Genomic DNA, 144,179 nt, shown 5'->3' on the forward strand with positions numbered 1-144,179 from the left:
AAAATAAAAAACTTAAAAGAAAAAAACAAAAACATTTTCTGGGGAGAATTTCAAGCAAGCTGTAGAAATTTGCATAAATAACAAGGAGCCAAATGCAACTTATCAAAACAATGGGGAAAATGTCTCCAGGGCATACCAAATAACATCATGGAAGCCCCTCCCATCATAGGTCCAAAGGCCTAGGAGGGAAAAATGGTTTCCTGGGCTGGGTCCAGGGCCCCCCTGCTGTGTACAGGGGGACTGTGGACTTTTGAGTTAATGCTGAAATAAGTGAAGACTTTGGGGCAGTTGGGAAGGCATGATTGGTTTTGAAATGTGAGGACATAAGATTTGGGAGGGGCCAGAGGTGGAATGATATGGTTTGGCTGTGTCCCCACTCAAATCTCACCATGAATTGTAATAATCCCCACCTGTCAAGGAGGGGCCAGGTGGAGATAACTGAATCATGGGGGCAGTTTCCCCCATACTGTTCTTTTTGTTGCAAATAAGTTTCACAAGATCTGATGGTTTTATAAATGGGAGTCTCCCTGCACAAGCTCTCTTTCCTGTCACCATGCAAGACGTGCCTTTGCTTCTCCTTTGCCTTCTGCCATGATTGTGAGGTCTCCCCAGCCATGTGAAACTGTGAGTCCATTAAACCTCTTTCTTGTATAAATTACCCAGTCTCAGTTACGTCTTTATCAGTAGCATGAGAACTGAAAAATACACAATTATAATTTTATATTTTGCATTTAATGCAATCATAAATATTGAAGTAATTATTGTGAAAAGTGTTAAGGTAAGTCTCTAGATTCATTTTTGTTTTGCATGTGGATGTTCCATTGTTTCTGTAGCATTTGCTGAAAAGACTAATCTTTCTTCATAAATTTGACTTTGCTCCTTAGCCCAAAAATTATGTTTATATAAACCTATTTCTAAACTCTGCATTCTGTTTCATTGATCTATCTGTCTGTTATTTCACAAATATCACACTGTCTTAATTTCTCCTAGCTTTACAGTAAGCCTCGATGTCAGGTAATGGAAGCCCTCCAACTTTGTTCTTCACTATTAATACTGTGTCAGTATTCTGGGTATTTTGTCTCTCCATATAAATTCTATAATCATTTGGTTGATAGTCACAAAATAACTTGATGGCATTGAGATTGTACTAAATCTATAGATCAAGTTAAGAAAAATGAACATATTAACAATATTGAGTCTTTCTATCCATGAACATAAAATATCTCTGCATTTATTTAGATTTTTTTATTTCCTTCATCAGAGATTTGTAATTTCCTCCTATTGATCTGGTATATATTTTGTTAGGTTTATACTGAAGTATCTCATTTTTTGTATTATTGTAAATAGTGTGATTTTATTGTAAAAATTCAATTGTTTATTGCTGGTATGTAAGAAAACAATTTTATGTTTATATTTCAACCTTGTTTCCTAAAAACTTGCTATAATTAGTTACAAATTGCATGTTTATGTTGTTGTTGTTGTTGTCGATTCTTTGAAAAATTTTTGAGAATATTATGATCCTTGCACACAGACAGTTTTGTTTCTTCCTTCTGGATTTGTGGTTTATGTTAATTGATTTCCAAATGGTAACCAGGCTTGCATACCTGGAATATTTTACTTGGTCATGGTGCCTAAGTAATATATATGTTGTTGGATTATATTTGCTAATATTTTATTAAGGAGTTTTTCATTTATGTTCACAAAAGAAAATGTCTTCATTCCTGATTTTTGTCTTTTGTTCTGAAGCCCACTTTGCCTAAAATTCAAACAGGCATTTCTCCTTTTATGTTGTGATAGCCTGGTATAGATTTCCCTATCTCCTCACTTTTAACATAAGTTTTAAATTTAAAATAGGTTTCTTATAGGCAGATGTTTCATTCAGTTTGGGCTACTATAACAAATTATTATTAACTTGGTGCCTTATAAACAACAGAAAACATTAAGAAAATGATAATCTACAGTTTTCCTTTTTGTAATATTTTTGAGTGGTGTTAGTATGAGGATAGGTAGACCTCATAGAATAAGTCAGAAAGTATTTCCTCTGGTTCTATTTCCTGAAAGAGAATTCTATAGATGACTGATACAGTGTTGTCTTTAAATGTATCATAGAAATCACCAGTGAACGAATCTGGGCCTTGTGTTTTCTGGTATGGAAGGTTTCAGTTATTGATTCAATTTCCTAATAAACATGTTTCTATTCATAATCATAAATTTTTCTTTATGTGTATTTTAGTAGATTGTATCTTTCAAATAATTGGTCCCTTTCATCTATGTTATCAAATTTTTTGGCATAGAGTTCTTCATAATATTTCTTTTAATGCCCATGGAATCAGTAGCGATGCTCTTTTCTGATAGTAATCTGTGTCTTTTCTTTTTTAATTAGTTAGCCTGCCTAGAAATTTTTCAATTGTGTTTATCTTTTCAAAAAACAGATTTTGTTGTATTGATTGCATTAATCCATATTTGCAATTTCATTGATTTTTACTCTATTTTGGATTATTTTTTTCCTTCTCTTAATTTAGATTTAATTTGCTCTACTTTTTTAATTACTAAGGTAGATGCTTGTACTATTCATTTTATATTCCTGTTCTAATATATATATTCAATGTTCTAAAATTCTCTCTAGGCTATATTTGCATAGAATCTCACAAATTTTGATAAGTTCTAGTTTATGTTTCATTCATTTAGTTCAAAATACTTTTTAACTTTTTGAGACTTTTTCTTTGATACATGCATTGTTTTAAAGTTTTGTGTGCTTTTTTGTCTCTGACTATTTGGAAAAATTCCAGCTATCTTTCTTTATTGATTTCTAGATTAATTCCATTATGGTCCAAAATATACTATGTATGATTTCTACTTTTTAAAATTTGTTAATGTGTGTTTCCTATCTTAGGATGTTCTATGTTAACTTCACTATAGTTTGTATTCTGTTGTTCCTGTATGGAATATTCCACAACTGTCAAATAGATCAAGCTGACTAATGGTCCTGTTTAGGTCAACTATATCCCTACTGATTTTCTGCCTGCTTGATCTGTGAATTATTCATAGAGGTATGTTAATGTTTCCAACTGTAATAGTGGATTTGTCTCCTCCTTTCAGTCTCATCAGTTTTTCCTCATGTATACTTTGATGCTATGTTGTTAGGCGAATACACATTTAAGATTGTGAAGGCCTCATGAAAAAAAGACTTCTTTATCATTACACAATGCTCCTCTTTATTCCTGATTTTGTTCTGAAGACCACTTTGTCTAAAATTCAAACAGCCATTATCCTTTCATTTTGTGATAGCATGGTATAGATTTCCCTATTTCCTCACTTTTAACATAAGCTGTAAATTTAAAAAAGGTTTAATAAAGGCAAATGCCTCATTCAATTTTGGCTACTATAACAAATTACTATTAACTTGGTGGCTTATAAACAACAGAAATTTATCTCTCACAGTTATAGAAGCATGGCTAGGTCCTCATGAGGGCCTTATTTACACATACACATACACACACACACACACACACACACACACACACACACTTGACATAATATGCAATAGATAGTATTTTCATCCTCACTCTCCTCCCACCCTCCACCCTCAAGTAGGCAGTCCTGGTGTCTTAGTCCCTGTTGTTCTTTTCTTCATGTCCATAGTTACTCAACATTTATCTCCACTTATAATTGAGAACATGCAGTACTTGGTTTTCTGTTCCTGAGTTAGTTTGCTAAAGGCCTCCCACTCCATCTATGTTGCTGCAGAGGACATGATCTCATTCTTTTTTATGTCTCTGCAGCATTGTATGATGTATGATTACCACATTTTCTTTATCCAGTCTACCATTGGTGAGCATACAGATTGATTTTATGTCTGCTTTTGTGAATAGTGCTGCAATGAACATATGTGTCTTGATGATAGGACAATTTATATTCCCTTGGGTATATACCCAATAAAGGGATTGTTGGATCAAATGACAATTTTGTTTGAAGTTCTTTGAGAAATCACCAAATTTCTTTTCACACTGGCTGAACTAATTTACATTCCCACCAGCAGTGTGTGTTTCCTATTCTCCACAACCTAATCAGCATTTGTTTTTATTTCACTTTTTAGTAATAATAATTCTGACTGGTGTGAGACAGTATCTCATTGCAATTTTGATTTTTTTTCTAATTATTAGTAATACTGAGCATTTTTGTATGCTTGTTGGATGTATGTCTTCTTTTGAATAGTTTCTGATCACTTTTTTCTTGAGACGGAGTCTCCCAGGCTGGAGTGCAGTGGCCAAATCTTGGCTCAATGCAACCTCCACCTCCTGGGTTCAAGTGATTCTCCTGCCTCAGCCTCCCGAGTAGCTGGGATTACAGGTGTGCGCCACCACACCCAGCTAATTTTTTGTATTTTTAGTAGAGACAGGGTTTCACCACGATGGCCAAGCTGGTCTTGAACTCCTGACCTCAAGTGATCAACCCACCTCGGCCTCCCGAAGTGCTGGGATTACAGGCGTGAGCCATTGCACCCAGCCTTTGCCCACTTTTTAATAGGGTTGTTTGTTGCTTATTTGCTTAACTTCCTTATAGATTCTGGATGTTAGACCTTTGTTGGATGCATAGTTTGCAAATATTTTCTCCCATTCTATAAATATATTACTTAAGTAGTGTGAATTTGAAAAGATTTGGGCTTATTATTTGTAAGTACTCTTTAAGCCAATTTGGTACCTTGTGGCCAAAAACACATAACGAAATATGTGTATGTACACATAAATGAACACATACTAATACAAAGATTCCACAGCTTTTACTCAGAACTCTAGCAATGAGATAGTATTACAAACTCACCAGTTTGCAAAAATAATAACAATAACAAATGGTTGGATACAAACAGTGGATTTTATCTCAGTAAAACGTAACAGCAGACTTACAGCAGGCAGAAAAGAAAACACCAGAGTGATATATAGATAACTTGGGAACTTTATGGTTGCAGGTTGACAACTGACATCTAAGATTTCCTTGATATAATTTACTCATCAGTTTTAAATGTTCACAAAAACAGACCTAATGTGTAACCACTGGAAGTATTAGAAAACCTGGCATGCCCTTCCATTTTCACAACTATTTGTTAAGTAGAGGCGCCATTAAACCAAATGGGGGGCCTGAAAGGAAGTCATTCTCTTTCTGTTTTCTCATTCTTAGACCATTTGTTTCCCACGGTTTTTCTTAAAAGGAGAAAATGAGCTGCGGCCTAGGGTGTAGTGTAGTGGATAAAAATGTGCTGATTGTGAATGGGACGCCACAGTATGTCACCACTGAGTCATTTCCACCCTCTTACATGTCTTAGATTTTCTCTTTGAAGGTTTAGCACTTCTGAGAGGTCTCAAATGTAGAGTAACCAGCTCTTATATGCATTTCCTGGATGAGCCTTTTTAAGCTAATTTTTTGGAGGTTCCCTGTAGGGTTTTTGCACATCGTGGGGTGTCAACCCCTCAGACACTTCTACTCAGCGTCCCCCCCGCCCTGCCCCCAGTAACCCAGGGGCATCTTTTGGTTGGGATGAGAAAAATACCATTTGTCTTCAGAGCAGAGCAAAGTCAGTCTCTCTCATTTATCTACAAAACAACAGTTCAGTTCCCAATGCACAGACAAACCAATTGAAATTATTTTTTTGAGGAAAGTAAATGGAGAAGACTAATTAGAATGTACCTCCAAACTACAATTAGGATACCAAACAACAACTTCCTAGGAAAAAAGAAAGAAAGAAAGAAAGAAAGAAAGAAAGAAAGAAAGAAAGAAAGAAAGAAAGAAAGAGAAAGAAAGAAAGAAAGAAAGACAAACAGCTAAGACCCTTTCCTGTAAACTGTTCTCAGCCACACTAACTTTGTAGCTCTTAGGAGTCCACCATTACACATGCCAAGGTCAAATCCTCTAACAGTACAAGGTAATCTCTGGGATTCCCCAAAGCCAAAGATGTAAGGTAATGCAATACAGGAAATCAGAGCTTTAGACTTAAGAATCTGCCCATGACTCTTTAAACTTCACAAAGAAAATAGAACACCCCAAAAAGGGTTGAGTAGCACCTTTGTTATGAGTCCTTCAAAGGTTTTGAGTCATTACAAGCCTTCTTAGATTTTTTATCTTGACACTGAAGATGGAGAAGGAGGAGGGGGGAATAGAGTGGAAGAAAAGTAAGTGAAAGAATATTTTTTTAAGACAGGAAGCAAACAGACACCAAGCACATAGTTTTATGTGTTTTCTTCTCTTTTGTAGCTGTGAGGAATTTTAGCCAATTCAGAGGTCTTGTTTTCCGTAATTTGGAATTCTCATTTAGATTTGACCAAATGAGACTTAGTAAGATCTAATGGGAGAAATACCAGAATAACAAAAAATCCCAACAGGATGATTACAGAAGGTTCTAGTGGTAAGAAGGAATAAAGACCAGCTGGTTGTTAATCTTAACTTCAGCCCAGACGAACCCCAATTCAGTTACTTACCTAGGTATGGGTTTCAGGCTGAAGACTGCTCTCTACCATCCTAGAACTAGGCAAAAACTCAAACTCACTTTCCCTCTTGGAAGCAAGCTCAGACTCCAGAAAGGCACTGCCTGTACTCCACTGTCAATGGAAGCAGGAAATCTTGCCTTACTTGTTTGAAGCAGGTAAAACTCCAGAAAAGTTATTGTACAACAAAATAAATGTTAGAACTCAACCGAATTTTGGAAGATCAGGGATTTTATTAAAGGGTGAGCTCTTAGGCTTCAGCAAATTACCCTATTTCTTTGAGCCATAAGATTATCTCAAGCTGGTACTAAGCACCTATAGGAGACTTGTCAAAGCTCAAGGGCACCAACACTAAGAATCTCTTCATGGTTACCAATTTGTGAACCTCAAAATATCTGAGACAGATCTCAATCATTTTGGAAAGTTTATTTTGCCTACGTTAAGGACGTGCCTGTGATACACCAGCAAGAGGCCGTAACGAAATGTGCCCAAGGTGGTTGGGGTACAGCTTGCACTTATGCATTTTAGGAAGATGTAATACATCAACTAATACTTGTAAGATTTACATTGGTTTTATCTGGGAGGTCAGGGCAACTCTGAGGGGTACTTCCAGGTCACACGTAGTTTTAAAGTCTTTCTGATTGGCAATTGGTGGAAAGAGTTATTATCAATCAAAAGTAATATCTAGGTTGTGATAAGGGGTTGTGGAGACTGGGGGACTCTGAAGGTAGACAAGTGTCAAATGGCCCAAACCCTGAAAAATGAAAGAGATGGAAGACATAGGAAAAAGGAAAGAGATTCATACAACCGAACTAGGCAAAGGATTATAATCAGATAAATAGTTATCCTTAAGGAAATCCTTCCCCTCAAACAGGCACCATGGTAACATAGACTGAGCACTAGAATTGTGGGAAAAGTCTCAGTGTGAATCTTAAATCTGCAGCACTCCTTAGGCAATAAATTACTTGTTAATAAATTATAAGGTATTTGCAGATGAAGGTGGATTTTGTTCATCTTTAGATTGACAGCGTCTAACATAACATCTGGTTAAAAGGCTCTTGTTTGAATCTAAATCAGTGTCTTGCAAGCTGAGGAGGCATCATTATCAACTGAAGTTTGTTAAACGATGGATTGCCAGAATTTGATACAGTAAGTCTGGGGTAATAATTTGCATTTCTGTCATGTTCACAAGGGACACTAAAGCTACTACTCTAGGAATCACACTTTGAGAACCATTGGACATTATTTTTTTAAACCAAGGGAAAACCAACTATAGCCAGCTGGTCAATTCACCCTCAGCATATTTTTATACAGTCCATGATCTAATAATTATTTTTTAAGTTTTAAAGGGTTGTTAAAACACCCCGCCACCCAAGGATATACAACAGCGACTATATATTTCCCATGAAGCAAATATTACTACCTAACTCTACAGAAAATGTTTACCAACCACTGTTTTAAACAATACAGGTACTGCAAACACAAACAACTGAATCTGTAAATGGTTTAAACTGCCTTCGTCCCTGAAGAATACACCAAATGTGTATTTTGTCTTTCCTAAACCACACTGTATTTCCAATACTCTACCTCTGCCTAATTCTTGTTGGGCTACCTATATCCATCTTAGGGACATTAAGAATGATTTCAGGCCGGGTGCGGTGGCTCACGCCTGTAATCCCAGCACTTTGGGAGGCCGACGCGGGCGGATCACGAGGTCAGGAGATCGAGACCATCCTGGCTAACACGGTGAAACCCCGTCTCTATTAATAATACAAAAAAAAAAAAATTAGCCAGGCGAGGTGGCGGACGCCTGTAGTCCCAGCTACGCGGGAGGCTGAGGCAGGAGAATGGCGTGAACCCTGGGGGGCAGAGCCTGCAGTGAGCCGAGATCGCGCCACTGCACTCCAGCCTGGGTGAAAGAGCGAGACTCTGACTCAAAAAAAAAAAAAAAAAAAGAATAATTTCAATTATTCTGTAAAAGCATTTCACTGAAATAAAATAGGAATAATTTTAGAAGATTATAGTAAATAAATTTAGAAGATTATAGATTAGTAAGATTAATAATGTGAGGAAAATAAGATGAAATTAGTCCTTTCAATATTTAAGCTTACCTCTTTATTTTAATTGTGCTTTAACTCCTTTTATTTTTGGAATATTCTCATAAGCCTTTTCTAGATGTCAGATTTCAATCTGGAACAAGTAAGCTTCAAATTCAACACTAAGGTTTCTGGAAGCTCATTTCAACTATTTTCATATTGTTAGTGCTGCATGTTGGTATGCATTAGTAGGACATTAATCCAGATGTCATTATTTTCTTATCTAGTTTAGAGCTTTATCCAGGGTCAAGAAAGGAACCATAGCATAGCTAACCTCTTAAACACATATGGTACATCCAAAGACTCCTACACATCCACGTACTCTTAGGTTGGCTGTGAAATGGTCATTAGCAGCACCAATCACAAGTGTATGAGTTCAACCACACGCATACACAAGAGTATTACATTTTATCAATAAGCAGATGAAGTAGACTGGCCTAGACATGAGCGTCAGTGAGCAAGTAGGATGAAAAGGATATACCTGAGAAAGGGGAGTGTTCTGAATTAAAAGGTCAGGGCCTGAGTGGGGTAAGGAAAGAATCCATGCATAGGGTGTGTGGAGGGGCAATCTGACATGTGGTATGAGAGACAAGCAGAATGAAGAGGGCTTCCACATGAAAGGCATATCAGTGTGAGGTGTAGATAACTGAGCAGGGTGAGCAAGGTTTCCATACAGGGTGGTGGCTTCAGCAACAGTCTGACTTAATCTGTAGGAGCAAAAATGAGGTAAAAAGTACACTTATACAAAAAGGTGACAGGATTTTGGAGCCCAAAATAGGTGAGAAAGAAATCTAGGCTGATATGAAATTAAGGTGGCAGTAAAGGGAGACTGTGTCTGTGTGAAGGTATTGATCACACACGTAAATATATTAAAGCTAGCGGGGACAAAAGAAGGCTTTAACAAATATGGAAAAGAAAAAAGAAAAGAAACCCTAATATGGTTTCACTCTGTGTCTCCACCAAAATCTCATCCTGAATTGTAATCTCCACATGTCAGGGGAGGGGCCTAGAAGGAGATGACTGAATCACGGGGGTGGACTTCCCCTTTACTATTCTTGTTATAATGAGTACTCACGAGATCTGATAAAGTGTGTGATACATCCCCACTCTCACTCTCCCCTGCTGCCATGTAAGACGTGCCTTGCTTCCCCTTCACTTTCTGCTATAATCATAAGTTTCCTGAGGTCTCCCCAGCCATGTGGAGCTATGAGTCAATTGAACCTCTTTGGTTTATAAATTACCGCATTTCAGGTAGCTCCTTCTAGCAATGTGAAAACAAACTAATACAGAAAATTGGTACTGAGCATGGGGCACTACTATAAACATACCTGAAAATGTGGAAGTGAGTTTGAAACTGGGTAACAGGCAGAGGTTGGAAAAGTTTGGAGAGCTCAGAAGAAGGCTGGAAAATGTGGGAAAGCTTGAAACTTCTTAGAGACTTGTTAAATGGATTTGACCAAAATGATGGCACTGATGTGGACGATAAAGTCCAGGCTAAGGTGGTCTCAGATGGAGATGAGGATCTTATTGGGAACTGGAGGAAGGGTCTCTCTTGCTATGGTTTTACAAATAGACCTGTGACATTTTGCCCCTGCCCTAGAGATCTGTGGAACTTTGAACTTGAGAAAGATGATTTAGGGTATCTGGCAGAAGATATTTCTAAGCAACAAAGCATTCAAGATTTGATCTGGCTGTTTCTAAATCTGTACACACTCCTATGTGATTATATGGTCATAATATATCAGGGTTAATTTTCTAATTTTGTGGCTATATTGCAATTATGTAGGAGAATATCCTTGACTAAAGGCAATATACACCAAATTATTCAGGAGGGATTGCAAAAAAGGTAATCAATTTACTCTCAAATGTTTCCAGTAAAAAATAAAAGTTATTTGTAGTATATTTGCAACTTTTCTGTTATTTTAAGATATATAAACATACCAAAGCTATGAGATGAGGACATTGCATTATTAAGTTGGACATATACTGCAGTATATGTTTTACCCCCTTGGCATGATGATCTATAGAAGGGATTCTCAGTAGAAGAGAATGAATGCACTTGTACTACATTTTGATGATGAGATTAACTTCTCTGTGATTCACAGGAGAATATGTAGAAAGATAAAGTTCATAAATTTTCATGTTTGTGGCCTTATATTAGATTTTTAATTTATTTAAATTAAAACCAGAAATAAAACAAAACAGGAAATTCTTTTCTGAGAGAAAGTGGCATATAACAACAGATGTTAGCATTTCCTAGGATATTAAAGAGCCCTAATTCACCCTTGCCTAGATATCCTGCTTAAGACATAGACTATCTTACTTGGACAGAATATTTTGCTTGCTATAGGAATGATAACCTACCAAAACTCAAGGATATTTCTAGCACTGGAAATTCTACTAGGGAGAAAAGACTTTTGAATCTTGTTCAGAATAGACACGAAAGGTGCTGTAGTCATCTGAGGCCAAGAAACTGCAGAATTTGATGTAATGGCCAAAGGTGTTTGGAATCCGAAAGCATACAAGTGACTTTGGCTGAATCTTTGCAAGCTTTAGAAGAGGCTTTCCTTCTTGCTGAAAATCAGAATGCATACTGGATAAACCTCTTAAAAACACTTCAGAGAGCTGGAGAAAAAGTCATCTGCATTCACACAGATGACAGAGATTCTGTAACAGAGGAGACTCGCCCAGGAAATTTAGACTCAGATACCATTTGGCATGGGTTTTGGCTGGAGAAGTCCTGACAACCACTTCACAAACGTGTGGGAAGCCAGGTTGTAACATGCCTATGCACGTCTCTAAGTACAAACTGCCAAGTAAAAGGGAACTTAATTCCTTACCAAATGAATACACCCCTGAATCTGCCCTCAAGATAATATCTTAGGGCAGTGGCAGAGAAACTGTGATTAATAGCACTTCTCAGTCACTAAAACTTTAGAACAATGAAAACATCCTTCTTTTTTTCCTACTTATAGAGAGCCATGGACATTTCATGGTAGATTGTACTTAGTTAGAAAACACACAGTCACACAGAATGCAAGGCTTATTTGGGGAATTTAAGGATATCCAGAAGAGACACATGAATTTTACAGTAGTACAGCTTTAGCCAGCCCCTATATCCTCTCTTGGTATAGACAACTGAGACCAAGTAGCAGAGGCAAAAGAGGCATGAACAGTTACCACATTATGGATGTTGGGTGGGTGGATGAGCAATTACTCATAAGTCAGCTACTTCCTGCTCTATATCCTAATGTTGGTGACGAGCCAGAGATGATATTCAACATTTTGTGCCCAGAATTTAGGGCAAGGAGTGGGGAAGGAATGACTTTAAGAACAAGGAAAATTTGACTGGACAGTAGGTCAGAGTTACATGCTGAATTTCAGTCCTTATTTAGTTGTCTTGAAGCCAGTGGCAGCTGTCCATCTCTTAGTTACATGAAGCCAATAAAAGGGTTTTTGAGTTTCCAGACTCAAAAGAAGTTAGACCTGTGGCTGAGCCTTTGAATAGAACACACGCAGTGGTGGGTGGATAGGGTATCCTCAAGGCAAGAATTACACCTTGGAAGTGGAGGCTCAGGTACAACCCTAACCTATGATCCCAGGTTGAAAAAAATCTATGACCACTTCCTTAAGTAATGGCACAAAAAAGGTTGAGGTAGCCCTGCAACTGGGAATAGGGTAAAGTTACACATTAGCTTTAGATAGCTTCACAGGAGGAGATCTCAGAACATGGTTGTTAATGGGGAATTTAAAAGGTGAGTAGAAGAACTACAAAATTGCTAGATGTAAGTAGTCATGCGTGAAGAGAAAGAAAAACAAATACACAGACAAAAACAAAAGCAAGCAAATGAGCAATCAATACTCAGATTAAGCTTGCAAATTAAAATTCCAAAGAATACAAAGGAAATTAATATTATGAATTTAATGATCAAATTTAACGTTATTAAATGATAAAAACTCAGAAGAACCAATAAGCTAAAAGAAATAGAAGAATTCATACACTAGTAATGGAAACTGTATCGTAAAGAACTTCAGAAGTTGGCTTACATCCTCCAAATATAAAAAATAAGACATTTCTATAATATATGCAGTAAAAACTAGGAAATATGAATTAAGAAACAGTCAGATCGTCTCACTCAAGGTCTCAGCTTCAAGGTTTCTTCTTCAAAGTGAAATTCTTTGCTCACCAGTCTTAACTGATAACCAAGTCATTTGTACCACATCATATTCCGTCAATTCACTGTACTGAACTTATAATCAGGTAAAATTATTGTGTGTGTTTATACTGTCAGACTCTTCACACTAGAATTGAAGAATAAAGAATTAAGGATGTTATTTTCTAATCCATAATGAGCACATAGAACACGGCCTGGACTATGATAGGTGTTCAGTCAATACATGTGGACTACTGAATGAATGAAAAAGTAACCAACTGAAAAATAAAATGAACAATTAGGTATCATCTCACCCCAGTAAAAATAGCTTTTATCCAAAAGATAGGCGATAATAAATACTCGTGAGGATGTGGAGAACAAGATACCCTCACACACTGCTGGTGGGAATGTTAATTAGTACAACCCCCACGGAGAACAATATAGAAGTTTTCACAAAAACTAAAAATAGAGCTACCTTATAATCCAGCAATCACACTGCTAGGTATATACTCAAAATAAAAGAAATCAGTATATTGAAGGGATATCTGCACTTCTATGTTTATTGTAGCACTATTCACAACAGGCAAGATTTAGAAGCAACTTAAGTGCTTCCAATTTTTTAATCCATCAACAGAAGAATGGATAAAGAAAATGTGGTACATATACACAATGGAATACTATTCAGCCATAAAAAGAATGAGATCCAGTTATTTGAAACAACATGGATGGAACTGTGAGTCGTTAGGTTAAGTGAAATAAACCAGGCACAGCAAGACAAACTTCACATGTTCACATTTATTTGTGGGAGGTAAAAATTAAAACAATTGAACTTATGAAGATAGAGAGTAGAAGGAAGGTTACCAAAGGCTGGGAAGGGCAGTGAGGGGACGGGAGGAAGTGAGGATAGTTAATGGGTACAAAATAATACGTAGAAAGAATGAATACGCTCTAGTATTTGATAGCAAAACAGGGTAATTATTGTCAATAATAATTTAATTGTACATCTTAAAATATCTACAAGAGTATAATTGGATTGTTTTTAAAACAAAGTATAAATGATTGAAGTAATGGCTACTCCACTTACTCGTATGTGATTAGTATGCATTGTATGCCTGTATCAAAGCATCTCATGTACCCCATAAAATATTCACCTATTATACACCCACAAAATTAAAAAAGTAAAGTGAAAATACAATGATTTAAATTAAAAAAATAGGTGGAATAAATTCTAAAACAGACAGTTTGACAAGACGGATGTTGGAGAATTTGAAGTTATTTGAAGTTATTATTTAAACTGGACAATTTCACCCTGAAGGTATATCACAGAAAAGATATAGAGGTAAAACATGAGAAATTTTAAAAAGACAGTTTAAGAGCTCTGAGGGATAATTGAGATATTCTACTATAAATCTAATTGTAATTCCAGAGGAGGAGAATACAGAAAATAACAGGGAAGTAATTTTCCAGGTAGATATTAAAAGTACATATCAAGTAACATCCAATTGACATAAAGTAAATCTACACATATGTATTGTGTACTGAAACTGAAAACATAAAAAAAAAGATGAATCTCAAAAATCATCAGAGAAAAGAGACAGAGAAATTAAAATGACCATTTGGCTGATTTACTACATCAGCAAATGTAGATTCTAGAAGAATATCCGTAATATCATTGCTGGGTAAAATGTCTGACAATCTACAATTCATACCAAGCTAACTTCTCATTGAAGAGTAAGAATAAAAAAAATTGTGTTCAGACATAATAGGAAATTCTACTACCTACAGAATCTCACTGAAAGAAAATAAATAATTAAAGAAGGATATTAAATACAGAAGGGTTTGGAAGCAAGAATTAATGGCAAGCACATACATTTGTATGAAAATGCTGCCAAATTTAATTGAGTATTGGCAATAAAATAATACAAAAATAGTTTTTGTGTTTGAAAAGATAGAATTATTTAGGCTTAAATAGAATATATTTGGTTTAGTGGTCATCTTTTAAAAATTAAAGATAATCAATAAGGAATAGAAGCTACAGCTTCCAAACCAGTCGAAAAAAACAAACAGTAATTTAAAAACTACATTTCACAGAAGCTGGGTGGAGGAAACGGCAAGAACGAAAAATAATACTAATTAAAAATGTTAAACATGACAATAAAATGTGTATTCCATGAAGGCAAGGATGTTTGTCCATTTTCTTTGCTGCTTTATCTCTAGTACCTATAATGTACCTGGCACAGAACAGACTCTGAATAAATATTTTTGGAATAAAATATATCTAGTTAAACAACCACTCATAATAAATATAACTAAACTAAACACATATATTGTTTAAAAAATCAGATTGGATTAAAAATATACACACAAAATCTAGCTTCTGTACTGACCTAAAAGAGAATATAATTTTTAAAAAATTATGAGTATGGGAGAAGAAATTTCAAAAGAAATATTAACCAAAATAAACCAGATGCAGCAAAATTAATATGACATAAGTACTATTTTAGAAGAGAATCATTATTAGGGCAAAAGAATATAGTAGGCACAAAAATGTGCCCTTCAGGTCTCTTGTGTGAACACACAAAGTCCCCAATTCCCACAGGTACCCAGATGAGGTTTTAAATTTCATCTTTATGTAATATTACATGCTACGGAAATACAATTATACGTGTACAAGGTGTTTCCAGATTACAGACACATTTCTTATTAGTTACCTCAGAGGAAGAATAAGTATATTACTCTCTGACCCCACATCTTACTCTTAGGATAACGTGATAAAAGGCAGATGAAAAACCTGCCTATATGAGTAGCCAGACACTGCATAAGCAAAGGAAAGAGAAATTACATAAGCAGGGAACAGAGAACAATGTTTATCTTTATTTATGTACAGCACAGTGACAACCCTGTCCATCCTCTGCAGAAATATTTATTTTTTAATTTGCTCCTCTGAGGTGGAATAGAAAGTATCTATGGGTTCTCACCCTAACATTTTAAATATAAATACCTTTTTTTTTTCAAGAGCCAGATAAACTCTGGTGTCTCCAGACCTAGAGATGTTTTCTGGTATGAGATTCATATATTCTGATATGTAAATACCTACAGAGATAGTGCTCCAGTCTTCCTGGCACCTTGAGACTTAACCAGGTATCTACTCTGAGTTGTAACCATTTGACTTTCTGGATCAGAGTAACTAACTAAAAGAATGTCTATAGATCTAATTCTCATGGTACCTAAAGAATAGTATGCTTCTATAGGAAATGAAAAGATAAAACCTGTGTATTATAAAAATTGCCATATCACAGACAGGAATTTTTTAAAAATTATAAGGAAAAATAGTATAAGTAACATTCTGCCAAATTTTTTGAAAATTATTACTAAAATGTATTTTTAAAACTAAATAACTGAATATATCCACAATCATTAATAAAATTGAACTGACAGTTGATTTCTACCTCTGCCCTAATGAAAAAGACACCAGGGCCGGGAAGTATTATTGGCAAATTTAATCAAATATTCAAGTGACTGATAGTTCCTATAGAATACAAGTTATTATTATTTTATTTCATTTATTTATTTAAGATGGAGTTTCACTCTGTTGCTCAGGCTGGAGTGCAGTGGCATGATCTTGGCTCACTGCAACCTCCACCTCCCGGGTTCAAGTGATTCTCCTGCCTCAGCCGCCCAATCCCTGCCCAGCCTGGGATTAGAGGTGCCCACCACCATGCCCGGCTAATTTTTGGGTCTTTAGTGGAGACGGGGTTTCACCATGTTGGCCGGGCTGGTCTCGAACTCCTGACCTCAAGTGATTCACCCACCTTGGCCTCCCAAAGTGCTGGGATTACAGGTGCGTGTCACTGTGCCCGGCCACAGAATACAAATTATACCAAAGAATATAAAAGAGAGAAAACTATTCATTTCATTTTATGAAACTAATACAATGTTGGCAACAAACAATAAAATAATATTACCAAAGTAAGCACATAGAATAGAAGCAAAGATCTTAAATTATCATGCAATTTAATCCATGAGTGTGTGTACATAAACATAATGGTCACGGACGGTTTCTCTTAGAAACATAAGGATGTATTAACGTCAGAAAATATTAGCTAGGCAAGGTGGTATATGCCTATAGTTTTTGCTATTTGGAAGACTGAAGCAAAAGGACTGTTTGAGTCCAGGACTTCAAGTCCAGCCTGGGCAACACAGCAATATCCTGTCTCTAATTTTTAAAGAAAATCTAATTGTCTTAGTCCATTTGTGCCATAATAACAAACTGTGATAAACTGGGTGGCTTACAATAAACTAATTTATCACAGTACTGGAGGCTAGAAAGTCCAAGGTCAAGGTGCCAGCAGAGTTTTGTGTCTAGTGAGGGCTCATTTTATGGTTCATAAATGGCCATCTTTTCACTGTGTCCTCACATGGCAGAAGGGCTAAAGTTCTCCACTGGGTCTCTTTCACAAGGGCACTAATCCCATTCAAGAGGACTGAATCTTAATGACCTAACCACCTCCCAAAAACCCTCCACTTAATAATATCATTTTTGGGGTTATGATTTCAACATACGAACAAACATTCAAATTATAGTACTAACTATGCAATTTATCATATTGGTAAAGAAAAACAATATTGAAAGATGGGGAAAAATGATTCAATAAATGTTCAAACTTATACATAACTAAAATTACTAACAAAGAATAGATTTGTATTTTTCTCATTATGAAAGAAGATATCTATTTTAAAAAACCTATGAAAATATGTATTTAATTGTAAAATATTAGAAGGATGTCCATTTTATCGAGAAACAAAAAAAATTTATTTTATGACCCCTACTACTTAACATTGTACTGGGAATTCAAAATGAAATATTATAAGAAAAAGCATTAAGATATATTACAATGAAAAAAACAAAGAAAGAAACAAAATTGTCATTGCTGATGATGAATTTCTTCATAATGAAACCAAGAGGATCTATAGATAAATGAAACTGATGGCCGGGCGCGGTGGCTCATGCTTGTAATCCCAGCACTGTGGGAGGCCGAGGCGGGCGGATCACGAGGTCAGGAGATCGAGACCACGGTGAAACCCCGTCTCTACTAAAAAATACAAAAAAATTAGCCGGGCGTGGTGGCGGGCGCCTGTAGTCCCAGCTACTCGGAGAGGCTGAGGCGGGAGAATGGCGTGAACCCGGGAGGCGGAGCTTGCAGTGAGCGGAGATTGCGCCACTGCACTCCAGCCTGGGCGACAGAGCGAGACTCTGTCTCAAAAAAAAAAAAAAAAAAGATAAATGAAACTGATAAGAATGTCCAGCAAGGTTTCTAAGCGCATCAACATAAGATAACTAACAGTGTTTCTACATATCAGCAACAATCAATAAAAATTCTAATGGAAAAGAAATGATAAAATGCTATAATCATTTACAGTGTAACTTTCATAGAATAAATATAAAACATATGAGAAATACTTTTAAAGAGAAAAGTATACAACGTTTTCAAAGAACATAAAAGTTTAAACAAATGGACAGTAAACTATATTCATGTATAAAAAAGCTCAATATTATAAAATGAAAATTATTCCCCAAATTTAACTGTAAATTTAACACCATTTCAATCAAAATCCTATAACGAATTTTTGGGCACTAGATAGATTCTGAAATTCATATTGAGGATTAAAAGTCAAGAAAATAACAAAAATAATTCTACTTAAACAAAACAATAATAGAAGAAAGAGTTGTTCTACTAGACATCAATGCAGAGGACAAAGGTATCTTAGTATTGATGCTGATCAATAAAAGACTTCTAGCTCAAAAATGGTGGCATAGAAGCAAGTTGATGTCACTCCTCTCCACAGAAACACAAAAACAAACATATAATAGTTATCTTATTATCATTAGTAGCCCAGAACTCAAATGCAAGCCAGAGAAGTAAAAAAGCTCTGAGCAGATGGTAAGAGTATTTGATTTCCATATTTACAATGCCCCTCTCCCCATTCTGCTGGGCACCAAGTCTGCTAAAAAAAAAAAAAAAAAGTCCCCCAACTCACAGTTTCTACTTTGAAAGATGTAAAATTGAGATGGACAATCAGTTTCCCCACCATCTTGATTTCTCTGACAGAAGACCTGTCCCTGCCGAACCCATGTGAAGCATTGTGAGTGCCTGAAGAGGGCAGTATCCCTGAGGGCAGTCAAAGACAAAGTCGGGGTGGAGGGGAGCGGGCAGGGTGGGGTGGGTGTACCATCCCCAAATTTTTCAGAAAATTCTGATCTGTAATTCAGCCATAGGAGACACCAAATCAAACTAGCAATTCAGCAGCACCACGCTATAGGACTTTTATTCCACAGGTTCCCTGGGCATTAACCCCAACCACTCTTCGCACACCATCAGGATATTCCCTTTGAAACTTCCCCCATTCAGTGTGCTGTACCCATTAACTAGTCATTTACATTAGGTATCTGTCCTAATGCTATCCCTCCCCTCTTCCCCAAACCCACGACAGGCCCCAGTGTGTGATGTTCCCCTTCCTATGTCCAAGTGTTCTCATTGTTCAATTCCCACCTATGAGTGAGAACATGCAGTGTTTGGTTTTTTGTCCTTGTGATAGTTTGCAGAGACACTACAAAAAAAGAGAATTTTAGACCAACATCCCTGATGAATATTGATGGAAAAATCCTCAATAAAATACTGATCTTTGACTAGAACTGAAAAGAGCCTGGACTTAGGGTACCACCTAGAGCCGGAAAGCCAGCAGCAAGCTAGCAGCAAAGAACCTCTAGGCAAATATATTCGCTAAACACCAAAGCAAGCCAGACAGAAAATACAACCTACCACAGATAGTATCCTACTGAATGGGGAAAAAAATGAGAGCCTTTCCTCAAAGAGTTGGAACATGACAAGAATGCCCACTTTAACCACTGCAGTTCAACATAGTACTGGAAGTCCTAGCTAGAGTGATCAGACAAGAGAATGAAATAAAGGGCATGCAAATTACAAATAAAGAAGTCAAATTATCCTGATGGTCAGATGATATGACCTTAGCTTTGGCGAAACCTAAAGACTCCACCACAATACTATGAGAACTGATAAACTAATTCAGTAAAGTTGCAGGATACAAAATCAACATGTAAAAAATCAGTAGCATTTTTATATGCCAACAGTGAACAATCTGAAAAAGAAATCAATAAGCTAATTGAATTTACAATAGATACAAATAACGTACCTAGGATTAAACTTAATCAAAGAAGTGAAAGATCTCTACCATAAAAACTGTAATATACTGATGAAATAAATTGAAGACAAAACTGCAAAGATATTTTATGTTTATGTATTAGAAGAATAAATATTGTTAAAATATCCATACTACCCAAAGTATCTACTCAATGCAATCTCTTTCAAAATACCAATGATCTTCTTCACAGAAATAGAGAAAACGATGCTAAAATATATATGGAGTCACGAAAGACCGAGAATAGCTAAAGCTATCCTAAGCAAAAAGAACCAAACTGGAGAAATTATATTATTTAACTTCAAATTATACTACAGACGTACAGTAACCAAGACAGCACAGCACAGGAATAAAAACAGACACACAGACCAAAAGAACAGAATAGACAACCCAGAAATAAATCCATACACTCACAGTGAGCTCCTTTTCCACAAGGGGGCCAAGAACATACATGGAGGAAGGGAGGTTCTCTTCAATAAATGGTGTCGGGAAAACTGGACATCTATATGGGAAAGAATGAAGCTGGACCACTGTCTCTCACCATATACAAAAATAAAATCTACACTGATTAAAAAAAACCTTAAACCTAAGGCATAACATTATAAAACTAGTACAACAAAACTTTGGGGAAAATCTCCAGGACATTGGTTTGGGCAAAGATTTCTTGAGTAATACCCCACAAGCACAGGCAACCAAAGCAAACATGGACAAATGGAATCAGAAGTTAAAAAGCTTCTGCATAGCAAAGAATACAATCAAGAAAGTGAAGAGGCAACCCACATGCTGGAAGAAAGTATTTGCAAACTAATCATCTGTCAACTAATAACCAGAATATATAAGGAGCTCAAACAACTCTAGAGAAAAAGAATCTAATAATCCAATCAAAAATGGGCTGAAGATCTGAATAGACATTTCTCAAAAGAAGACATACAAATGGCCAACATATATATGAAAAGCTGACCAATATCTTTGATCTTAAGAGAAATGCAAATCAAAACTGCAATGAGATACCATCTCATCTTAGTTAGAATGGCTTTTATCCAAGTGTAAGGCAATAACACATGTGGATGAGGCTGTTGGGAAAAGGGAACCCTTGTATACTGTTGGTGGGAATACAAATTAGTAAAATTACTATGGAGAACTGTTTGGAGGTTTCTCAACAAACTAAAAATAGAACTTCCATAAGATCCATCAATCCCACTCCTACGTATATATTCAAAACAAAGGAAATCAGTATATCAAAGAGATATCTGCACTCTCATGTTTATTACACCTTGGCTATTCACAATAGCCAAGATTTGGAAGCAACCTTAATGTCCATCAACCTATACATGGATAAAGAAAATGTGGTATATATACACAATGGAGTACTATTCCTCCTTCAAAAAAATGATATTCTGTCATTTGCTACAACATAGTTTGAAGTGGGTGTCATGATGTTACGTGAAATAAACCAGACATAGAAAGACTAACCTTTCATGGTCTCAATTATTTGTGGGAGGTAAAAGTTAAAACAATTGAACTCATGGAGATGGAGAGCAGAAGGCTGGCTACCAGAGGCTGGGAATAGTAGTGGGGGTGTGGGGCTTAAGTGGCAATGGTTAACGGGTACAAAAATAAGACCTAGTGTTTTCTAGCCCAATAGTCAAATGTAATTTATAATCAAATGTAATTTAATTGTACACTTTAAAGTTACTAAATGAGTATAATTAGATTGTAATACAAAGGATAAATGCTTGAGGTGATGGATACACCATTTACCCTGATGTGATTATTATGAATTGCATTCTTGTGACAAAATATCTCATGTAACCCATAACTACATAAACCTACCATGTACACACAGAACTAAAAAATAAAAATAAAAATATATGTGAATCAAATATTAACATTTGTTAAATCTCAGTGCTAGGTATACAGGTATTGCTATCAACACCTCAGGTTTTCTTGTATTTCGTATGTTTAAACTTCATATATATACAAAACTACACGTATACATAAAACTAGGGTTCAAATGAAACTAACTGGACTTTTTGAGTGGGGTAAAGAACAAAATATTCTTTGGATTAGCAAGCTTTTTCTAGGCTAAAGTTGAATTTGGGATAAACAGCAATAAAAGAATCAAGCAATCTTCGTGTGTGCATGTGTGTGCATGTGTGTGTGTCACCTCATTTAAAGGGTTAGCGGTCTTGGGAAGAGGAATAGAAAATAATATAGACATTAAGCAATATTCATGTTATACTTCAGATGGATGAAAAAAGGATGAGAAGAAAGTTGAGTGACAGCAAGCGTCTTGAAGTCATAAATTTGTTTTTTATCTAATAGACTATTGGAGGTAAAACATCGTTTTTGAAGTAATTAGGTAACAGTCATCTCCTGGGAAAACCACTCTGATGGAAGTTATGGGCTGGTATAACTTGGACAAGCCTCTTCCTACCTGCTCTCATAAAGGAGGGCACAACACAGTAGGAGCTTTTATTCCTGAATTCCTTCACCTCCTTATGCCGTTTTGTAGGAAAGGATTTAAGACAGGCCCTTCTCCACCTATCTGCCACTTTTTCATCAAAAGAATTACAGAGGTTAGCAGTTTGGAGACAGTTTTCACAGATATTCACTTTACCAGATAGTTCTTCTGTAGGATGGCATTTTCAATAAGGGTACATTTCTTACTGCCTTTAAAATATTATACAAAATAATTTTGCTATGAAATGAAATGTCTATCTACTGTCAAACCACTTTTTCTTATATCGCTCCTGTAAAAGTAAATGAAAGAAGGAAATGATTCTGCATCTTTAGTCCAGGCAAATCCCACTTCATATCAACTCAGTACTTTCAACATTTCAGGCTGTTACTTTTCTAATAAAATGCAAAAAGAAAATCAGTGATGAAATGACTGTTTGTAATGTTGCTTGATTCAAAGGGACTGACATCCCACATAGTATTATTTCCTATTGCTTCCTTATGGTGACTTGAAAACTAATCAGAGATTAATTATCCATAGCTCCATACAGAGGAGCAAATGGCATTTTTTTCACCTGAAATTTGGAATAGTTAACAAAGGTTTTTAACAAAGAACTCTATTATGTGTCAGGGGACTTGGGGTTCATCTCTGACAAGATTTGCTACTGGTACAAGTGACAAAAACGTCATTACTGCTCCTCATTTTAACTGTGGAGCTAGGATGATACTTAGCTAACACAGGATTCATTATAAACTTTCAAATACTGTTCATAGGCTGTTTGTCAGTTTATGAAAGTTTACATGTTAAAGCAAAGGAATACAAACACAAAATAAATTAACACAGAGAAAACAACCAGTGTGATAAATGGCAAAGTCTTTGTGTTTTATTGCAAATTATAGATGTCTATAATCACTTGAAAAGGACTCAAGCATTTAACATCACAGTAGTATATTTATATATTTTTTCAGTGTAAAATACATTCCATTGCATGCCCTTTTAAGGCTGTGCCAACACATAACGTAATTGTAGAATAACATTCATTGTAAGAATTGATAGAAGCCATTATGTTATAGGTTAAGTGAAATGATAATAACAGGGTATGGTAATAAAATTCTTCCTGTACAAAAAGGAGAATGAAAAAAAGCACTTTACTTCTTCTTCATAAAAGCCTTCTTGCTAAAAGACAATTCCAAGATAAGCGAAACAAATATCATCCAAAGAGGTGTTAGAAGAAAATAATAAAAAAACCTCATGTTTATTTTTAAATCTCATGTCTTTTAAATTCTTGTTTTTTGTGTGTTTTGTAATTCACATAAATACTGGTATGGTTATACACGTCTATAATTTATAAACAAATAAATGGTGCAACAAGACCATTTCAATGACTTCATCAAATCTTACCTAAGTTAGTCTTCTAATTTGTCCCTCTGCCTCTAGTCTCACCCATATCCCTCCATTCTTTACTCTACATTGTCAGCAGAGGCATCTTTCCAAAGTGTATATCTGATTTTGTTTTATAACAGATTCAATTTCTTGGAAACAGACTGTGAGATGAGGGTTTACATGCAGGAGGTTTACTGGGAATGTTCTCAGAAGATATACGTATAAGGAAGTAGGGAAGGCAAGGTGGAGCAGAGGGAAAATTGGATTCCCACTACTTTGCAAATGGAGCCTTAGAGTATACTTCAGAAAGAACTGGAGCCTGAATGTCCAGCTTTTCGGTGTTGTCTCAAATTGAAGAAAAGGACTTTTACTTTTGAACCCACAGAGAGCCAGTCATTGTCCATAGACTAAATGACATAAGAGTGGTTGTAAATTTGGGTAAGGATGCAGTGTTCTTTGGGGTTCCCAACTGTGAGCTGACAGCAGAAGACATTCCCTACATTTGCCCTGAAGGGATCTTGGTGGACTGATAACTTACCTATTACAAACTTCTAATCCCCAACAAAGATATTAAAAATTTAAGTTAAGAGAGATAAGGGGAGGATTTGTGAATAATTTATGTTATTTAAAAGAGAATTATTGCTGTGCTCTGAAGAAGAAAAGTGTTTTTTTTTCTTTTCTTTTTTTTGGTGGTGGGGGAGGGATATCCTTTTTACGTCAAACTTAGGAAAAGAAGCTTTAATGCGTCCAATTTTAAAACCCTAAGGCGGATTTCTTGAAGTTTGAGAAACTCAGTAGACTGTGGTCTAACTCCACCCAGAAAAACATGGAGGCCTAAGTCAACTTTGTCGGGCAGTGAAAACAAGATGCTGCTTCATATGGGAAGCCATACACTCCCTCTATTCAAAGGCCCAAGAGCTAACCAAGTTTGCTAAGGTAAATACTCAAGTAATTATAATGCCAAAAATACTAGGAATAATGCTATAAGAAAGGTTCAAAGCCGAGTGCGGTGGCTCACGCCTGTAATCCCAGCACTTTGGGAGGCCAAGGCGGGCAGATCAACTGAGGTCGGGAGTTCGAGACCAACCTGACCAACATGGAGAAACCCCATCTCTACTAAAAATACAAAATTAGCCAGGCTTGGTGGCGCATGCCTGTAATCCCAGCTACTCAGAAGGGTGAGGCAGGAGAATCGCTTGAACCTGGGAGGCGAAGGTTGTGGTGAGCCGAGATCACGCTATTCCACTCCAGCCTGGGGAACAAGAGCAACACTCTGTCTCAATAAATAAATAAATAAATAAGGTTCAAGACAATTGCTAGTGGGTTGTAAAGGAAAAGAAAATTGCTTCTAGTTTCAAAAAGTAGAGAAAAGTTTTACACAGTAATTTGCATTTTATGTGGTATTGATCTGTAATGAAGAGAGGGGAAAGCCTAAGAAGGAAGGTTTAGGGTAAAGTAAACAGCCTGAGGCAAAGTGCCGGTGTTAAAAGTACTGTGAAAGAAGAGTATGTCAGATGACACAATAAAATACAGTGAAATATCACTGTGGATCTATATTAGTTTATTAGGGCTGCCATAACAAAATACCACAGACTTGGCAGTTTAAACAGAGCTCTGGAGGCTGGAAGTCCAAGGTCAAGTGTTAGCAGGGTTGGTTTCTCCTTAGGCCTCTCTCCTGGGCTTGCAGATAGCTGTCTTCTCACTCTGGCATCATATAACCTTTCTTCAGTTTGTTTGTATCCCAGATATCTCCTCAGATGTCCAAAATTTCTTGTTTCATAAGGACACCAGTCAGATTGGTTTAGGCCCACCCTAAAGGCCTCATTTTAATTTATCAGCTTTTTAAGAGGACTATCTCCAAATACAGTCACATTCTGTGCTACTGAGTTTTAAGACTTCAATACATGACTTTTGGGGGAACACAAAAGCTTCCCCATAACAGGGGAAATAAATCTATTATAAACTCGTCCATATATGTAAACCTGAGATAGAATCATGTAACAAAAAGAAATTAAAATTTTGACATTAGAAAAGTATTTGATGATTCCTAGTTCATTTATTCATTGAAAGATTAATAGTGTGACCTTGAACAACTTATGTAATTTATTTAATCTTCTGTTTCCTCAATGAAAAAATGAGTACAAAAATGTCTACTTTACTGAGTGGTTGTGAAGATTAAATAAGATAATCATTTCTAAATAATTTAGCATATAAACTGACAGTAATTTATAGATCAATATAATTTATCTTACCTTATTTTCTTCTAACTTTGGCTAAAATTATACATTGTCAGTGAAGTCTTAATTGACCATTCTTTTAAAAATCATAACTTTCTATTTCCCTTGCTAGCATATCTTCATATACCTTCTGTTTATTGTTCCTTGTGGTACCTGCTATTTAACATACAATATATTTATTTACTTAAAATTTGTTTTCTGACTAGCCCCTACTAGAATGACAGCTAATTGTGTATAGCTGTATGATAACATCATCTTTTTCTCTGCTGTATCCCCATGCCTAGAATATGTTCTAGCACATAAGTGCTCAGAAAATATTAGTTGAATTAATATTGAATACTATTTAGAGAAAGAATTAACTTATGCTATAATCAGATTTATAGATTAATACTTAAAGGGAATTCAACCCAGGATTTATCATTATAACAGACATACATGGAAAGGCTTTAATAAAATTTATGGTTGATAGGCAACTAATATTGTGAAATGACTACATTTCAGACTAGGCAGGCATAGCATCCCTATAGGACTAGCAACAAAGCTGATTGAAGTGTTCCTTTTTTTTCATTTTCATTGACATGGAGCAGACTTGTTTTAACAGACAAACAAGATGACAACTTGTTAAATGAACTAGTCTGAAGAGACAAGCCACAGAGAACTTGAAAATCCACCTTTCACTCGACTTTCTTTGACTTCAGAGGACATTATTAAAAACCTTAGAGGCTTTACATTAGAGGCAGGTGATATTTATGTTGCAACGATTTGTATTCTAGCCACTTATGTATATATGTTATCTCAAGTAATCCTCACAACAACCCAATGATGAAGATACAATTATAATCCTCTCTTTCTAGATGAAAACACCAGAGGCTCAGAGAGTTGAAGGAACACTATAAAGCCACCCATTTGAGAAGTATTATTCATGATATGTACCTGGGTCTTCAGAGAAACAGGACATTGCTTTCTTCACTCTACAACATTGCCATTTTCTAATTAACATTCCTTTCTGAGGTTGTTGATAGCAGCCTAGAGTTACGAATTAGAATCACTTCAGGTCATTTTATCCTCTATAACATATTCCACATAGCCTAGTACCAAATCCTGACCATGTGTTCAGATTCTGAATAAATTATCTACACAATAAATTCTGCCAAAATACAGTAATTAACACAGCTGGTGGTACTAGATAAATTTCTATCCTGTGAATGCTTAGGGTACTTGAAGGAAAGAAAATCATTTTAAGTAGATATTATTGGAAACTTTACAGTTTCCAAAGGGTCTGTGCGAGCTCCTCAATGTGTTAGAATCTGATTCCAAGCCCCAAAATGCAGGAAATGGGCCCTTTGGTTTCTGATTCAGATAGCAAAGTTAGGAGTAATTCCACAGTCAACTGATTTTATTTCAAAGTTCTAGACCAAAATATTAAACTTCAATCTAGGATTTACATAGAATTCAAATTTCTAAACAAATTTTGTTTCAAATATTTACTTCAATGGTCATTGAGATATCTGCTATGATGCCATTCACTGTGCTGGCCACAGATAGATGCAAGAAGCTATAAGAATAGATACAAGTTATAAAACACAATTATGTCTTCAAAGTGGGAATCAGTGCTGGAAGATAAAAGCACCAGCTAAAGACATAGACAGTGCTCCCAGTCCTGGATCCACTATTACTTCTGAAACTCACATTATGTTTAACTGAAAATAATAACATACACTTCAGAAAATTTTTATGAGGATTTCGTAGTTTAACATAAAGTGTCCAGAGTCTGACACATAGCTGGTGTAAAAAGTTAAACATTTTTATTAAAGTTATTATTATTAATAGAAAGCTAGGTAGTACAAGCAACATGAAATGCATCTAATAAAAAATGAGGGAGCACAGCTTTGGTGATAAATGCTATTGCTATATTTTTTCCCATTGCCATACAGTGCACTGTTATACCAAAAACACTATGAAACTCATAAAAAATAATTTTTATATCAATATTGCCTAAAGTGCTTTCCTTAATATGTAAAAATCCTGAAAATGAGGCAGAACAAGTTTTGTTGTGTTTATTGTAGCTAATAAAGTATAGGGTCCAAATCTTCTGATACCATGCAGTGCTCTTGCTACAACATGCAAGGCTGCTGATCTCTAGATGTGTGCTCTTCCATTTGCTACCTCTTAATAATATAAAAAGTACATGCCAACTACAGCAGGCAGGTGGTCCCTTATCTGCACCTGTATCTGTATCCATATTCATATTTATATTAAGTTAAATGCAACCACATTACCACACTGCATTTTTGTAAGTCAAAATTAGCAAAATTCCAGTGATTTTGTATGATTTAACATGCTTACATATATGCAGCATGGGATATTGTTTAAAAGTGTGGGTTTTGGTATTGGACAGATGTAGACCTGTAGTCTAGCTCTTTCACATAAATTATAAAAACAATGGAAAGATCATTGTCTATTGAGTGCTTCAGAACCCTAATTGCTTTAATGGAAATATTAAATATTAAAATCAGTAACAGTTGCTTCTTAGAGTTGTGCTTACCATATATTAAGTCCTTATCATTGTAATCATGAGTAGTCATGAGGATGTTCACCCACAGTGAAGATGGAATAAGCCATACTTCCTTGAAAAGGCATCTGGGTTAATTATAGCAAATATTTGCAACTTTTAGAAGTACTGTGCTGAAACCATCCTGTCAAACTCATAAAAATTAAATGTTAAATCTTTAGGATTTTTTATTTTATTATTGTTATTATTATTTTCTGAGACAGAGTCTTGCGCTTGTCACCCAGGCTGGAGTGCAATGGCATGATCTCGGCTCACTGCAACCTCCGCCTTCCAGGTTCAAGCAATTCTCCTGCCTCAGCCACCCAAGTAGCTGGGATTACAGATGCCCACTACCATGCCTGGCTAATTTTTGTATTTTTAGTAAAGACGGGGTTTTTCCATGTTGGCCAGGTTGGTCTCGAACTCCTGACCTCATGATCCACCCGCCTCGGCCTCTCAAAGTGCTGGGATTACAGGCGTGAGCCACCGCGCCTGGCCCAAATCTGTAGGAATTTTTATATCTAGTTCCCACAGTGATTATTAAAAATTAAGTTATATAAACTTAAATATTTTGTTCCATTTTATTATTATTTATGTTATTGAGATTATTTACATCTATTGTACCTGTGTAATGAAATACTAAATAAGAATGTGCTACTGTGTATCTCTTCCCATCTATGCATTCAGTAACATCAGCTTGGTAACTTTAACTTAGCAATAGTAAGAATTTTAACACCACGGAAGTCAGCCAATGCTATTAATAGGGGCTTTTTCAACCCAGAGTGCCAGTTGTTAAACATTAATTAGTTCACCATTACACCAAAGTAATACCAGCCACATTTAACCTCAGTATCATATGAAATGCTTACAAACTCCCCCCCATGCATCTGAGTTTTATGACCTGCTTACAACCATCTTCATTAAAGCACTGAACAGAATATAAGGCAAATGAAAAATTTGAGGGTGTGGATCATTACTAAATAGTCACAAAATTAGCCCAGGTTTGGAAACCTCCCTTTGAGATAAATTTCACTTGATTATTGTGAATGATCTTTTTGATGCGCTTCTCTCAAGAAATTTTAAAATTTCCCTTTTAATTTCTTCATAGTTTCAGAAATTACATTTAAGTCTTTAATCCATTTTGAGTTTATTTTTGAATATTGTGATAAATAAGGGAATGATCTAATTTCATTCTTCTGTATATGAGTATCCTGTTTTCCCAACACCATTTATTAAACAAATTCTCCTTTCCCCAATGTATGTGTTTGGCCCCTTTGTTGAAAATCAGTTGGGTGAAAATTAGAGGATTTATTCTTGGGCTCTCAACTTTGTTCCATTGGTCATATGTCTGTTTTTATGCCAGTACCATGTAGTTTTGATTACTATAGCTTTGTGGTATATTTTGAAGTCAGACAGAATGATGACTCCAGCTTTGTTCAAAGAGATAATCTGAAACTGGAACTTATATTTAAGACAAAAGCAGAGCATAAAAGCTTAAAAAATTTGCAGCCTGACCATGTGATGGAAAAGAAAAACCTGTTTCCAGGGAGAAATTCAAGCAGGTGGCAGAAATTTTTATAAAGAGGAGCCAAGCCAAGACAATGGGGAAAATGCCTGGAAGGCATTTCAGAGACTTCCAGGGCAGATTCTCTCATCACAACCCTGGTGGCCTAAGAGGGAAAGAATATTTTGTGTACAAGATCCAGGACCCTGCTGCCCTGCACAACCTCAGGACACTGCTCCCTGTGTCCCAGCCACTGCAGCTCCAGCCATGGCTCAAAAGAGCCAAGGTACAGCTCTGGCTGCTGCTTCAGAGGGTGCAAGCCATGGCTTCCATAGGGCGTTTAGCCTTCAAGTGTACAGAGAGCAAGAGTTGAGGCTTGGTAACATCCTCCTAGATTTTAGAAGATGTATGGAAATGCCTGTATTCCCAGGCAGAAGTCTTCTTGAGGGGTGGAGCCCTCATGGAGAACCTCTACTAGGGCAGTGCAGAGGGAAAATGTGGGGTTTGAGCCCCCACACAGAGTCCCCACTAGAACACTGCCTAGTGAAGCCGAGAGAACAGGGCCACAATTCTCCAGACCCCAGAATGATAGACCCACTGACAGTTTGCACCATGTGCTTGGAAAAGTCGCAGGCACTTAATATCAGCTTGTGAAAGCAGCTGTTGGTGGCAGGGTGGGGCAGGTGGAGCTGTAAACTGCAAAGCCACAGAGGCAGAGCTATTGAAGACCTTGGGAGCCCACCTCCTGCATCAGTATTACTTAGATGTGACACATGGAGACAAAGGAGATTATTTTGTAGCTTTAAGATTGAATGACTGACCTGCTTGTTTTTGGACTTGCATAGGGCCTGTAACCCCTTTGTTTTGTCTGATTTCTCTCTTTTGAAACAGGAGTACTAACCAATGCCTGCACTGCCATTGTATCTTGGAATTAACTGACTTGTTTAAAATTTTACAGGTTCATTGGTGTAAGGGACTTGCCTTGTCTGAGATAAGACTTTGAACTGTGAACTTTTGTGTAAACGCTGGAGTGAATTAAGACTTTGGGGGACTGTCAGGAAAGCAGAATTGCATTTTGAAATGTAACATTAACTTTTTGTTTCACTGATCTTTTGTATTTTTTTCATTTCAAATTTATTTCTGCTCTGATATTTATTTTTATTAATTTGGGGTTTGGTTTCAACTTGCTTTTTAATGATGCATTGTTAAAATGCATGGCTAAATTGTTTATATAAAGTTTTTTCTACGTTTTTATGTAAGCACTTATATCAATTAATTTCCCTCTTTGTACTTTTTTTACTGTGATTCACAGGTTTTCATATATTGTGTTTCTATTATTATATATTTCAAGACATATTCCAATTTTCTTCTTAATTTCTTCATTGACTCTCTGGTAATTCAGGAGCATACTGTTTAATTTCTTTGTATTTTGTATAGTTCCTAAAATTCCTCATGTTATTAGTATCTAGTTTTATTCCATTATGGCCTGAGAAAATTCTTGATATTATTTCATTTTAAAAAAATTTAAGATTCATTTTGTGAACCTTACATATGGCCTCTTCTTGAGAATTATCCATGTGCTAAATAAAAGAATATTTATTCTGTAGTCACTGTATGAAATGTTCTGTAAATATGTATTAGATCCATTTAGGCCTCCGAAGGAACTGAAAGCTACCAGGAACCTAAAGCAGCAGTGCTCTCCATCTCATGTCGTGCTTCATTCTTCTCTTCAGCAGTGGCTTCCTCTGCTCTTCAGATCTCATGGCAGATAACACGGCAGCTGCACATTTTTATTGAGGAGTAGACTTTTCTCCTTTTCTCTCCAGAAGGGAGCAGTATTGAAGGTGTAGGAGCCAAGGTAAAACTCTTCCTTTGCCCTCTGAAGATTTACTGAACAATCGACTGACGAAAGGTAGATTAATAGGAGAAATGGCATCCAGATTTATTAGTGTGCACAGGAGAAAAACCACAGAGTGATTACCCAGTATCCCAATGGGTAACTGGGGAAGGGAAATGGAAAAGTGTGGTTGATTTTCGGAGGGTAGTAACTGATTTTCAGGGGAATTCAATGGGCTTAGAGAACATATAATGGCCTGGAACAAAATCTATTGGGCCTGAAGAGTCTACGATGGTTTGTGACAAAAGTCTGTCCAGGTTTGTTGACAGACTTCAGCTTTTCTTCCTGTGATATTAGTTCAGTTAATAAAAATTCAAGGAAGAAAAAAAGATCCATTTAGTCTATATTGCAGACTAGATCAAATGTTTCTTTGTTGATATTCTGTCTAGAACTTCAGTCCAATGTTGAAAGTGGGTTGTTGAAATCTCCAGCTGTTATCATACTGGGACCTATCATTCTTTATAGTGCCAATAATATCTTTTTATATATATGGGTACTCCAGATTGGGGTGTATATGTATTTAAAATTGTTATATTCTCTTCCTGAATGGATCCCTTTATTATTATATAGTGACCTTCTTTGTCACTTATTATAACTTTGTCTTAAATTCTATTTCATCTGATGTAAGTATGGTGACTCCTGCTATTATTTTGGTTTCCATTGACATGGCATATCTTTTTCCATCCTTTATTTTTAGTCTATGTGTGTCTTTATAGGTGAACTGTGTTTCTTGCAGGCCAAATATAGATAAATCTTTATTTTCTTACCCTTTCAGCTACTTTATATCTTTTGATTAAAGAATTTAGTCCATTCTCATTTAAGGTTATTATTGATAAGTAGGAACTTACTCCTGCCATTTTGTTGTTTTCATTTTTTTCTGTGTGTGTGTGTGTGTGTGTGTGTGTGTGTGTGTGTGTGTGTAGTGTTCTTTCTTTCCTTCCTGTCTTCCTTTAGTGAAGTGATTTTCTCTGGTAATATGATTTAGTTTCTTGCTTTTTTATTTTTTGTGCATCCATCATATATTTTTTAGTTTATTAAGAGGCTTGTAAATACTATCTTGTAGTCCATTATTTTATCTAATAAGAACACTGTTTACATAAACAAACAAACGTGGAGAAAGAAAACTAATACTCTATGTCTTAACTTTGTCCCCTCACTATTTTATCTTTTGTTGTTTCTATTTATATGTTTTTGTACTTTTGCCAAAGTCTTGAAAAGTTCTTGTAGTTATTATTTTTGATTGGTTCATCTTTTTGTTTTCCTACTTAAAATAAGAATATTGTGCACATCAAATAACAGTGTTAAAATATCTGGGTTTCTTTTTGGACTTCCTATTACTGGTGAGTTTTGTACCTTTATGTGATTACTTATTGTATATTCAAGTCCTTTTTTTTCTATTTGAAGTACTTCCTATAACATTTCTTTTAGGAATGATGTGGTGATGTGGTGTTGAAATCCCACAGCATTTGCTTTTCTGGGAAAGTCTTTATTTCTGTTTCATGTCTGAGAAGTATTTTTGCTAGATATACTATTCTAGGGTAAAAGTTTTTCTCATTCGGCACTTTTCTTACAACATGCTACTCTTGTCTGGCCTATAACTTTCCCATTAAAAAGTGTATAGCCAGATATATTGGAGCTCCATTGTATGTTATTCATTTTTTTTTCTCTTGCTGCATTTAGGATTCTTTCTCTATCCTTGATATTTGGGCATGTGGTTGTTAAGTTCTTTGAGGTAGTCCTCTTTGGGTGAAATGTTTGGTGTTCTATAGCCTTCTTGTATTTTAATATTGATATATATCTTCCTCAAGGTTTTGAATGTTCTCTGCTATTATCCCTTTCAATAAACTTTCTTCCCTTATCTCTTTTTCTGCCTCCTCTTTAAGGCCAATAACTCATAAATTTGCCCTTTTGAGGCTATTTCCTAGATCCTGTAGGTGTGTTTAATGGTTTTAAAATTATTTTTTTCTCCTCTGTGTATTTTCAAATAACCTGTCTTCCAGCTCAATAATTTTTTCTTCTGCTTAGTTAATTCTGCTATTAAAGGACTCTGATGCATTTTTCAGTATGCCAATTGCATGCATTTTTAGCTCCAGAATTTGTTTTATTCTTTAAAATTATTTCTGTCTCTTTGTTAAATTTATCTGATAGAATTATGAATTCCTCATCTGTGTTACCTTAAATTGTTTTGAGCTCTCTCAAAATAGCTATTTTAAAATTTCTGAAAATTTACATATTTCTGTTTTTCCAGAATTGGTCCCTGGTTTCTTACTTAGTTCATTTGGTGAGTTCATGTTTTCCCACATTGTGTTGATGGTAGTAGATATTAATATCTGGGTGTTCAGGAGTTAGATATTTATTGTAGTCCCCACTGTCTGGGCTTATTTGTAGTTGTACTTCTTGAAAAACCCTTCCAGATATTTGAAAGGAAGTGGGTGTTGTGATCTAAGTTGTAGCTGCTTTAGGGGGTACCTCAAGCCCAGTAACACTGTGGTTCTTGCAGACTTGTAGATGTAGCACCTTGATGGTCTTGGACTAGATCTGAGGTAATTCTGTAGATTACCAGGCAGAGACTTTTGTTCTCTTTGGTTGCTTTCTCCCAAACAGAGTCTGTCTCTGTCTCTCTCTGTTCTGAGCCACTGAATGCTGGGAGTGAAGTGGCAAAAGCACCCCCATGGCCACCACAAGCATGGCTCTTCTGGGTCAGACCTGAAGCCAGCACAGCACTGGATCTTGTCCAAGGCCTGCTGTAACAACTTTCTGGCAACTGCTTATGTTTGCTCAAGGCCCTGGGTCTTCACAATCTGTAGGTATATAAGATGAAAGACAAACTCCTTTCACTCTTTTTTCTCCTCTCTTCAAGCAAAAGGAAGGGGTCTCTTTTGGAGCCAGGAACTGTGTAGCTTGAGTTTGGGGGAGGGGTGATGCCAGCACTCCCTTAATTGTCCCAGCTGGCATCTCAGTAGCTTGCATGCCCTTCTATTCCACTGTCTCTATGCCCAGTTCAGCCCTAGGACTTGCCTATGATTTCCAGTCCTTACGTCCTAGACTGACTTTCAAGTTTACTTAGATACCCAGAGCACTTTGGCCTTTGGTGGTAACGTTTACAGAAACTTAATTTTGGATAACTGGGATCTGCAGTTCTCTCTGGCTAGGACTGGTTTAAATGCTTACTCCGTGGGAGGGTATCATCTGAGTTTGGTCTGGTTTTCCTTTCTGCTCTGATGGGACAGCAATGAGTTTAATGCCTCAAAATTGCTGTGTTTTCCCTCCTCCAGTACCCAGATATAGTCTCAGCACTAGACTACTGCTGGTGGGAGGTAGGGGAGGTGTGGCCTCAGAGATCCAAGACTGTTTTTTCTATCTTTTCTGAGCCTCTTTCAGTGATGCGGAGTAAAAACCAGGTGCTATGAGGGTTCACCTGATTTTTGGTTCTTATAAAGTTGTTTTTTGTGTTGATAGTTCTTAAATTGGTATCCTTTTGGGGAGCACAATTGGTTTCACCTTCTATTCCACCGTTTTTCTCTGGCTCCTCCTCATGAATCGCTTCAAGTTTTATTTCTTTATGCATTCTGCCACTCTATGTTCTTTAATTGGATAATGTAATTCATTTGCATTCGAGGTAATTACTGATCGTAAGAACTTACAACTATTATTTTGTTCATTGTTTTCTAGTTGTTTTGTAAGTCTTTTTGCCGTTTTCCTCTCTTAATATCTTTCTTTGTGGTAAATTTCTCTAATTGTATTTTTTAATCCCTTGCTTTTTAGCTTTACTGCATTTATTATAGATTTTTGCTTTGTGATTACCATTAGTCTTACAAGAAACTTTGTTATAACAGGTTATTTAACAACTTAAGGTAATGCATATTTTAATCAGCTCTATTTAGAAATTCCACAATGTGTGTGTATATATATATGTATGTGTGTATATATGCATGTGTGTATATATGTGTGTGTGTGTATATATATATATACTTCAAAACACTATGTTGTTTATGATAAATATATACATTATTTGCCAATTCTTTAAATAAAACAAAAACATTTAAAAATTGTTACATGCAATAAAAGCAGTCCTTAATTGTAAATTTAGAACAAAAAATGCATATAAGAAAATTAGAATATGTCACATAAATAATTTTAAATTTCACCTTAGTAAACTATAAAAAAGGGCAAATTCAATCCAACATAAGCAGAAAATTTTTATAATAAATGTTATAGTAAAAATTCACAAATTTGATAACTGAGATAAAATAGACTATTTGAAATATGTAAATAATCAAGTCTCACACAAGGAGAAACAGATAATCTGAAAATGGCTACATCTGTTTTAAAACTTGCATCAATAGTTAATTACCTCCAAAAAATAAAAACAGCAGGCCAAAATGATTCTACTGGTTAATTCTAGGACACAATTATGGAAAAAAAAATGATAGCATTTTTTATCTGCCACTTGTTCCACAAAAAATAAAAGCAAAGAGAATACTTCCCAACTGATTCTATGAATGAGCATTGCCCTAATACCAAAACCATTGGATAAAGACATAACAAGAAATACAAAACTTATAAAAGACTTATATCCAAAATATTTAAATAACTCTTAAGATTCAACAAAATGAAAGAAAACAACCTAATTAAAATATGGGTGAAACGTCTTCATAGACACCTCAATACAGAAGATATACAGTTAACAAATAAACAATGTAACATCATTCTCAGTAAACTATCGCAAGGACAAAAAACCAAACACCGCATGTTCTCACTCATAGGTGGGAATTGAACAATGAGAACTCATGGACACAGGAAGGGGAACATCACACTCCGGGGACTGTTGTGGGGTGGGGGAGGGGGGAGGGACAGCATTAGGAGATACACCTAATGCTAAATGACGAGTTAATGGGTGCAGGAAATCAACATGGCACATGGATACATATGTAACAAACCTGCACATTGTGCACATGTACCCTAAAACCCTAAAGTATAATTAAAAAAAAAAAAAAAAAAGAAAATATAAAAAAAAATAAAAAAAAAACCAAATAAACAATGTAAAGATGCTCAATCAAATGGCATTAGGGAATTGCAAAGTAAAACATGATGTGAGATATCGCTACGCACTTGTAAGAATGGCTAAAATCCAAAATACTCAAAACACCAAATTCTGGTGAGGCTGTTATAAAATGAAGAAATAGTTCTCCTAAGTATTTACAGGCATAACTTCTTTCATGTGTTTCACTTTATTGTGCATATATTGCTTCTTTTACACATTGAAGATTTGTGGCATCTCTATGTATAGAAAATCTATCATTGCCTTTTTGCATGTACTCATTTTGTGTCTTTCTATCACATTTTGGTAATTCTCATGACATCTTAAACTTTTTCATTATTACTATATCTGTTCTGTGATCAGTGATCTGTGATCAGTGATCTTTGATGTTACTATCATTACTGTTTTGGGGTACCAAGAATCATACCCACATAAGATGGTGAATCTAATTGATAAATGTTGTATATGTTCTGATTGCTGAACTATTGGCTATTTTCCATCTCTCTCCCTCTTCTCTGGTCTCCCTATTCAATGAGACACAAAAATATTAAAATTAAACCAATTAATAATGCTACAATGGCCTCATAGTGGTCAAGCGAAATGAAGAGCTGTCCATCTTTCCCTTTAAATCAAAAGTCAGAAAGTGATTATGTTTAGTAAGAAAGAAATGTTGAAAGCTTAGATAGGCTGAAAGCTAGGCCGCTTGTGACAATCAGTTGGCAAAGTTGTCAATGCAAAGGGAAGTTATTAAAGGAAATTAAAATTGTTACTCCAGTGAACACATGAATGATAGGAAAGCAAAACAGCCTTATTGCTGATATGAAGAAAATTTTGGTCGCCTGGATAGAAGATCAAAAACCAGCCATAAGATTCCCTTAAGCCAAAGCCTAATCTACAGTAATGCCCTAACTCTCTATAATTCTGTGAAAGCCGAGAGTGGCTAGAAAGGTGCGGCAAAAAAGTTTGAAGCTAGCAGAGTTTGGTTTATGATGTTAAGCAACCATCACCTCCATAAGTCAGTAGTCATCAAAAATGAGGCAAGATTGTTCATCAGAATAAAGGATTACAAATCATTGAAGGTTCAAATGAGCCTTAGCAGTTTTTAGCAATAAAGTATTTTTAAATTAAAAAGTATGTACATTGTTTTCTTTAGATATAATGCTATTGCACACTTAATAGACTTCAGTACAGCGTAAACACAACTTTTTTATGCACTGGAAAAAATTCATGTGACTTGCTTTATGGGGATATATGCTTTATTGTGGTGGTCTGGAACCAAACCCCAATATCTCTTTGAGGTATTCCTATACTCATGAGTAGAAAACATGTATACACAAAAAACATGCACACAAATGTTTATAGCAGCTATATTAATAATTGTCAGAAATTGTCAGAAACCAAGAAGTCTTTTGATAGATGAATTGCTATTCAAACTGTGATATATCCATACCATGGAATATTATTCAGTAATAAAAATAAATGGGCTATCAAGCCACGCAAGATCATTAAAACTACATTGCTTAGGGAATAAATCAATCTGAAAAGGCTACATACTGTATGATTCCAACTATATAACATTTTTGAAAAGCAAAACTATAGAAACAGTAGAAATATCAGTGGTTGTCAAAGGTTGAAGAGAGGGGATTTTATGAATAGGTGAAGCACAAATAATTTTAGGGTAGTAAAACTATTATTTATGATATAATGGTGAATATATTATATTGTGAATTTGTAAAAATTCATGGACCTGTACAACACAAAGAATGAACCCCAATTTAGCTATTAATTTTAATTAACAATAATATATCAATATGACTGGTTTATCAATTCTAACAGTAATGTACTACATGAATACAAGATGCTAATAATAGAGAAAACTGGGGGCGGGTATAGAGTCATAGAACTCTATACTTGAGGTCAATTTTTCTGTAAACTTAAAAGTGTTCTAATAAATTATATTATTTAAATATATAAAAGTGTTCTAATAAATTATTTTATTTAAAAATAAAATAAAATGGATAAAATTACATTGACCATCAGTGTATAAAATCCTTGAGTTGCATTTCTGTTTTTTTAGAAAAGAGTTCCATAAGTAAAGTGAGTCAATATGTATGTCTCTTGTGCCTGCACATTGAGCTTGGGTCCTGTCTCCATTGCTCCATCTCCTATTCTCTGGAAGGCACCAGGTGACTCTGTCACAGCCCATGTCACCCTGTGACCTGGAGGTGCTGGGGAATCCATAAGGAGGATACTGGGACACCCAGGAGCTGGGAAATGTTACTCTCCATTACTTAATTACTAAACCCTCCTGAGAACAGTTCAGTGGATGTCAGCTAAGATGGCCAACTAAATGCAGCCAGGAAAAACATCTTGCACCAAAAGACAGGGACATCAGGAAGGCTGGCAAAGTGTAAGCAGATTTTTGGAAGGAAGGCATTCAGAGTGGATAGAGGGAGGATACAAACACTAGGCTGGAGAGGGATGAAGCTGGGAACATGTGACTGGGCTATGGAGCACTGGAACTCATCCCTGGTTCCCAGTGGCTCCTGGGAAGGGGTGAGTTAAACAGACAAGGAGTGGCCCAGTCTTATCATGGACCTTGGAATCCTAGCTACAGGAGACCCCATGATCCCAATGGACACTTGAGCTGGAAGGGAGAGCTGCTTAAAGAGGTGGCAGGAGCAGGACTCCAGCCTCTGCAGAACCTAGAGGGTTTGGCATGGAAACGAAATGGCCGCAGTGGAAGATGGCCAGTGATCCCCATACCCCACGGCTTCCCACATTTCCCTGTGTGGCTTTAGCTTTTGGGTAACTATTGGACGTGGACAAAGCAGCAAGGTCTTGCCCATGAAATGGGGACAGTCTGATCTGAGTGCTACCCTGTCTGCTAGCCTCTCTTGGGGCCCCACCCTGGACATACCTGCATGCAGGGCAGCCTCAGATCCTGAATCAGAATGCTGCCCAAGGACCCTCTTTATATCTTCCTCACTGCAGACCAAGCCTAACTTTTAAAGAGCTCCAGAAAATTGGTCCCACCAATGCACACACACCCACTCATAGCCTTCCCCCACCAAATCCTCCTGCCATCATTTTGCTCCTGCCAGCACCTCATCCCACTGTTGCATGAGCACTCCACTGCTGTAGCCAGCACAAGTGCATGCAAAAGCACTGGAGTCCTGCACCTGCTGTGCTGCTGCCACTGGTGCAAGCCCATGCAAGAATATTGCCAAAGTAACCTCGCTGATGAGTGCCACACATCCACACCACTGTTGCTGCCAGCATGCACAAGGGACCACAGTCCCTGCTGCCACTATCCTAATGAAGTACTTTGGCAACCCCCACTAGACTGTTGTGACCAGAAAACTGGGAACAATTCAATCTCTCAAGTGCAACAGTTTCCTAACCTCAAGGGGCCAGAGAACAAAGCAAGGGATCTGGTATTACTCCCCCAGAGTTAGAGCATACATCCCAGGAGTGCTGATCTGAACCTCAGCACCCTGAAATCTTCCAGAGAGGAAGCCAGTTGACTAAACTGACCTCATAACACAATAAAATACCCAAGGGTATCAATAAAAGTAAAAGCAAAAATCCCTCTACAAAGGAGAGCAACTTCAAAGATTAAAGGAATATCACCCAACACAGATGAGAAAGAGCCAGTGCAAGAACGTTGGAAACTCAAAAAACCAAAGTGTCTTCTTACCTCCAAAATGACAGCACTAGTTTCCCAGCAACAGTTCTTAAACATGCTGAAATGGCTTAAATGACAGACATGGGATTCAGAATACGGATAGGAATGAAGTTTATCAAGATTCAGGAGGAAGTCAAAACACAATACAAAGAATTTACTGAAAGATGAAATAGCCATTTTAAGAAAGAACCAAATTGATCTGACAGAACTGAAAAACTTTCTTCAAGAATTTCAGAGAATTGCATATATTAAGCAAAATGTACCAAGCTGAGGAAAGAATCTCAGAGCTCAATAATTGCTTTTCTGAATTAACTCAGTCAGACAAAAATAAAGAAAAAAAGATTAAAAAACTAAAATTTGAGAAATATGGGATTATGGAGAGACCAAATCTATGACTCATATCCCTGAAAGAGAGAAAGAGAAAGCAAGTAACTTGGAAAACATATTTCAGGATATCATCCATGAAATTTTTCACAACTTCAGTAGAGAGGCCAACATTCAAATTCAGGAAATGAACAAAAATAATAAAAAACCTGTGAGATTCTATGGAAGACAACCATCCTCAAGACATATAGTCATCAGATTCTCCAGGGAAGTCACGGAAGAAAAAATATTAAAGGCAGCTAGAGAGAGGAGGCATGTAACCTACAAAGGGAACCCCATCAGGCTAACAAAAGATCTTTCAGTAGAAACCTACAAACCAGAAGAGATCGGGAGCCTATATTCAGCATTCTTAAAGGAAAGTAATTTCAACCAAGAATTTTATATACAGCCACAGTAAGCTTCATAAGCAAAGGAGAAATAAGATCCTGTTCAAACAGGATAAACAAAAGTGAAGGGAATTTGTTACTACCATATCTACCTTACAGTAGGTACTTAACAGTGTGCTAATTATGAACATGAAAGACTATTACTGGCCACCACAGAAAACACACTAAAATACATAGACTATTGTAACTATAAATCAACTACACAATTAACTCTGCAAAATAATCAGCTAACAACATGATGACAGGATCAAATCTGCAAATATCAATATTAACCTTGAATATAAACAAGCTACATGCCTCAATTGAAAGGCACAGAGTGGCAAACAGGATAAAGAAGCAAGACCAAATGATATGTTGTCTTCAAGAGACCCATCTCCCATGCAATGACACCCATAGGCTCAAACTAAAGGGATCAATAAAAATGCACTGATAAAATGGAAAAGAGGAAAAGAGTTGTTACTCTCATTTCAGACAAACAGACTTTAAACCAACAGTGATCAAAACAGACAAATAAGATCTGCAAACAATTTCAGCAAAGTTTCAGGCTACAAAATAAACCTACAAAAATCAGTATCATTTCTGTACACCAACAACATCCAAGCTGAGTGTCAAATAAAAAAATAAATCTTATTTTACAATATCCAAAAAATAAAATAAAATAAACCCCAAGAATACAGCTTACCAGGGAGGTGAAGAATGTTGACATGAGAATTACAAAATACTGTTGAAAGAAATCGTACATGACACAAACAAGTGGAAAATCATTTCATGTTCACGCATAGGAAAGATGTTGTTAAAATGGCCATGTTGCCCAATGCAATTTACACATTTAGTGTTATTTCTGTCAAACTACCAATGGCATTTTTCACAGAATAAGGAGATAACTTTCTAAAATTCATATGGAACCAAAAGAGAGACCAAATACTCAATGTAATCCTAAGCAAAAGGAAGAAAGCTGGAGGCATCACATTACCTGGGTTAAAACTATACTACTAGCTATAGTAAACAAAACAGCATGGTACTGGTACAAGAACAGACACATAGACCAATGGAACAGAATAGACATTCCAGCGATAATGCTACATACCTAAAAGCATCTGACCTTTGACAAACTCAGCAAAAACAAGAAATGGGGAAAGGACTACCGATTCAATAAATGGTTCAGGAGTAACTGGCTAGCCATATGCAGAAGATTGAAATTGGACCCGTTCCTTATACCATATAAAAAATTAAATCAAGATAGATTAAAGACTTAAATTTAACATTTAAAACTATATAAACCATGAACAATGACCTAGGAAAACCATTCTACACATAAGAACTGGCAAAAATTTTATGATGAAGGCTCCAAAAGCAATTGCAACAAAAACAAAAATTGACAATTGGAATCTAATTAAAATAAAGAGCTTCTGCACAGCAAAAGAAACTATCATCAGAGTAACCAGACAATATATCTAATGTTAAATGATGAGTTAATGGGTGCAGCACAGCAACATGGCGCACGTATATACATATGTAACAAACCTGCACGTTGTGCACATGTAACCTAAAGCTTAAAATATAATAAAAAAAATGGGAGAAATTATTTGCAAAGTATGCTTTGGACAAAGATCTAACATGAAGAATCTATTAAGAAATTTAAACAAATTAACAAGCAAAAAACAGACAACCCCACTAAAAAGTGGGCAAAATACATGAACAAACATTTTCAAAAGAGGACTTACACATGGCCTACAAGCATATGAAAAAATGTTCAACATCATTAATCATTAGAGGAATACAAATCAAAGCCACAATGAAATACTATCTCACAACAGTCAGAATGGCTATTATTAAAAAGTCAATAAATAAAAGATGCCGATAAGATTGCTGAGGAAAGGAAAGGCTTATACACTGCTGGAGGAAACGTAAATTAGGTCAGCCATTGTGGAAATTGGAGATACCTCAAACCCCTAAAAACAGAACTACCATTCTACCCAGAAATCCCATTACTGGGCATATACCCAAAGGAATATATATCATTCTACCATAAAGACACATACATGCGTATGTTCATCGTAGCACTGTTCACCATGGCAAACACATGGAATCAACCTAAATGCCCATCAACAGTAGACTGGATAAAGGAAACATGGTACATAGACATAATGGTATATGCAGCCATGGAAAAATGAGATAATTTCCTTTGGAGTAACATGGATGGAGCTGGAGGCCATTATCCCAAGTGAACTAATATAGGAACAAAAAATTAAATTCTACATGTTCTCGCTTGTAAGCAGGAACTAAATATTGAGTACTAATGAACACAAAAAAGGAAACAATAGACACCAGGGCCTACTTGAGGGTTCACGGTAGGAGGATGGTGAGACTGAAAAACTATCATCTATTAGGTAATATGCTTATTATCTGGGTGACAAAATAATCTGTATACCAAACGCCCATGACACACAATTTACCCATATGAAAAAGCCTGCACATGTACCCTGAATCTAAAATAAAAGTTAAAAACATGTATATGGTTATATTTAAGATGTTTGTTATATATTAATGAATTTGCCAGAGTGTTTTACCAATCCCCACACCAAGGATCACTGTTCTATCTCAGACTCTTGTATGGGATTTTCAATTTTTTGAACTACTCTACTCTAATCCTGTCAAGTCAACTCACAGAAGAGTATATATTGGTTACATGTATGCTAAGTCATGAGGATATGGATAGAAATAACAAACTACTTATTCTAATAGGAAAACAAAGGTAGTAGGTTTGTCTCTTCTTGGCTCCTCAGCATCCTCCATTGATCTAACCCTTAGCTGTATCAAAGCATTGAATAATTTTTTCTCTTATCTTATAAATTCAATTTTTCAGTGAATAAAAACATAACTTACTATGCCTGTAAAACAGAAAACCCTTATTATGTTTATCAGTAGTTTGCTCCATTTTAATGCTGAGTTCTATTCCATAGTAAAAGTTTAACACAGTTTCTTCATCCTTTCACCAGCTGATGGACTTTGGGCTGTTTCTAGTTTGGGTTTATTATGAATAAAGCTGCTATCAATATTTGTGCACAAATCTTTGTTGGTGTATCTCAAAAAGATTATGCTAAGTGAAAGAATTCAGACACAAAAGACTACACATTGTCTAATTTTATTTATATATTATAGAAGAGACAAAGTATAGTGACTGATATCTGATCAGTGGCAAAGGAACACAAATAAATTTTAGGAGTGATAGAAATACTCTATATCTTGATTTTGGTGTTGCTACATGCCTATGTACATTTGCCAAAACTCATCAAATTGTGCACTTAAAGATGGTAAAAAAAATTATGTAAATTTTACCTTAATAAAACTGACCAAGAAAACAATTACTAATTGGCAAAGATAGTACAGTATCAACCTATCAAGTGCCCCATAATTTGCAAAACCGGCTCTCTCACACTGATGCTAGTTTATTCTATTGGACAGAGAAGTGTTAGTTCCTCCTCTTCATTGCCTTAATACCTACTTCCCTTTCAGCGTTTTATTTTGTCAACTGTGAATGGAAAATAACGTGGTTGCTGAGCCATACATTCCTTTATGTCCTGTAACTACAGAAAGATGCAGCTGAAGCTTTCAAAATAGTGTTTATAATGACTACATTCTAAATCAAGGATCATTCTAATTCCCAGTCTCCATCTGGCAGGACTGAAGGGGATGCTTTTATTTCTTCAGTTGCAGAGTGTTTATGGCTGTATCTACAGTGCCTATCATAGTAGGCATTCCACAAATATTTATTGACTAAGGGAAATACTGTTAAAATGTTCATTCTGCTTTAAAGTATACTATTGGGAAAAAAATGGATCTGATGAGAAAACCTCCTTAACTACAATATAATCTATAATCACAGGCTACCAGCCTCTTTAGGAATAAGAGTACATGGTGCAGTGCGCCATACAAATGTTTCCACTGGGACAAAGCCACTCTTTTTCCCACTTGTTGGTGGCTGCTAATGACTCACAGCTTATGAGTCCCCTCTGGAAATTACCTTTGACTTAATGAAGCAACCCTGCCCAAAGCTATACCCCTTCCTTGCAATAGCCTGCGCTGAATGTCTGGTCAGTGTGACGGGACAAAGACCTAACCCCCTTGCCTCAATTCAGGACAATTCTGAAGGACAACTCCAGTTTCTGAGGTCCCTGTGGGACAGTTTGATTGCAACCACATCAAGGTTTAAATTCTCTCTCTGCTCTTCCTTCTTCTCTCATTCACCTAAAGATGCCGCTTTTGGGGCCATTCTCCAATAAACCTACATTTTACAACTGTTTGTTTCCCTGAGAAACCTGACCTATAGTCTCAACTATGGGATTTTGGAGCTGGATTATTTACTGGTTAGATAGATGGGATGACCTCATTTCTGGTAGTAGTTGGAGTACAAATAGTCACTGGCACGATATAGCAGTGCAATTATTAAAATATTCATTGGTGGTAAACTGGAACGGAATAGGGGATAGAAAAGAATACACAATATCTGAGGCCTTTACAAGGTTTTAGGAGAGTGGTAATTATAACGGGTATGAAATTGGATGGTTTTGTGGTTATTAATGATGCACTGCAGAAAAACAAGGAAAGGCTGAGTGTAACGAATTCCCAATTTAAGGCAAAATAGAAAAATCTGAGGGATTCTTTTATATAAAGAACCTCTCATCTCCTGCAGCCGAAGGGCAGAAAAGCTGAGGTTATGGCTCAGAAATTATTTACAAGGGTAGAGTAGCTCAAGAAGCTTGAATGCGTGGATGTGAGGGTGATCTGGCTGTGACATCTGTCACACCCCATTGACTGCCAGGGTTGATCCGGTTGATATGGCTGGCTAGGTGGGTGTCCCCTTCCTGCCTCACCACTCCATGAGCATCCTTCCTAAAGCTGCACGCTTGGTCAAAGAGGACAACCATCCCTGACAGAGGAGGACCGGTCTTCAGTCAAGGGTATACCAGTAGCTGTGCTCCCCTGCTAGAGCCTCCAAACAAGCTCTCAAGAAGCTTGAATGTTTAATCCTGATTATGTTAGACAGAACAATCACAGAAAAGAAAAAAACTCTGAATCTTGGGATGGGGCCATCTGTGTCAATATATCTGCAATTCTTGATTCCCCAGGTTCCCTTGAACCCACTGGGTTGGCCCAGTGTCTCACTGTTCTCTGTCAAAATAGCATACATTCTTTTCTTGAAGAAAGTGCACGGGTTTTTGCTTTGTATGACAATTTAGAGTCACAATTAATCTCCACCCACCTTCTGGCCAACAGAAAAATAACTAAGGTGAAGTCATAACATAACTTGGCTAGGGAAAGTACTGGGCTGGCAAAGGAGGGAAAGGAAGCATATGCTGAATGAACTGGAGAGACTAAGAGTATAAACAGGGCTAGACCCTGGAGATGATCACTCAAAGGGAGGCAAAATGTAGTTGGAAGGGGTGAGTTTATCAATATGGAATAGATCTCTTAGGATTAAGGATTTAAAAACCTAGCAAAGGCCAAGGAGAAAGTGCAAAAAGTCCCTACTTGAAGTGAGGAAGAGCAATGCAAAAAGTGCCTACACTAAGTGAAAAATAAATAACATGGTAGAAGGCAGAAGAAGGAATCCAAAAGTTCAGATAGTTAGACATGCTAGAGCAGATTTACTATACAAGGCCAGAAAACCCAACAGTTCATCATAGCCTGCAGACAGGTCCAGATGAAAATCCATTTAACAAAGGAATATGCAATACACTGGTAACAAAGGAACTGGCAATGTTGAGAAACCAGTGTGTGGCTGTGTTACTTTTATATTGCTGTGTACCAAATTACCACAAATTTATTGCTTAAAATAACATACAATTATTATATTACAATTTTCATGGTCAGGAGTCAAGGTATAGCTTAACTGGATCCTCTGTTTCAAGATCTCCCAAAAGGCTACAGTCAAGGTGCCAGCCATCCTGCATTCCTTCCTGGGGCTCAGGGTTCTCTTTCCAAGCTTCCATGGTTGTTGGCAGAATCCATTTCTTTGTAGAACTGATAACCCTGGCTTCTTACTGGATATTTACTGGAAATTGTCCTCAGGTCATAGAGGCTGGCCACAGTAACATCATGTGGCTGGCCCTATCCATAGGCATTTCACAACATGGCTTTTTGCTTCTCTAAGTCTAGAAGGAGAAACTTTCATTCCAGTCTACTAAGACAGAGTGTTACATAATGTGACCTAATCAAGGAATGATATCCCATGACCTCTGCTATATTCTATTGGCTAGAAGCAAGTGAAAGGTTCTTCCCACACTCAAGAGGAGGGGATTATACAATGGCCTGTGAGATATTGAGTGTTATCTTAGGGTTTATACACTAGCTGTACTCTCTATGTCAGTGTTGAGAGTAGGAGATTGTGTTATAGATTTATGTTTCCTGACAGCAAACAGGATAAAAGGAGTCAAAAAAATAAATAGAGGCCAGGTGGCAGCAATTAAATGGTAGAAGGCCAGTGGATACAATGATCATAAAGTGTATCAAGATCAGAGTGGATCAGGTAGCCAAAGGATTCTGATCCACAAAGAGCTTTAAGGATGACTAATAGAATACAGTGTCTATGAGGGCAAGATAAATGGACAGTAAACAAAGGTATTGCTTAATTTACACAACCAAGACAAATCAAGAATAGGTGATGAAGAAACTGAAGGTAGGTGAAACAGTGAAAAATTATGGTCTCTTGCCCACATTCTGGATGAATCACCCAAGTTCTGGATGATAGTCAGTTCTCAGACCCAGAACTCACTGACTGAAAAATAGGCCAGGTTCCCATAAAGAAAGACCCTGCCAACACCATGGTAAGGATATAATGTGAATAGTACCACAGTATTTCTCCAAAAGAACCTATAACCATCCACTTGGGTAATTGCACACTGTGGAAAGGATAATACCAGACATTTTGAGACATGGAGTCCAAGTTGGCATTGATTCTCAGAGACCTTACATGTCATTAGGGCCCCCCTTTTAGCGTTGGTACTTATAGAGAGCAAATAATAAATGGAGTTATGGAGCACATAGAGATCACTGGGTCTACAGATCTACCTCATGGTAATTATTCTAGGTACTGAATGTATAATTGGAATGTACATACTTGGGAGATTGCAGAGACCCCACTTTGGGTTTTGGCTTGAAGGTAAGAGTTATCATTCTGCAGAAAACTGAGCGACAGTCTCCGAAACACTCAACACCACAATCCTTTCACTGCTGGCCAACATAGCGAATCTAAAACAATATTGCATCCCAGAAAAAATGGCAGAAATTAGTACCCTATTAAAAGACTTCAGGGAAACACAGATAGTCATCCATCATTATATTTCCATCTGTTTTTGGATCCTACAAAAATAAATGTACCCTGGCAGATGAAATTGGACTATTAAAAAATTCAACCAAATAATATCCTCAATCACACCTTTTGTGCTGATGTAATAGCTTTGCCAGATCAGATAATTATGCCCTCGGGTAAATGGTATTTGGCCAATGATGCAGGTAATCTGCATGGGCAAGTTGCCTCAAACCCTATGGCACCCCCAGTTCTTGCACTGGCATTTTTCCCTCAGCTCACCCCTATGGCCACATAATTGAGGCTAAGGAAAGCCAACCTTGGTTTACAGTAGGGTCTGCTTGGTATGTGGGTACAGCCCCCAGGTGAACTATGACTACATTACAGCTTCACACAGGGATGGCCCCCTAAGATAGCAGAGAAAGAAAATTCTCTAAATCCTTAGAGCTAAAGCCAATGCACCTGCTTATCCACTTCATGTGAAAAGAGAAGTGGTCTAGAATAATTATTTTTTAAAAAATCATTGTTTGGCTTATTGCTCCAAGACTTAGAATAAAAAAGACTGGAGGATCACAGACAAGGAGGTCTAAGGAAGAGGCATGTGAATGGACTTATGGTAGTGTGCACTCTGTGAAGACATCTGCATTACATGCTAATGCTCTCCAAGAACCATCGACCATGAGAAAGGCACTAAACAAACAAATAGACAGAATTGCTTGGTCAGCTGACATTAACCAGTTTCCTTTATTGGCTACCTCAGCTGGCATAAAAGTCACATCGATGAAGTAGCCATGTTGATAGATATGAATAAAGGCTATGCATGGGCCTAGTGGCAGGAACTCTCATTCATCAAGTCTGATATAGCTATTACCACCATCCACTGTTCAATATGCTATCAAAGGAGATAAAAACTAATGCTCTAATATGGTGATATTTGTTAATTAGACCCACCAGCAACTTGATGGTGGCATATTGACTGAGATCAATGTATATTTTGGATATTACTTTCCCGCTTGCAGGATCTCAGGCAGCACAATTATTCAAGGAATATAGAATGTTTAGCCCACTGATATGGGGTTCTGCACAATATTATCTTGGACCAAATGATCTACTTTACATCAAAAGAAGTATAGTATTTGGCACATGACATTTGGGTCCACTGTCTTCATCACATACAGCAATACCCAGAAGTGATCGGTCTGACAGAGCAATGGAATGACTTTTTAAAGATACAGCTGAGGCTATAGTTTAGAGATAACGCTCTAAAACATTGAACATTATCACCGACAGAACTCAATGGGTGACAATAGGAATGTCTGTTTATAATTACTTTCCGTGACCTATTTAGGAAATTTGTGTGTCCTATCCCTGCAACTTCTTTAGACTCAGTGGTTCTAGATATGTTGGTTCCCAGAGAAGGAATGCTTTCAAAAGGGCCATAGTAAGCTGTGTTTTTGCTTCTTCCTTATCCAATTTTGATGGTCAATGGACAAGTAGAGTAGCCAAAAGGTTTAAGCTTAAGAATCTTGCCAGGGGCGGTGGCTCATGCCTGCAATCCCAGCACTTTAGGAGGCTGAGGCGGGAAGATTGCTTGAGCCCAGGAGTTTGGGACCAGCTTGAGCAACACAGAGAAACCCCATCTCTAGAGACTCTGTCTCAAAAAAAAAAAAAAAAAATTAGCCAGGTTTGGTGGCACATGCCTGTAGTCCCAGCTAGCAAGGAGGCTGAGCTGGGAGAGTCATTTCAGACTGGGAGGTTGATACTGCAGTGAACTGTGATTGCACCACTGTGCACTGCAGCCTGGGAAACAGATCAAGACTCCATCTCAAAAAATAAAAAAAATTATGTGAACACAGACTCAAGTCTCAGTTTAAAAAAAACAAATCTGCATCGCTGCATCAGAACTCCAGGAAAGTCATCTGGTCTAGAAGAGGTGATTCATATAAGAAAATCTAGAATGGGTATTGGAAGAGGGAGATAATACACAGCAATCTTACTTCTGAGACTAATTATGGCAACAGGGGCTATCTACAGTCATTTGGCATTTTAAGCAAATTGGAAACCTGAAAAAGCTTGGTAAGTGGGTGCCTCATGAACTGAGCGAAAAATTAAAAAAAAAATCATCCTTTTGAAGTGTTGTCTTCTTTTATTCTACCCAACAATGAACCACTTTTTGATTGGATTGGGACATGCAATGAAAAGCGGATTTTATATGACAACCAGCGGCGACAAGCTCTGTAGTTGGACTCAGAAGCTCCAAAGCACTTCCCAAAGCCAAACTTGCACCAAAAAAAAAAAAAAAAAAAAAGGTTATGGTCACTGTTTGGTGGTCTGCTGCCGGTCTGATCCACTACAGGTTTCTGAATCCCAGCGAAACCATTACATCTGAGAAGTATGCTCAGCAAATCAGTGAGAAGCACCGGAAATTGCAACACCTGCAGCTGGCATTGGTCAACAGAAAGAGCCTAATTCTTCTCTACAATGCCTGACTGCACGTCACACAATCAACGCTTCAAAAGTTGAACAAATTGGGCTACCAAGTTTTGCCTCATCCGCCATATTCACCTGACCTCTGACCAACAGACTACCACTTCTTCAAGCATCTCAACAACTTTTTGAGGAAAAATGCTTCCACAACCAGGATGCAGAAAATGCTTTCCAAGAGTTTGTTGCATCCCAAAGCATGGATTTTTACACCACAGGAATAAGCAAATGTATTTCTCATTGACAAAAATGTGTTGATTGTAATGGTTCTCATTTTAATGAATAAAGATGTGTTTGAGCATAGTTATAATGATTTAAAATTCATGGTCCAAAACCGCAATTACTTTTGCACCAACCTAATATATACCTTCTATTGGTTCTGCCTCTCTGGAGATCCCTCATTAATACTACGTGTATATACACTACACATACACACACACACACAATAATATATGTATATATATATTATATATCTATACATTATATATACATATATGTTATATATACACATATAACATATGTGCATATATATACTATATATATGCACAAATATAGTACAGGTTGATTATCCCTTATCTGGCATCAAAAGTGTTTTGGAATTCAGATTTGAGTTTTGGAATTTTGCATATATATATAATGAGGTATTGTAGGGATGGGACGCAAGTCTCAACGCAAAATTCATTTATGTTTCACATACACCTTATTAATTATACACATACCCTGAAGATAATTTTAGACAATAATTTTAATAATTTTATGCATGAAACAAAGTTTCAGCTATGTTTTTGCTCTGAACAATCACATGGGGTCCAGTGTGAAATTTTCCACTGTGGCATCATGTTGGTGCTCAAAAAGTTTCGGATTTTAGAGCATTTTGGATTTCAAGTTTTTGAGTTAGGGATGCTGAACCTACAGATAGATAGATAGATAGATAGATAGATAGTAGATATGCACATCTATCTGTATGCAAATATGAATATATGTATGTACATATACATATATGTTATGTGTGTGTCTATGTATTTATATGTATATTTATACAGTTCACCCTCTATATCCATGGGTTTTGCATCATCAGATGCAACAAACTGCAAGGTGAAAATATTTTTAAAATGTAATACAAACAAAACCAAGAAAGTAAAACCAGTATTTACATAACACATTGTACTAGGTATAAATAAACTAGAGATGATTTAAAGTGTATGAAAGGATTGCTGGGCATGGTAGCTTATGCCTGTAATTCCAGCACTTTGGGAGGACGAGGCAGGCGGATCACTTGAGGTCAGGAGTTAGAGACCACCCTGGTCAACATGGTGAAACCCCGTCTCCACTAAAACATAAAATAAAATAAATAAATAAATAAATACAAAAATGAGCCGGGCGTACTGGTGGGCGCCTGTAGTCCTAGCTACTCAGGAGGCTGAGGCAGGAGAATCATTTGAACCCAGGAGGTGGAGGTGGCAGTGAGCCGAGATCGCACCACTGCACTCCTGGGTGACAGTACGAGACTCTGTCTCAAAAATAATAATAATAATAAAATAAATAAAGTATATGGAAGGATGTACATAGGTCATATGCAAATATTACACCATTTTATATAAGCGACTTGAACATCTGCAGATTTTGGTATCCGCATGGATGCTGGCACCAACCCTTTGGAGATACTGATGGATGACTATATACATCTGAACAAACACTATTTGACTGCTTATGATAAAATACTCAAATCCCAGAAAAGTTATAATATTGTAACACTAAGAAAATAAATAGCAATATCAAATAAATCTCAAAACCAAATGACTTAGTAAAATATTATTATCACTCAAATATGAAACTTATTCCATCCAAAATTGGCAACATTATTTGGTAACTCTAATAATAGCAGCTACGGTTATTTAGCCCCTACTACGTCCCAAGCCTTTGGATAGGCTGCTTTTCATTATATCTTGTCTCATCATGGAAGTGTCGTATCGTTTCATCTTTAACTATTCTGTCATGTATTTCCATCATGTATTTCTAGAAGATAAGAATTATTTCATTGAGGAATACCACAATACCATTATCTCTCATAAAAAAACAAACTTTTATCATCATGAAATATCACTTGATGTGCAAATTTCACAAAGGTCATCTTTTTTTTCAATATATTTGTTTGAATCAGGATCCAAGTAAGTTTCACATCTTGATATTGGTTCATGTTATCTCTTAAATCTCATTTAATTAATTAATTATTTATAGAGACAGGTCTCACTGTGTTGCCCAGTCTGAAGTGTAGTGACATGATCACAGCTTACTGTAACCTTGAACTCCTGGACTCAAGCCATCCTCCTACCTCAGCTTCCCAAGCAGTTGGGACCACAGAAGCCTGCCAACATGCCCAGATAATTTTTAATTTTTTAATAGAGATACGGTCTCACTACGTGGACCGGGTGTGTCTTGAACTCCTGGCCTCAAGCGATCCTACCACCTCAGCCTGCCAAAGTAACTGGATTACAGGCAAGAGTCAGTGACTGGCTCTTAAAACTCTTTTAATTTATAGTTTCTTCTCCATTCTTTCTCTTCTTTGTTTTCAATTTTGAAATTATTTTTGAGGAAACTTGATCGTTATCTGTGGTAAAAATGACTCCTCTCAAAGATATCCAAATCCGAACTCATGGAAACCTGGAATGTTATCTTATATGAGAATAAAGTGTTTTTGCAGATGTGATTAAGGATATTGGAAATAAGGGATTATCCTAGATTATCTGGGTGATCTTTCAAGGCAATTTTAAGGGTCCTTATAAGTGAGAGACAGAGGGAAATTTTACAGAAGAGGAGGTGGCAAAGTGACCAGAGAGGCAGAGATTGGAGTGATGCAGCCAGAAGCCAAGCAATGCCAGCAGCCACCAGAAGCTGCAAAGGAAGTCTTGCCCTGCTGATACCTTGAATTCAGCCTATTGATATTCATTTCAGGCTTCTGTCTTTCAGAACTGTGGGAGAATAAATTTCTGCTGTTTTAAGCCAACAAGTTTCTGGTAATTTGTTATGGCAGCCCTAGGAAATGAATAATTTTTTCTGTAAAATTTCCTGCATTGTGGCTTTTGCTGATTTCAAGCCTTTGCTTTTTTAAATATGTTCTTCTGTCTTTTCTACTTTTTGCTTATTTATATTTCTTTTCCAAGATGGTTTTATAGGTGGTTTATATACTTTTATACAGATGCATATTATCTCTGGATGTCTCTCTTTTTTATTTTTAGCAGGTATTTTAACTTATTGCTTATATTCATATATTCACTGCGAATTGAAATATAGCTATAATTTCTACATAGGCACTTTACATGTATTATCTTCTGTCTTATTAACAACTTTGCACTTTAGGTGATATATTCGAAAGCAAATAGAATACGGAACTAAATTTTGAAAGCAGAGGATGAAAGTCCAAATTCTGGGTTATATCTATAATGCTGCACTTTTACCAAGAATCTCGGGTAAAACAGAGCTGAGAATTCGGCCCCCATTCTTCTCCTCCATATCTACCATCCATTGATTTAGATAGAAACTAGGAGTTTCTGTAGGAAAAATATTTCTCATGTAGTTGTTGTAGATAAAATATATATATATTAGAGATCCTTAGACTTTATTATAGTTTTGTTTGTGTTGTTGCTGCTTTCAGTACATTCTTGTTTTTTTTTTTTTTTTTTTTTTTTGAGACAGTCTCCCTCTGCCACCCAGACTGGAGGGCAGTGGCGTGATCTCAGCTCACTGCGACCTCTGCCTCCTGGGTTCAAGTAATTGTCTGCCTCAGCCTCCCGAGTAGCTGGGATTACAGGCGCCTGCCACCACGTCTGGTTTTTTTTTTTTTTTTTGTAACTGTAGTAGAGACGGTGTTTCACCATCTTGGTCAGGCTGGTCTCGAACTCCTGACCTCGTGATCCACCCGCCTCTGTCTCCCAAAGTGCTGGGATTACAGGTGTGAGCCACCATGCCTGGCCTTCAGTTCATTCTCGACCCACTTTTGAAACATTAGCTGGCAACCCTTATCCAGACTCTCACACTTGGGACAGTATGCACTCACCCTATTTGCCTCAGGGCTCGATGCTAGACAAGTAGGCACAGCCTGTATGCCACTGGGTGTATGAGAAATTATTCAAATTATCCAATCTTTAGGGAGCCTGAAAAACCTAGCTAACCCCACCCTGCTTGTCATACATAAGTTGCCCCCTACGGCTCCACTTGGCTGTCACCCTGTCCCCAGGTGCAATGCCCTATGCGGTCCTGCCTAGTAGCCTTCTCTCACTTGGGGACATGTGTAACAAAGAGTTCTGCATTTCATCTCGCCCAGTGTCAGCATGTTGTGGCCCACCATCAAAAACAATGTTTAAATCTTATTGTCAAAAGAAGACTATTCCAGCCTGTGCAACATGGCAAAACCTTATCTCCATAAAAAAATATAAAAAATTAACCAGGTATGGTGGAGTGTGCCTGTAGTCCCAGCTGCTCGGGAGGCTGAGGTGGGAGGATTGCTTGAGCCTAGGAGGCTGAGGTTGCAGTAAGCTGAGATCCAGCCACTGTACTCCAGCCTGGGTGACAGAGTGAGATCTTGTTTCAAGAAGAGAAAAATACTATTCCAGCTTTATATAAAAAAGATAAAGTTAGGTCATTTTTTGACTTTTTTTTTGAGACGGAGTTTTGCTCTGTCACCCAGGCCGGAGTGCAGTGGCACGATCTCGGCTCACAGCAACCTATGCCTCACGGGTTCAAGGGATTCTCCTGCCTTAGCCTCATGAGTAGCTGGGACTATAGGCATGGGCCACCACACCTGGATAATTTTTGTATTTTTAGTAGAGACAGAGTTTCACCATATTGGCTAGGCTGGTCTTGAACTCCTGACCTCGTGATCCACCCGCCCTCCCAAAGTGCTGGGATTACAAGCCATTTTTTTCCTTTTATAATCACCCATAATTTTGCACTTAAAGTTTTTTTTTTTTTTTTTATCTCATAGCCTTTATTTATTTGGAGTTTTCTCTTTGCACCAAACCCCTCAGGTAGGCAGAATAAGGATTTCTGTTTCTATGGTGTAACTGAGAAAACTGAGCCTTCACACAATGAAGTGACTGGTCCAAAATCAAACAGATAATAATGGACAGGTCTGGGAATTACATCCAGATGTTGTGATTCTAAGTCACTGTTCTGTCATATTACTTCCAATAGTTATCCACAAACCCATTCATCCATTCATTCTTCCAATATTTATTGAATATATGTTATGAACCAGGCAAACACTAGGCTGTGGGTACTACAAGGATAAATCCAGTACAAACTCTGCCCTCAAAAAAATCACAGGAAACAGGCTTAGAAAATAAAAGGATAATATAGTGCAACAGTTTTTTGTTAGAGCAAAAGCACTCAATGCTCTATGGGGCCCCAGATAAAGTCTTTACCCCAAGCCAAAGGGAAGGTTTCCATTAGCTTCAAAGACTGAACAGTACGTGACAGTTATATAGAAGTCAGACACATCAGCAGAGAGGGCAGCATTCAATTCATTTCCCAAATGCTTGACAGGACCCATGCTAGGCACTCCACTTCAGAGTACATTAATTGCTGGAGGAGAGGATAGTAAACAAACATATTATAATACAGCATGATAAATGTAATGAAAAGGGAATGTACATATTACAGTGGAAGCACAAAAAATGAATGGCAAACTCCCCTTGGATAAGAGAAAATAATCACAGACAACTTCCTAGCATAAGTGACTGGAGTGAAGTCTTGAAGAATGAATAAGGGCCCATTGCCATGCCCATGGTGTTGCAGTCTCACCAATGCACCTTATTGTAGCAGTTTCTTGTTGTCTGAACTAGTACCCCAGGCTCTTTGTCCTACTTCCAAGAAAATTAAGGAACGTGGACATAAAGGGGGGGGTTGGAGCAAAAGTTTAATAAGTGAAAGAAGAAAGCTCCCAAGGGTAGAGAGGGGAGTCCAAGTGGATTGCCGAGTTATAGCTGAGTTTAAAAGCTTTTGTAAGAAACTCCTCTCATCTCTGCAGCAGTATGAGTAACTTTTCAGTAAAGCTGTCTGTGCAACTTTCCTTATCTTATGCAGCTATGGGTATGTCTCTAGGGAAGCACAAAGCACTGCTTCTCTTTTTCGTATAACTGCGTGTTTGTTTTAGGTAAGTTCCCTCCTCCCTGTGCAAGTTCCCACCATGTATATGCCTGAAAAGGGGAGGAAACTTTTTCCTGGGAACTCAGTAATCATACAAAGAAAAAGACCTTCTGTGCTGGACCCTGTTTGCTTATCCGTGTGCAAGTGCAGCCTGAGTGTTTTATTTTTCCCAGGTTGTTTCATTTTTGCCCACTGCTGTGATTTTTCAGGCAGGCCATTTCTGGGGTCTGACTTTTTCCTAAATGATTTTTCCTTTCCGTCTCTTTCAACGGGAAGAAAAGTACGGAGAAGGGAAAGGCTATTCAAAAGTAAACACAAGTATGCTTGTATAAACACAAGGAAATGCTAGCCAGTGAGAATCCCAACCCACTCCACACGGACTAACTTTATATAGCACCTCACTCTTAAAATGGCCAAGTGGTACACCAAGTGCTTTTAACTCTTGGCATAGGTCTTTCACGACTTATGTGCATTGCATCAAACATTTTCCATTGTAAAAGTTAGTTTGACTGAAAATCCATTATTTCTGGCCTGTCTCTTTAAAGTCACCTGGGATTCCTCAGAAAGGCTGGTACACTTGCCATTTGGCAAGGTGCAGTATAATAGCTCTGCTACTTAGGGACATGAACAGGTGGAAAGAACTGAACAAGTCACATTACAATTTTGGAAACCGCAATACAAAAGGTGACTTGGAAAGCAACGCACACGTTTCCAGATCACAAGCTAGGCAATTCTAATTTCGAGAGAGGTAAACAGAAACCAAACCTTCAGTTCATATTAATTTAACAACATTATCACTTCAGCGTTTTCCTCTTTAGTTGTCCTGACCTTGACTCAGTCCTTCTTACATTGGTGCACTGCCTAGCAGGACTATGATTCATGCCAGAAATCAAATGGACCCATAGGGAGATCCTGCCCTTCCTTATAAAAGTAATTTGAGAAATGTATGTACAATGACCATAACACTTATGCTAAGGGATGTGAAACACTTTTTTTTTTTCACATTAAGAACAGGTTTCCTCAGGCAACAGCAAAATTCCTATAGTTATGGAAATGAATGTAAGACTTCAGAAAAGGACATATCATAGAGATAAAAGGAGACACTCCGGTGACTGTTGTGGGGTGGGGGGAGGGGGGAGGGACAGCATTAGGAGATATACCTAATGCCAAATGACGAGTTAATGGGTGCAGCACACCAACATGGCACATGGATACATATGCAACAAATCTGCACATTGTGCACATGTACCCTAAAACTTAAAGTATAATAAAAAACAAAAGAAAGTGCATGGTACATGCAGAAATGTAATGAATAAGTATGAGTGAAAGTAGACTTTAATGGTTTTGCCCTCTAATTACTTCAGCATCCTAGTTTTCATACAGCACACACATTCCTGTCACTAATTCTAGAGATTTTCAAAAGCATTCTTTTTTCTTCCAAATATAAAAAGGTACCTTAATTTTTTGACTTTCACACTTTAAAATTCTTCTTCTGCAGTTCTCCCCACCCGAAGTTATCTCCACCACTAACAACTCTATCTAAAATGTAACCTATTCTCCAGATCTTCCCATACTCAGCTGTGCTTTCTTAAAAGTTTTTAGAACACTTATCATCAGTTCCACATAATAATGTCTAAGATCATTTTGCTTCAACTTCTTTAAGACTCCAATCAAGCTTCTGTGAGCCTTCCTTGACTCTAGAGTTCATGTTTACTTGTTCTTCTTGTCTTTTGACAGTACCTAGTCTATGCTGTTATTCTACAATTTATAATACTGCAGTTGTAGGTTTACAGATGTGTACCCTGCAACTGGCTCATATATTTTTATTTATTTTATTTTATTTTTTCTTGAGACAGAGTTTCCCTCTTGTTGCCCAGGTTAGAGTGTAGTGGTGCGATCTCAGCTCACTGTAACCTCCACCTCCCGGGCTCAAGTGATTCTCCAGCCTCAGCCTCACGAGTAGCTGGGATTACAGGCACGCGCCACCATGCCTGGCTAATTTTGTATTTTTAGTAGAGATGGAGTTTCTCCATGTTGGTCAGGCTGGCCTTGAACTCCTGAACTCAGGTGATCCACCCGCCTTGGTCTCCCAAAGTGCTGAGATTACAGGCGTGAGCCACCGCACCCAGCCAGGCTCATTTACTACATCAGGGAACTTGTTTGATATATATGGCCCAGTACCTAGTACCTGGTAAGAAATCAGGAAATGAATTTGGGAAATTAATAGAACACCAAGTCATTGAAATAGAAGGACCTCTGGTAACTGCAAACAAAAGAGAAAATTCAAATAAAAAATATCAGAAAGATGATATTGCTAAGAATAGATACAATAGAGATTCTACTAATAATGAAGAAATTCTTGAAGAAATAAATGATTCTATGAATATATGATAACTACCATAACTGGCACACAAAGTGGAAAACTTGGAAAGATAATACTCATGAAAGGAATAGAAAATGCTATTAAAGAAAAATCTTCTTAAAAAGGCTCCAGGCCCAGGCCGTTAGTAGCAGAATTCCTTTACATCAGTGTTTTTAACTGGTGTGTGTGTGGCAGCAGGGTGTGGGGGTAGATTTTGCCCCCAGGGGCAAACACCTCTCATCAATGTCTGAAGATATTTTTGGTTGTCACAAGCAGGGTGGGGAGGATCATTACTGACATGTAGTGGGTTAAGGCCAAGGATGCTGCTAAACACTGTATAGTTTATAATTACTCAGCTGAAACTGTCAATAGTGCTGAGTTTAAGAAACACTTCTCTACCCTTAAAAAGAATTTCTGTGCTATGTAAAACATTGCAACACACAGGAAAATAAGGAAAGCTCCTCAAAGCAACTTCTACAGCAAACATTATTCTGATATTTGGAAATCAGAGAGTTAATACCAAAAACATACAGTACTCTATAGACTATACTTACACATGCAAAAAACACCAAGTAAAATGATAATAAAACACATCTAGCGGTGTGTATGATATATTTAATAATTGTTTATTCTGGTAGGAACACTTAGCGTGAGATCTATTCTTTGAACACATCTTAAAGTGCACAATTCGTTATCGTTAACTATCGGTACAGCATTGTACAGCAGATCTCCAGAACTCACTCACCTTGCAGAACTGAAACTCTAGACCCATTGAAAAACAACCTCCTCCCCCAATTTTTTCATCCTGCCAGCGCCCAGCAACCAACATTTTTCTCGGTCCTTCTGTGGGTTTGACTTCTTTAGATACCTCATCTAAGTGAAATCATGCAGTAGTTGTACTTCTGAGACTGGTTTATTTCATTTAGAATAACGTCTTCCCAGATTCCTCCATGTTGTCACATATGAAAGGATTTCTTTTTTTTTTTTTTTTTTTTTGAGACAGAGTCTTGCTCTGTTGCCCAGGCTGGAGTGCAGTGGTGCGATCTCAGCTCACTGAAAGCTCTGCCTCCTGGGTTCACACCATTCTCCTGCCTCAGCCTCCTGAGTAGCTGGGACTACAGGCGCCCACCACCACGCCTGGCTAATTTTTTGTATTTTTAGTAGAGACAGGGTTTCACCGTATTAGCCAGGATGGTCTCGATCTCCTGACCTTGTGATACACCTGCCTCGGCCTCCCAAAGTGTTGGGATTACAGGCGTGAGCCACTGCACCCGGACAGGATTTCTTTTTTAAGGTTAAATAGTATTAGATTGTATGTATATACCACATTTTCTTTATCCATTCATCCATTGATAGACACAGGTTATTTCCATATCATGGCTATTTTAAATAATGCTGCAACATATATTGCAGTGTATATATCTCTTTGAGATCCTGATTTCATTTATTTTGAATAAACACTGAGAACTAGGATTGCTATATCACATGGTAGTTCTATTTTGAAATATTTTAGAAACCTCTATACTCTTTTCCATAACAGCTATATCACTTTATATTCTCACAGTGTACAAGGGTTCCAATTTCTCCACATCCTCTCCAATACTTGCTATACTTTGTTTAATAACCATCCTTACAGCCACAAGGTGACATCTCTCTGTGGTTTTGATTTGCATAAAAATGTTTTTCAAATCCCTGAAATGCAAGGATTACGTAATATTTGAAATTTTATCAATATAATTTATTGCATCACTAGGAAAAAAAAGATGAGACAACCTTCTCATTAAATACAGAAAATGTTTTTGGTCATATTAAAATTTATTCCTGACAAAATGTTTAACAAATTAGAAATTAAAGGGTACCTATTTAACATGATAAATCACAGCCAATATCAAACTTCTATGTGAAACACTGTATTATAGACAGTCCCATTAAAATGAGGAACTAAACAATTCCACTATTCCTGCTACTTACATGACGTGGTTCCAAAATGTTTGGTGTTATAGCAGAGTGAGCAAATATATTAATTTTAACATTTGATAGTTTGGATTTTAACAAAGACTCTGTTTTTAATATCTGTGTTCAATTACCTATTAATCTTTCTAAACCTCAGATTTCTCACCTATAATATTGGGATAACATTAGTACATATAGCATTGCTGTGAAGATTAAGTCAATGTGAATAAACAAATTACAAATGTGCCCAGAATATAGGAAAGCATTTTGTGTTGGCTATTGTAATTATTATAATACTTATTGGCAATTGTAATGAAAACTACAACTCTAGGAGATATGGTTATCATAACAGATATTAACCTATAGGTGCTCATTAATAGTAAATTGCTAGAGTTTACTCATGTTTCATCTGAGAAGGTTTCATTGCACTGCAATCAGCAAATTCGTCAAAGAAGCAATACCAGACAATAGTCCCCTATCGGATTAATAAAAACATTCACTAGAAGACTCACGCAATGTGTTGATATTGTTACCAGCAATAAGCTCCTAGTACTGCCATATAAAACCACAGTGCATAATTTCTATTTTTTTTACATCAAATATTTACAACAATCTGCTTCAGGCTGGGTACCTGGTTTCCTCGGACAGGAGACAGGCTTCTCTAGAATTTACTCACCAAGATGGCATTCTCAGAAGCATATGAAATTTATGCAGAGTGGGGCAAAAGGAGCAAATGTGTACAAATGAGGAATTGTTTGACCTCAATAAGTCCCTACATATGTCGATAAGCATCTCCAGACAAGAACAAGATCAAGTGCCCTCTCAAAGCTCTGTGTACTTGCAAGGGTGAGTGAGAGACAGACCGACAGAGAAAGAGAGAAAAAATGAAAATACAACTTGGCAGGTTTCCAGCCTAACCATCCCTTAACTGGTGGCCATTAAAATAATGCCTTCCAGCTGGCTGAATCATTTTCTGTCAAGTCTCTTTGTATATGAGAGCATGCATGTCTTTTGTCACTCTTTGTTAATAATACACATGCATCTGCCCTCTAGTTAGCAGTTGTGCAAACTAATACAAAACTCAGTATCCAATACTCTGCAATAACTGGCTTGCTTCCTTGCTAAGGCCACCCCAGTCATCATTCATGAGCAAAGTAATCCAGATCCCAAGATCAAACCATTCCCAAGCTAAGAAAATACAAAGAGGGTTACATCCTGATGTTATAAGGTCAATTTCAAATCAACTGGGTAGTGCAAGTCCCCTCGATGTTCTCCCTCTTCCTTTCCAACAGAAAATATGAAATGGCAAAGTACAGGTCCCAGGGAATGAACAATAATCTAAGACAATCATGGTAGCTCCGTACCTTTTTGACGGTAATTAATGTAGAGGTTGGCATGGCCAATGAAGCATGAGGGGAGTCTGTTGGTGAGTAGGGTGCAGAGTGTTCTAGAAAAGAATTGTTTTTCTCATTTTGTTTCTGAAGACACCAGTTCAGATTCAACTTCTTTCTTGTGCTTTTGTATGCAGTTTTTCAAAGACACCAAACTTAGAGATATGGCATGCATCTTGTGACCGTAAAGGTTAAGCAAAGAGAATCACAGAACAGATGAGCCAGTCTACAGCCCTCAGATCATTGAGATGAATTAACGTGGAGCTGCCTACCTCCAAAATTCCGGTATGAGATTAATATACTCTTACTGTTTAAGCTACTTTTAGTTGGGTATTCTATTACTTGCGTCCACATTATCTAAACTGATAAAATCTGCTTTTACAATTTGGGCTCTTGCCTTATTCTCATATCAAGCCCCCACCTCATACATACTTAGGGATCATGCTGTAACATGACCCGTTTTAGAGTGCCCTCTTCTGCTCACTTTCAAATACTCCAGTTCATCCAGGTGTCAGATTGCACTGCCGTTCACTTATTTTGCAATGATCATCTTCTCTATGCCAGGCATCTTTGAAAGTCTTTTTATCTCAAGATTTCTCAGAGTCTGTAACGCAGACTTGACCTCTATATGCAAACCTGAAACTTCACAGTTTGCTGCCAGTCTACCCTGATTCCAAGGTAAACTTTGACTACATTTCCTACTGCTTCCATTTACCAATTGCATGCCTCTCCGTGTAAAGGAGAAACCCTAACCACTACTTGCCAGGTGGAGGTCATTGATCATTGGTTTTCTATCGAAGGGAGCAGTTCTAAACATTGAATGAGCATTAAAATCACCTTGGGAGCTTAAAAATAATCCCAGTACCCACGCCATACCCAAGAGCAATTAAATTAGAATCTCTGGGGTTAGGATCCAGGCATCATTATTTTTTAAAACTACCCTTACTCTCTGATTCTGTATGGGACCAACACTGAAATACACTGATCGAGTACTTGTGGAATGCATCTAAAAGCACCTGAAAATCTCCTTTAAACTACAATGCATCTTCCCCCGAACATGTTGAAAACCCCTGCCTTACACGTCTCTATCGTCCTACCTATCCCCACAAGCAACCAAGACAATTCGTTCTGTCACCTGCTACAATTGTTCCCCTTGAGGCCAGTAACCACATTGACCAGACGAGCCAGAACAATAACTGAAGAGTGCTGGGTCTGCCTTTGATCGGGCATGAAGCTGTCAGGACCAGGCAGCTAAAAGTTGCTCTTGACTCGGGGAAACTCAAATTTTCCTTTAAACAGATAGTCAAAGCCAGGGTTTTTTTTTTTTTTTTTTTTTTTTTTCCCCACTACAGAGACTCTACTCTTCTAACTAGCACAGTGTTCTCCAAAATCACCTGAAGATAATAATCACCTGGTATACTTGTTCCACACACAGAGTCCTGGGACCTAACCCAGAACTACTGAAGTAGAATTTCCTGGAGAAAGATCTGGTAATGTGTATAGTTACCAGGTTGTCCCAGGTGATTCTTAGCAAGCATTTTTTGAAAATACTCCATTACTGTATATTTTCCCAATTGTATCTCTTCTGACCAAGGATTAGGCTTATCTGGGGTGCAGCCAAACCCCAGAAGATAGCACTGAATTCTGAGAATAGAAGGAGGCCTTGAAAACAATCAGAAAATTAATCCCTCTGTACCAAAGCTACGATTTATGCAGTGTTCTTACCGAAACCTCTCTGAAAAATAACCTCTGGCCTTACGTAGGAAAACTTTTTCATAAATATACGTGTATCTCTTCTCTTGATCTCTACCAGGCCCAATAGAATCTGACCCCCTATTGCCAGAAGTGTTTCTACACACACACACTTGGAAATATCCTGCAGAACCTGGGGCACAGAGCTGGTTAGCATGGCTTGAGCACTTAAAATTCGTAGCGCCCCACACTTCCCAGACCTCCTGCAGCTGAGGAAAGTTAAGTGACTAGTTCTCACCAATGAATTGTAAGCCACTGTTGTAGCAACCCTAGGGCACATATAATAAGGTAGTCTGTAGAGAATTTAAAACCAACCTATTCCCACCTCATTTTGGCAATTCGATAAAGTATCAGTGATATATTATTCCTTCCTTAATACACACGCACACACACACATATATATGCACACACACTGTATATTTTGGCAGTCTACGTTCAAAGTAATTGCCGTGGTTACTGTTGAGTTTTAATCATGTATCTCTACATCTCAACTTAGCACTTTGCTATTACTAATCCCTTAAGACAGTGTTTCCCAACCTTTTTGGCACCAGGGACCGTTTTCGTGGAAGACAATTTTTTCCCTGACTGGGGGTTGGGGGATGGTTTTGAGATGATTCAAGTGCGTTACATTTATTTTGCACTTTATTTCTATTATTATTACATTGTAATATATAATGACATTATGATACAACTCACCATAATGTAGAATCAGTGGGAGCGTTGAGCTTGTTTTCCTGCGACTAGACAGTCCGATCTGGGGGTGATGGGAGACGGTGACAGACCATCAGACATTAGATTCTGATAAGGAGCCAGCAACCTAGATCCCTCGCATGCGCAGTTCACAATACGGTTTGCACGCCTATGAGAATCTATTGCTGCTGCTGATCTCACAGGAGGTGGAGCTCAGGCACTAATGTGAGTGATGGGGAGAGGCTGTGAATGCAGGTGAAGCTTCGCTCGCTCACGTGCCGCTCATCTCCTGCTGAGCAGCCCAGTTCCTAACAAACCACGAACTGATATCTGTCCATGACCCAGGGGTTGGGGACCCCTGCTTTAAGAAACACTATATTCTCGCAAGGATGAAAAACCAAACACCGCATGTTCTCACTCATAGGTGGGAATTGAAAATGAGAACACATGGACACAGGAAGGGGAACATCACACTCCGGGGACTGTTGTGGGGTGGGGGGAGGGGGGAGGGACAGCATTAGGAGATATACCTAATGCTAAATGACGAGTTAATGGGTGCAGCACACCAACATGGCACATGGATACATATGTAACAAACCTGCACATTGTGCACATGTACCCTAAAACTTAAAGTATAAAAAAAAATACTATATTCTATATGAAAGTGAATTTGGAGAACTACCAGGGATAAAGTCAATTCCAAGACACAGACTCAGCTACACAAGTTTCCTTTAAGGATAAGTTTGTCAGAGTTTGGAATCATTTGCGCTCCTTGGAACATAGTTCTTATCTCCAACTCCTGGGATACTATATATCCCTCCAGCAGATACAAAATAAACCATGATAGCATAGGGATCATGAAGACAAAGACTGAGACGTGAGTTACCATAAACCTTTCTTTCTGTACAACCACTCAGCATTTTAATTTGTGTTTAAATTTTGTTATGACTGCAGAGAAACTTGCAGGCCTCTGAAAGAAATCCTAAAGAAACAAAGACATGGACAGTATTGTAATTTGTAGAATTTATTTTGAAGCTGTATTTGATGAATCTCTATCAAACTTATCCTTATGTATAATGTTTCCTATTTGTAAATCTGTTTCATAGAAAAGAAACATTCTAAAATTAAAGCTCATAAAAAGTATTTTTCAATGGACTCTGAGCGAACATGAATATGAGGTTGATTTTGATGATCTGACAAATTAGCAGAAATATTAAAATCAGAAACAGTAATACCATTGTGATTTATTACGGTGTCTTACCAATATGTAGGTATAATTTCTCCCTATTATCAAAAATGACCTTTTTATAAATATGAAGTATTAATCTATTACTTTTTTTATTTTCTTCACTAAAATATTTTATTTTTAATCTTTTAGTTTTTACAGGCTTCATATGAAAACAAAAGTTTGAACTTTTCTGATCATTATTATTATTTATTTTATGTAATGAATATTACTGAAAATAATTGTGTCATATAGAAGAGGGAAGTGTTACAAAATTATTCAGTTCAGATATTGAATATTCTAGGTAAACCAGTGCCATGCCATAAGCAGAAGTAAAGCGCATTGTCATTTTTTGAACTGAGAAGATGAAAAGCCTTCCTGTATTTTAACCCTCACTGTCACCATAGAAGCCTCCTGTTGAAATAGCAGCACTACAAGATGAGGAAAACCTGGATTTCTGAATCACTCTTGGAAGGGAATTGGTCCACATAGTGGACAGACCAGCAGACCTATATGTAAATGAAAATACTTCCATGTGTTAATCCATCAAATTTCAGGATTTGTTTTTGTTACTAGAGCAAAGCCTAGATGATCCTGACTAATATGAGCTGAAGCACAGTTATCTTTTCTTCAGACAGGAAGATGCTGTCAGGTTTAGTGTGCCACAACCCAGCTTTTAAATTTCTGGACCTTTGATCTTTGAACAAGTCGTGGAGAGAAAGTACTATACAAATGGCGTATGTTATTTAGGTATGTTTTGAGCTCAGGGACCGAAAAGCCCTTTCTCAATTTTAACCCTCAATTTTGTGTTTGTCTGATACAGTAATGCCACATTCATTCAGAAGCATTATAGAATGGGGAGTTCCACACGGCAGGTGGGGCATCCAGTGCTACAGACCAGATTGAGAATCAGGAGATTATCATTTTTTCAAGTTTTTACCATTCACTGTCTGACTTTGAGCAAATCACTTTTCTTCCCCAAGGCTTTCCTTAAGCAGCTTTGTTGCAAACAGAAGATACATAATCTGACTAATTTAAGCAACCAAGGTGATGTATTGAGAGGGTATTGGGTTAACTCACTACATGAAAAGAACTAGATAAGTAAATCTCAGGAAGGACAGGAACCAGAGTAGCTCTGGAGATCACAGCAAAAGAAACTCATGAACTCCATCTTTAGGTAGGCAACTGCTGTCAGATGATGTAGGTCCAAACATTCTCAGTCTCCGTATATCTCTGTGCAAGATTTAAATTCCTAGAATAGGGTGATCTCCTTGGCTTAGCTTAGTAGTGTGTGCAGCCTAGTGAGATGCTGGAACCTGGTTTAGTATTCTAGCCTACTGGACCCAGGGAAACAAGGATGGGGGAAGACTTGAAGGGCAGCTACAACCAGGCCTAAGTTTCCACATTTGACAACAGAAAGTGGTTGAACAACATTAGCATTGAGATACAAATAGAGTTGTATCTCTATGTCTATCTATCTATCTATCTATCTATCTATCTATCATCTATCATCTATCTATCTATCTATCATCTATCTATCTATCTATCATCTATCATCTATCTATCTATCTATCATCTATCATCTATCTATCTATCATCTATCTATCTATCTGTCTATCAATCATCTATCTATTGTCAAACAAAACCTTATATGAAATTTGTAGTCAGTGGCTTCTGAGCCCCCTCTGTAAGGAACACTTTTGAAAATCATTTATTGCCTAATATCTTTTCTAGTTTCATTTTAACGATTTTGATGAAAATTTTCTGAACTTTTCAAAAAAGTCCAAAAAGAGTTTTTTGTTTTTGTTTTTGTTTTGTTTTTTTAATATGTTCAACTCTATTTTTGGAAGAATCAATGTCATCATTGTGAACATGAGATATTGTCATGGACCATAGGAATGTACTGTTTTGGCTTTCTCCCCTTAAGCCCAGGATGTCAACTGTCACTACTGTTGTCAGTATACCTGACTCATATACCATCAAGGTTGCCCGCAGTGTGCTGTTTCTGTAGATACCCAAGCTAAATCACAAACTTATTATGAGTTTCGAAGAAGGGATGAAAGTAAATCTCTTGAAAAGTGTTTGTGCTTACTTTAAAAACTTATATTTTCATGACACTGTCATTATATATTAACCATGTGACCTTGAACAAAGCACTTCCTCTCCTCAGCTTCAGTCTCTTTAAGTGTGGATTAGATCATCTGTGCCTAGCACAGTGTCTGGTCCACTGCAGCTTCCCAATGAATTGAATCTTAAATCCTTCTAGCTTTATGAGAGCATGATTTTATCTGACAAAATGTTTACGTATTTGGTTGCAATATGTCTAAAACTGGCCATAGAGTTTGCTAAATTTTTAAGTTTCTATCCATGAGAGTAACTAACATCTAATCACATACATTATGCAATGCATTTTAAATATGCCCTTTTATTTAATCTAACAATTATATGAGAAAAGTGACATTATTCACATTACAGGGTAAGAGGAGTAAGGCTCAGGAACCAGAGCTTATTTTATCAGGGTTAAATACCGTGGGGGTAGTAGGGATGAATTGCTTTCTTTAACTTGCAAATAGTTCACGGAAATCAAAATAATATATGTGAAAGTGACTTTGAAAATGAAAATGAAATATAAACAGAGGGTAATGTTATCATCATTATTCTTATAATATGTTGGCGTTTAATTAAGAAGGAAAAGTTACTGAGCAAAGGCCTAAGGGCCATTACTATAAAATAAAGAGCATAGGGCCGTCTACATCTGCCAGAGCTTCACAAACTCCTTTTTTTTTCTCTCTCTCTTTCTTTCTCTCCTTTCTTTCTTTCCTTCCTTCCTTCCTTCCTTCCTTCCTTCCTTCCTTCCTTCCTTCCTTCCTTCCTTCCCTTCCTCCCTCCCTCCTTCCTTCCTTCTGTCTTTCTGTCTTTCTTTTCCTTTCTATGTATTGATTGATCTAGAGAAACTGAAACTCATGAGAGCCACTTCTGAGCTTATGGAAGACTGTGGACAAATTTTATGCAATGCATTCCCTGCATCATAATTATTCCAGTCATTCACACCTAATCCAGGAGACACCCCAACAATACCAAGAAAATGAAAAATCATGCTCTTATCCTCTGTCTACAACCTTGTATTGGTTCATTTTATGTTGCTTATTAAAGAATACCTGAAGCTGAGTAATTTATAAGGAAAGGAATTTATTTATTACAGTTATGTAGGCTGAGATGTCTCAGGTCAAGGGGCCATATATGGTAAGATCATTTTTGCTGGGGGTACTCTGTGAAGTGGTTTCTTCACATAGTAAGGGGGCTAAGTGTGCTACGTGCTAGCGCAGGCCTCTCTCCTTCTTCCTGTAAAGCTATCAGTTCTCCTCTCATGATAACTCATTAACTCATTAATTCATGAATCCATTATTCTATGAATAGATTGATTTATTCATTAGGGCAAAGCCCTCACAATACAATTACCTGTTAAAGGCCTCACTTCTCAACATTACTGCGTTGGGGACCAAGTTTCAGTGTGAGTTTTGGAGGGGACATTCAAACCATAACAAGCAAAAAATAAAAATTAAAATAAAAAAAAGCTTCTCACAGATGCTGTGAAATTATAATCAAATAATTAACAAACCAAATTTATTGAAGTGAGTGCATTTTAAGTTTGCAATAATATCACATCTGGCAAATGTTACTTTTGCAAAACTACTCCATGTTGCAATTATCTGCATATAGGTCCCAACTTAGCCACTTCTGTCCATCCTGACGCATCCCCCTAAAGTTTGAATCTTGGGGACCGAAAGCTGGACTAGAAATCTTTGCTCCACCAGCCAGCCTGGGTTTTTTATTCAGATCAGTGCATTTCCCCACTAGTGACCTCTTTGGCATGGCAATACTAGAGATAGCTTTCATTTAATAATTTGTGAAAGCCATATTACACCATTTTTCTAGATCATCACTGTGTAATACAGTAGCCACGAGCACTTGAAATGTGGCTAGTCCAAATTTCCATGTTCTATAAATACAAAACACACATTGGATTTCAAAGGCCAAGTAAGAATAAATGCAAAATGTGTCACTAATACGAGTTTTCATATTGATTACATTTTGAAATGAAAATGTGTTAAATAAAATATATTGTTAAAATGAATTGTATTCAGTTATTTTTAATATTTAATGTGGCTACTAAAGATTTTAAATTGGATATATGGTTCACATTACCTTTCTTTTGGACAGGGCTGCTCCCGAATAGTGGGTACCTATTTGCCTTAATTCTGCTTATTACTTTTGAAGGACAAATATAAATTTATCCTTGTAAGAATGAAAACCCAAAATCAAACAACAACAAAATAAACACCCACATTTTCTTGGTGTACATAAAACAACTTTGCAATGAAATAAGCAACTAAATAGGCTTGCAGTTTTGAAAAACAAGATCTTCAACATGATATTTTGAATCATTAAGAGTGTTTATTCGTCATGAACCTGTCATCAGGTTGACCTTCCTCTTAACTGTGTTCATTCTTCTATTTAAATTTATCCAAAACAAAGTGAAAAAATATCATTCGGTCTAACTGGTATTATCCATGGAAAATTCTGTTTTAAGTAGGCTTTTATTTTAAGATTCTGGAATCATTTTTACTTTACTGTATAAAATGAGCACAGAGCTTTATTAATATAGAATGGTTGATCCTCAGAGATCATCTGGTGTCAACCCACTCACTTTTTCATGATGAGATGAAGACCTAGAGAAGGTAAGCAATTGGCTCAACATCACATACTCAGTAAATGATAAGGCATAATCTGAATTCAGTTCTATCACCTGTTCTGAATTTTTTCTTATTAATACAGCACACTTAAAGACTATTTCCAAGTCTTTTTTAACCATAGAAATTAAGCTCCACTGTTTTAAGATGAACATCAAACAGTTGAAAATGAACCACTAGTTAAGTTCCTCTTATAAAACTCATAATGAAAAAAGATACCGTTCTATAGAATATATGGGGAAAACATAATATATGAGAAATTTTCACACAATTAGTCATAGGCTTGGAAGTGGCATTGATAGCACTCTCTCCTGCTTATTCATAGTTTGCAGTTCCAATGGGGACAGTGTAAATGTAGTACGTCTGTTTTGCTTGCCTTTTAAAATTTAAATGCCGCTTTCTCCCTAAACTGCTGAGATTGTCAAGGTGTACGGCCCTTTGTCTGCTGCACAGTCAAATAAACTTAAGCTTTCGTGCACATAAAAGCATGCATTGCTTCAGCTTCCAAATCATTTCAGCAGATTTGGGTTGCTTTAACTCATTAGTTTTAATATTTAATGCAATGCATCATGATATCTTTGGTTAGTGAATTCATGAAGTCCCTATATCCAGACATCTTTAAAACATTCAAAGTTACTATTTTTCAATATTTTATTACTTTTTCTTCCAAATAAATCAATCATTGATATTTTTATTATAAAATATTTCAAGCATAAAGACAAATACAAATAACATAGTACACAAATATTCATCACTTAAAAATAAAAATGTTAATATTTAGCCATATTTACCTCTGGTTTAGAAACTGTGGTAAAATTAATATAACAAAATTTCTCATTTTATCCATTTTCATGTCTACAATTCAGCTGGAATAATTACATACACAATGTGGTACAACCACCATCACTATCACTTTCCAAAACTTTCTCATTACCCCAAACAGAAACTATACCCACTAAACAATAATTCTCCGTCTACTCTTTTCCCAGCCCCAGATAACCTCTAATCTACTTTCTGTATTTGTGAGCTTACCTATTCTAGGTACCTCATGTAAATGGAGTCATGTAATATTTGTCCTTTTGTGTCTGGCTTATTTCATTTAGCATATCTTCAAGATTACTTCATGTTGTAGCATATATTAGAATTTAATGCCTTTTATGGCTGAATAATATTCCGTTGTATCTATATACCACTTTTGATTATACATTCATTTGTTGATGAACATCTGGGTTATATCCACATTTTGGCTGTAATAAATAATGCTGCAATGAACATTGGCATACATATATATCGGTTTGAGCTCCTGTTTTCAATTAGGAGTAAAATTTTGGGTCATATGGTAATTCTATGTTTAACTTTTTGAAAAACCACCAAACTAATTTCCACAGCAGCCACGCTATTCTCCATTCCCACTGTCAAGTTATAGGAGTTCCAATTTCTCTGCACTTTGCCAACATTAGCTTTAGTTTTTTTGTTATAGCCATCTTAGTAGATATGGACGGTTATATTACCATGGTTTTGACTTGCATATCTCTGATGATTATCAATGTTGAGCATATTTCCATATGCTTATTAGACATGTGCATATCATCCTTGGAGAAATGTTTATTCAAGTCCTTTGCCCATTTTCAGCTGAGTGGTTTGTCTTTGTACTGTTGAGTTGCTGGAATTTGCCTCAGGTTTTTTGAAAAATGAAATGTTGAAAGTCTAGTTAAAATCCTCCTTTTATGCCTAATTCCATATTCTCATTCGCTAAACACTTCCAGAAGTGACCACTATTTTAAAATGAGGGTATACTACTGCTGTCCATAAATTTATATTTGATTAAATATTCTCGTGTTCATGACTAATATATTATTTTGTTTTAGAAATTATATAAAGAAAGCATGAATCCCTCTGTACTTTTGTTTTATGACTTAATTTTATGTTTTGGGATCTGTGTTGACACATGTAGATCTACTTCCCTTATTTTAACTGGCATATGATTATTAACAATTTATCAAACCATTTTATACTAGATGATATTTAGGTAATTTTAATTATTATTATTTTGTTATTATTAACGATTTATAAAGCCATTTAATACTAGAGGATACTTAGGTAATTTTAATTATTATTATTTTGTTATTATTAACGATTTATCAAGCCATTTAATACTACAGAATACTTAGGTAATTTTAATTATTATTTTGTTATTATTAACGATTTATCAAGCCATTTTATACTAGGGGATATTTAGGTAATTTTAATAATAATTATTATTTTATTATTACTAAAAATGTTGAATTATGTTTTTGTGTACGAAAATTACTAACAATGTAGAATCACACTTTTGTGTATAAGACATGTGACAGTGCTAGCCAAACTGTTGTGTTTCAATCCCAGATCTTTGGTTTATTAGCTACGTATACCTGGACAAATTATTTATTCTCTTTCTTCCTAGGTTTGCTATCTGTAACATGAAGTTATGACAGTGACTATCTTATGCAATTGTTGTGAAAGTAAGTAAGATAATTCATGTAAAGCACTCAGAAGAGTTATTGGCACAGAATCAGCCCTCAATAAATTTGTACATGTAGAGATATTCTCTATACCTAGAAGTAGAATTGAGTCATATGGTATGTGAATCTTCCACTTTACAAGACACTGTCATATTGCCCTTCAAAGTGGCAGCATGCCAGTTTATCTTCATATCAGAAGTGTGTGAGAGATCCAGTTTCTCTACATCTGCTCAAACAGTTTAAAGTATAAGACCTTCTAATTCTACCCATATAATATAATTTGCACTGCTTGAATTTTCCAGGCTAATCATCTCTTCATAAATATATCACCAAATACAAAGCCCCATCCATGTTCTTGTGTCTGGTGCCTAATTATATCTTTTTTCATCATTTTCTTTTGTGTTGTTTGTTTTTCTTATTCATTAGAAGTTCTTTATATAATGTGGTTAGTAATCTTTATGGGTAATATGTTTCCACGTGTTTTTTTTTTCCAAGTTAGTGGTTTAAGTTTTTATTTGTTCATAGTGTTTTTACCTCATTGTATAAAGAGTTTGTATTTTCATGTAGTAGTCAAATTAACCAATATTTTCCTTGACTTTTTATGTTTATTCTACTTAAAAATATCCTTCTATACCCTAAGGTTATAGACGTAGTCTCTTACATTTTTATCTAATAGCTTTGAAATTTTTTTTACAATTTTATCTTTAATACATCTGATATTTATCTTTCACTGTGCTGTGAAATAGGAATATAATTTTTCCAAATGGGAAATCAATTGTCCCAGAATCATTTTTATTGATTACCTTGTTTCCCCAGGGACTTTTATTGCCATCTGTGTCATATGCCAAGTTCCCTGGTGTGCTTCCATTAGTTGTTCAGCTCTCTGTTACTTTGGTCTGTCTACTCCTGCATCAAAAATACAATGTCTTAATTACTACCATTGTTTAATAAATTCTGATCTGTAGTTGGACTCTTTAGCCTTCTCAAAAATTGTATTGATTTCATTCTATTTTTTGTTTCGTATTTTGATACGTGTTTAAAAAACATGTTGCACTTACTATGTAACAAGTTCTGTTCTATGTGATTTAAAAGCAGTAGCTCATTCTTTCCTCAAACTACACTATTAGGTATTACTATTATCATCTGTACCTTATAGATGAAGAGACTGAAGCATCTGCCTCTGAATGAAAATTAAGATAATGATATCAATTCTACTTTTATTAATATATGAATCCAATGCAATTTTATTATATTTCTAATTGGATATTTCAGGCATAACAAAAAATTCACATGAGAGACAGCACAGCATAGTGATGAAGATCACAAACTCTAGAGCCAGTCTGAATGACTTCTGTGTAGATAACTGTATCATCTGTGAATGAGAATAAATATGTATGGTAAACCAAGTGACAAATTTTGGAGGCTGGATCAGGTGAAAGGCCTTAATTGGGAAGCTTCGTAGCAGTATCTTCAGGGTTTTAGTGAGAGGTATTCAAGTCCCATTTTGTCAGACAGGATAGTACTGGAAGGCACTTTGCTTTATGTGAGAGGTGTAGTTTCTTTTCCTCCAGTAGGTTCTGGGTCATATATCTTATCCACATTTGTGTTAGAGCCCTGTCTCCTTAGAGAAGCATATGTGGAGCTTTGAAACCGTTATGGACCACTGCAATATCAGCTCATGTTTAATGTGAAAGTTTTAATTCTCTTCTAATTTATAATGTCTGGAGATATTTTTCTTTTCTGAACTTACCTCTATAATAAAAGTTTTATTTTGATATAGTCTCATATTTCTTTGTGTTTCTAATTAGAGTTTGACATGTCGCTGTATGTTGATTTACTATCCAATCAGACAAAAACCTATAGATGTCTTATATAAAAGACTGCTTGGATGTAGGGAGAATAAAGAATTTTTTTGTAATATTTCTTTATTTCATGGATAGTGAACTGGTAGCCAGTGGGATGCAAACAAGGCACACATGCTTTTCTTATTTAGTACAGTGTTTCTTGTAAAAATTGAATTGAACCGGATATAGTCAGGCTTTGTGTCCCCACCCAAATCTCGTCTTGAATTACAATCCCCATAATCCCCACATGTCAAGGGAGACACCAGGTGGAGGTAATTGGATCATGGGGGCAGTTTCCCCCACACTGTTCTCCTGATAGTGAGTGAGTTCTCATGAGGTCTGATGGCTTTTTAAGTGTTTGGTAGTCCCTCCTGCATTCATTCTCCTTCCTGCTGCCTTGTGAAAAAGGTGCTTTGCTTCCCCTTCACCTTTTATCACGATTATAAGTTTCCTGAAGCCTCCCCAGCCATTCTAAACTGTGAGTCAATTAAATCCCTTTTTCTTTATAAATTACCCAGTCTTGGGCAGATCTTTACAGCAGTGTGAAAACCAACTAACACAGTTAATTGGTACCAGAAATGGGGCGCTGTTGTAAAGATACCCAAAAATGTGCAAATGACTTTGGAACTGGGTAAGAGGCAGAGATTGAAACAGTTTGGAGTGCTCAGAAGAAGACAGGAAAATGTGAGAAAGTTTGGAACTTCCTAGAGATTTGGTGAATGGCTTTGACCAAAATGCTGATAGTCATATGGACAATGAAGTTCTGCCTGAGGTTGTGTAAGATGGAGATGAGGAACTTCTTGGGAACTGGAAGAAAGGTGATACTTGCTATGCTTTCGCAAAAAGACTGGCAGCATTTTACCCCTGCCCTAGAGGTCTATGGAACTTTCTACTTGAGAGACTGGATTTACAGTACATGGCGGAAGAATTTTCTAAGCAGCAAAGCATTCAGGAGGAAGCAGAGCATAAAAGTTTGAAAAATTTGCAGCCTGGTGATGCAATAGAAAAGAAAAACCCATTTTTTTTGGAGAGAAAATCAAGCATGCTTCAGAAATTTGCATAAGTAACACAGAGCCAAATGTTAATCAGCAAGAAAAAGGGGGAAATGTCTCCAGAGCATGTCAGAGGTCTTCACGGCAGCCCCTCCCATCACAGGTCTGGAGGCCTATGAGGAAAAAATCATTTTATGGGCTTTGCATCCTAGAACGTTGCTGTTTTGTGCAGTCTTGGGACTTTGTGTCTTTCATTCCAGTCATGGCTAAAAGGGGCCAACATACAGCTCAGGCCATTGAAAGCCCTAAGTCTTGGTGGCTTACACATGGTGTTCAGCCTGTGGGTGCAAAGAAGTCAATACTTGAGCTTTGGGAACCTCTGCCTAGATTTCAGAGGATGTATGGAAATGCCTCAACGTCCAGGCAGAAGTTTGCTGCAGCGGTGGACCCCTCATGGAGAACCTCTGCCAGGGCAGTGAGAAGGGGAAATGTGGGTTTGGAGCCCCCACACAGAATCCCCACTGGGACACTGCCTGATGGAGCTGTGAGAAGACAGACGTCATCCTTCAAACCCCATAATGGTAGATCCACTGACAGCTTCCACCGTGCACCTGGAAAAGCTACAGACACTCAATGCCAGCCATATAAGCAGCCAGAAGGGGCACTGTACCCTGCAATGCCACAGGGTCAGAGCTTCCCAAGGCCACAGGATCCCACCTATTGCATCAGCATGACCTAGATGTGAGACAAGGAGTCAAAAGAGATTATTTGGGAACTTTAAGATTTAATGACTGCCCAGCCTAATTTTGGACTTGCATGAGACCTGTAGCCCCTTTGCTTTGGCTGATTTCTCCCATTTGAATGAGAACATTTACCCGATTCCTGTATCTCTATTGTATCTAGTAAGTAACTAACTTGCTTTTGATTTTATAGGCTCCTAGGCAGAAGGGACTTGCCTTGTCTCAGATGAGACTTTGGACTTGAACTTTTGGGTTAATGCTGGAACGAATTAAGACTTTGGAGGACTGTTGGGAAGGCACGACTGGTTTCGAAATGTGAAAGGGACATGAGATTTGGGAGGGGCCAGGAGTGGAATGATATGGTTAGACTTTGTGTCCCCACCCAAACATCACCTGGAATTATAATCCCCATAATCCCCATGTGTCAAGGGAGAGAACAGGTGGAGGTAATTGAATCATGGAGGTGGTTTTCCCCATGCTGTTCTTGTGATAGTGCGTTCTCAAGAGATCTGATGGTTTTATAAGTGTTTGGTAGTTCCTCCTGTGTGCATTCTCCTTCCTGCTGCCTTATGAAGAAGGTGTCTTGCTTCCCCTTCACCTTCTGCCATGATTGTGAATGTCCTGAGGCCTCCTCAGCCATGCTGAACTGTGAATCAATTAAACTTCTTTCCTTTATAAATTACCCAGTCTTGGGTAGTTCTTTATAGCAGTGTGAAAACAGGCTAATACAGAACCTTTAGTTGGGTTAATCGTCTTCAGGTCTCCAATGCCCTCAAGATGTTTTAGTTCATAATGCCTGTCAATATATTTAAAACTGTGCTTTTGAGATCTAACCCATCTTTGTAATATTATTTTCTGGAAATTACTGAGTATTTATTGTACACTAATAAGTGCACGTCAAATCTTCTAAAATACATATCTCTTTTCATTGTAATCAAAACCTTTTAAGGTAGGTATTGTTTTGTCATTTCATATGATATATAAACAAGCTAAGTTTCAAGAAGTTTGAACCATTGACCCAATGCTATGGAAATAACACAAAATGGAGCTATACATAATAGTTGTAAATAATAGTTTATCATAAGGCTTGAAGTCAGATCTGACTCTAAAATTTGTATTATTTTTAATAAACCACCTTATAATGTGAATTTTAAACTTTTTTGTATTTTCATTTTATTTTTAAACCACCCAGGATCTGTCATCAGTATGTTTTTTAACTGAAGAAGACATTTTTTTCTCCATTATGTCTTTCACCAAATTCATGAAGTAATTTTATAAATGAAATTGATTAAATTCAGAAGCTACACACCTGGTGTCTTTGATATATATAATGTAATCTCCCCTCCCATAAGCTAAGTGAATAGATTAAATGCAAATAATATTTATGGATGTCCACAATGTATAGTCAATAGTCAAGATTTTATAGTTTAATTTTATAGTTAAATCCACAGTCCAGTCCTCCCAAATCACTATTGGGTTTGTTTGTGTTTGAGATCTGCTAGAATCACTCTGTGAGGCTAAGGTACAAAGGCCCTGGGGAGTGGTCCTCAAAGGAAAGCTTTGTCCTTTCATTGCTGAGCTAGATTCCTTCTGCAAAGTCAAACAGAAGTGCTGGAGGAAAAGAATACAGAGCAGCAAGATGGATGAAAAATACCTTTCACTTAAGGTTTTGCCTTTTCTGAAACTTCAAGTGAAATAACTGCACGATTTTTAGAAACACATGACACTTAAAGTGTATTTTTAATTAAAGAACAGAACTATACAAAGCAAAGGATGCCAAAATTAATTTAAGTTTTAGACAGAGAAGAGGAAAAAACTTCTAATCTGAAAATAATGCAAAATGAAAGAGATCCTATTTTTTCAAATGAACATTAAGGAAAATAAAATGAATTTAATCAAGAATATGGTACAATGATTTGATGGTAAATAGATTCATGACTGAAGTATAGGTCTAAATATAGTCTCTTGTGTATGCTATCTGTGACCTTGAGATAGTTTTAGAAACCTCAGTTTATTAAGCTCTTATTCAATGGTATAGTAACACCAGCATCAATTGCAAAAGATTCTTATAAGGACAAAATTTGATAATATGTGTATGGTTCATTTTTTTTACTCCATATTAAGCAATTGATAAATGCTTTTTTTATTCTCTTTTATCCCAGTGAAAACGAATAGGATAGCATGATATAGTTGACAGAACAACTGATTTGAATTCAGAAGAACTGGTTATCTGTAAAAATGTGTCTTGGCTCATTTGGGCCTTTTTCCAGATCATAGAGCTAGCAAGTGTCAGACCCATACACAGGTTTGACACACAATCTGGGTTCTATTTTGACTCAAAACTTGCCATTTTATGGGATCCCTTGGGACTTCCACAAAAAAGAAAGGGTACCATGTAAATTCTAACCCTGCCCTACCCCCTTCCCACCCAACAACAACAAAATGAGAAGATGAAATACTATAGGACTGACTACAGTAATAGCTTAGCATTTTTTAACACTATAATCTTTGCTATTTATTATCTGTGGTTAAGGGTCATGAAAATCTATGATTTTTTTTTTACGAGCATCCATCCATACCTGGTTTCTGTTGCTCAAAGAATAGGTTATAGGTAAAATAATTTGAAGGTCTTCAATTACAAGATAGCAAACAAACCTTGGAGTTTTGTGACCTGACTGTTGTATGACCACAAGCCAGTCACACTTGACCATTTGACTTCTGTCATACTTATGTATCACTCCAAAAGAAATCACCCCAAACTTTGCAGCACACTACAACAATTATTATTATTCTTTCACACAATGGTGGGGAGTTACTGAGTTACTGTACTCCGCTAGATGGTTCTTGCTTGGGATCTCTACACGATTGCAGTCAGATGGTGAGCAAGACTTGATTCATGTTGAAGGCTTCTTTCCTCATACGTGTAGCAGTTAATTCAGGCTGTTGGCTGAGACCACAGAGGCACCTGTCAGCTGAAACACCTGCAGGTGGTTTCTCCACACGGTGGAGGCTTCTTCATAGTATGTCAGAAGAGTGCCAAAGGTAAGCATCCTGAGGGGGACAGGGACTACGTAAGAGACCACTAGGTGGAGGTTGTATCAACGTTTAAGGCTGTCTGGGAAATTACATTGTATCAGTTCTGACATACTTTATCAGAACCAGCAGTTAGAAAAAGCTCACTGAGTTTCACGGAAAAGGGTCCTAGTTTTCACTTTTTGATGGAAGAGAGGCGAGGTCCTCTGAATTACACTGAACCTAACAGTAAATACCACTTACACACTCACACATATATACCAGCACAGGAAGATGGTCAATGGACTCGACCAGACAACAGATATATAGTGAACAAAAGTACCTTGTATGCCTATATACCTGGTTTATTTTAATGCCCTCTAGGTAATGGTAAGTTTTCAATCTTTTTTGGCACATTAATTTCAAAGGCTATGCTTCATTTTTCTTCACTGAAGGTACAAAAGCAGTGTTTACACGGATGTCTTAGACAAATGAGAACGTGTTCATTTGTAACTGTCAAATCCATTGCAAATTATTTTTCATTCAAATGAGAACAAAAACATCTCCTAATGAGAGTTAAGATTTGCTACATAGCAAATTCATGATGAAAAGAGGCAAGAGTGGATTAAATGAACCAAGTGCCCCATTCTGACACATCTAGCAAGAAAATAGACAGGTGAGTTGGCTTAATATTCTTTCTCAGGGAGAAAAATTATTTAAAATAAATCATCCAAAAATAAATAATAAGTCTGTACAAAAATCTCAGAAATGATAAATGATACTTCATGAAGGACTGATCTTTTCTTCTTATCAGTCTGTTTTCTTTTTATATATGATAAGAACAAAAGATTCTTTATCTTGATTTGAGTTCACATTTTCATGTTATACCATATAAGACAATCACTGTGTTGAGCTGATATGGTTGCCTAAATTGATGTTTTCAAGTTTTTGTAAATAGAAACTCATTAACCAAATCAACTGACAGTCCAGAAGGGCTAAGTAATTTTCACTAACAATTTCATTGTTGGAATTTTTTCAGTTAGGATATGCTAAATTATATTGCAGTAAAATAAGCAATCTCACAAACATCAGAAATTTAAAATGAGAAATATTTATTTTAAACTCATATGTCCACGGTAGGATAGCTGGGTTCCATATACATTTTAGTTGCTCAGAGATTTAGGCAAAGAGAATAGCCACCATCTCAAACTTTGCTGGTTGCTGTGCCAGATGGAATAGGTGGCTTTGAATGGTCTTGCACTTCCAAAGAAGAATCAGCTTCATTGGCCAGATCAAGTCAGTCCCATCCAACTCCACCAGAGCCCGGAAATGGCTCTGTGTTCTCAGAATGGGGAAGAACTTGAAATATTTGGTGAATATAATTAATGACTACCACATAATTTAATGAATAAACTCAAAGACATTAGATTAAAGAGCTAAGAAAAACATAACAGAGAATGGGGAAGAACTTGAAATATTTGGTGAATATGATGAATGACTACCACATAATTTAATGAATAAACTCAAAGACATTAGATTAAAGAGCTAAGAAAAACGTAACAGAGATGAATAACTGAAGCAGAGAAGTAGAAGGGAAGTCCTAGGTAAATTCTTTGAATGGAAGATTCTCTCTCATCCAAAAGGCTTTGCAGTATATAATTGGGTATATGTTCTTTATAGCTTCGGTAGGATAGATACATTTCAAGTGCCAGTAATAGAACAAGATAAGCATCTAAAGCACAAATGGCCAGTAGGAAGTCACTCAGTCCTATAGGCCCATAGGGTACCTCACCATAATAAAAGTAATGCTGTGATGATGTCATAGTCAAGAAAAGATAAGCCATTCTATTTTTATTGCAGAAGTACTTTTTCAACATTTAAGATTTTCATATAAAATTAGTTTTGAGCCCATTTTCAGATAATACTTCCTGTTTTGGACTTAAGTGCAGAGAATTGGGGTATTTTTGTCATTATTGGACACAGCGAGGCTCCTCTTCTGTTTTATTTATTTTTCCATCTTATCTGCACTTATGTTTCCCCATTCCCTTCATGTCATAGGGAGCCATTATAATCTGTTTAATACATATCTTTTTGTTACATTATTTTATAAAATACATATATTGTTCTTTGTTCATGCATTTTGAATTTATAAAAATGATATTGTGCTATACCTCATACAATTTCTTTTTTTTATTCAGTGACGTATTTTAATGAACGATCCTTGTTGCTCTATTTGTATCTATTTTAATAGCTGTAACTACTGCATAGTATTACAGGTCTTCAGGTACCACCTTTTCTTTATCCACTTGCCCAACATTAAATAGTGAGATTGCCTCCAAATCCCACCCTCTAAAATAACACTGTGATATACACCTTTGCACATGTCTCCTTATGGACCTATGTAAGAATTTTTTGATACACACATACACAAACACACACAAAGAGGACTGAAATTCTAGATCAAAGGGGATATATATACTTAATTTGACTAATTTCAGATTTTTCTCTAAATATATACTTGTATGTACTCACATGTATATGAAAGTATACAGCATATTAAAAGTAATGTTTTAGAAGTAGTATAGTCTTAATGTGGGGGCTGGAGTCATTTTTGCCACCATTCGACTTTCCATCCTGTTTCTACAAATCATTGCTTGCATGACATTGGGAAGTTACTTAGTCTGAGACAGTTTTCTCATTTGTAAAATGTAACCATATCCAGCAGATACAGTGGTTGAAAAGGTTTAAAGGACTGCTTAGCAGAGTCTCTGGACCATAATAAGCACTCAGTACTAGCTATGATGATGATTATTGTTATTATTCCTACATATTGACCAAGTTCTTATTATGGTGCTAATTATGATACTATGTATCTGCTTCGACTCCAGAAACCTTATGTGATCTCTTGTCCCTGCCAGCTACACAGAAGTTGGGTAATGCAGAGAATACAGAACCTCTTCCAAACACTTTGGACTATCTGGGCTTGCTTGCAGTGGGAAGGGCTTTATAGATTTGCATACTTTTAAGTTGGGAAAATAATATATTCTATTATAGGCTTGACTGGGAAGATGTTTCCCCAACCACCTAAATGCCCTGTTACCTATGGACTTTCCTAATCTTTTACTAAAAGTACCCTAGACTGAGAAAATTTAAATAAAGAAATGCCTTCTTGAGATCAAATGATGTATCACCTTGAAGGTATAAGACTCTGTTAAAGGCATTCCACCATTGGGCTGAGGTTATACTTCCTGCAGGAACAATACATTACGTAGAATCCTAGTTCCTATTCCAGCACCAGGAACAATGAAGTTAACCAATAAACGTCAGACCACCAAATACTGATGAGTGAAGGACTGAATTCACTTATACTAGCTACAATGCTAAAAACTGACTGGGTCACTGAGGACAATTAATATTTAATTGTACATATAGATCTCATATCTATTCTCTCTTATTTAAAGTGTTTACTCTCAAGACCATAGAGCGCGTGGCTAGGGTGCACATTCTAGAATAGTAGTTCTCAACTGGGGGAGATTTGCTCACCAGGAACATTTGAAAGAGGAGTATTTTGTCCCATTTTCCCCTTCCTCATTGTCAAACAGCCCCAGTCTTCCTTGTCTCTGCTAAGAGAGTAGAGGTATGATGATCTGTCCCTCAACTGCCCTAAGTCCTAGCTAAGTATCAGAAAAAAAAAAAAAAAAAAAAAAAAAAAAAAAAGCCTAACAAATGGGATTAGACGAGAGCTGCAAGTAGTGAGGATTTTGTTGATACCTCTCCCGGGATGTGTGCTTCCCCGTATCTTGCCTTCAGGAATTACACTGTGCCTTTTCCCCAGGGATATGGGCTCTGTCTATCCAGTGCTCCAATTTTCCAGTAACTGCTCTGGAACCTTGTGGACAAGGGCAGGTCTTCATATTTCTGATTATCCCTTTCTCCCAGTGAAATCCTATAGCCCTTACCTAGAGTCTAGGACACAAAGACTTTGGGGAAGATACACTGAGATTGACCTGAGCAGACATCTACACACACCAGTGGCAGCTGCCCCAGGGCCTGCTTCCTCTTCCTAAGTCTGTCATCCTCTGGAAGGGAGAGGGGGTGCTCCAATCTCTGGTGCCTAAAAACCCAAGTTTATTTCTCTCTGAACACTGGCAATAACCAGTCCACACCACTGTTGCCTTTTAACACCTCTGAATAATCTCATGCTGTGTTTGTTGTTGATTCCAATCCAATTATCACCAGGGTTGTGTGGGTAAATGCTTTTAAACACTCTCTCATCTTGCTCTTCCCCCTCACCCCCCACTCTTAGGTATGTATGATGCTAATCTCGTCCCTAAGTAAGTTTCTTCCTGCTCCTTTTGTATCTTCCTTTCTTGTCTTTCCTCTTACCTTTTGTCTCTTGGTGTTTTGGGACTTTTTTTTTTTTTTTTGGCCTTTTGTACAAAGATTAGTTTTAATGTAGTCTGTAGCCTCCTTTGTAAACCAATTAAAAAGTTTTTTAATTAAAAAAAAAGAAAGAAATGTCTGGTGACATGTTTGTTTGCCCCAGCTAGGAAGATGCCACTGGAATCTAGTGGGCAGAGGCCAGGGAGGCTGCTCAACATTCAATGATGCACAGAACACCCCTACCCTTATGAAAGAATTTTGTCACCTAAAATGTCAATCATGCCCAATTTGAAACCTCTGTTCTAGAGCCTAAGATTCCTTGGTTTGAATTCCAGTTCTATTACTTATGATCTTTGTGACCTTAGGTGGTTACTCAACTTTCTTCATCTACACAATTAGGTTTATTTTTGTTGTTATTAGGAACGCAAGTAAATTCTCATAATGTATTTTATATCTGGCATATTGATGGTGCTCAGTGAATACTAGCCTCTATCATTATTATTATTAAAGTAACTCAAGCATACAAATAATCTCTTGAAGCGCATTTAACAAATATATTACTTTCAAGACCATTACGTTCAATGGCAAGACCTCAATTACTTTTGCACCAACCTAAACATATTAAATAGATGCGTAATATGTTAACTACTAGGTGGGAATGATAAAATATTATTACACCTTTTATTTGTCATCCTAAGTTATACATGAATGTTTTTCATGTTACACTGTCAATATTTCCAAGGACTTTTCTATTCTTGTTCTCAAAAAGAAGAAACAAGCTTAATATGTCAAACAAAAATAAGAACAGATTAAAACATAGCCCAGATGCACTAGAAAACTTCCTAGTGAAAGGATCAAAGTCTCCCATTAGCTTTCTGGGCAAACAGGAACTTTTTGTTTGTTTGTTTTCACACAAATAGATACATAGAAAATTTTTAAGTGGTTAAATATATGTGCCAGCCATATATGAATTATATAAAGCTAAGATAGAAATGTTAATATATGACAAAATATAACTCAAGCCAAAAAATCATAACAAATACAGAAAGATACAATACATAGATAAAAGATAAAATTAAGCAAGAAGACCATCAGGAACATTTATGGAACTAACAATACTATCTCATCATAGAGTTATGCCCTTTTTATAAAGAATTATATATAAAAATATATGGAACTTTTAAAGACCCTTTCTCAGGCACTGAGAGATCAAGTAGGAAAAAGAAAAGAAACGCAGAGATCCTTTCTGAAACACTGAAAGATCAAACAGGAAGAAAAAAAAGAAAAGCAGAGATAGTGAAGCTATAAAAAATGCAATTGCATTTGTTACAAAAGGCAGTATCAGTAGCAATATCAGCAGCATTAATAGGAGTGCAGACTCCTGAATTGCTGCTAAGCAGTAGGCACCTCCACCAGGTTAGTGGGGAATTTGGTTTGTAGGTTCCAGACCACAGGCAATAGCATCTTCCTGAAATGTGGGAAACCCTCTCCTTATCGCCTTTATTCTTTTAGTCTTTTCAACACTTTTGTAACTAATTCATTGCTTTTAATCTCTGATTGATATATCTAGAGTGGTTTTCCTGACTATATACCCTGATTAATAACGTATAGATCACTTATATCTACATACCATACGCCAAACTCAGCCCTCAACATGTGTGAAGAAAAGGCTAGGAAATACAGCCTTCTTTCTTTGATTCCAGGAAGTAGAAATGGTAGAATAAACATATAATATTGACTCTGTCACAGTCTGGCCTTCTCGTCATGAAACTTTAATTTTTATGTTTACATATAGGAAACACTCATTCCCTTTCCACAGAAGACAATCTGAAAGTCAATCTATAATTGCTTGTGGCCCAAGGGCTAGAATGTGGCTCCTCTGATTCCAGGGACTTATGCACTAAAAAGACAAATTCTCTGCTATGGCTCCTCGTACACCCAGTTTACAATGATGGGGCAGGATTTGGAGCAGAAGAGCTGCAATTAACCCCACCCCATTCAAACAATGTGAAATGGGAGACACACAGAAGTTAATGATTGTCAATAGAACTTCTAGAAGACTGCTGAAAAATACGGTGAAGGGCTCTTATCTCAGTGAAGGGCTCTTATCTCGGGGCTAAAAAGATTACTTGCATACAGCCCAATTCTGTTCTCTGGAAGGACTTCTTGGTATCTGGATCCACCTTCTGAGAGGTTCTTTTTATAATTTTGTTTACCTTTTTTGTCTGCCCATGACTAAAGAAGATATTGGGGAATATGCTGAAACTGCACAACCTTCTCAGCAAATTTGTCAATCCTGCAAAGTTGGAGGTTGAAGGATTCTTTTGAATCTTGAACTATCAAAGACTTTTTGTCCAGAATTGTGCTTTCCTTTCTGGGCAATAAAATTCTCTCAGAAACGTAGCAGGCTTCTGACCTATTTGTTTTTAGCCAGTTCTATGTGGCAGTAACTGCATTCAATGTTCTATTTATAGACATATTTCATTAATATGCTTTACTTCTCTGCTTTTTCATCTGCATGTCCAGCTTCTTCACCTTAGCAAATAAAAATACAGGACAGCCAGTTAAATTTGAATTTCAGATAAACAATGATTTTTTTTAAGTGTATATACCATGCAACATTTGGACCATACTTATCCTAAACAAATTTGTTATTTATCTAAAATTCAAATTTAACTGGGCCTCCTGTATAGCATCTGACAACCATATATATATAAAAACATGACCTCAAAAGTGGCCTATCCAGTAAAAAGGAAATAAAGGAAATATGGCATAGGAAGTTTCATTGCCAGGATTAAAAATATCCTATATATTTTCTGCTTTAAAAAATCACCATCACATGTACCCAAGCCAACTTCACAGAGATCCGATGAAATTCATTCTTCCTGTGTCCTAAAAGTAGAAATGGCATGACAAAAATGTAACATCATTTTTATATAAACATAATTGGGTCTGGGTTATTAGATATATAGACAACTCTACGCACATTGAATAGTTGATGCACATTATTTTTAAGCACACATGAATTATTAATAAAATATGCCATATATGAAGCTGCAAAGTCATCCTACACACATTTAGAAGAATCAATATCTCATAAACCATATTCTCCAAACTGCACAAATTACATATTTAATAACAAAACACATCTTAAAAAGAATATCACATATGAAAAGAAGAAAGATTCAAAGCAAAAATATGAGAGTGAAAAGGTAAACCGTGCATTTGGAGAAAATACCTGCAAATATATAAATAATAAAGAGTGTGTATATATATTCCCACAAATAGATAAGAAAGAAATATACAACCCAGTTGAAAAATGGAAAAAACACATTTTAAAAAAAGGATATCCAGGTGGCCAATAAACATATGAAAAAGTGCTCAACCTAATTGGTAATCAGAAAAATTGAAATTAAATCCATTATAAGATACCACTTTGGGCATACATATATGAATTTTTACAGTTTGAAAGAATTAATATACTAAGTATTTATGAGGTGCAATTGGGACATAAACATTCCTGGTAGACGTGTAAATTGTTAATACTTTAGAAAATGATTTTGGTTGTATCTACTAAAGCCAAACATACACATACTTTATGAAATATGAATTCTACCCCCAGGAATAGATCCAAGAGACCCACACACAATTGCCAAGGCTGTTCACAACAGCAGTATTCACAATAACCAAATGCTAGAAATAACCCAAATGCCCATGAACTATATATGATTAAATAAATTGTGCTACATCAATGCAATGGAATATTAAAAGACAACGAGAATGAATAAACCATTGTTACATGCAGTGGTACAGATGATTCACACCAGCAATGCTGAGAGAAAGAAACCAGAAACAAAATAGTACAGAGCACATGATTCATTTAAATCAAGCTCCCCCAATAACTCAAAACTAATCTCATAGTGACAGAGTTACAATAGAGGTTTCCTTTGGGGTGGACAGGGCTAGAGATGAGCATGGAGTAGATTCGTGATGCTGATAAAGTATTTCTTAATCTAGATTCTGTTCATGTTGGTTCATACAATGTGAAAATTGAGTAAGAACTATTTTTATGATTTGTATATTTTTGTTATACTTCAATAAAAATTTTATTGTAAAAAACTGTAATTCTGGCAAATAATATCAGTGGATGCTAAAATTATTAGGTGAAATATTTTGAGAGGCAAGGATATATTAATGCAATTTCAAAGTAACGCTTCACAGATTATACATTAATTACAAAGGGGAAATGTTACCTTAGTAAACGAAGAAATACGACAATTCCCACTTAAACCAAGTGGTTAGTCAGTGCCAATTATGAAGTGACAGACTGGTGTTAGGCACCTCCTGACATGATGTAATGCAACACAACGGAAAATATACAACATCATTTGTGTAATGCTCTTGACAGTAATTCTTAACCTGTATCTCATCATGAGGAAAAATCAGACAAATCCATATTGTGGACAGTCTTCAGTACAACTGGACTGGACTCAAAAAAATGTCAGTGTCATGAAAGGCAAAACAGGTAGAAACTGTCCTATAATAAAAAATACTAAAGAGATGTGACAGCCTTGCACAACTTGTGATCTTTGGATTCTGGACCAACAGACAAAACGGCTACCAAGAAAACTTGGGGGACAACTGGAGAAATTTGAATACAAATCATGTGCTTGTTAATAGTATTGTCTCAATGTTAAATTTTTTAGATGAACATGATAATACTTCATTATTGTGTAGGAGAATGTTCTTGTTTTATGAGATATATTTTGACGTTTTGGGGGCAAAACAATTTTAACTGGTTCAGCAAAGTTAAAAACCTCTTCTCTCTTCTCCCTCCCTCCCTCCCTCTCTCTCTGTCAAATGTTCAAAAATGTACGTTAGTACTTGGTGAAGCTTCATGAAAGTGATGTTTGTTCTACTATTATTTAAGCTTTTCAGTAGGTTTGAAATTTTTCAAAATAAGAAGTTGAGAGAGAAAATATTTCTCCAATTGAGAAAAAACAATATGCACAGTATACCTCACTATACCATCATATTTCAATTTATAATTATATTTATATATGACTATATATATGTTACCCATACAAGGTGGAAACACATTACATTATTAACAATGTTTACTCATGGGCAGTAAGCTTATGGGTCACTTAAATTTTCTATGATTATTGTCTTTTTAAATAATAAGCATGTATTACTTTGCAAATTGAATAAAAAGAAAAATTTTAAAAAATCAACTGAGCATTCGATCCAGGTAACTGGAAAACAAAGAGCAATAGTGCAAACTCACATGAGGACAATTTTTAAAATAATAAAGATAAAGGCAGAAATTAATGATAGACAAATAAAAATGCTAGAGAATATTAATAAAAGAGAAAGCTGGTTCTCTAAAAACATTAACTAAAAGGACAGATGTTTTAGCATGTCTGATTTCTACCAAAAAGTGAAAAAATATAGATAAATAAGTATGTAAAAGAGAAAACAAGCACAAAAATACACATTTAAAATAATAAATTATATGAAACATAGAGGAAATGTATAAATCATTAGAAAACATAAAACACTAATATTGATGTAATAGGAAATAAAAAACTAAGTAGATGAATATCCTTTAAATGAGTTGAAATGGTAGTGAAAACCCCCCCTAGGGAAAATATAATAATAATGTCTAACAGGATATATACAGGAAATCTCTGTTCCCCGTGCTTGATTTTGCTGTAAACCTAGAACTGTTGTAAATAATAAAGTGTCTTAAAAACATAATGCCCATGTTAACAGCGAGACAATTTTACAGGTGAATTATGCTACAGTATAAAACAACAGTTACTTCTAATCATATGCATAATGTTCTAGGGAAGGGAAATCAAGTCAAAGCTGCCAAAAAAACTTTACCTGGCAACCCTAATGTTGATTATAAAACCAGATGACAATAAAATAAAAATATACGCCCTTTTCAGTCATGAATCCAGATGCAAAGATCCTAAATATGAGCTGAAAAAATCCACAGTGCAAGATGAGTACAATGCATGATTAATAAGTAGGATTTTTACCTGGGAATATAATTATATATTAATATAACAAATAACTACAATTTAAAATATCAATAGACTGGAGAAAAAAGTGATATGTTGATGTCTGTGCAAATAGGTTCAAAATGTATCTATGATACCTCTTCTTCCACAAGTGTGCCAATTATTCTTAGGTTTGGTTGTTTAACATAATCTCAGACTTCTTGGAGGCTTTGTTCATATTTTCTTATTCTTTTTTCTTTGTCTTTGTTGGATTGGGTTAATTTGACAACCTTGTCTTCGAGCTCTGAAGTTCTTTCTTCTGATTGTTCGATTCTATTGCTGAGGCTTTGCAGAGCATTTTGCATTTCTGTAAGTGTGTCCATTGTTTCCTGAAGTTTTCATTTGTTATTTATGTTATCTATTTCACTGAATATTTCTCCCTTCACTTCTTGTATCATTTTTTAAAAATTATTTCCTTACACTGGGTTTTGCCTTTCTCTGGTGCCTCCCTGATTAGTTTATTTTATTTATTTATTTTTTATTTTTAAAATTTTATTATTATTATTAAGTTTTAGGGTACATGTGCACAATGTGCAGGTTTGTTACATATGCATACATGTGCCTTCTGAACTCTTGTTCAGGTAAATCAGGGATTTCTTCTAGGTTTGGATCCATTGCTGGTGAGCCAGTGTGTTTTCTAGGCGTGTTAAAAAACCTTGTTTTGTCATATTACCAGAGTCGTTTTTCTGGTTCCTTCTCATTTGTGTAGGCTCTGTCAGAGGGAAGGTCTAGGACTCAGGGCTGTTTTTCAGATTCTTTTGTCCCACGGAGTGTTTCCTTGATGTAGTACTTTCCTCCTTTTCCTAGGGATGTGGCTTCCTGAGAGCTGAGCTGATAAAAACAAAATTCTTAACAATGTGTGAAATTGTAGAATCCTCCCTAACTTTGTAAAAATTACATGCCAGAAACCTAGAGTAAACATCACGTAAATGAAAAAATATTATAGTAACATCTTACAAAACTATAGTACAATATCACAACCAGGAAATCAACGTTGGTAAAATCCAATGACCTTATTCAAATTTCACCACTTTTATATGCATTCATGTATGTTTTTGTGTGTCTATTTAGTTCTGTGCAATTTATATGATCAGGGAGAAAACATATGTTCACAAGTACTAGTGTTTAACATATCACATGAAATAATTGCCAATTCTGTAGGGAAATAAATCAAATGAAAGATATAATTGAGGAAAACATGTGTGAGTGAGTTTCAGCTGTCAATGAATAGCCTTGCACATTAAGTGCAAAATTCACTTCATTTCTTAGGCAAAAATTTTAACTATAACATTTTTTACCTTTTAATTTAAATTGGGTTCCATGATAAACTATTTTCAAGACACTAAAAACAATATTTTAGTATAAGGAAATGTTCCTTCATCAAGTAAATGGTTTTCATAATGTAAAAAAAAGTTGAAATAAAGAACAACTGTCAAAAATTTCCATCTGATATGTTCATCTACTCAGAAATAAATAAGAAAATTAACATACAACACATACTAGATGTAAGATTACAGTTTAAAAAAATGAAATCTCTGTATTGTTTTAATTCACTTCTTAATGGAGAAAGACAGTAATTATATTTCCCATGGTGATAAATGCTATAAAAAAGAAACAGATTAAGGGGGTATGGAAAAATGGCGAGTGATCCCTATTTACATAGGACGGCCTGAGAAGGTGGTATTTCAAAAGAGACTTGAGAGAGGTGCAGATTTGGGGCCTGGGGTGTGGGAAAGAGGTGGGGAAGCATTTCAGACACAGAGAACAGACAATACAAAGGCCCTAAGGTGGAAGCTTGTCTGATGTGTTCCAGAAACAGCAGACAACAAGTGTGATTGGGCTAGAATAATTCAAAATTAATAATGGTAAAGGATATATACCCAGGAGTGGGATTTCTGGATCAACTGTGGTGGTGTTACATGAATGCGCATGTGATGACATTTCACAGAATTAAATATACACACAACCACACATAGGAATGTATGTAAAGCTGGTGAAATGTGAATAAAGTTACTAGATTTTATCAAAGTTGATTTCCTGGTTGTGGTATTGTATTATACCTATGCAAGATATTACCGTTAGGAAAAACTGAATTAAGAGTTAACAAGGTCTCCCAGAATTATTACCATTGCCTATAAATCGACAACTACCTCCAAATAATGATTTTTTTTTTAAGAAAAGGAAAGAATTCTATAAAGCTGGAGATTTGGGATATCCTTTTACATTCGAGCTTATAGATTTAATGATACGTTGCATGTAGACTGTGAGATAGATTCTCAAGGATAGTCCTAAGTTTTGGGGCCCTGATAAGTGGATGAATATGATGGTTCCACTTATGAAGAAGAAAAACAGTGAGGAAAGTCCAGGTTTAGAGACTAGTGAATTTTGTTTTGAACATGTTAAATTTGAGACACTTAGCACAGCTTCAAGAAAAGAAATCAGGGTGATATAGCAATTGAGGATAGGGAGAATGTTGGAAGTAGAAACAAACTGCAAAAGTCATTGGTGAACTTGAGAAGAATTGTTTTGGTTGAGTGGCGGAATCAAAAGTCTGACACACATGTGTTCAAGAAGAAATAAAAGAGAAGGGTTTCAACAATGTTTGAACTAGTTGGGAGAGATCAGTGAAGAATTTTTGGATTTGTTTGTGTTTGATGAATGTTAATACAAACTATTTGTATTATGTTGGACTTTGCCCAACAGAGAAAAAACTGATGATGATTGATGATCAATAATTAATTTGCTTTTATGCTTGGATAATAATTTAATTTTCAGCTATGGTTATTCTGCTCTTTGATTTTATATACATATACTTTTTCCCCAGTTTGTCCCTTTACCTCTTCCACCTCCTTGTTTAAATCATTCTGATGTTTTGTCATCTTGCTTTAAGTATCTGATTTGCTGGATTCATGTGCTTACTAATTTTATAGTGAGAGGCAGTTGCTGGGAACATTCTTTTATTGGAGATCACTGTTTTGCATACTTAAGTGATTTATATTTGCATATTTCCCATGAATATACGTTCATCTTCCTCACATATAAGCAGCTTGGTTTAGACTTCCTTTCCTTTTAAATATATTTTGTTTATTCCTTACTATAGACTGAATGTTCGTGTCCCTCCAAAACTCATATGTTTAATCTATACCTTCCAATGTGATAATATGAGAAGGCGGGGACTTAGGAGGGTAATTAGTATTAGATTAGGTTATGACAGTGGAGCCCAAAGGAATGAGATTAATTCCCTTATAAGCTTCGTGAGAGAGATTGCTTTCTTTCTCTCATTCCACCACATGAGTCAGCAGTCTGCAATCCAGAAGAGAGGCTTCACCAGAACCTGACCATCTTGGCACCCTGATCTTGGTCTTCCCAGCCTCAAGAACTGTGAGAAATAAATCTGTTGTTTGTAAGCTACCCAGTCTATGATGCTTTGGTATAGCATGCTAAATGGATTAGAACATCCTTTTTGATTCAATAATTTAATTGTAAATCTTATCTGTCTGGCTCCTGAAAGCACTAGAATTTGCTAGCTATGGCTTAATGTAGCTAGTTTTAATGAAGTGTTGTTCCAACATAATTTGTTAAATAATCCATCACAACATTATAAAATACCACCTTCATTTAAATGAAACCATCATGCAAACTTGGCTCTTTCTGTATTTATTACTCCTTTGAGGTGATTTCTCTGTCTTTTCTATCATTGCACCAAACCTTTAGGATGATTTTATTACTAAGCTATTATTAAATATCTGTTAATAGAAGTCATCATTTATTACTGTTCAATCTTATGATTTTATTGGTTAATTTCATACAAATAGTATTCTAGGAGAACTTGAAATAATTTCATCAAGTTTTTAAAATGCTTTTAGAGTTTTAATTGGAATTACATAAAATTTATGTTTAATTTAGAGAGACCTAACATCTTATTAATTTTTATTCCTGGAGTTGTTTTCATTCCTTTTTTGAATTAGGGCTACTAGAGCATTTATAGTCAGTTTTTTTGGTCAAAAAAAGCAGCTCAAATTAATTCAACCAATCTAATGAATATTTTGATATAAAATTAATTTATTCAGCATTTCATATCTTTTCACCTTCTCTAGGTTTATCTTGCTTTTTTTAGCTTCTTGAGTTAAATGATTTGCTTGAATTATTTCTGTTTGATAATTAAGTATCTAAGGACATAAGATTCCCTCTGAGAGCATCTTTATTTTTTTCAGTTCATTGCTGTCTAGTGAGGGGCTAGAAAGCTAATTTGGAGGCTATTAGCACCTATTTTGCTAGAAAAGGTGTATTTCCAAAGAAAGGGTAACAGGAGATGTTTAAAATAAAAAGTCAAGAAATCTAGGCTATTTTCAGTTCAAAATGATATCTGGCAAACAAATCAAGAGGCCGCTTCTCCCAGTCAGCCAGGAGAGTAATAAGGAAAAAATAAAAAAAGTTAAAAATTAACTGCTCTAAAACCTAAGACCGATACACTATTATTAGTATCTGTAAGGAATTTTCAACTGAGTTGGAGTAGGATGAGAAGAAAAAAAACGCTTGTCCTTTCCATGTTTTACTTTGGGAAATGGGAGAATACCACATCTCAAAAAAGAATAAAAAGAGTTTATTATCTCCACCGTGATATGTGCTCTGACTCCCATACATAGGATCTATACCTACCAGAAAACTAAACAGCTCATCTTGATTTTACAAACAGATCATTTCAAAATAAAATGGGAACATTGTCCTAAAGGCATAAAAGTACTTAAAAGAAATGATAAATACATAAGTATGTTTCACTTATATTTCTCTAAGCTTCACAATTCTGAACTGTACATTTTTTCTGTATTTATAGCATATGTTAAGAAAAACATTAAGAAGCAAAAGTAATGCATGTTTATTAAAAATTTGAAGACTACAGAAAATATGTAGGAGAAATTTAAAAAGCCATAATCCTGCCACCAGAGATATCTACTAAGATATATTGACTTGATTCCTTTCAGTATCCTTTCTGTGTACACATAGACTGACTCACATGCACATATGTGTAAATATAGATGTGTGTGTATGTAAACATGTGTGTATTAGGTAGACATATAAATTCATTAATTCAACAAATATTCTTGAGTGCTAACCAGGTGATGCCCTAGAGCAGGAGTTGACAAACTATGGTCCATTTGCCAAAACTAGCCTCTATGGCATACTGTCTGTTTTTGTAAATAATGTTTTATTTAAACACAGCCCTTTCATTTTCACACTTATTGATTTACATATTGTCTGTGGTGGATTTCATGCTACAATAGCAGAGTTAAGTAATTGTACGGAAGATCGTATGGATTGCAAAGTCTAAAACATTTAATATCTGGCTCTTAACAAAACAAACAAACAAACAAACAAACAAAAAAACAAGTACCAACTCCTTATCTAGGTTCTAAGGGACAATAATGAACAAAGGAACGTCTTGGACTCCCAGGACTTACAGTCTGAAAAGGAATATAGACAGTAAACAGGTAGGTTTATATGGTTAATGTCTGGTAGCGATACAGACTATCAAGAAAGATAAATATGGGTGCAGAGTACTAAGGGTCACAATTCTAGACATGGTGGTCTGAGAAGGTCTTTCTAATTAGGTAAGAGTGGAGTAGATACCTGAAGGAAGTGAATAAGTGAACCATGCAAATGTCTGGGGCAAGAGCAATTGAGGCAAAAAGAAAGGCACATGTATTGTCACTAAGGTGGATGAGCACCAAGTGTGTTTAGGGCAGATCAAAGAGGCACATGTGGGTGGAGTGCAGGAAGGAGAAGAAGAGTGGTAAATGAGGATGGAAAGGTAAGCTGGGGTCAGGACATGGAGAGCCCCTTAGGCCATAGTAATGAGTTTTGGTTTCATTTCAATTATTGTAGAAACCCAGTGGAAGGCTTGGATTAGGGAAGCGATGTGATCTGACTTATAAATATCTTCATATATTGTAATATTTGTGCACTAGTGTTACACAGAAGGCAAAAGCATGAAGTCTTGGAGTATAACACACCTTATTCAAATCCTAGCTTGGCACTTGCTATATGAATGACATAGCATGTTATATGAACTCCTTGGGCTTCATTTTTCTCAACTGCATCATGAGGTTAACAATATCTACCCCATATGATTGTTATAAAATATATATTCCAATGTTTGATATACAATATATGTTTAATAAATAGTAGCAATGGCTATAATTTGTCTGTATACATCAGATATAATGAAAATGCAGCCAGGCGCGGTGGCTCACGCCTGTAATCCCAGCACTTTGGGAGGCCGAGGCGGGCGGATCACCAGGTCAGGAGATCGAGACCATCCTGGCTAACACAGTGAAACCCCATCTCTACTCAAAATACAAAAAATTAGCCAGGCGTGGTGGCGGGCGCCCGTAGTCTCAGCTACTCGGGAGGCTGAGGCAGGAGAATGGCGTGAACCCGGGAGGCGGAGCTTGCAGTGAGCTGAGATCACGCCACCACACTCTAGCCTGGGCAACAGAGCAAGACTCCGTCTCAAAACAAAACGAAAGCAGATATAATGAAAATGCATACATATACTCCCTCAAAGCTATTAATATGAACATATTTGAAGCGGTATACACAGTGATTAAAAGGGAAGACATTATAGTCCTATATTAGAGGCTGACTTGGCTCCACCCTACTAGTTGTTTGATCTTTTAAAAGTTACTTCATCCCTCTGGGCTTCAGTCTCTTCATGTGTAAAATGCAGAAAATTGTGATACTTGCCTCAAAGGATGTGCTATGAAGATTAAAGGAATGCACACATGTAAAGTTCTTAGAATATTGCCTGGCATACAGAAAGTACTATGCAGAGGTCAGCCACAGCAAATATGCTTTGGTTAAAAGTAGGAAAAAGTGCTCCTTTTTCAAGACACTTTTCTTTCGTCTGTTAGAAAATAAACTGACTTCGCTAGAACAAGACATTTTACTGGCTTGAATTTTTAAATCATTACTTGAAATACAGTGAAACATGATATTTTAATTTGCATTTACTTGACTACTCATGAAATTACGTTTCCTTATACCTTCGCTGCTTATCAATGATTTGTTGTTCAATCTGTTAATCATCTTTTTCGTGTTTTTTGGTCTATTATTCTATTGTATTTTCTTTTGTGTTTCCCATTAATTGTGGACACTCCCTCTATATTGTGATTTTAACTCTTTTTCATAACCTTGATAAATATTTTTGCAGATTTTTTGTAACTTAATATGATCATTTCTGCACAATAGTTAAAGCATCAATCATTCCAAGTAGAGGTAAAAACACGTATTTTGGCAGAGCCAGAGAAAGGAGTTTTGCAAGGGGAGGTGGTGACAAGTGGAGGAACAGAGAGAAGCATGCAAAACAATGTAACATGTTGAGCCTCGTATTCTTAGTTAAGGGATTTTAATTTTATTCTATAAATACAATTCTATAAATACAAAAAGAATACAATTCTGTGGAGTGAGACTAAGAAACAATGTGAAAGTGGGAGGTGACATTCTCAGATTGAGATTATCCAGACAGCAGCGTAGAAAATAAACAGGTAAGGGGGCTGATACATCCATAGTATAGATTAACCTGTCTCTCAATGCAGCAGCTATTCGCAGTAGCAAAAAAAAAAAAAAAAAAAAAAAAAAAATTCGATGAACAACAGAGCATCCCTTAGGCTGTGGCTAATGATAAGAGCCAGAGGAAATCTCTGCTTCCTGCCAGCCACCATATTCAGCAGCACTTAGTAGTACCTACAGCATCAACTGTGGTAGCATCAGTGGCACCTGTACCAAGAACAGCATTTGCAACAATAAACAGTCAGGCAAGAACTGGCATGGGGTCATTTTTACATTTGGTGGTACTTAAGCAGAAAGTGCCAAAGGAAAAAGTAAATTTTTGTTAGGCGCTTGAGATATGATAGTAGAGCTTCTGATGTGAAACAGCTCCTGATAGAGTTTTGGCCTCGAACTATAAAATCTTGTATGCACTGATCTCAACAGTATTACTTTATGAACGTTATGCATTTGAGTTTTTATTTTCTTATTGTCTTATCATTGCCTTAGCAATGCATTTACAACTTTTGTGATTCAATTCATATTTTATGGCAGTGTTGACAAAGAATGTAGTCTATACTACTCCTATTCGTAATATTGGTTTCCTCATGGCTTAATAAATGATCAACTTTTGTTACGATTATATGGTTATTTGAGAATAAAGGATGATTTCTACTTGTCATATGAATCTGTCATATCATCAATATAGTGAATGCTTCTTTTAATTTAAATTACTTTTTTTTTTTTGAGACAGAGTTTCGCAATTTTTGCCCAGGCTGGAGTGCAATGGCCTGATCTCGGCTCACCACAACCTCTGCCTCCTGGGTTCAAGTGATCCTCCTGCCTCAGCCTCCCGAGTAGCTGGGATTACAGGTATGTGCCACCACGCCAGGCTAATTTTGTATTTTTAGTAGAGATGTGGTTTCTCCATGTTGGCCAGGCTGGTCTTGAACTCCCGACCTCAGGTGATATGCCCACCTCGGCCTCCCACAGTGCTGGGATTATAGCCATGAGCCACCACACCTGGCCATGTTGTCCAACTATTTACTTTTAATTTTCATGAGTAATTTTACTGGAGTATGCTATTGTAGATAGCATATAGTTGGGCTTTATATTCTGACCTAGTCTGATAAACTGTTATTTTAATTTGTGAGTGTATCTGATATGAATAAAATCACATACTTATTATCAATATTTTCTGGGTTTTTTTTTTTAGTGCTGTCTTGCTTATCCTTTTGTTCTTAATCTTTTAATTTTATGGTATGTTTTCCTCATTGTTGTCTTCTTATCCCACCTGCAATTAATTTAGAAGGTAGGTAGTAAGATTTTAGTTTTACTAATTGTTGTTTTAGCCTTTGAAATAATATTTAAACCTTCATTTTTATTATAAACACTAATAATAGCCATTTCTAATGATTTCCCCTAGCTAAGTTGACAAAATTAGCACATTCATCTTTGCACCACCCCCCTACCCAGTTTCTCACAATTCCCAGTTTTTGTTGCTTGTGATCTGGAAATTGTGTCCCAGTTTCATATTATTAAATTATTTTTTCATTATGTATTTTCCTTTTCAAGAATTATATTTGCATTGTTTTAGAAGCAAATTTACATATTAATTTTTATTTAAATCTATGTTTTAATCATGTCTCTGCTGGCCAGTTTATTTTTTCAAATACGCTTTTTAATAACAAGATATAAGGCCATCCAGCCTTTTTTCCATCTGTAGATAACTTAATTTTCTTTTTTTGTTTTGAGACGGAGTCTCGCTCTGTCACCCAGGCTGGAGCGCAGTGGCGCGATCTCGGCTCACTGGAAGCTCCACCTCCTGGGTTCACGCCATTCTCCTGCCTCAGCCTCCCGAGTAGCTGGGACTACAGGCGCCCGCCACCACGCCCAGCTAATTTTTTTGAATTTTTGATAACCTAATTTTCTACTTATATGCCTATAGGATTCTTTATTTGTCTTCAAAAATCAGAAATTTGACCTAATGTATTGTAGATGTAAGTTTTTCTTATTAATGATACCTCATCCATGGTAAGTCCTTTTGATTTGCAGATGCAGCTCTCTGTTCAGTAAAAATGAATTTATGTTCTTAAAACATGACTCAAAATGTCCCCAAGTTTTACCTTCCTTTAGGTATGAATAAGGTCACATTCATATTAATACTAAAATCTTGCTAGCTCCAAGTTCCCAACATCAAACATAAGTGTATGGTCCCTCCCTCTGAGTTGTGATCAGTTTAGGGGAAGAGTCCCACAGCAACATTCTTTGAATGCTGAAGTGTAAATGTTTACTGAGGGAGAGCTACCAGTTAACAAACAGCTTCTTTTTTCTTGTTCACATGAACAAACATGACACCATGGCACTCCCAGAAAACCAGAGCGGCTCTGACATCAAGTCCCAGCCCGTGTGAATTTAGGCAAGATACTGACAGCTTTAAATGTCAGTATCTTCAATTGTAAAATTTAGATAATAATGAAAACTTAACCATAAAGTCATCTTAAAGACATAATGAATCACTACATACTTAACATTGAGCATACTAAATTGCAAACACTACACAAACACTAGCTGCATATACAATTATTTCATGGTATTTTAGAATCACTTATTTCATTTAGTTAGTCTTGTGTAACCAGGCCAGATTCAATCTTCCTTTACAGTAAATCTTTACTTAGGAACCTTGGTCTGTGTTCACAAACTGGCTTTGGTTCAGGCAAACCAAACTACGGTCCACCACCTGGGGTCTGAGTCCTTTAAAATGCCTATATGTACCTCAACCCATCCTGTTCCATGTACCAAAGACTAAAAATGTATATCTCTATCCTAGACCTCTCTCTTGAATGTCAGATGTCTAGCTCTAGCTGCCTACTTGATATCTTCATTTGATACATATTTCTTGAGATAACAAAAGCTAACTCTTTATTTCTACCAATCTATGAATCTGCTTCTACTCTGTACTCCTCCACCATGCACCCTCTATATCAGTAAACACCACCAGCTAATCTTTGTTGGTTGTATATATTGGAGGTATCTTCTTCCAAGTTACGGCTTGTTTTTTAACTTTGTTCATGGTGCCTCTTTCTCACATTTTGCAATCCTAAGTTCTCTTTTAAAAAATTTCTCGCCAGGCACGGTGGCTCACGCCTGTAATCCCAGCACTTTGGGAGGCCGAGGCGGGCGGATCACAAGGTCAGGAGATCGAGATCATCCTGGCTAACACGGTGAAACCCCGTCTCTACTAAAAATACAAAAAATTAGCCGGGCGTGGTGGCGGACACCTGTAGTCCCAGCTACTCGGGAGGCTGAGGCAGGAGAATGGCGTGAACCCAGGAGGCGGAGCTTGCAGTGAGCCGAGATGGCGCCACTGCACTCCAGCCTGGGCGACAGAGTGAGACTCCGTCTCAAAAAAAAAAAAAAAAAAAAAAATTCTCTGTATTCTGGATGGTTTTTCAGTTCTACCTCTCAGTTCACTTCACTAATTCTCAACCCCTGTCTTATCTATTTTGCTGCATATCTTGTACATGGAGGTTTCAGATTTAATTGGCAATATTTTTCCTTTAAAATATGTAATTAGATTCTGTGACTTCTCAGTCAGAAAGGGTTGTTTATTCAGGGAAATCTGTCTTGCCCTGGATTGTAAAAGTGCCTCTTATAAGGGGTTTTAGGCTTGTTTTTCTGGGTCCCTCATATGACAGTACTCCTGACCAGTGTTAGTAATGTCTTGGCTTGTGGATCCAGTGCTATATAATGAGCTTATTTTGATCCTCACACTTACAAAGCACAATATAGGAAGGAGCACAGAAACATATGTACTTGGTAAGAAAAATAGGAAGATGAATCTCCTGCAGTAGCTGAGAAAAATAAGGTCTTCGTGAATGGAATCTTAGAATATTGAAGCTGAAATTATATTTGGAAATCAGTTTCTTTTACAGAAAAAAACCCTTAGGTTAAAAGAATTGAGGGGACATTTTCAAGTTAACATGCACGAAATTTACAGATCTCAAGAAAATGGGAAGGTTGTCAAGTATTCTATAAAAACCCAGGTCTTTCAAGCCTATTTTAATGCTATCTCCATTACATAATTCTCCTTAAAAATGCTGGTCCCACGCAACGAGTTGCTACCTTTTCTGCAAGCTTTCTTTTTATAAGATACATGTAGATATCTGCTAAACAATATTGCCTGGCACATATACAGCTAGTTGAACTTTAGGCTTGAGCAGATTTTGGAGAAAAATGAATCAAATAATGAATCACTTAAAAAAGGAGACAAGAAAAAGAAGTATAGTTACCTGCTTTAGTAGACCCTAGCCTTGGTAACTTGTATTGGAAGAAATATTACTTTATTTGGAAAAAGTCTTTTCACTGTGATTAAGGATCTTATCCTGTATTATCTAGGTGGGTCCTAAAATGCAATCACATGTGTCCTAGTTACAGAGGCAGAGGGAGATTTGTCCCAGAGAGAAAAGCAAAAGGCAATGTAACCATGGACACAGAGATTGGAATGGTAACCATAACCCAAGCAACACTGGAAGCCATAAGAAGCTGGAAGAAACAAGGAACATATTCTTTTTTAGAGCTTCTGGAGAAAGTACAGCCCTGCTGACATCTTAATTTGTGCTCACTAAAAATGATTTCATACTTCTGGTCTCTAGAACATTGAGAATATAAATTTCTTTGATTTAAGCTACTAATTTTGTGGTTATTTGTTACAGCATCTCTAGGAAACTAATCACCTACACATACCTATTAATGTAAAGTAAGAAGCAATAAACCCAGTGGCCTGTCTTCATTTTTCAGAAATCAAAATTACAAGTAAGCATTATTTTCAGTTCCATCCTGAGCATATTTTTAAATGTTTCTTGCTGAACTTTACATCTTTTTCCAAAGCTGCTATACAAAGTACCATCCGATTGTAGAGAACTGAATACTATGTGACCATGAGTCTACAGTTATCAATTCATGGAAGAAGCCAAAGCTGCATCAGTCCAGGAAACTTCATGTGGGGCCCTGTCTTTGTGAAAATGGGCAAGGGTCACTTTATGCATGTTTTCCAAGATGCCAACATTAGTCCCCTCAGAATTATCTTGTGCTATTTTTTTCACTGTTAGCTAATCCTAGTATAAGAATTAGTATGCTCTCAGTTACAAGTAACAGAAATTTCAACTCAGAATGACTCAACCAATAAAGATGTCATCTCTTACAGCACATTGTCTAGGAAGAAAGTTCTTTCCATTGTTTTGCTTTGCCATACTCACAACGGGGACCTTTTCTCAGGTTATTTTTCCCTATGCTTATATGATGGCTGCTGTAAAGCCAAGCATCACGTGTAAACTCAACAATTTCCTGCAGTACGGCTTTCCCTGTATGTGTTTATTTTTAGGAGCAAGGACGATTTCCTCTGAAAGCCCCTAGCTGAGCTTCCCTCATGTCTCATTATTCCATAAATGGGTTTCACACCCACCCCCAAGTCATAAATTGATTGTTTTTTCACTAATCAGGAATTATCCTATAGCTAGAGATAAGATTCCCTTTCATGAGGGAAAATAACTGAGGAAAAGTTGGGCTTTACTAACACAAATGAAGGCAGGTAGGACTGTTGGATAGACAATCAAAATTTCAAGTGAACTACAGATAAAACAGTATACTTACTTTTCCATGAAATTTGATAATTCAATTTAGTCTTAGTATGAGATTAGCACAATGTGACTCAAAGCAACCTACATAAAAAACACATTTTTAAGTTGATATAAGTCATTAAAAACCAGAGCTGTGATGTAACATCCTTGCTATAGTTTAAATATTTGATTCCTCCAAATCTCACGTCGAAATTTAGTCCCCAATGTTGGAGGTGTGGCCTAGTGGGAGATGTTTGGGACATAGGAGCAGATCCCTCATGAATAGATGAATGCTCTGCCTGGACTGGGGGTAACTGAGTTCTTGCTCTATTTGTTTTTGGGAGAGCTGAACAAACAAACAAAAAAGCCTGGTACGATCTCTGCTCTGTCTTGCTTCCTCTCTTACCATGTGATCTCTGCAAAAGCTGGCTCTCTTTCCTCTTCTGCCATGAGTGAAAGTGGCCTGAAGTCCTCACCTGAAGCCAAGCAGATGCCAGCACCATGCTTCAGGAGCAGCCTGCTGAACTTTAAGTGAAATAAACCTCTTCTTAAAATAAACTACCCACCCTTAGATATTCCTTTATAGCAACACAAATAAACTAAGACAATCCCAACATAAATATTCCTAAATCTAAGGTAGTCAATCCATGATGCATGGTGAAGGAGTAGAGGGTAGAAACGGACTCATGGGTTGATAGAAATAAAGAGTTTTCTTTTGCTATCTTAAGAAATTTGAGATACCTGTTATAGATATGAGATGGATATATCAAGTAGGCAGCGAGATCTAGGTATCTCATATTCAGTAGAGAGGTCCAGGCTAGAGATACACATTTACAATCTTTGGCACATGGAACAGGATTGGTTAAGATACTACAGACATTACTAAAGGTGGTAGGTTGTAGTTAGGTTTTTCTGAACCACATCCAGGTACAACCACAAAGCCAGGTTTCTAAGTGAGAATTTATGATGAAGGAAGATTGAATCTGGTCTGGTTATACAAGACTAAACAAAAGGAAAGAGTTCTTCTATTTAAAGCACTATGAAATAATTGTGTATATAGCCAATGTTTACAGAGTGTCTACAATTTACCAGGCTCAGTGTTAAGCCTTAATTATATATGAACTTATTATATCTTTATGATGACCCTATGGTTAATATTTAACTATTATCCAAATTTTACAATTGAAACACTAAAATTTAGAATTATGTATTAGTTTATTTCCATGCTACTGATAAAGACATACCTGAGACAGGGTAATTTATAAATAAAAAGAGGTTTAATGTACTCACAGTTGCACATGGCTGGGGAGGCCTCCCAATCATGGCAGAAGGTGGAAGGCACATCTTACATGGTGGCGGACAAGACACAATGAAAGCCAAGTGAAAGAGGAAACCCCTTATAAAATCTTAAGATCTTGCGAGACTTATTCACTACCATGAGAACAGTATAGGGGAAACTGCCCCCATGTTTCAGTTGTCTTCCACTGGGTCCCTCCTGCAACATGTGGTAATTCTGGGAGCTACAATTCAAGATGAGATTTGGGCAGGGACACAGCCAAACCATATCAAGCTGTCAAGACATTGCCTAAATTTACACAAAGTTTAGAAAAATAAAGAAGCAGGGTTAGGTCATGATGTCAGAGCTGCCCTGGTTTTCTGAGAGTGCCCAGAAAATACATGGGAATGCAAACTGAATTCAACAGTATATTAGAAATATTGATCATGACAAAGTAGGAGTTTTTTTTCTGGGATGCAAAGATGGTTCAACATACGCAAATCATACAATGTGATACACCATTATCGACAGAATGAAGGATAAAAACCATATGAACATTTCAATTAATACTAACAAAGTATTTGTAAAAATTTAACATCACTTCATGATTAAAACACACACACACACACACACACACACACACACACACACACAAACTGGGTATAAAAGGAACATACCTAAACATAATAAATAAAAACTATATATGACAAACACACAGGTAGTATCCTACTGAATAGAGAAAAACTGAAAGCCTTTCCTCTGAGATCTGGAACATGACAGGGATGTCCACTGTTATCATTGTTATTCAACATAGTACTGGAAGCCCTAGCTACAGCAATCAGTCAAGGGAAGGATATAAAAGATATCTAAATTAGAAAGGAAGCATTCAAATTATCCTTGTTTGTAGATTATATGATTTTATGTTTGAAAAAACATTTATACTTTACAAGAAAACAATTAGAACTGATAAACAGATTCAGTAAAGTTACAGTACATAAAATCAATATACAAAAATCAGTAGCATTTCTACATTCCAACAGTGAGCAATGTGAAAAGGAAATTTAAAAAGTAATCCCATTTACAATAGCTACAGATAAAATAAATACCTAGGAATTAACTTAACCTAAGAAATGAAATATTTCTATAATGAAAACTATAAAATACTGATGAAAGAAATTGAAAAGAATACAAAAAGTTGGAAAGATATTCCATGTTAATAGATGGGAAAAATCAAGGCCGGGCACGGTGGCTCAAGCCTGTAGTCCCAGCACTTTGGGAGGCCGAGGTGGGTGGATCATGAAGTCAGGAGATCGAGACCATCCTGGCAAACATGGTGAAACCCCGTCTCTACTAAAAATACAAAAAAATCAGCCGGGCGTGGTGGCAGGCGCCTGTAGTCCCAGCTACTCGGAGAGGCTGAGGCAGGAGAATGGCATGAACCCGGGAGGCGGAGCCTGCAGTGAGCCGAGATTGCGCCACTGCACTCCAGCCTGGGTGACAGAGTGAGACTCCGTCTCAAAAAAAAAAAAAAAAAATCAATATTGTTAAAATGTCCACACTACTCAGAGCAATCTATAGATTCAATGTAATTCCTACCAATATACCAATGGCAGTCTTCATAGAAATAAAATAAAACAATTTTAAAACTTCTTTGGAACCACAGAAGACCCAGAATAGCCAAAGCTATCCTAAGCAATGTGAACAGAACTAGAGGAATCACATTGCCTGACTTCAAATTCTACTATAGAGTTATAGTTACCAAAAGAGCATGGTACTGGCATAAAAACAGACACGTAGAGCAATGGAACAGAATAGAGAACCAAGAAACAAGCCACACATCTACAGTGAACTCAGGTTCAACAAAGTTGCCAAGAGCATACACTGGGGAAAAGACAGTGTCTTCAATAAATGCTGCTGGGAAAACTGGGTATCCAAATATAAAAGAATAAAAGTGGACCTCTATATTTTGCTGTATACAAAAAAATCAAATCAAAATGGATTAAAGACTAAAACTAAGACCTCAAACTATGAAACTATTACAAGGATACGTTGTTGAAAGTCTCCAGGACATTGGTCTGGGCAATGATTTATTGAGTAATGCCCCACAAGCACAGGCGAGCAATGCAAAAATGGACAAATGGGATCACATCAAGTTAAAAAGCTTCTGCACAGCAAAGGATACAATCAACAAAGTGAAGAGACAACCCACAGAATGGGCAAGAATACTTGCAAATTATCCATCTGACAAGGGATTAATAACCAGAATATATAAGGAGCTCAAACAACTCTATAGGAAAAAATCTAATAATCTGATTAAAATATGAGAAAAATATTTGAATGGGTAATTTCTCAAAAGAAGAAAAGCAAATGGCACACGAGTATATAATAAGGTGCTGAACACAAGTATATAATAAGGTGCTCAACATCACTGATCATCAGAGAAATGCAAATAAAAACTACAATGAGATGTTATCACATCCCATTTAAAACAGCTTATATCCAAAAAACAGGCAATAACAAATGCTGGTGAGGTTGTGGATAAAAGAGAACCCTCTTTCATGTTCATGTACATGAAGCCAGTTTCATGTACACTGCTGATGGGAATGGAAATTAGTACAACCAATACGGAAAACAGTTTGAAGTTTCCTCAAAAAACTAAAAATTGAGCTACCATATGATCCAGCAATCCCATATTTGGTTATATACTGCTGAGTATATAACCAAAACAAAGGAAATCAATATATAGAAGAGATATCTGCACTCCTGTATTTGTTGCTGTACTGTTAATAACAGCTAAGATTTGGAAGCAACCTAAGTGTCCATTAACAGATGAAGGGATAAAGAAAATATAGTACACATACATAATAGAGTATTATTTAGCCATAAAAGAATGTGATGCTGTCAGTTGCAACAACATAGATGGAACTGGAGATCATCATGTTAATTGAAATAAATTAGGTATAGAAAGACAAACATCACATGTTTTCACTTATTTGTGGGTTCTAGAAATCGAAACAATTGAACTCATGGGCATAGACAGTAGAAGGATGGTTATCAAAGGCTGGGAAGCATAGTGGGGGCCTCGGGAAGAGGTGGGGATGGTTATTGGATACAAAAAATTGTTTAAAAGAATGAAGAAGACCTACTATTGATTGCACAACAGTGTTACTATGGTCAATAACTGAATTATCCCTTTTAAAATAACTCAGAGAGTGTAATGGGATTGTTTGTGACACAAAGGATAAATGCTTGAGGGGATGGATACCGTTTTCCATGATGCAATTATTTCACATTGCATGCCTGTATCAAAACATCTTATGCATCCCATAAATACATACACTTAATATGTAACTACAGAAATTAAAAATTAAAAACATAATAAAAAGTAATAAGAAACCACTTCTTATTATCGCTCTTCTAAGGGGCAAATAAAATACTCGAATGTAAGGCCAGCAAGACATTTTCAATAAGTTAACTGTCCCTGGTAAAGAAAGAGCATAAAGATGGCCTTTGGGAAGAGTACTGAGATGGTAGGGAGAGGGCATTTTAGATAGAGGGAACAACAGGTGTACATCAAAGCATAGAACATATAAGTCAGTATAGTGCAGTGTGTTTACCAAGCCACAAGTAGTTCAGCATGGATGGAGTATTTTGTGTGGAGAAAGAGCAATGTGAGGTGGGAGATGTGTTGAAAAATGAAGTAAGAGTGAGTATCAGGGGTCATACAATACCATAAAGGTTCCTGTAAATTATGTAAAGAGTTTGGACACTTAATATAACCCCAGAGTTCCACTGAAGGGTTTATGGGGAGAAAGTATCAGCAATGATCAAATGAACATGGTGGTTCATTTAAAGATTGATTTTAAAATGTGGTATTAAGACATCAGGAAGACCATTTAGGCTGAGTTCTATGACACACTTTCAGCATGGCAGGTAATTGCCAGGAGTATAGAAAAGAGCTCCACTGTGCACACCTGGGTATGGACAGTGAATGTCCTATGACAACAACTGTGCCATGGCTCACTGACTGCCAAGTACAACTGTTAGACTAGAGAGATAGCCAGAAATGCACAAGCAAGGGAGCCACTGAGGAAATAAGTCCTGGAGACGCTGCCCACTGACAGTCAGCAAATAGACGATGGCTACACTGGCTACTTCTGGCCTTGTTGTTGGGCCTAAAGGGGACCTATCAGGCCCTAACTGGAGATTACCGTGGTAGGGAATTTCCCCACTGATGAGCATGTGCACTCCTCCAATAACTCGCCCTGGAGTGGCCTTTTGCTCATTATAATAGTAAAAATCACACCTCCAGGTGGAGATTTTAAATGCTAATGAGACATGCAGCATGTGTACTAGTATGTAGAACCACAGAGCATGTGTACCCAAGGGGACCACCTAAAAGATGACTGCAAGTAACCTCCTGTCATGCCCCTTCATGAATAATCATGTAAAATTATCATATGGAGAGTCCCCCAGCACTAGCTGCTGCTGGCTTGTTCTCTTTTTGGAGCAGCCCACTCTGACTCATCTTCCAGAGTGTATGGTCTTTTTAAATAAACAATGCTACTGCTATTTTTCCAGCCAAACCAACCCAGAGCTGTTTTCCAGCTGGAGCAGCCTGGTGCTGTTTTTTGTGTCAGCCTGCTCCTCACTTGGAACATACTTTTATCGTCCTTCAATGAACTCTGCTACTTAACTCTTGCTGTGCGTCTCTTGGCTGAATTTTTTTTTTCCAATAAGACAAGAACCTAGGACTCTGCACTCCTGCCAGAAACACAATAAATGACCATGTACTATAGTACAAATGAATAAACAAGGAAGGCAGGGGGAAATAAGGTTTCAGACCATCACATTTCGGAAAACATAGAAAAAAGTTATCTTGGAAAGTTAGGATCCATTGAATCTTCTGGTAAGAATCATTTTGCCCTAGTACGTGTAAATTTTCACTTGGGACATCAAAGGTGTAGGAATAAAAACTTAAAATCCAATGTATACAGGTTAGAAAATGTTGGCTCCAGATATGCTACTGGAGATCATTTAGTCTATCATGTCTTCATAAAAATTTGAAAACTCACATTTATAAAGGCAAATTGATTTCTCTAGTGTCACATAGCTAGTTGCAGATCTGAAAGCAGCAATTTAGGTCTCCTGATGTATAGTTCGATGTACAGCTTGGTATTTTGTTGACCTCATGTTGAAATATTGAAAGACAGAGAATATGCTAAATGTCCTCATAAATACTCTATGTCACTGCTTCTTTTAATATGGCAATCTTATTTTGAATTTAGTTTCCTCATCTTCTTTAACATATGTGCAGATGTCTGAGTTCCCATTTATATGGTGGTAGAAGGAGTAGAATATGAAGTTAGAGAAGAGTACAGAAACTGGATGCTCCATAACAACCTATTAGAAAGCTGAAAAGCTTATCTTCATCAGACACGATTACAGCCTCTAATTCAGCTCACTATTTATTGAATTCAAATCTTGCAAACTGCCTTAATGTGCAATAGTTCATGTCACTGATAGGTTTTGGAGTAGATTTTATTAGCTGCAAACAAGAAATTATCTAAATATGATTTGTTCTTTTCCTAGGTGGTACACTGGGGTAAAATTTTCAGCTTCTACAAAGCATTGCTATCATTTTGTGGCAGTTAATGCCACAAACAAAAATAGACAAGCAGAAATTTTTCCATGAAATGATCAGTCCTTTGGACTATTCATGATATAAGTTGACTGCAGAATCCCTAGAGGAAAAGTGACCCTGGAGAAAAATTACACAGCAAAAACCATCATTTTGGTCAACAATTGAAAACATTTTTGTCAATTAAAAATACGCTTTCACTCCTGACTCCTATGTGACGAAATTCTTTATGTCCTTGCATATGTTAACCACTCAGGCAGGGGCAACAGCCTTTAGCTGGAATTCTCCATGTATTTCCTATGATGGGCTACTTCCTAGAGCAACTCTTTTTCCCTCCTCCTTTTACTTCCTATATTCCTTTTCACCTCGTCCAGGGCTGTGGTAGGACAGGACTGTGGTGGAAGAATTGATTATGAAAAGGAGAAGGTAATCAATTGCTGCAGATTCCACTTTCTAGTTCGAAATCAGATTTAATTTCAACTCTAAATCTTTACTACACTCTCCTTTCCCTCATCTCTTAATCAGCATATACACTAATCTCCAGTCATGCTATTTACCCCAGACCCCAGGCTCCTTTGAAAAAATATCCCCAAATAATCAAGCCCAGATTTAATAATAATAATATTATAAAGATAGTTATGATTTATGAGGAGTCCAGTATGTATTTGGTTCTATTAAGAGCTTTCTATTACCTGATGTAATCCTCATAATGATAATCTGAGATAGATACTATCTTTATTTGTTATGATTGATTCATGTGTATTAGTTTCCTGTGCCTGCTGTAAATATCACCAAGAACTTGGTGCTTAAAACAACAAAAATGTATTATCTCACAGTTCTGAAGGCCAGAAATCTGAAATCAGTATTACTAGAGTGAAATCAAAGTGTTGTCAGGGCCACACTCCCTTAAGAAGAGTTAATGAAACATTGCTTTCTTGTCTCTTCAGCTTCTGGTGGCTGCCAGTATTCCTTGGCTTGTGGGCACATTATTCCAATCTTGGCCTTTATGGTGACTTTTCCTTCTCTTCTTCTCTCTGTCATAAAATCTCTCTCTCTTACATAAGAATGCACGTGGCTACATTTAGGCCCTACCTGGATAATACACAATGACCTTTCCATCTCAAGATCCTTTGCTTAATCATATCTGCAAAGTCACAGTTATTGAAAGAGAAGCAGGTGGGAGAGTTCCTGGGGCCAACTGAACACTAGAGAAGAGAGGGATAAATTTGGAACTGGATGACTCAAAAAAGAGGAAGTTTTCACCCTCCCCAACCCTTATATGAAAACCTCTATAATTATTTTTATACCTGCTCCCAGCTTTCACCCTGCTGAAGCCTACCCTTTAGGACATGTACAAATGTCTCAGTAGTTTATATCTAGTGATTTCCTCACATCCACCACTTTGTTACAGAAAGATTTTTGTTAGTTACTGTTATAGGTTGAATAGTACACCTACCTCCAAATAATCTGTGTTGAAGTCTTAACTTCCAGCACCTCAAAATGTGACTTTATTTGGAAATAGTCTTCTCACAGACACAATTAGTTAAGACTTTCCTACATCAGCTACATTTGACCTATTCAATCTCCCACTGGAGATTCAATCTGGAAATATCCAGATTGCTTCAAAATCTCCACTAACAAGTACAATGATGGATAGCCTTGCATAATGTAGTAGTCCATTCTTATACTGCTAATAAAGACATACCTGAGACTGTGTAAAGTACAAAGAATAAGAAGTTTAATGGATGCACAGTTCCACATGGCTGGGGAGGCCTCACAATCATGGTGGAAGGCAAAGGAGGAGCAAAGGCATATCTTACATGGCAGCAGGTGAGAGAGCTTGTACAGGGGAACTCCCATGTATAAAACTATCAGATATCATGAGACTTATTCACTACCACAAGAACGATATGGGTGAAAATGCCTCTATGATTCAATTATCTCCACCTGGCCCCGCCCTTCACACATGGGGATTATTACAATTCAAGGTGAGATGTGGGTGCGGACACAGACAAACCATTTCATCCCACCCCTGGCCACTCCCAAATCTCATGCCCTCACATTTCAAAACCAAGCATGCCTTCCCAACAGTCCCCCAAAGTCTTAACTAATTTCTGCATTAACTCAAAAGTCTACAGTCCAAAGTTTTACCCAAGACAAGGCAAGTCCCTTCTGCCTATGAGCCTGTAAAATCAAAAGCAAGTTGGTTACTTCCTACATACAATGGGGGTACAGGTATTGGGTAAATTCACCCATGCCAAATGGGAGAAAATGGCAAAAACAAAGGGGGTATAGGCCCCATGCAAGTCCAAAATCCAGCAGGGCAGTCAAATCTTAAAACTCAGAAATGATCTCCTTTGACTCCATGTCTCATATCCAGGTCATGCTGTTGCAAGAAGTCGGCTCCCATGGCTTTGGGCAGCTCTGCTCTCGTGGCTTTGCAGGTTATAGTCTGCCTGCCTCCTGGCTGCTTTCATGGGCTGATGTACAGCGTCTATGACTTTTCTAGGTGCACGCTACAAGCTGTTGGTGGATCTACCATTCTGGGGTCTGGAGGATGGTGGCCCTCTTCCCACAGGTCCACTAGGCAGTTCTTCGGTGAAGACTCTGTGTGGGGGCTCCAACCCCACATTCCCTTCCTCACTGCCCTACCAGTGGTTCTCCATGAGGGTTCCACCCCTGCAGCAGACTTCTGCCTGGACATTGAGGAGTTTTCATACATCCTCTGCAATCTAAGCAGAGGTTCCTAAACCTCAATTCTTGATTTCTGCACACCCCAGGCCCAACACCACAAGGAATATGCGAAGGCTTGGGGCTTGCACCCTCTGAAGCAATGGCCTAAGCTGTATGTTGGCCTCTTTTAGCCACAGCTAGAGCAGGTTAGATGCAGGGCACCAAGTCCCAAGGCTGCACACAGCTAGGGGGGCCCTGGGCCCAATCCGTGAAACCATTTTTCCCTCTTAGGCCTTTGGGCCTGTGATGGCAGAGGCTGCCATGAAAGCCTCGGACATGCCCTGGAAAAATGTTCCCCCTTGTCTTGGTAATTAATATTCAGCTCCTTGTTACTCATGCGGATTTCTACAGCTGGCTTGAGTTTCTCCTCAGAAAATGGGTTTTTCTTTCTATCTCATCCTCAGGCTGCAAATTTTTCGAACTTTTATGCTCTACTTCCTCTTGAATGCTTTACTGCTTAGAAATTTCTTCCCCCAGATACCCTAAATCATCTCTCTCAAGTTCAAAGTTCCACACATCTCTAGGGCAGGGGCAAAATGTCACCAGTCTCTTTGCATAGCAAGAGTAACCTTTACTCCAGTTACCAACAAGTTCCTCATGTCCATCTCAGACCAAGTCAGCCTGGACTTCATTGTCCATATTACTATCAGCATTTTGGTCAAAACCATTCAACAATTCTCTAGGAAGTTCCAAACTTTCCCATATCTTCCTGTCTTCTAAGCCATCCAAACTGTTCCAATCTCTGCCTGTTACCCAGTTCCAAAGTCACTTCCTCATTTTCCGGTATCTTTACAACAGCACTCCACTACTCTTTAGCAATTTATTGTATTAGTCCATTCTCATACTGCTAATAAAGACATACCCAAGACTGGGTAATTTATAAAGAAAAAGAGGTTTAATGGACTCACAGTTCCACATGACTGTAGAGGCCTCACAATCATGGTGGAAGGCACAGGAGGAGCAAAGGCACATCTTATATGGCGGCAGGAAAAAGAGCTTGTGCAGGCAAACTCCCATTTATAAAATCATCAGATCTTGTGAGAATTGTTCACTACCATGAGAACAGTATGAGGGAAACTACCCCCATGATTCAATTATCTCCACCTGGACCCACCCTCGACACATGGGGATTATTACAATTCAAGGTGAGATTTGGGTGGAGACACAGCCAAACCATATCACATAAGTTCTTTGAAGACCCTGTCTGGGAAATAATTTGGGGTGCTGTATTGTTCTCCAGAATGACAATAATTTATCCTTTCATCAGCAGTGCCTGAGGGTTTCTATATTTACATATTTCTGCCAATAATTGGCATTATACTGCTATCTGATTTTAACCAGGTTAATAGGTAAAGCAATGTGTCTGCAATTTTGTGTTCTCTGCTTACTACAGAGATTTTTTTTTTAATTCTGAGATTTTGATTAAGATAGAAATGTACAGATTGAGGTTTGATTAGTCAACATTGTCCCATGCCACAAAGTCTTCAAGATATGAAAACTGAGACAAGATATTGGTTTTGAAAATTAACAGGACATTATAATAAACAATTATAGTAAGTAATTTCAATTGTTGAGTGAGAAATTAATCCATTTTTCAATATTGAATGCTGAAAAAAAACTTAGGTAGTAAGATTCTTAAAAGTTACATAATGAAGGTATGGTAGCCTCAGATAAATGACATAGTCACATAATTTTCAATGATGAGAACACCCATGTGCAGTACAAATAAAGGAAAATACACATCTTAAAAGGATCAAAATTTATCAGTGTTGAATGTGTTAAGAGGGAGAAAATGGACGCCAAATACAATCTTAGAAAAGGTAGGAAAAATAAAGGGAAAATATGAGGAGAAGTGAAAGTGTTAATTGGTGGAAACACCTTGCTATTTGGATAGGTCAGTCAACGACAAAGCCCTAACAGCTGGTAACCATTTGAAATAAAATAGGCATTGCTTATTAGGATAAATACTGTGAATTAGATGCATTGAATTCATTTTCAGCCTGGATCCAAAGCTTTAGAAAATATTAAATTTATATACCAAAATTATATCTGAATAAAATCATAGCATTATATCAAGTGGACAAATAAATTGTTTTAATGTGTCTAATATTTGTATTAGCAGAGTCATCACTGAAACTCCCCAATATGTAGTCTGGCCTTTTCTGGTCAAGGTCATGTGGAAGGCAGAAAAACATCATTAGTACAACCAAATAAGTTTTTGCCATTTCTATATCATTTAGATCTTCTCAATGATAAATTCCTATAGATCCTTGAGAGTCTTACACAATATTTGTAAGAAAGGGTGTGGCACTGTCTACTGAAATAAACATTCCCCATTTTAAGTACTCTTGAATTAAGTTATATTTTTAATAAATATTTTGTGATCATTTTCTAAAACATAAACGTTACCAGTTTTACAGATATCATAACTAGTAAGTCATATTATTCACTGTTCTAAACTTTACATTTCAGGGTAAATATCATGAGAGTGAAAATGAATGTCTTCTAGGAAAAAATTCAGGGCTTCTCATCGTACTCCTTTTCTTAAACTTGCTTTTAAACTAAGTTTAATATAACGAATGGAATAAAATACTAATAGGCTGGTTTAGTTTATAAAGAAGTCTGTATTCCAGCTCCAAAATCAACACTGGCTAATGATAGAAGACTTGGAAATTATTAATTGCAGCATGACTATTTCAGGTAGCACAGTTTTCCAAGGTTCCTTTTCATCATTATCAAAAGTCTGTGCATAAGTTTCTTACAATCATAGAATCACAAAAAAATTTAGACTGGCTAACATTGCTGCAAAACAATCTGTAGGACACACTAATTGGATATCTTCATGTGTCTGTTCTAACTGCACAGGAAAATTTTTAAAAATTGAGATATTTTAAAGAATTGTATTTTTAGTCACCTGGATTAATCATTCTCAGACTACTTGGCTTAACTACTGCATTTATATAAATAAAAATATTGTTTCTTACATCTCAATGACTATAACTTTTATTTACAGATTCTCAAATTGTATTTTGTGACATCCATCTGTTTTTGTCTCCCTTCTGCCAGCTTTTATTTAATGATTTCTTACTACTTCATACAAACTTTTTCTTTACCTTACTTCTTTGAAGATCAAACATTTTGAATATAAGGTCACTGTTAGATGGCCATGTAATCTTCAGTTTCTTTTAAGTGAATATATTTCCCAGTTGCTGATACATCTGTTGTCCTTCATTGTGGTAATTTTTCTTATATGCTTTGTAATTTTTGTTTGCAGGCTGATCTAGACTGTGATTTATTTTGTTTCTTGTTCCACCCTCAATCTCTACTCACTCCACTGCCACCACCACTAACTACCTCATATGTCTATATGTAGCAACTTTGTGGGAGTTGCAACCTAGTTCTCAGTCTGGAATGCAGGCTCAACACTCCTTACTACAATTATGATGGTGTATCAGAGCTTTGTATAAGACACTGCACCAAGTAGCAGCGAGTTGTTGCTTTTCTCAACCCTTTCTTATGGGAAATGGGCAATCTCACCCATTTGTTTCAAGCAGAGAAATCGAATATACAAACAGACAACAGTCAGACCATATATGACAATAGAATTCTGATGCACAGCCACTTCAGCAATCATCCTGAGAAGCCACGCCACCAACTCTTTAGCAATTGGCCCCAAACAGAATGGACTTGGTCAATGACTGTCCACTTCTCCAATTTTTGTCCCTACTGCTTGCTCAGGACCAGGAAAGCCAAGCCTGCCCCCACCAACTGATCATATGGGATACTCCACTTCTAGATAGTCTGCTTCTGGCTTCCCATATGCCAACAACCTCCAGTCAGAGCCTCCTGAAACCTTCTCCTTCATTCACTCTAAAGCTTTCTCCCTGCTTTGCCTGCTTTTCAATCTCTGCCAAACACAAATGATGGTGGAGAACTCCTTCGCACAGCAAGCTCTGAGTAAATATCCCTTGCTTATTCTCATTTGTGTGGTCTTTATTTATTTCTACAAAGCAGTGGATCTTTGTTTCTCCACATCAAGTGGAACGCTTTTAATTTAATTACTCTTACACTAAGGGAACACAAATTCTGTACATCCCAGCTTGTTTCAAGATTCTGATGCTTGATTTCAGCTTCATTTCAGAGAGACATGTATCATATTTCTGAGCAGAGCCTCTTTTTTTGGTATTTTATCTAACATAGCATTGTGTCTGAAGTAGAGGACTTCAAAACATGAACATGTGACGTCATCTTAAATATAAGTTTCACCTTTTGCTCCATAACATTTTTTTGCATCTGACTGTGATAAGCAACAGGCAGATAGTTCCCGTTTGTATGACTGACACACGGATAATAATCATTATTATATTAATGAGGGTACATGATGCTGACATATTGTTAATAACTATTACATTGATGATACTTGCCATTAATGGCTAATAGTGTGTATTCAATGGCCACCTTAATAAGATGGTTTGTCTTTCTGCCAATTGATCAAAAAAGAGTTGAAATATGAGCTGTGAATAATCAATGCAAAATAATGTGTAAGAGTCGATGTACAACTTACTTGCAATTAATTTTTATCACAAAACCTGACTGAAGGACAGTTTCAATACAAAAGGATTTATATAAGAACTTCAAAGCAAAAAGGAAGGCAGAATATTCTGACACTGAAAGACACCAATGGGAATATTAAGCCTCCATTTAATTCCCAGAAAATATGAATAAAATATATCATAACATTCTAAACACTAAACTCTTCTATAATAATATTAGCTAAATCTGCGAGGAATAATGTGTGTTTGTATGTGTGCAAATATGAGTGTCTGTGCATGTGTATGTATAAAGAAGGTGGGATAGATGGAGGAGAAAAAACACCAACGGACAAAACTGTTGAAATATAGATCTATCACACATGGATGCCTTTACTTGCAAATTTCTCACTGAGATATCCCAGTACAAAAGCGAGCAATTGTTTAATGTAACAATTATTTTTCCCACCAGTTTAGTGAAGCCTGAAAATCACAATGAGACATGAATTCCTATGTCCTAAGACTTTTTTCACTGTTAAAATGCAAGCCCCAGGAAATTGGATCACTGTGATGGCAGTGAAAAGACCTTAGGCAATTTACTTAACCTCTCTGAGCCTCAGTTTCCTAAATGATAAAATAGAATACTAGCTGCATCATAAGGTTATGAGGGATAAATGAGATAATGTGCTTATATGTGTGTGTGTATGTGTATATATATATATACATATACACACACATATATATAAGTGTGTATGTATATATATACACACATATATATAAGTGTGTGTGTATATATATGGTGGCTAACTCCTTTGCACAGCATGTATACATACATGTATACATACATGTGTATGTATATATATATACACACATATATATACACACACTCTTACATATTTGTAAGTGTGTATATATATATATATATACACACACTTATATGTATATACACACATACACATATATATATGACATATGTATCAGGGTACATGCACAGTACATGCTCAGTAAATGGTAATTTGAGATGGTAGGATTTTGCTCAACTATTTGTCCTTTTCAAGTATTTTCAAATGTACAAATAAGCCTGGCATTTAGCACACAACAAGCTTTCAACCTGTTCTCACTGCCTTCTCTAAACTGTTATCAACCTCTTATTGTGTATGAGTTCACCAAATATTTTTCTAAGAACCTGTTTTGATAAAGGAGGAAGATCAGAAGAACATTAACTGTCTTCCGGGGAGAAGGAGGGCCATCACTAGTGGTAGAAGAGGGACTGACAGAAAGGCTGGGGGAGATAAATATTACACACACTTGCCAAGTTTATCTTTTAATATAGAAAAACTTCAGATTTCTATTTTTCTTTCCATATAACTATTATCTAATTAGATTACTAACTTTATATTTTCAGTGTGATGTATCCAAGATAACTGTCATCTTCATCATAAAGGTGGTTAGCTAGCACATGATGTACCCTAATCAAGAATCCATCTCCAGGGGAGGGTATTAAGCATTTTCAATACGGATATAAAAAGATACACCCTGAAAGTATGTTAATCAGCATGAGAGATGTTAAAAATGAATTTTTTCATTGGTGAAATAAATGATGTTCAAGATATATAATTGAAATATTGCTTAGGTCTCATTGTTCTTGTATGAACAAGGCTCAAAAGTCTGGCAAACCCCATAACCTAACCCTTTTAATGCAGTCCTTAAAGTCTCAAGTCCCATTGGTTCTTGTATTAGTCTGTTTTCACACTGCTATAAAATGGTCCCTGAGACTTCATAATTTACAAACAAAGGAGGTTTAACTGACTCACAGTTCTGCAGGGCAGGGGAGGCCTCAGGGAACTTACAATCAAGGCAGAAGGCAAATGGAAAGCAGAGCACATCTTACATGGTATCAGGGTGGGATGAGTGCCAAACACTTTTAAACCATCAGATCTTATGAGAACTCACTCATTATCATGAGGACAGCATGGGGGAACCCATTCCCACAACCAATCACCTCCCACCAGGTCCCTCCCTTGATAGTGGGGATGAAAATTAGAGATGAGATTTGGGTGGGGACACAGAGCCAAACAATATCGGTTGTGATAACTTTATTTCATGGAAGACTCTCTTCCCTGAACTCTCTACAAAGCTGGATGATCCAGCACCAAGTACTAGCCAGAGGAACTAAGCAAAGAGAGTGGGTTTACTCCCGAACTACAAGAACAGATAGCATGATTGTGTCTGCCTGCTTTTGTTAACAAGTGTATCGATGGCAAAATCAGATCTAAGGTTGGTTTTTATATCACCTAACAGAAAGATCTTGGGTGAAGCAACCATATAAAGCACCAACTGCCTCTGATTTACAAAGGCTATTAGAAAATGACAAAAGAACCAAACACTTGCTGAATGGATAAATTAGGTCCGTTTCTAAAACCTGGTGCAAACAAGCATGTGGAATTTGTGGTATTTACCTAGGGTTAGAGCAAAAGGAGGAAACAGATCACTTTCCATAAGAGAAAAAAATTGTAAGTTATTAAGGTACTCTGATATTATTGTCATTTTTAAGTGTTCATGTGTTGTAAAGGAGGAAATAAAGAATCCTGGATAATATTTCTAAGTAAGTCTATAGTAGCACATTGGAAAAAAAAGGGGGGGGGGAACAAGAGTGAGGATCAGAAAACCAACTTAACATAGGAGACAATTATAACCATCCTTCTGAAGGATTTGGCTTGGCTTTAAGATTTTAAGAAGTTGGACGTAAACTTCTAAGTTTACTGTTCAAGTTACTAATCATAGGAAATAATTTGCCAAAACAATATCAAGAGATCAGAATTGGTGGTTTAATATACACTAAACATATAGACACCATTATATTAACAAAAATAAAATTAGGTTAGAAAATCTCCTTTCAATGAAAGACTTGGAACATATTTTAAAAGTCTAGAGTCCCCTTCAAAGATGGAGAAGTCTTTTCTAGCTCCCTCATGAAATTAATATTTACAGCCTAGTGAAAGAGCTGTCTCAAAACTACTAAAAGATTTAGTGGCAAATGAGAGAAATTATTCCTAAAGCCAAAGATAAAGCTAGCCATGAATAGACAGGTTTACTAATATACTTAACACCCCACTGGAACTAAAGTAGAGTTTATAATTCAGTAATTGACTTTAATAAGGGAAATAAAGTTCATAGCACTTTTCACCAAGATGATTTCTCTAACATATTAAGGATCACAGAGACCAGGAAAGAGCAGTGGTAGATGCTCTGCATTTAGTAGGCTAATGCTCATGTGAAAGTAGGCTTACTTTAGCCATTCACTGATAGAAATGGGGCAGAAAATCCTCTGGAAGAGTGCAGACAGTCAGACAAGGTAGTTAAGCCAGTACCAAGAAAACAACCTTAGATTCCAGAGGTAGTACCCACTGAGGCAATCCTAAGAGGCAGTAAAGTTTGGTGAGAAGGCCTCTGAAAGCAAAATAAACCAAGCTGAGCTTGTTTCTAAAGATTTTTTAGGGAAGAAGCCCACTACAATTAAAGTTGGTAAGAGATCCACAAAGGTATTCTGAGATTGAGGTGGTCCCTGATTATCTTGCAGGATTTAATGAAGGAATTAATATGAATCGGCAGTGGCTCCCAAGTGATGATTGCTTTAGGAAATACAGAATTGTTTAAAAGTTTGAGTAATATAGACACACTTGTTTTGAAAACTAAAATTAAACTGGAAATATTCTGCCGATCGAGCAGGAAAATTGAACTGGTAGTAGCCAAAACCTCAGAAGAAATCATTGAAATTGATAGATTGGGGTGGAAAAGGCATTTTGAATTTGATAAACAAGTTAAATATTTTTATGATTACTGTCAGAAGAATAAATAGCAACATGTCAAACTGCCTGACGGAAAGTATGTACTTCATACAATGACTATGGCAAACAGTATGAAAGCGCCTCAAAAAATTAAAAATATAATTACCATATGATCCCCAAATCCCACTTTTGAGTATCTATTTAGAAGAATTGAAAGCAAATATCTCAAAGATCTATTGTCCAGCCAGGCTCATAGCAGCATTATTCACAATCGCTAAACTGTAAAAGCAACCGAAGGGTTCATGGACATGTAAACAGATAAAATGTGGCAGATACATACAATGAAATATTATTCGGTCTTAAAAAGGATACAAATTTTTATACATGATACAATATAGATGAACCTTGAGGACATTATGCTTAGTGAAATAAGACTGTCACAAAAAGAGAAATATTGTATGATTCCACTTACATGAGATATCTGGAGTAGTATAATTTATAGAAATGAAAAACTAGAAAGGTGGTTACCAGGGGCTGTGGAAAAGGGAAATGGAGCGTTGTTGTTTCATGGTTATAGAGTTTCAGTTTTGCAAGATGAAAAACTTCTGGATGTTGCTTCCACAACAATGTGAATACACTACTGAACTGTACACATAAAAATGGTTAAAATGATCAATGTTATGATGTGTGTTTTCACCACTATTTTAAAAACTCAAGGGGTAATTGGTAACTGAACATTTGTGTACCTACCATGTAAATCAAGAAATAAAACATTATCAGAAAAAAGTGTATATTTAATATTCACAGAAAGCAAATTGGGGGAAAACAAGCTGAAACCTCCTCAAACAAAGTATTTGAAAGATACAGGGGTAATTTAAAAGTCTATATATCCACTTAATTCTCAGAGATAATGGTGCAAAAAAGCCTTACATCAATTATTAATTGTTATAGCAGTGGGTGTACTGACTACATTGTCCAAATAACTAATGAATTAATTAAAGCCCCTGAAAAATATTTAGTTGTAATTGACTTCCCTATGATGTTTTTCAACGTATCAACTGAAAAGGAAGGTAAATTAATTAATTTACCTTAATATTAATTAATTTAATTAATTACTAAACTAAATATATGATCTAGTGGATTGTCATTATTACTATACTCTTCTTGACAACTATTATAAATCAGTGTAGACTGATGTTGCCTCCCTCTTCTGCGTTCCTCCCTATAAAATACTTGGTTTTTAAAGATGATATAATCTTTGCCACTTTTTTTTTTTTTTTTTTTTACAGTGTGCTGCTGTAGACTTAGCAATATCCTCCAGGACTCTTTCTTTCCTCCTCAGGGGCTGGGGAAAATGCAAATGGAGAATTGTTTTTTCATGGGCATAGAAGTTTCTACTTTTTTGTTTTTATAAATTTTACTACTCTAGCTATCTCATATAAGTGGAATCATACAATATTTGTCTTTTTGTGACAGGCTTATTTTACTTAGCATAATGTCCTCAAGGTTTATCTTTATCAAGGTTTACATCCTCAGGTTTACCTTCCTGCCATCATTTGCCAAGGAATGCAGTATACATTTGTCTTCCTTCAGTAAGGTTATATCATCTTTAAAACCTAAATCTTTTCTAGGGAAGGGGGGAAAGGAGGGAGGCAACATCAGTCTACACTAGTTTAAAATAGTTTTCGAGAAGAGTATAGTATTAGTGGCAATCCACTAGACCATATACTTAGTTTAGACACGTAAATCACCAAACTTCAGGAATTCTGCATCTTAGTGTCTGGAAATGGTCCCTGCAGAGTCATGAAAGGACCAGCTGTGTATCAGTCAGGACTTAACTGCAGATAACAGAAATCTCTCTTGTTATTCTAGACAAATAAAAGTGTTCACTGCAGGAATTAAGTATTTGTGAAACTGTAGAAGGGTCAAAGGACCAACCTCCAGTCTGAGCTTTGGATTAATTACCAGAACACCACCAGAGAACAAACTTGTCAAGGAAACTGCTCTCTCGCTCTCAGTCAGGAAGATGAAGAGTCAAGAAGCTGACATATGGGGCCACTGTCTGAACTTCTGGATCCACGTGTGCACTATGATCCAAGGAGCTGGAAGCTGTTGCTTTACCACTACCTGTAGTTGTAATTTGAAGATTACGGAGGCTCCAGAGCCGTGCTACATCTACTGGATGTACACCAGCAAAACCGATGCATCATTGACTGCAGCTTCTCATCTTCCACTTAATTTCTAAATAAGATCTAATCTGCAAAACCTAAACCTCGTCAGAAACAAGGGAGTCTATGAAGTATAATTTCTGGCTTTTCAGCTTCTATGGGGTAGGAAGGAGGTTAGGATAAACGTTGGATGAACCCAACTGTGGTTTCCTCCAGAATTCAGAAAGATTTCAGTGCAAGAAATTACAAGGGGCAAAGACTACTTACAACCCCCTAGAAAATAAAATACAGATGCATAGACTAAGGGAACAGAATAGAGAATGCAGAAATAATGACACACACCTACCAACATCTGATCTTGGATAAAGTTGATTAAAAACAAGCAATGCGGAAAGGACTTGCTATTCCATAAATAGTGCTGGGATAACTGGCTAGCCATATGCAGAAGATTGAAACTGGACCCCTACCTCTCACCATACACAAAAATTAAATCTAGATAGATTACAGACTTAAATGTAAGACCTAAAACTATACATTCTAGAAGAAAACCTAGGAAATACACTTCTAGACTTGGTCCTAGTCAAGTAATTAATGATGAAGACCTGAAAAGCAATTGCACAAAATCAAAAAATAGACAAATGTGATTTAATTAAAGAGCTTCTGCACAGCAAAATAAATACTCAACAGATTAAAAAGAGAGTCTAACAGAAACAGAACCACCCATTCAACAGAATGGGAGGGAATATTTGCAAACTATGCATCTGAAAAAGGACCAATACCCACAACTATAAGGAATTTAAACTAATCAATAAGAAAAGCACAAACAACCCTATTAAAAAGTGGGCAAATGACATAAACAAACACTTCCCCAAAAAAACATACAAGTGGCCAAGAAACATAAAAAACAATGCTCAATAACACTAATCATCTGAGATACCCGAATCAAAACCAATATGAGACACCATCTCACTCCAGTGATAGTGGCTGTTATTAAAAAGGCAAAAAACAATTTTTGGTGAGGTTGCAGAGTAAAGGGAACACCTATACACTGTGGGTAGGAATGTAAATGAATTCAGCCCCTGCCAAACGCAGTTTGGAGATTTCTCAAATAAAAACACGCCCACCATTCAACCGAGCAATCCTACTACTGGGTATATATTCAAAGGAAAATAAATCATTCCACCAAAAAGACACATGCACTCACATGTTCATCATGGCACTATTCACAATCACAAACACCTGGAATCCACCTAGGTGCCCATCAACAATGGATTGGATAAATAAAATGTAGTCCATATACACCATGGAATACTATACAGCCATAAAAAGAATGAAATCATGTCCTCTGAAGCAACATGGACGGAGCTCGAAGCCATTATCCTGAGCAAATTAATGCAGAAACAGAAAACCAAATATCACATGTTCTCACTTACAATTGGGTGCTAAATCTTGGATTCACATGGACATAAAAATAGAAACAAGAGGCGTTGGGGACTCCAAGAGAAGGGAGGGTAACAAGCATGATGCAAGTAGTGTCTTGGTATCTGGAGCAAGAAGCATGTGAAAAAGCCCTGGGAGGTGAGATATCATATAAAGAGAGGGGCCACTTGGTAGAAAAACTAGGGCACTTCAGCCAACAGTAAACAGCAAGACTACAGGTATGTGAACAAATCTTCTTGGAGCTTCCAAGCCTGGCCTAGCCACCAGCTAAAAACAGCGGAATGAGAAACCCCAGTTGACACTATGTGGAGAGCAGTACTGCCCAGTCAGCACATAGAATGATAAGAAATAGTAAATAGTTGTTGTTTTACACCACGGAGTTTTAATGTACCTTACACGGTAACAGATAACTAAAATTGTGGACAACTTCAATTACTGAATTAACGTAATAATTTTATTAAATGACCCAAAGGAACCTAAATTGATTGGAGACCTAGAGACAGATGTTCAAGAAGCTATGGCCAAACACCAATTTGAGAGGTATTTAAATAGATCGAGGAGAATTGAATATTTATGGGGCTTTCTTGTACATATTGTGTCCAAGGTAACCAAATGTGGTAGACAAATTTCTAATAATTACCCCCCGATGAATGAAAACTGTGAATATGATCTTACCATATGATTATGTTACCTCACATGCCAAAGTGTGGGTCTCATCTGATCACACAAATATTTCAAAAAAAAGAAAACTTTCTTTATATGGTGACAGAAGAGAAAGTCCAAAAAATTTGAAACATGAGAAGGATTTGATGCAGCGGGCTTCTAGGAACAGAGAATTGGCCCCTGGCTGACAGCCAGCAAGGAAAAGGCAGCTTCAGACTACAATCACAAGGAACTAGATTCCACCAACAGTCCAAGTGAGCTTGGAAACAGATTCTTCTGTTTCCAGAGCCTCTACATAACAGTCCGTCTCAGTCAGCAGTGTGATTTCAGCCTTGCCAACAGAGAACCCAGTTGAGCCTGCTTTGACTTTCAAATGTGAGATAATAAATGGATGTTGCATTAAGCCAGTAAGTGTGTGGTAATTTGTCATACAGTAATAAAAAATAATACACCAAATCACTTCAATTGATGGGGAAAATGTTACTTTACAAGACACATCCAGCTAATATTGGAAAGTCACCATATACAATCCCTAATGAGACTATTAATTATGCAAGGGTTTTCAACTGCTATTAACACCATTAAGTGAATGGGTGTTGGGAGATTAGACATTTGTGTGGTGTCAGGTAACAACATACAGATAATTTTCTGGCCACAAATGGAGAAACAATGGAGGAACCAGGCTTTTAATCACATAGCCAATCTCAGGATGACTAATAGAGGAACAGTGAGGTGTCATGTCTCCCTATGTAACATAATATAAAATAAATAGCATCACCTATATTCCCACATTGCTAAAAGTTTTCAATTTGATTTTCATTAGAAAGGATAGAGCAACAAATTAAACCACAAGAAAATAACAAAACAAATTTAGAAATTGGCTCATTCAACAAAACAAATGACATGTATTTTCCAGCCAGTCAACATTTTCTCACAAAAGCAGCTGCTAAAAATGAAATAAACAAACAAAACAAAACTTAAAGTTATACAACTTGTGATCTTAAATTAGATATTAGTCCACACTGATCTATTACCAAACAAAAGTGTTTGTGATAACTAAGGTAGAATATTATTTTAATCCTCACTTTACAAGTTCTAAGAACCCAACTACCTAATATCTTTGGAGCAGTGCATGAAGGGTAGATGCTGTTAGTTTTGTGACTCTCCACATCGTGTAGGTCCAGCCCCAGGCCAAAATCCAATGGATGATCCCTTAGGCCCACCCATAGGCAATAACAAGGCTTTTTTGGCAGGACTCATGGGAAAAAGCTGTCTTCCCCACAGCAGATAAGGTACATAGTCTGGAGGGAGTTATAGTCAAGGACTCAGGCCTCCGAGCTGACCACACTGTTAAGCATATCTGCAATCCTGGCCCAGACACCGTCATTAGGAAGCCTTCTTATCAATGAGTCCTTGGCTGAGATTTTTGCTGAGACCACCTTATCAGGGACATTTGAAATCATTTTTTTCCACTCTGACTCGGTCTTCAGTACTTTTCTACCACTAGCCTTTTTCCTCCTACCTCCCCTCAGCCAACTGGGTTCATAAAATGGCAGGGGCCTTTTGTTAACGGCTCCCTTGGCAGTGAGCTGTTTCCTCTTCTGTGCGCTAATACATCTGACCTTCACTCAGTTCTATTCCATGAAAAAATAAAATAAAGTGCCAAGAAACTGGCATGTTGGAGATTGAATTTGTCTTTCTAAAACTCATGTGTTGAAGTCCTGACCCCTGGTACCTGAGAATGTGACCTTACTTGTAGCTATTGTTTTTAACAGGCAATCAAATTAAAATGAGATCATTAGAGTGTGCCCTCGTCCAACATGACTGATGCCCTTATTAAAAAGCGAAACTTATATACACAAACAGGGAGAATGCCGTGTGAAGATAAAAGCAGAAATCAGGATGATATATTTACAAGTCAGAGAAAGCCTAAGATTGCTGGAAAACCATGAAAAGAAAAGAGAGGCATAGAAGACGCCCTCATCCCGCTACCCTCAGAAGGAATCCACTCTGTCAACACCTTGATCTTGAACTTCTGGCCTAAAAATCTTTCAGACAAAACATTTCCCTTGTTGAGGCCACCCAGTTTGTGGTACTGCATTACAGCCTCCTTAGGAAACTTACACATGTCTTCTTGGGCTGCTGTTTATGCTATCACAGAAGGTGAATCAAGGCTTGTTATTTTCACTTTGGCTTGTTGTAATTGACCACCTTGATACCTGGCAGCTCAGCTCTCTCCAGCTCAGCTCTTGACAATCTATTGCCTGCCTGACTATAGGGTCCTATTATTCCAATATCTTCGCATCCACCAGTAAATGATATCCACAGTATAAAGAGCAATCAGAGTGCTTGCTAGTTCTCTGCTCTAAAGTCAGAGAACAGGCTTTCTCTGAGCTACATACCATAGGTTATGTAGTTTTATTTTGGCCTGCCAGTTTACGAAAGTTTGTACGCTTGTCAGAATTTTGTCAAACACTTCTTTTCATAACATATCACTTGCTAAGGAGGCTGTGACAGGACGGGGTGGGGGATATAGTGAGGGAAATGTATAACTCACACTCTCTAACTATCAGGGGCTACCTGAATATTTACTGGAAGAAACTATCAATTGCTTAATTGTCAAGTCAGCTTAAGTCACTTGATACACTTGCATTTAAACATTTTTACTTGTAGGATTTATTTTTCTGCAAATATCTTGCCTTCAAAATTGATGGTCCTTGAGTTTTAATTGGAATAACTTGTTATTTCTTTAGAACTATGTCTCTGAAACCTCTTTCCACCTTGCGTGTTATCTCTCGTGTTATACACACTGGGATATGAAATGTCAGAAAAAAGACAGTAATTAAAAATAAACAAATAGAAATAATCTCTCTACTTTTGTTTTCACCCTTTTAAAAGTGACTTCAAATCAAGTACTAATACAACAAATATGATTATAATATTACTGTATACCAAAACAAATGTCCAAACTCCCACTGATATTACACTAATATCAAGTAATTTTAAATACAAGCTCACAGCACACACAGGAGAACTGACAATCTCTTATTTCCAACAAAATTTGACCAATAGCAGAGAACTAGATCTAGGATCCAAACGCAGTCCTTGAGTATATGAAAATATACTCTCAGGTTTCTCCCAGCTCCATAATTCTATGATTCAGTAAATGAGCGTTTATTAAACCAAAAATCCTCAGGTCACAATAATCTGCCACGCTTCGATCTCTCGTGAAATTGGAGTAAAAAATATATAAGGACAAGTCATATGTAATAGCCAACAGTAAGAATACAATGTATATAAGACATATCATTTTTTCTAATGGGGTAATATTTTGTATTTATACACACTGGGATATGAAATGTCAGAAAAAAGACAATAATTAAAAATAAACAAATAGAAATAATCTCTCTTCTTTTATTTTCCCCCTTTTAAAAGTGACTTCAAATCAAGTATTAATACAACAAATATGATTATGATATTACTGTATACCAAAACAAATGTCCAAACTCCCACTGATATTACACTAATATCAAGCAATTTTAAATACAAGCTCACAGCACACACAGGAGAACTGACAATCTCTTAAGTTATTTCCAACAAAATTTGACCAATAGACAGATATATTCCCCAGCATGCCAAAAATCAAAGCAATATAGCATGATGATTAAATTCTAGTCACTACTAGGAGCACTTAATATTAATGGTAAAACAACTCCTATTAAATCATGAAGCTATCTGCTATAAAAGTTAACCTGTAAATTTTAGATAATCATTTGTAGCCAAGTCTAAATGGTAAATCACATTATAACACCCAATTCCTATGTATACCACCTGAAAGTTTCAGAAAGAGCATGAATACAACTAAATTGCTGTGCTTTTTTTTTTGCCTTTTATTAAGCCTGAACTTTCTGTGTGATAGCTAAAAAATTATTGTGAAGGTTAATATTAAGAAACTTTTCCCTATGTTTTCTTCTAAGAGTTTTGCAGTTTTAGATTTTTACATTTAGGTTGCTAATACATTTTGAGTTGATTTTTGTGTGTGATGTAAGATAAGAATTTATTATCATTCTTTGGCATGTAGATAGACAATTTTCCCAACAGGATTTATTGAAGAGATTATCTTTTTTCCATTGTGTCATCTTGGTGGGCTTGTCAAAGATTAGTTGACAGTATATGCTGGGGTTTATTTCTGGGCTCTGTTTTCTGTTTCATTGGTCTATGTTCCTATTTTTATGCCATTATTATACTATTTTGATTACTATAGCTTTGTAATATAACTTGAAATCAGGAAATGTAATGCTTCCAACTTTGTTTTTCCTTCTTAATACTGTTTTGGCTATTTGGTGTCTTTTGTGTTTCCATATGAATGTTGCTTTTTTTCTATTTCTGTGAAAAATGTCATTGCAATTTTGATAGGGATTGCTTTGAATTTTTACATCTCTGGGTAAGTGGGACTACATCAGACTTAAAGGTTTCTGCACAGAAAATAAAACAAACAACAAAAAAAGAAAAGCAGACTACTATTGGAAGAAAATACTTGCAAGCCATATGTTTGATATAAGGTTAATATCTAAAATATATGAGGAACTCATACAACTGAATAACAAAAGAGCAAATACCCCAATTAAAAATGGGCAAAGGACCTAAGTAGACATTTTTCCAAAGAAGACATAGAAATGACCAACAGGTTTATGAAACAGTGCTCAGCATCACTGATCATCAGGGAAATGCAAATTAAAACCACAATGAGATTTCACCCCACACTTGTTAGAATGACTACCATAAAAAGGACAAAAGATAACAATTATTGACAAAGATACAGAGAAACGGGAATACTTGTACAGTGTTAGTGGGAATTTAAATTGGTACAACTATATGGAAAAGAGTAAGAGAATCCCACAAAAATTAAAAATAGAACTACTATATGACCCATCAGTCTGTTTTCTGGGCATACACTCAAAAGAAATGAAATCAGCACCTTGTAGAGATATCCACATTCTCATGTTCATTGCAGCATGATTCATGATAGCAAAGATACAAAAACAACCTGTCGGTTGACAGATGAATGGATAAAGAAATTGTGGTATATGATGGAATATTATTCACACCTAAAAAGGAAGATCCTGCCATTTGTGACAGCATGAACAAATCTGGAGGACACTATGCTAAGTGAAACAAACCAGACACAGAAAGGCAGATAGCACATGATCACACTTATATACAGCATCTTTCTTTAAAAAGTTAAATAAACAGAAACAGAGAGTAGAATATGATTACCAGGGTTAAGGAGGAAGAAGAGATTGAGATAACTAGGTAAAAGGGTAAAAATTTGCCATTAGGTAGGACAAATAAGTCAAGGGATGTAATGGATAGCATGAGGACTATAGTTAATAATATTGTATTGTGTACTGAAAATTTGCTAAGACATTAGATTTTAGATGCTCTTGCCACACAAAAAAAGGTAATTATGGTAATTACAGACATATTAATTTGTTTGACTGTAGTAATCATTTCACTGTGTATATCTATATCAAAACATCATGTTGTACACCTTATACATGTAGAATAAAAATAAATTTTTGAAAAAATAATAAATTATTTCTATTTGTCAGTGTTGAGGAGTCTAGCTCTAGGCCAAAATCTTCACGTGATCTTTCTAGCCCAACCACAAGCAATTACAAGCCCTTACCTGGCAGGCCTCATGAGGTAAAGCTATCCTCCCCACACCAGACGTGGGGCACAGTCATTACATTGCAAAGACTATAGTCTGAATGTTTCTGTCCCCCTAAAACTCATGTGTTGAAACTCTAAGCCCCTAAGTGATAGTTTTGAGAGGTGGGACTTCTGAGAGGTGGTTAGGTCATGCAGGTGGAGCCCTAATTATTGGGATTATCACCCTTATAAAAAGAGGCCCCAGAGTGATCCCTCATCCCTCCCACAACGTGAGGACAAAGCAAAATGGTACCACTATGAATCACAAATTGTGGCATCACTAGACATTATCTACCTTCATCTTGGAGTTTCCAGCCTCCAGAATTGTGACAAATACATTTCTATTTCTTATAAGCCACTCAGTCTATGGTACTTTGCTGTAGTAGCCACAACAGAATAAAACAGCAACTTTCTGGAGCGAATTGCAGTCAGGAACTCAGCCTCTCACTGGTACAGCCATCCTCATACACATATCTGTATTTTCAGCCCTGGAGCTTTCATTCAGATGTCCCCTTATCAGGGGCTTCAGCTAAGGCACTCCGCAGGTGCCTCCAATGAGACATCCTTGTTGAGGAGCCTTGACTGAGGCACTGTATTAGTCCATTCTCACACTGCTATGAAGAAATACCTGAGACTGGGTAATTTATAAAGGAAAGGGGTTTAATTGACTTACAGTTCCGCATGGCTGGTGAGGCCTAAGGAAACTTACAATCATGGCAGAAGGCACCACTTAACAGGGTGGCAGGAGAGAACAAATGGATGCTCGCAGGGGAAATACCAGACGTTTATAAAGCCATCAGATCTCGTGAGAACTCACTCACAATCATGAGAACAGGATGGGAGAAACCTCCCCCATAATCCAATTACCTCCACCTGGTCCCGCCCTTGACATGTGGGGATGATTATAATTCAAGGTGAGATTTGGGCTGAGACAGAGCCCAACCATATCAGGCACTTTGTCCCCATTCTGGATCAGTACTCTCCCATTCCTACCCTACCCCCTCTCGTTGCCCCCAGCAACCTTCAGAAAGAAGAAGAAGAAGAAAAAAAAAGCTCCGTGTTCAGGGCTCCTGAGGAATCAGTGATTACCCCTTCTTGCACTGCATGTCATCTAATTCTCATCCAGTGCCATTCTGTGGGTGAAAATGAAATACTGGGGAGCGGACACCTGTTTTTTTTGTCTTTTTCCCGTACTGTCCTAATACATGAATAAAGGATTGATTTTGCTATTTTCAGTTTTGTTTCTTGTCCTAGATTACCACTGACTACCTTGACACCAGGCAGGTTGACAAATAGGTACAGCAAATGTGGTCAATTGAGCACAAGGCTGTTCTGAAATACAAAAATGTCTGAGGGTTCCATGAGGCAATCTTGGTAAGTGCTAAAGAAATATCTCCAAGAGCTGGAGGCACTTCACCAGTGGGTCTCGAGGAGTTTGATGGATCGTTTACAGAAACTTTTTAGTTCTGAGGGGGAACACTGGTCCTTCTTTTTTGCTTCTGACTACCTGGATGAGCTCACCCAGTGCATGGGGTCAAATCAGCAATATAAAAAAGGGCCCCTAAAGAACTAGGGAAGTAGTTTCTTAGCAACTGCTCATCGTCCTCTGGCAATAGGACCAGAGACTGCCAGAGGCCACTTGAGCTGAGTTGCATCAAATAAGTATTTTGTGCTCTAAGTAGGCCCCTGGTGCTAATAAACACCTTCTGTCACAACAAACTGTTGAGATTCAGTGAAAAATATATATATATACATATACATATATATACATATACATATATCTCCCTCCAGCCTCACTTCTCCCAGTGGCTTTTCAGAGATATTAGAGAGTTGGTTAGTTCACCTCCATGATAAAGGAGATATAATTAGTAAACTTATTAAGGGAGTTATGACATGTGGTGCATGTTACTACAGAGCTTTTCCTTCAGGTGTCTTGGCAATAGCCACTGCCAATTCAGCAGAGCATGAGCATCAGTAGAAGTGGTGCCACCTGCATGTTGTTTGGTGGCCAGAGGAGCCCATGCTACACTGACTCTGGCTTTGGGATATGGTAGCAATGCAGCTCCTGGTGCCTCCTCCCTCAAAGATTGACCAGCAGAAACAGAGAGAGAGAGAGAGGACTGGGATTCCCACCTCAACACCACTGCTGTGCAGTGCCCGGTGGGGCAGGGTGTCCATGTTGCCTGCCCATGGCTTTCCAGGCACTACTTGCCCCATAGAAGTCTGAAATGTGCCCTAACCACCCTACCTTGAACCCCCACTTGGGGTCCCAGTCCAGAAACAGCTGCCTATCCTGGACATGTGTCTTACTTGGCTCTCCACTCCCCTATCCCAGCAGAAAACTGATTGCCTGATATTGGACCATGGCAGGGGGGCTTAAGGGTACCTCCATTAGGGTCCCGACAATGACAGCCTCTGTGGCTGATACAAGTGCTATCACATTGACCCCTCCACTAAGTCTGAAGATAAAGAGATTTGCCAACCGTTACCCAGATCACTCAACAGGGTGAGACTTCTCTGTCCCTGGGGAGAGGATGGGACAAATGCCCTATATCAAAATCAGGATAATGGGGAGGGAGGGTAAAATTGCACCTCTTGAGCCTTTTGGATACCTATGCACAGGTAACTATGATTCCTGCAACCCCTGGCATAACAATAAAGTGGAAACAACTGATGCTCTCTGATTTAGGATCTAAGGCTACCACTACTGGGATCCTTGGCAATGCCCAGGTTGGAGATTGTCTTCTGGCCCCACAAACCTCCATTGTTATGGCCCCAACTATTAAGAGCATTGTTGGTATAAATAAATTGTGTATGTGCAATTCCATTACCATTTACCCCAATACCTTGACTCAATTTCCAGCAGTAAGGTCCATCTAGTGGGGCGTGTATAGGACCATGAACCCTCTCAATTACGAATGCCTAGTACTGTTATGACCCCCAAACTGGCTGCCTAAGGGAGAAAAAAATTAACCACCCTCATTGTTAAGCTTAAGGAAGTCAAAGTTCTCTGTGAGACTATTTCTCTTTTCAATAGTCTTATATGGCCTTCTCTAGAGAAATGTCTATTCGTGTCCTTTCCCCACTTTGTAATGGGAAGATTTGTCCTTTGTCCATTTTTTAATTGGGCTGTTTTTGCTGTTATTGTTGAGTTTTAGGAGTTATTTATACATTCTTCATATTATCTTCTTATCAGATACATGGTTTGCAAATATTTTCTCTTGCTCCATAGGCTGCCTTTTTATTCTGTTCATTGTTTTGTTTGGCACATTTTTATGTAGTCTCATTTCTCTGTTTTTTGTTTGTATTGACTGTGCTTTTGTTAACGTATCTCCAGATTTTTTTTTTTTTTTTTTGCATTTGAGAGTTTCTGGTACAACAACTCAGACTGAGATTGAACTCACCTACAGAACCTGCTGCTCCTGCCCAGATAAGAATGCTTTATGAATCCTTCTAACTCCTCTCCTGTTCATCAATTTGGGGATCCTTCAGTGAGTACAACTCTAGAACCAGTGCTCCAGATGTCTTATGTGTTGAAGCAAAGTAAGAAGTACTTTTATTATTTGTGCAAATAGACCTTTCTTTGGCCCTTCTGTGATGTGTCTTCTGTTCTTCCTCAGCTCCACTGTTAAGGATTGTGTGAAGAAATCTCCTTGGCTCCTCAGGCAAGGACTGAATAAAGAAATAATCAAACGGGACTCCTCAGATCCTCTAAGGTCTTTCCTTAGGGTAACTGGCTGCTAAATCTATAGGTAATTCTCACTCTACCGAGTGCTCTCCATCCTCTTTTCACAGTGACTATATGCACTGCTAATAGAGCAGCAATTTGATTCCATATCTACAAAAATGATATGATTTCATTAAGTATAGTTTGGAACTACAATGACTTCTCTAAGGTTTATCTCTGGGGGACCTTGAATCCTGTGCATCCAAAATTCCCTGTAAACAATTATTTGCTTCTTCCTTTTGGTGAGGAAACTGAAAACTAACTTTCTCAGTTTAAATTTAATCGAGCCATTCAGCAATCTCAGTCTACCTTATCTGAGGCTATTTAATCTCTCAAAGATTATCTGTTCTTCTCAAATGTCATTCCTTCACCTACTCCAATGTCAGCATCGCTTTGATTTTCTTCTTTTTCCTCTCATTATTCCTCAACTTCTCCAAGACCATCCTGTCACCTTTGCCCCCAACTCTAAATTCCACTCACCCCAAACCTAACCTCACTTTGCCAGTCCTCCAGTTCCTTAGAGGTACTCATGATTTTGGCCTTATGTCTCTGATCCTCAGCATACAAAGACAGGAAGCTGTAGGACTTTAATTGCCTCCTCCCTTCAACGAGATTTTATTCCCGTGGCCTTTTCACCAATAATCGACTGGACAAAGATTCAAGAATGCAGACAGCAAGGAGATGAATCTTTTTATAACTATAAGCATCACTTAGGAAACATCTGGAACAATTATTCAGGTTCTAACCCTAGATAAGCAGTATAGAACCTGCTTTATTTATGAGTTTTGTTAATGGACTCTGTGCTAAACTCAGAGAAACTATTTCAAAAACGTCATACTAATGTTAACGCCAACTCTCATCATGAACATTTGCTCCAAGAACTACTGCGGGAATATACCAGGAGCCAAGAGAATCCACAGACCCTTTGAAGGAAACAGATTGCTCCTGCAGGACCTGGGAGACAGCCCAAATACTTTGCTGGTATACACGGCTGAGAGGCTCAAAGATGGTTCACATCACAGGACTCTGTGCAGACACTCCCCAGTACCAGCCCAGAGCCTGGTAGCCCTGCTGGGTGGCTAGATTCAGGAGAGAAATATCAGTCACTACAGTATGGCTCTTGGGAATCCACACCCCTAGGAAAAGGGAGAGAGTATTACATAAGGGAGCACCCCATAGGACAAAAGAATCTGAACAGCAGCATTGAGCCTCAGATCTTCCTTCTGACATAGCCTACCCAAATGAGAAGGAAGCGGAAAAGCAATTCTGGTAATATAACAAAGCAAGGTTGTTTAACACCTCCAAAATATCATACTAGCTCACTAGCAATGGATGCAAACCAAAAAGAAATCCCTGAATTGCCAGAAAAGAATTCAGAATGCTGATTATTAAACTAATCAAGGAGGCACCAGAGAAGGTGAAGTCCACCTTAAGGAAATAAGATAAAAGACATAAGATGTGAAGGGAGAAATTTTCAGTGAATAGATAGCACAAATAAAAGCAATCACAACTTCACAAAATAAAGGACACACTTAGAGAAATGCAAAATATACTGGAAAGCCCCAGCAATAGAACTGAACAAGGAGAATAAAGAACTTCAGAGCTCAAAGACAAGGTTTTTGAAATAATCCAATCCAACAAAGAGAAAGATAAAAAGAATAAACAAACCCTCCAAGAAGTTTGGGATTATGTTAAATGACCAAATCTAAGAGTAATTGGCATTCCTGAGGAAGAAGAGAAACACAAAATTTTGGAAAACACATTTCGGGGAATAATCGAGGAAAACTTTCCTGGCCTTACCAGAAATCGAGACATCCAAATACGAGAAGCTCAAAGAACACCTGGAAAATTTGTCACAAAAAGATCATCAACTAAGCACACAGCATCAGATCATCTAAAGTTAAGATGAAAAAAAATCTTAAGAGCTGTGAGGCAGAAACACCAGGTAGACCTATCAGATTAACAGCAGATTTCTCAGCAGAAACCCTACAAGATAGAAGGGATTGGGACCCTATCTTCAGCCTCATTAAACAAAACAATTATCAACCAAGAATTTCGTATTCAGCAAAACTAAGCTTCACAAATAAAGGAAAGATACAGTCTTTTTCAGACAAACAAATGCTGAGATAATTCACCACTACCAAGCCAGCACTACAAGAACTGCTAAAAGGAGCTATAAATCTTGAAACAAATCCTGGGAACATATTAAAACAGAACCCCTTTAAAGGATGAATCTCACAGAAACTAAAACAAAAATACAATAAATAAATAAATAAAACCAAGGTATTCTAGCAACAAATAGCACGATGAATAGAATAGTACCTCACATCTCTATAATAACATTGAATGTAAATGGCCTAAGTGCTCCACTTAAAAAATACAGAAGTGCAGAATGGATACAAATTTACCAACCAAGTATTTCCATGCAAATGGACACCAAGAGCAAGCAGGCGTAGCTATTTTTATATCAAATAAAACAAACTTTAAAGCAACAGCAGTTAAAAAAGACAAAGAAGAATGTTATATAATGATAAAAGGCCTTGTCCAACAGGAAAATATCACAATCCTAAATAAACATGAACCTAACACTGGAGCTCCTAAATTTACAAAAAAAAAAAAAATTACTGCTACACCTAAGAAATGAGGTAGACAGCAATACAATAATAGTGGGGGACTTCAATACACCACTGACAGCACTAGACAGGTCATTAAGACAGAAAGTCAACAAAGAAACAATGAATTTAAACTGTACCCTAGAACAAACGGACTTAACAGATATTTACAGAGCATTCTACCCAACAAAAGCAGAATATACATTCAATTCATCAGCCTTAAATGCCTATATCAAAAAGTCTAAAAGGGCACAAATAGACAATCTAAGGTCACACCTCAAGGAACTAGAGAAAAAAGAACAAAGCAAACCTAAACCCAGCAGCAGAAGAAAAAATAACCAAGATCAGAGCAGAACTAAATGAAATTGAAACAAACAAACAAACAAACAAAAATACTAAAGACAAATGAAACAAAATGCTAGTTCTTTGAAAAGATAAATAAAACTGACAGACCATTAGCAAGATTAACCAAGAAAAGAAAAGATCCACAATAAGCTCAATTAGAAACGAAATAGGACATATTACAACCAACACCACAGAAATACAAAAGATCATTCAAGGCTACTATGAACACCTTTATGCACAGAAACTGGAAAGCCTAAGGGAGATGAATAAACTTCTGAAAATATACAATCCTCCTAGCTTAAATCAGGAAAAATTAGAAACCCTGAACAGACAAATAACAAGCAGCAAGATTGAAATGGTAATTTAAAAATTAGCAACCAAAAAAAAGTCCAGGACCAGATGAATTTACATCTGAATTCTATCAGACATTCATCGAAGAATTGGTACTAATCCTCTGACACTATTCCACAAGATAGAGAAATAAGGCCTCCTCTCTAAATCATTGTATGAAGCCAGTATCACCCTAATACAAAAACCATGGAAAGGACTTAACAAAAAAGAAAACTACAGACCAATATCTCTGATGAACATAGATGCAAAAATCCTTAACAAAATACTGAGTAACCAAATCCAACAGTGTATCAAAAAACATAATAATAATCCACCAAGGTCAAGTGGGTTTCATACCAGGGATGGAAGGATGGTTTAACATACACAAGTCAATAAATGTGATACACCACATAAACAGAATTAAAAACAAAAATCACACAATCATCTCACAGACACAGAAAAAAACATTTGACAAAATTAAGCATCCCTTTATGATTGAAGCCCTCTGTAAAATCAGCATACAAGGGACATACCTCAATGTAATAAAAGCCATCTATGATAAACCCACACCGAACATAATACTGAATGGGGAAAAGTTGAAATCTTTCCATCTGAGAATCGGAACAAGACAAGGATGCCTACTCTCACCTCTCCTCTTCAACATAGTACTGGAAGTCCTAGCCAGAGCAATAAGACAAGAGAAAGAAAGGGCATCCAAATTAGTAACAAGGAAATCAAACTGTTGCTGTTTTCTGATGACATGATCATATAGTTAGAAAACCCTAAAGACTCCTCCAAAAAGCTCTTTGAACTGATAAATTAATTCAGCAAAGTTCAGGATACAAAATTAATGTACACACATCAGTAGCTCTGCTATACACCAACAGCTGCCAAGTTGAGAATCAAATCAAGAACTCAATTCCTTTCACAATAGCTGCAAAAAAAAAATAAAATAAAATACTTAGGAATATACCTAACCAAGGAAGTAAAAGACCTCTAAAAGGAAAATTACAAAACATGGCTGAAAGAAATCATAGATGACACAAACAAATGAAAACAAATCCCATGCTCATGGATTGGTAGAAACAATATTGTGAAAATGACCATACTGCCAAAAGCAATCTACAAATTCAACACAAGTCTCATCAAAATACCACCATCATTCTTCACAGAACTAGAAAAAACAATCCTATAATTCGTATGGAACCAAAAAAGAGCCCGCATAGCCAAAGCAAGACTAAGCAAGAAAAACAAACCTGAAGACATCACATTACCTGACCTCCAATTATACTATAAGGCCATATTCACCAAAACAGCATAGTATTGGTATAAAAATAGGCACATAGACCAATGGAACAGAATAGAGAACCCAGAAATAAGCCCAGATACTTATAGCCAGTCAAAGTAAACAAAGACATAAAGTGGAGAAAGGACACCCTATTCAACAAATGGTGCTGGGATAATTGGCAAGCCATATGTAGGAGAATGAAACTGGATCCTCATCTCTCACCTTATACAAAAATCAACTCAAGGTGGATCAAGGACCTAAATCTAAGACCTGAAACTATAAAAATCCTAGAAGACAACACCAAAAAAAAAAAAACCCTTCTAGACATCAGCTTAGGCAAAGACTTCATGACCAAGAACCCAAAACCAAATGCAACAAAATGAAGATAAATACGTGAGACTTAATTAAAGAGCTTCTGCACAACAAAAGAAACAGTCATCAGAGTAAACAGACAACCCACAGAGTGGTTCACAATCTACACAGCCAACAAATGAATAATATCCAGAATCTACAAGGAACTCAAATTAGCAAGAAAGAAACAAACAATCCCATCAAAAAGTGTGCTAAGGACATAAATAGACAATTCTCAAAAGAAGATATACAAATGGCCAACAAAAATATTTAAAAAATGCTCAACATCACTAATGATCAGAGAAATGCAAATCAAAACCACAGTGTAATACCACCTTACTCCTGCAAGAATGGCCATAAGCAAAAAAATGCAAAAAATAATAGATGTTGGTATGGATGCAGTGAAAAGGGAACACTTCTACACTGCTGGTGGGAATGTACACTAGTACAACCACTATGGAAAACAGTATGGAGATTCCATAAAGAACTAAAATTAGAATTACCATTTGATCCAGCAATCCCACTACTGGCTATGTACCCAGAGGAAAAGAAGTCCTTACATGAAAATGATACTTGCACACGCATGTTACTGCAGCACTATTTGCAATTGCTAAAATATGGAACCAGCCCAAATGCCCATCAATCAAAGAGTAGATAAAGAAACTGTGGTCATATACATATATAGCATATATATATATATATCGTATACATATATGGCATATATATATCATATACATATATATCTATATGATGGAATACTACTCAGCACATAAAAAGAAATGAATTAATGGCATTGGCAGCAACCTGGATGGAACTGGAGATGATTATTCTAAGCGAAGTAACTAAGGAATGGAAAAGCAGACATTGTATGTTCTCACTCATAAATGGGAGCTAAGCTATGGGGATGCAAAGGCATAAGAATGATACAATAAATTTTGGGGACTCGGGAGAAACGGTGGGAGGGGAGTGAGGGATAAAATACCACAATTTGGGTTCAGTGTATACTGCTTGGGTGATGGGTGCACCAAAATCTCACAAATCACTACTAAAGAACTTACTCATGTAACCAAACACCACCTGTTCCCCAAAAAACTACGGAAGTAAACAACTAAAAAAAAATGTTACAATGACGTGGCATTTGTGAAGCAGCATGCTCCAGAATTTTGTATTTATTCCAGAGATGAATAAATACAAAAATCCCAGATATATATATATATATATACATATATATGTATATATTTGAATTTAATACAGAAAGTCAATGAAGTGTTTTAATTCAGTGCAGAAATACATGCAATAAATGGCACTGGGAAATTTTTTTAAGATAACATTACACTAATTGTCAAAATTACCCTCTCTCTGAGATCCATGCTTTTAACACAATAACATGAGGATGCACAGGCTGGCGAAGCTAAATCTACACAAAATAAAGTACTGACCTTCTAACTAAAACAACTCCAGGGAAATTATCTCAAGGCCTTCGAGCCACCTTTAACTTCCCTAAATTCTCCCATAGACTCATACGTCTATACATGTTACAAGGAAAAGGGACATTGAGATAAAGATTGTCCAAAGAACAGTAATTCGAAAAACTGCAGTCTTAATGTTTCCTCTAATTTGGTTATCTATTAACCTGTCAATGGACCCTTGGGTTGCTTCCACACTTTATCTATTCTGAATAGTGCTGCTCTAAACATGGGTGTACAAATATCTCTTTAAGATGTTTGCTTTCAATTCTTTTGAAAATATACCCAGAAGTGAAATTGCTAGATCATATAATTCTTATTCTATAATTTATAGATAGCCAATATCTATTAGAAACACTGTCTCAAAAGGAACATAAGATTTTCAGAAACAAAATACAATTTTGTTAACCTCAGGTTCATTGTCAAAGACATGACATCTCCCTTGAGGGAAAATCTTTGCCCCAGAGTGCACCAAAAGCTTCTTCAATTAACTTTTATCTGAAAAGAACTGACAACTTAGGGGCTTTGCAGGATTGGTTGGCCATTATGAGATGTGGATTATTAATTTTTCTGCTATAACCTTCATATAGTATGACTAAGGAAACAGTATTTAAATTCCCTACCATGGGACTTATCCTCCACAATAGCATTTGCATTTTCAGAAATTTCCCTTTCCTCCGTCCCCACCTTGGGGATCTAAAATTGTTTATTGCCATTCTTGCTATTCATCTCTGATAGAGAAGGATATGCTTTAGGCATCCTATCTCAGAAGCGTAACAGGAACCAAAGACCTATTGAGTATTTTAGCTTCCCAGCAGGCCTTTTAGCTCAAACCTTCATGCCCTACTTATTAGCAGTCATAGCAGCACCAAAATTGGTTCAAGCAAGGACTGATCTTGTGCTGGATCGTACTTTGAATATTTATGTATCTCATGCAGTCCAAAACCCTCTCCTGACTGCAAAGGATTTATGACTGCACCTGAAACACCAATTAAAAATGAGAAGCAAGCAGCTGACCTCCTAGAGGCTTTATTACCACAAAGGGTGATCATATTCAAAATTGAAGCTCACATGTGCAATAAAACATCTGAGGCAAACGGAAACTCATTAGTTTATAAATATGCCAAGCTAACGGTTTATAAGTGTGTCCCAATCCCACCACCATCAGACAAAATATTAAAAGCTATTCTGCTTACCACCACATCCTTGAATGAAGGAAGTGAGAAATGTCTGTTTTATCCACCCTGATGAGTTTTGGAGACACCTAGACATCCACTTGGTCTCTCCTCAGTTCCTTGCCTGAAATGTATTCTGTGACCTTTGCAAGATTACACATCATGAGCAAGAATAACAAAATCAACTTCTATGCTGACCTTGGAAGTGAAACTACACTCCTTACCTCAAACAAATGGTATTCTCTTGCCACATCTTCCAAAACCATAATCCTGGCAAAACTGTAAAGGTGGGACAACATAGAAAGTCATTTCCAGTGACTTTCTCCATTGGCAATTAGATTTTGTTCAACTCCCTACATCTCATGGCTCATGAATATGCCCTTACCATTATTCACATGTTCTCTCATTGGCTAGAAGCTCTCCCACGTAAAAAAAAAAAAAAAAAAAAAAAAAAAAAAAAAAAAAAAAAAGTCACTACCACTACTGTTATTAAACTTCCCCTTAGAATAAGTTGTCCACTTTACTGGTAAAGTCCTCTAAGTAATCCAATAAGATATTTATTTGTCCTACAAATTATGTCTTTACTAACTCCATCATCTGGAGTGATTGAACTAGTAATCACATATTTAAACTAAAACTTGCAAAACTCTCAGAGGAGGACGTCACACAAAATGGTGAAGTAGGAACCCCTAGAG

The sequence above is a fragment of the Nomascus leucogenys genome, chromosome X, assembly GCF_006542625.1.
Source record: "Nomascus leucogenys isolate Asia chromosome X, Asia_NLE_v1, whole genome shotgun sequence".
In the NCBI taxonomy this organism is placed as follows: Eukaryota; Metazoa; Chordata; class Mammalia; order Primates; family Hylobatidae; genus Nomascus; species Nomascus leucogenys.